The following is a 144,179-nucleotide window of genomic DNA, read 5'->3' on the forward strand; positions in this document are numbered from 1 at the left end:
TCACACAGGAGAGGATTAGATACACAGCTCAGCAGACAATATCGCACAGGAGAGGATTAGATACATAGCTCAGCGGACTGTATCACACAGGACAGAATTAGATACACAGCTCAGCAGACAGTATCACACAGGAGAGCATTAGATACACAGCTCAGCAGATGGTATCACACAAGATAGGATTAGATACACTGCTCAGCAGATAGTATCACACAGTAGAGGATTAGATACACGGCTCAGCAGACAGTATCACACAGGAGAGGATTAGATACACTGCTCAGCAGATAGTATCACACAGGAGAGGATTAGATACACTGCTCAGCAGATAGTATCACACAGGAGAGGATTAGATACACAGCTCAGCAGACAGTATCACAAAGGATAGGATTAGATACACAGCTCAGCAGCTGGTATCACACAGGATAGGTTGAGATACACTGCTCAGCAGATGGTATCACACAGGATATGATTAGATACAGGGCTCAGCAGACATTATCACACAGAAGAGGATTAGTTACACGGCTCAGCAGATGGTATCACACAGGATAGGATTAGATACACAGCTCAGCAGACAGTATCACACAGGGCAGGATTAGATACACGGTTCAGCAGACAGTATCACACAGGGTAGGATTAGATACACGGCTCAGCAGACAGTATCACACAGGAGAGGATTTGATACACAGCTCAGCAGACAGTATCACACAGGATAGGATTAGATACACTGCTCAGCAGATAGTATCACACAGGATGGGATTAGATGCACAGCTCAGCAGACAGTATCACACAGGAGAGGATTAGATACACAGCTCAGCAGACAATATCGCACAGGAGAGGATTAGATACATAGCTCAGCGGACTGTATCACACAGGACAGGATTAGATACACAGCTCAGCAGACAGTATCACACAGGAGAGCATTAGATACACAGCTCAGCAGATGGTATCACACAAGATAGGATTAGATACACTGCTCAGCAGATAGTATCACACAGTAGAGGATTAGATACACGGCTCAGCAGACAGTATCACACAGGAGAGGATTAGATACACTGCTCAGCAGATAGTATCACACAGGAGAGGATTAGATACACAGCTCAGCAGACAGTATCACAAAGGATAGGATTAGATACACAGCTCAGCAGCTGGTATCACACAGGATAGGTTTAGATACACTGCTCAGCAGATGGTATCACACAGGATATGATTAGATACAGGGCTCAGCAGACATTATCACACAGAAGAGGATTAGTTACACGGCTCAGCAGATGGTATCACACAGGATAGGATTAGATACACAGCTCAGCAGACAGTATCACACAGGGCAGGATTAGATACACGGTTCAGCAGACAGTATCACACAGGGTAGGATTAGATACACGGCTCAGCAGACAGTATCACACAGGAGAGGATTTGATACACAGCTCAGCAGACAGTATCACACAGGAGAGGATTAGATACACAGCTCAGCAGATGGTATCACACAGGATAGGATTAGATACACTGCTCAGCAGACAGTATCACACAGGGCAGGATTAGATACACGGTTCAGCAGACAGTATCACACAGGGTAGGATTAGATACACGGCTCAGCAGACAGTATCACACAGGAGAGGATTAGATACACGGCTCATCAGATAGTATCACACAGGAGAGGATTAGATACATAGCTCATCAGACAGTATCACACAGGACAGGATTAGATACACAGCTCAGCAGACAGTATCACACAGGAGAGGATTAGATACATAGCTCATCAGACAGTATCACACAGGAAAGAATTAGATACACGGCTCAGCAGACAGTATCACACAGGAGAGGATTAGATACACGGCTCAGCAGACAGTATCACACAGGAGAGGATTAGATACACAGCTCAGCTGACAGTATCACACAGGAGAGGATTAGATACACAGCTCAGCAGACAGTATCGCACAGGAGAGGATTAGATACATACCTCATCAGACAGTATCACACAGGACAGGATTAGATACACAGCTCAGCAGACAGTATCACACAGGAGAGGATTAGATACACAGCTCAGCTGACAGTATCACACAGGAGAGGATTAGATACACAGCTCAGCAGACAGTATCGCACAGGAGAGGATTAGATACACAGCTCAGCAGCCGGTATCACACAGGAGAGGATTAGATACACTGCTCAGCAGAGGGTATCACACAGGAGAGGATTAGATACACGGTTGAGCAGACAGTATCACACAGGGTAGGATTAGAGATACAGCTCAGCAGACAGTATCACACAGCATAGGATTAGATACACAGCTCAGCAGACAGTATCACACAGGACAGGATTAGATACACAGCTCAGCAGACAGTATCACACAGGACAGGATTAGATACACAGCTCAGCTGACAATATCACACAGGATAGGATTAGATCCACAGCTCAGCAGACAGTATCACACAGTAGAGGATTATATACATGGCTCAGCAGACAGTATCACACAGGATAGGCTTAGATACACAGCTCAGCAGGCAGTATCACACAGGAAAGGATTAGATACACAGCTCAGCAAACAGTATCACACAGGAGAGGATTAGATACATAGCTCAGCAGACAGTATCACACAGGAGAGGATTAGATACACTGCTCAGCAGACAGTATCACACAGGAGAGGATTAGATACACAGCTCAGCAGACAGAATCACACAGGAAAGGATTAGATACACAGCTCAGCAGATGGTATCACACAGGATAGGATTAGATACACAACTCAGCTGACAGTATCACACAGCACAGGATTAGATACAAAGCTCAGCAGATAGTATCACACAGGAGTGGATTAGATACACGGCTCAGCAGACAGTATCGCACAGGGCGGGATTAGATACACGGCTCAGCAGACAGTATCACGCAGGATAGGATTAGATACACAGTTCATCAGACAGTATCACACAGGAATGGATTAGATACACGGCTCAGCAGACAGTATCGCACAGGGCGGGATTAGATACACAGCTCCGCAGACAGTATCACACAGGAGTGGATTAGATCCACGGCTCAGCAGACAGTATCGCACAGGGCGGGATTAGATACACGGCTCAGCAGACAGTATCACACAGGATAGGATTAGATACACTGCTCAGCAGATAGTATCACACAGGATAGGATTAGATACACAGCTCAGCAGACAATATCGCACAGGAGAGGATTAGATACATAGCTCAGCGGACTGTATCACACAGGACAGGATTAGATACACAGCTCAGCAGACAGTATCACACAGGAGAGCATTAGATACACAGCTCAGCAGACAGTATCACACAGGAGAGGATTAGATACACAGCTCAGCAGACAATATCGCACAGGAGAGGATTAGATACATAGCTCAGCGGACTGTATCACACAGGACAGGATTAGATACACAGCTCAGCAGACAGTATCACACAGGAGAGCATTAGATACACAGCTCAGCAGATGGTATCACACAAGATAGGATTAGATACACTGCTCAGCAGATAGTATCACACAGTAGAGGATTAGATACACGGCTCAGCAGACAGTATCACACAGGAGAGGATTAGATACACTGCTCAGCAGATAGTATCACACAGGAGAGGATTAGATACACAGCTCAGCAGACAGTATCACAAAGGATAGGATTAGATACACAGCTCAGCAGCTGGTATCACACAGGATAGGTTTAGATACACTGCTCAGCAGATGGTATCACACAGGATATGATTAGATACAGGGCTCAGCAGACATTATCACACAGAAGAGGATTAGTTACACGGCTCAGCAGATGGTATCACACAGGATAGGATTAGATACACAGCTCAGCAGACAGTATCACACAGGGCAGGATTAGATACACGGTTCAGCAGACAGTATCACACAGGGTAGGATTAGATACACGGCTTAGCAGACAGTATCACACAGGAGAGGATTTCATACACAGCTCAGCAGACAGTATCACACAGGAGAGGATTAGATACACAGCTCAGCAGATGGTATCACACAGGATAGGATTAGATACACTGCTCAGCAGACAGTATCACACAGGGCAGGATTAGATACACAGTTCAGCAGACAGTATCACACAGGGTAGGATTAGATACACGGCTCAGCAGACAGTATCACACAGGAGAGGATTTGATACACAGCTCAGCAGACAGTATCACACAGGAGAGGATTAGATACACAGCTCAGCAGATGGTATCACACAGGATAGAATTAGATACACTGCTCAGCAGACAGTATCACACAGGGCAGGATTAGATACACGGTTCAGCAGACAGTATCACACAGGGTAGGATTAGATACACGGCTCAGCAGACAGTATCACACAGGAGAGGATTAGATACACAGCTCAGCAGACAGTATGACACAGGAGAGGATTAGATACACGGCTCAGCAGACAGTATCACACAGGAGAGGATTAGATACACTGCTCAGCAGATAGTATCACACAGGAGAGGATTAGATGCACAGCTCAGCAGACAGTATCACACAGGAGAGGATTAGATACACGGCTCATCAGACAGTATCACACAGGAGAGGATTAGATACATAGCTCATCAGACAGTATCACACAGGACAGGATTAGATACACAGCTCAGCAGACAGTATCACACAGGAGAGGATTAGATACATAGCTCATCAGACAGTATCACACAGGACAGGATTAGATACATGGCTCAGCAGACAGTATCACACAGGAGAGGATTAGATACACGGCTCAGCAGACAGTATGACACAGGAGAGGATTAGATACACAGCTCAGCTGACAGTATCACACAGGAGAGGATTAGATACACAGCTCAGCAGACAGTATCGCACAGGAGAGGATTAGATACATAGCTCATCAGACAGTATCACACAGGACAGGATTAGATACACAGCTCAGCAGACAGTATCACACAGGAGAGGATTAGATACACAGCTCAGCTGACAGTATCACACAGGAGAGGATTAGATACACAGCTCAGCAGACAGTATCGCACAGGAGAGGATTAGATACACAGCTCAGCAGCCGGTATCACACAGGAGAGGATTAGATACACTGCTCAGCAGAGGGTATCACACAGGAGAGGATTAGATACACGGTTGAGCAGACAGTATCACACAGGGTAGGATTAGAGATACAGCTCAGCAGACAGTATCACACAGCATAGGATTAGATACACAGCTCAGCAGACAGTATCACACAGCATAGGATTAGATACACAGCACAGCAGTCAGTATCACACAGGAGAGGATTTGATACACAGCTCAGCTGACAATATCAAACAGGATAGGATTAGATACACAGCTCAGCAGACAGTATCACACAGCATAGGATTAGATACACAGCTCAGCAGACAGTATCACACAGGAGAGGATTTGATACACAGCTCAGCTGACAATATCACACAGGAGAGGATTAGATACACGGCTCAGCAGACAGTATCACACAGCATAGGATTAGATACACAGCACAGCAGTCAGTATCACACAGGAGAGGATTTGATACACAGCTCAGCTGACAATATCACACAGGAGAGGATTAGATACACAGCTCAGCAGACAGTATCACACAGGAGAGGATTAGATACACGGCTCAGCAGACAGTATCACACAGTAGAGGATTATATACATGGCTCAGCAGACAGTATCACACAGGATAGGCTTAGATACACAGCTCAGCAGGCAGTATCACACAGGAAAGGATTAGATACACAGCTCAGCAAACAGTATCACACAGGAGAGGATTAGATACATAGCTCAGCAGACAGTATCACACAGGAGAGGATTAGATACACAGCTCAGCAGACAATATCACACAGGAAAGGATTAGATACACAGCTCAGCAGATGGTATCACACAGGATAGGATTAGATACACAACTCAGCTGACAGTATCACACAGCACAGGATTAGATACAAAGCTCAGCAGATAGTATCACACAGGAGTGGATTAGATACACGGCTCAGCAGACAGTATCGCACAGGGCGGGATTAGATACATGGCTCAGCAGACAGTATCACGCAGGATAGGATTAGATACACAGTTCATCAGACAGTATCACACAGGAATGGATTAGATACACGGCTCAGCAGACAGTATCGCACATGGCGGGATTAGATACACAGCTCAGCAGACAGTATCACACAGGAGTGGATTAGATCCACGGCTCAGCAGACAGTATCGCACAGGGCGGGATTAGATACACGGCTCAGCAGACAGTATCACACAGGATAGGATTAGATACACTGCTCAGCAGATAGTATCACACAGGATAGGATTAGATGCACAGCTCAGCAGACAGTATCACACAGCATAGGATTAGATACATGGCTCAGCAGACAGTATCACACAGGAGAGGATTAGATACACAGCTCAGCAGACGGTATCACACAGGAGAGGATTAGATACACAGCTCAGCAGAGAATATCGCACAGGAGAGGATTAGATACATAGCTCAGCGGACTGTATCACACAGGACAGGATTAGATACACAGCTCAGCAGACAGTATCACACAGGAGAGGATTAGATACACGGCTCAGCAGACATTATCACGCAGGAGAGGATTAGATACACAGCTCAGTAGATGGTATCACACAGGAAAGGATTAGATACACAGCTCAGCAGACAGTATCACAAAGGATAGGATTAGATACACAGCTCAGCAGCTGGTATCACACAGGATAGGTTTAGATACACTGCTCAGCAGATGGTATCACACAGGATATGATTAGATACAGGGCTCATCAGACAGTATCACACAGGAGAGGATTAGTTACACGGCTCAGCAGATGGTATCACACAGGATAGGATTAGATACACAGCTCAGCAGACAGTATCACACAGGGCAGGATTAGATACACGGTTCAGCAGACAGTATCATACAGGGTAGGATTAGATACACGGCTCAGCAGACAGTATCACACAGGAGAGGATTTGATACACAGCTCAGCAGACAGTATCACACAGGAGAGGATTAGATACACAGCTCAGCAGATGGTATCACACAGGATAGGATTAGATACACTGCTCAGCAGACAGTATCACACAGGGCAGGATTAGATACACGGTTCAGCAGACAGTATCACACAGGGTAGGATTAGATACACGGCTCAGCAGACAGTATCACACAGGAGAGGATTTGATACACAGCTCAGCAGACAGTATCACACAGGAGAGGATTAGATACACAGCTCAGCAGATGGTATCACACAGGGCAGGATTAGATACACGGTTCAGCAGACAGTATCACACAGGGTAGGATTAGATACACGGCTCAGCAGACAGTATCACACAGGAGAGGATTAGATACACAGCTCAGCAGACAGTATCACACAGGAGAGGATTAGATACACGGCTCAGCAGACAGTATCACACAGGAGAGGATTAGATACACAGCTCAGCAGACAGTATCACACAGGAGAGGATTAGATACACGGCTCATCAGACAGTATCGCACAGGAGAGGATTAGATACACAGCTCAGCAGACAGTATCACACAGGATAGGATTAGATGCACAGCTCAGCAGACAGTATCACACAGGAGAGGATTAGATACACGGCTCATCAGACAGTATCGCACAGGAGAGGATTAGATACACAGCTCATCAGACAGTATCACACAGGACAGGATTAGATGCTCAGCAGACAGTATCACACAGGAGAGGATTAGATACATAGCTCATCAGACAGTATCACACAGGACAGGATTAGATACACGGCTCAGCAGACAGTATCACACAGGAGAGGATTAGATACACAGCTCAGCTGACAGTATCACACAGGAGAGGATTAGATACACAGCTCAGCAGATAGTATCACACAGGATAGGATTAGATATACAGCTCAGCAGACAGTATCACACAGGAGTGGATTAGATACACAGCTCAGCAGACAGTATCACACAGGATAGGATTAGATACACAGCTCAGCAGATGGTATCACACAGGATAGGATTAGATACACTGCTCAGCTGATGGTATCACACAGGATAGGATTAGATGCACAGCTCAGTAGGCAGTATCACACAGGAGAGGATTAGATACACGGCTCAGCAGACAGTATCACACAGGAGAGGATCAGATACACAGCTCAGCTGACAGTATCACACAGGAGTGGATTAGATACACGGCTCAGCAGATAGTATCGCACAGGGCGGGATTAGATACACGACTCAGCAGACAGTATCACACAGGATAGGATTAGATACACAGCTCAGTAGGCAGTATCACACAGGAGAGGATTAGATACACAGCTCATCAGACAGTATCACACAGGAGAGGATTAGATACATGGCTCAGCAGACAGCATCACACAGCATAGGATTAGATACACGGTTCAGCAGACAGTATCACACAGGAGGGGATTAGATACACAGCTCAGCAGACAGTATCACACAGGAGGGGATTAGATACACAGCTCAGCAGACAGTATCACACAGGATAAGATTAGATACACTGCTCTGCGGATAGTATCACACAGGATAGGATTAGATGCACAGCTCAGCAGACAGTATCACACAGGATTAGATACATAGCTCAGCAGACAGTATCACACAGGAGAGGATTAGATACACAGCTCAGCAGACAGTATCACACAGGAGAGGATGAGATACACAGCATAGGTTTAGATACACAGCTCAGCAGACAGTATCACACAGCATAGGATTAGATACACGGCTCAACAGACAGTATCACACAGGAGGGGATTAGATACACAGCTCAGCAGACAGTATCACACAGGATAAGATTAGATACACAGCTCAGCAGACAGTATCACACAGGATAAGATTAGAAACACAGCTCAGCAGACAGTATTACACAGGAGAGGATTAGATGCACAGCTCAGCAGACAGTAACACACAGGACAGGATTAGATACACAGCTCAGCAGACAGTATCACATAGGAGAGGATTAGATACGCAGCTCAGCAGACAGTATCTCACAGGAGAGGATTAGATACATGGCTCAGCAGACAGTATCACACAGCATAGGATTAGATACACGGCTCAGCAGACAGTATCACACAGGAGGGGATTAGATACACAGCTGAGGAGACAGTATCACACAGGAGAGGATTAGATACACTGCTCAGCATACAGTATCACACAGCATAGGATTAGATACACAGCTCAGCAGGCAGTATCACACAGTATAAGATTAGATACACAGCTCAGCAGACAGTATCACACAGCATAGGATTAGATACACGGCTCAGCAGACAGTATCACACAGGACAGGATTAGATACACAGCTCAGCAGACAGTATCACACAGGAGAGGATTAGATACACAGCTCAGCAGATAGTATCACACAGCGTAGGATTAGATACACAGCTCAGCAGACAGTATCGCACAGGAGAGGATTAGATACACAGATCAGCAGACAGTATCACACAGCATAGGATTAGATACACAGCTCAGCAGACAGTATTACACAGGAGTGGATTAGATACACGGCTCAGCAGACAGTATCGCACAGGGCGGGATTAGATACACGGTTCATCAGACAGTATCACAAAGGAGAGTATTAGATACACTGCTCAGCAGACAGTATCACACAGGATAGTATTAGATACACAGCTCAGCAGACGGTATCACACAGGAGAGAATTAGATACACAGCTCAGCAGACAGTATCACACAGGAGAGGATTAGATACACATCTCAGCAGACAGTATCACACAGGAGAAGATGAGATACACAGCATAGGTTTAGATACACAGCTCAGCAGGCAGTATCACACAGCATAGGATTAGATACACGGCTCAACAGACAGTATCACACAGGAGGGGATTAGATACACAGCTCAGCAGACAGTATCACACAGGAGGGGATTAGATACACAGCTCAGCAGACAGTATCACACAGGATAAGATTAGATACACAGCTCAGCAGACAGTATCACACAGGATAAGATTAGATACACAGCTCAGCAGACAGTATTACACAGGAGAGGATTAGATGCACAGCTCAGCAGACAGTATCACATAGGACAGGATTAGATACACAGTTTATCAGACGGTATCACACAGGAGAGGATTAGATACGCAGCTCAGCAGATGGTATCACACAGGATAGGATTAGATACACTGCTCAGCAGACAGTATCACACAGGGTAGGATTAGATACACGGCTCAGCAGACAGTATTACACAGGAGAGGATTAGATACACAGCTCAGCAGACAGTATTACACAGGAGAGGATTAGATGCACAGCTCAGCAGACAGTATCACATAGGACAGGATTAGATACACAGTTCATCAGACAGTATCACACAGGAGAGGATTAGATACGCAGCTCAGCAGACAGTATCTCACAGGAGAGGATTAGATACATGGCTCAGCAGACAGTATCACACAGCATAGGATTAGATACACGGCTCAGCAGACAGTATCACTCAGGAGGGGATTAGATACACAGCTGAGGAGACAGTATCACACAGCATAGGATTAGATACACAGCTCAGCAGGCAGTATCACACAGCATAGGATTAGATACACAGCTCAGCAGACAGTATCACACAGCATAGGATTAGATACACAGCTCAGCAGACAGTATCGCACAGCATAGGATTAGATACACGGCTCAGCAGACAGTATCACACAGGACAGGATTAGATACACAGCTCAGCAGACAGTATCACACAGGAGAGGATTAGATACACAGCTCAGCAGACAGTATCACACAGCATAGGATTAGATACACGGCTCAGCAGACAGTATCACACAGGACAGGATTAGATACACAGCTCAGCAGACAGTATCACACAGGAGAGGAGTAGATACACAGCTCAGCAGACAGTATCACACAGCGTAGGATTAGATACACAGCTCAGCAGACAGTATCACACAGGAGAGGATTAGATACACAGATCAGCAGACAGTATCACACAGCATAGGATTAGATACACAGCTCAGCAGACAGTATCACACAGGAGTGGATTAGATACACGGCTGAGCAGACAGTATCGCACAGGGCGGGATTAGATACACGGTTCAGCAGACAGTATCACACAGGAGAGTATTAGATACACTGCTCAGCAGACAGTATCACACAGGAGAGTATTAGATACACGGCTCAGCAGACAGTGTCACACAGGGTAGGATTAGAGATACACGGCTCAGCAGACGGTATCACACAGGAGAGGATTAGATACACGGCTCAGCAGACAGTGTCACACAGGGTAGGATTAGAGATACACGGTTCAGCAGACAGTATCACACAGGATAGGATTAGATACACTGCTCAGCAGACAGTATCACACAGGATAGGATTAGATACACAGCTCAGCAGACAGTATCACACAGGGGATGATTAGATACACTGTTTAGCAGATAGTATCACACGGGATAGGATTAGATGCACAGCTCAGCAGACAGTATCACACAGGACAGGATTAGATACACAGCTCAGCAGACAGTATCACACAGGATAGGATTAGATACACTGCTCAGCAGACAGTATCACTGTACAGGATTAGATACACAGGTCAGCAAACAGTATCACACAGGATAGGATTAGATACACTGCTCAGCAGATGGTATCACACAGGATGGGATTAGATACACAGCTCAGCAGACAGTATCACACAGGATAGGATTAGATACACGGCTCAGCAGACAGTATCACAGGAGGGGATTAGACACACGGCTCAGTAGACAGTATCACACAGGAGAGGATTAGATACACATCATAGGATTAGATACACAGCTCAGCAGACAGTATCACACAGGAGGGGATTAGATACACAGCTCAGCAGACAGTATCACACAGGATAAGATTAGATACACTGCTCAGCAGACAGTATCACACAGGAGAGGATTAGATACACGGCTCAACACAGTATTACACAGAGGATTAGATACACGGCTCAGCAGACAGTATCACACAGGAGAGGATTAGATACACAGCTCAGCTGACAGTATCACACAGCATAGGATTAGATACACAGCTCAGCAGACAGTATCACACAGGAGTGGATTAGATACACAGTTCATCAGACAGTATCACACAGGAGACGATTAGATACACAGCTCAGCAGACAGTATCACACATTAGAGGATTAGATACACAGCTCAGCAGACAGTATCACACAGGAGGGGATTAGATACACAGCTCAGCAGACAGTATCACACAGGATGGCATTAGATACACAGCTCAGCACACAGTTTCACCAGGAGAGGATTAGATACACGGCTCAGCAGACAGTATCGCACAGGAGAGGATTAGATACACGGCTCAGCAGACAGTATCGCACAGGGCGGGATTAGATACATGGCTCAGCAAACAGTATCACACAGGATAGGATTAGATACACAGTTCACCATCACTGCGTCATAATAGCACTGCAGTATGTGGTGAGGGACTACAACTCCCAGCAAGTGACAGTGCAGGCACCGATCATGTAACTAAACCATCACTGCGTCATAATAGGACTGCAGTATGTGGTGAGGGACTACAACTCCCAGCAAGTGACAGCGCAGGCACTGGTCATGTAACTAAACCATCACTGCGTTATAATAGCACTGCAGTATGTGGTGAGGGACTACAACTCCCAGCAAGTGACAGCGCAGGCACCGATCATGTAACTAAACCATCACTGCGTCATAATAGCACTGCAGTATGTGGTGAGGGACTACAACTCCCAGCAAGTTTATTTCTTTTTATTTTACACGCTGCTGTTTTCCACAGTGAATTACCAGAAAGATCTGCACCATAATCATGGAGTGCAAATTTGCTGTTGTGGATTTTCTTGCGGATTTTTGCTAATTTGCTCTGATTTTCTATGGAAATCCTCCAGGAACAATCTGCCACATTTGAACAGATCTTCAGGCCTCATTCAGACATCTGTAGTTTTCTGGTACATTAAAAAAAAAGCAAAGAAAACAAAACTGATTTTCATCAAAGGGATCGATCCGAATTGTATCAATGTTTGTTACTATATGCAAATAAAAAAAAAATATATATATATGGATATGTGAGCTGCCCCATAGATGATAAAGGTGCGTATTATGTCTGTCAATAACATGGATGTAAAAAAACAGACGTCTGAATGAGACGTTCACCCACAAGATCATCTAGCAATAGTGCAGCTCTGACCTGACACATAGCATTCACAGAAAGGCTCCTGATCAGCACATATGATGTCTGTGATCTATAAAGAGTCCTCCACATTGTACCCACTACATATACATTCACAATAAAGCTGCCCCCGTAACATCAACTGCCCCACACCTACCACATATAGCCAGGTCCCCGCTCCCCCACACACAGTATATAGCCAGGTCCCCGCTCCCCCACACACAGTATATAGCCAGGTCCCCGCTCCCCCACACAAAGTATATAGCCAGGTCCCCGCTCCCCCACACACAGTATAAAGCCAGGTCCCCGATCCCCCACACACAGTATATAGCCAGGCCCCCGCTCCCCCACACACAGTATATAGCCAAGATCCCCGCTCCCCCACACAAAGTATATAGCCAGGTCCCCGCTCCCCCACACACAGTATATAGCCAAGATCCCCGCTCCCCCACACAAAGTATATAGCCAGGTCCCAGCTCCCCCACACAAAGTATATAGCCAGGTCCCCGCTCCCCCACACACAGTATATAGCCAGGCCCCCGCTCCCCCACACACAGTATATAGCCAAGATCCCCGCTCCCCCACACAAAGTATATAGCCAGGTCTCTGCTCCCCCACACAAAGTATATAGCCAGGTCCCCGCTCCCCCACACACAGCATACAGTATATAGACAAGTCCCCCACACAGCATACGGTATACAGACAAGTCCCCCACACACAGCATAAAGTATATTGACACGTCCCCCCCACACAGCATACAGTATATAGACAAGTCCCCCCACACAGCATACGGTATATAGACAAGTCCCCCACACAGCATACGGTATATAGACAAGTCCCCCACACACAGCATACGGTATATAGACAAGTCCCCCACACACAGAATACAGTATATAGACAAGCCCCCACACACAGCATACGGTATATAGACAAGTCCCCCACACACAGCATACGGTATATAGACAAGTCCCCCACACACAGCATACAGTATATAGACAAGTCCCCCACACACAGCATACGGTATATAGACAAGTCCCCCCCACACAGCATACGGTATATAGACAAGTCCCCCACACACAACATACAGTATATAGACAAGTCCCCCACACACAGCATACGGTATATAGACAAGTCCCCCCCACACACAGCATACAGTATATAGACAAGTCCCCCCCACACAGCATACGGTATATAGACAAGTCCCCCACACACAGAATACAGTATATAGACAAGCCCCCACACACAGCATACGGTATATAGACAAGTCCCCCACACACAGCATACAGTATATAGACAAGTCCCCCATACACAGCATACGGTATATAGACAAGTCCCCCACACACAGCATACGGTATATAGACAAGTCCCCCACACACAGCATACGGTATACAGACAAGTCCCCCACACACAGCATACAGTATATAGACAAGTCCCCTACACAGCATACAGTATATAGACAAGTCCCCCACACACAGCATACGGTATATAGACAAGTCCCCCACACACAACATACAGTATATAGACAAGTCCCCCACACACAGCATACGGTATATAGACAAGTCCCCCCCACACACAGCATACAGTATATAGACAAGTCCCCCCCACACAGCATACGGTATATAGACAAGTCCCCCACACACAGAATACAGTATATAGACAAGCCCCCACACACAGCATACGGTATATAGACAAGTCCCCCACACACAGCATAGAGTATATAGACAAGTCCCCCATACACAGCATACGGTATATAGACAAGTCCCCCATACACAGCATACGGTATATAGACAAGTCCCCCACACACAGCATACGGTATATAGACAAGTCCCCCATACACAGCATACAGTATATAGACAAGTCCCCCACACACAGCATACGGTATATAGACAAGTCCCCCATACACAGCATACGGTATATAGACAAGTCCCCCACACACAGCATACAGTATATAGACAAGTCCCCCACACACAGCATACGGTATATAGACAAGTCCCCCATACACAGCATAAAGTATATAGACACGTCCCCCCCACACAGCATACAGTATATAGACAAGTCCCCCACACACAACATACAGTATATAGACAAGTCCCCCACACACAGCATACGGTATATAGACAAGTCCCCCCCACACACAGCATACAGTATATAGACAAGTCCCCCACACACAGCATACAGTATATAGACAAGTCCCCCACACACAGCATACGGTATATAGACAAGCCCCCCACACAGCATACGGTATATAGACAAGTCCCCCACACACAGCATACGGTATATAGACAAGTCCCCCCCACACAGCATACAGTATATAGACAAGTCCCCCACACAGCATACGGTATATAGACAAGTCCCCCCCACACAGCATACAGTATATAGACAAGTCCCCCACACACAGCACACGGTATATAGACAAGTCCCCCACACAGCATACAGTATATAGACAAGTCCCCCCCACACAGCATACGGTATATAGACAAGTCCCCCACACACAGAATACAGTATATAGACAAGTCCCCCCACACAGCATACAGTATATAGACAAGTCCCCCCCACACAGCATACGGTATATAGACAAGTCCCCCCCACACAGCATACAGTATATAGACAAGTCCCCCACACACAGAATACAGTATATAGACAAGTCCCCCCACACAGCATACGGTATATAGACAAGTCCCCCCCACACAGCATACGGTATATAGACAAGTCCCCCACACACAGAATACAGTATATAGACAAGCCCCCACACACAGCATACGGTATATAGACAAGTCCCCCACACACAGCATACAGTATATAGACAAGTCCCCCATACACAGCATACAGTATATAGACAAGTCCCCCACACACAGCATACGGTATATAGACAAGTCCCCCACACACAGCATACGGTATATAGACAAGTCCCCCACACACAGCATAGAGTATATAGACAAGTCCCCCATACACAGCATACGGTATATAGACAAGTCCCCCATACACAGCATACGGTATATAGACAAGTCCCCCACACAAAGCATACAGTATATAGACAAGTCCCCCATACACAGCATACGGTATATAGACAAGTCCCCCCACACAGCATACGGTATATAGACAAGTCCCCCCCACACAGCATACGGTATATAGACAAGTCCCCCACACACAGAATACAGTATATAGACAAGCCCCCACACACAGCATACGGTATATAGACAAGTCCCCCACACACAGCATACAGTATATAGACAAGTCCCCCATACACAGCATACAGTATATAGACAAGTCCCCCACACACAGCATACGGTATATAGACAAGTCCCCCACACACAGCATACGGTATATAGACAAGTCCCCCACACACAGCATAGAGTATATAGACAAGTCCCCCATACACAGCATACGGTATATAGACAAGTCCCCCATACACAGCATACGGTATATAGACAAGTCCCCCACACACAGCATACAGTATATAGACAAGTCCCCCATACACAGCATACGGTATATAGACAAGTCCCCCACACACAGCATACGGTATATAGACAAGTCCCCCACACACAGCATACGGTATATAGACAAGTCCCCCACACACAGCATACGGTATATAGACAAGTCCCCCATACACAGCATACGGTATATAGACAAGTCCACCACACACAGCATACGGTATATAGACAAGTCCCCCCCACACAGCATACAGTATATAGACAAGTCCCCCACACAGCATACGGTATATAGACAAGTCCCCCACACAGCATACGGTATATAGACAAGTCCCCCACACACAGCATACGGTATATAGACAAGTCCCCCATACACAGCATACGGTATATAGACAAGTCCCCCACACACAGCATACGGTATATAGACAAGTCCCCCCCACACAGCATACAGTATATAGACAAGTCCCCCACACAGCATACGGTATATAGACAAGTCCCCCCACACAGCATACAGTATATAGACAACTCCCCCCCACACAGCATACGGTATATAGACAAGTCCCCCACACACAGAATACAGTATATAGACAAGTCCCCCCACACAGCATACGGTATATAGACAAGTCCCCCCCCCACACAGCATACGGTATATAGACAAGTCCCCCACACAGCATACGGTATATAGACAAGTCCCCCCACACAGCATACAGTATATAGACAACTCCCCCCCACACAGCATACGGTATATAGACAAGTCCCCCACACACAGAATACAGTATATAGACAAGCCCCCACACACAGCATACGGTATATAGACAAGTCCCCCACACACAGCATACAGTATATAGACAAGTCCCCCATACACAGCATACAGTATATAGACAAGTCCCCCACACACAGCATACGGTATATAGACAAGTCCCCCACACACAGCATACGGTATATAGACAAGTCCCCCACACACAGCATAGAGTATATAGACAAGTCCCCCATACACAGCATACGGTATATAGACAAGTCCCCCATACACAGCATACGGTATATAGACAAGTCCCCCACACACAGCATACAGTATATAGACAAGTCCCCCATACACAGCATACGGTATATAGACAAGTCCCCCACACACAGCATACGGTATATAGACAAGTCCCCCACACACAGCATACGGTATATAGACAAGTCCCCCACACACAGCATACAGTATATAGACAAGTCCCCCATACACAGCATACGGTATATAGACAAGTCCCCCATACACAGCATACGGTATATAGACAAGTCCCCCACACACAGCATACGGTATATAGACAAGTCCCCCATACACAGCATACGGTATATAGACAAGTCCCCCACACACAGCATACAGTATATAGACAAGTCCCCCATACACAGCATACGGTATATAGACAAGTCCCCCACACACAGCATACGGTATATAGACAAGTCCACCATACACAGCATACGGTATATAGACAAGTCCCACACACACAGTATACAGTATATAGACAAGTCCCCCACACACAGCATACGGTATATAGACAAGTCCCCCCCACACAGCATACAGTATATAGACAAGTCCCCCACACACAGCATACGGTATATAGACAAGTCCCACACACACAGCATACGGTATATAGACAAGTCCCCCCCACACAGCATACAGTATATAGACAAGTCCCCCCCACACAGCATACGGTATATAGACAAGTCCCTCACACACAGCATACAGTATATAGACAAGTCCCCCACACACAGCATACGGTATATAGACAAGTCCCCCACACACAGCATACGGTATATAGACAAGTCCCACACACACAGCATACGGTATATAGACAAGTCCCACACACACAGCATACAGTATATAGACAAGTCTCCCACACACAGCATACGGTATATAGACAAGTCCCCCCCACACAGCATACGGTATATAGACAAGTCCCACACACACAGCATACGGTATATAGACAAGTCCCCCCCACACAGCATACAGTATATAGACAAGTCCCCCACACACAGCATACGGTATATAGACAAGTCCCACACACACAGCATACAGTATATAGACAAGTCCCACACACACAGCATACAGTATATAGACAAGTCCCCCACACACAGCATACGGTATATAGACAAGTCCCCCACACACAGCATACGGTATATAGACAAGTCCACCATACACGCATACGGTATATAGACAAGTCCCCCACACACAGCATACGGTATATAGACAAGTCCCCCCCACACAGCATACGGTATATAGACAAGTCCCCCCCACACAGCATACGGTATATAGACAAGTCCCCCACACACAGCATACGGTATATAGACAAGTCCCCCACACACAGCATACAGTATATAGATAAGTCCCCCACACACAGCATACGGTATATAGACAAGTCCCCCACACACAGCATACGGTATATAGACAAGTCCCCCCCCACACACACAGCATACAGTATATAGACAAGTCCCCCCCACACAGCATACAGTATATAGACAAGTACCCCACACACAGCATACGGTATATAGACAAGTCAAACCACACACCCCCACACACACAGCATACGATGTATAGACAAGTGCATAGCTGTGCTAGGGTAGCAGTGTGAGGAGCCTTCCTTCTCTTGTCAGTGCTGGCCCTGCAGTGGAGCCCACCGGGGAATTCCCCAGCAGGCCAGTCCGAGCCTGGTCACATGCTGACTAGAGTCTCAGACACCTCTCTGAGTAGCCCACTGATAGAAGTGGATGAGAATCTAGTCGGCATTTGACCTCAACTATTACATCATAACACCGGCTTTATCTTTTTAAAGCTTTGTAACCTTTACTCACTTTATGAATCAGCCACAGATAAAACTCAATAAGGATGGGTTGCTACTGTGTGCAATTTGCCAGCCAGCCCAGAACAGCGGTGACCTGAGCCGACAGCAGCGACTTGAGTAGACTGTGGCCACCTGAGCCAACAGCGGCATTTATATTGCGCTATCGCCAGGAAATGGATGACAATGGCAGTCAGGGGAATGGTGAAGGCCTGCATGGCTGCCATCTTGGTACTCCTGTGAAGTTCATCCACAGTCTGGACTTAATCTTATAAACTGTATACTGCATTACTAGAGGATTACTGTATATAGAATAAGCAGTCAAGAGATCGCAGGTTCAAGTGCCCTAAGGGGACATAAAAAAAGAAAGTAAAAATGGAAAAAAAAGAAAAAGTTTTATAAAGGAAAAAAAATAAACAAAAATGTTAAATCACCCCTATTTTCCGAGGTAAAAAAAAAGAACTTAAAAAAGAAACATTTTATATTGTCGTGTCTGTAAAAGTCCGACCTATCAAAGCCCAAATTATTTAAACCGCACGTTAAATAGCGGAAAAATAAATGAAGAAGCCAGAATTGCCGTATTATGGTGTCACCAAACAGTAATAAATAACCCGGTATTGTGTCACCATTTTGTGAGACCCTGCATTTGTTCCATGTTTCTGCTGATGAATCTGGGCGAGGTTCGCTTTCTGCTCGCCGACCTGCGGGGGTTATTGATGCCATTCTCTGCCGTCTACAAACTTTTCATCTCTTTTTGATGCATTTTTTGGGAGGTAAAATTACCCAAAAAGAAAAAAAAATTGGGTGTTTAGATTATCTTTGCTGTTGGGCATTTGCTGTAGGGGTTAATATATTTATGATGTGATAGATCGACTTTTTGTCAGTGTGTCAATACTAAATAAATAAATATATATAATCTTTTAGTCTTGCTTTGTATTGACAAATGGAGGTAGGAAATTTCAAAGGATTTTTTTATATATATAAATTTCAATTTTAATCCTTTTCTATCACATTATTTTTTGGTCCCGTTGGGCAACTTGAACCAAAAATCCACAACTCATTGGAATTGCGACACTTAAATTCTGCGGATGTCGGGAAGGGGATAAAGAGAATAAAGTAACTTTGCAGAATGCTTCCGTTTTGTGTACACAGCTCCTGTGCTGACTTAGTGTTCTCTTTGGTTACACCACACACCCATTCTGTGTCCGGCCCCCACAGATCGCCATCTCCATATATATGGGGGGATTTCCTCATGTGACGACCCCTCTGCCGATGTATACAGATCACATGTGGCTTCACCTTCAGCTTTGATCTCCGCAGTCTTCAGCTCCGGATCCTCCAGGATGAGGGATAAATCTTTCTTGCTCTTCATTCCCCTCCGTGGCTGATACAGCAGCTCCACCGCGCCGACGTTCCCCTCATAGGGAGGAATCGCTCCGCAAAGACTGTTCTCAGCCACAGGACGATCCGCCGGATACAGGAGGAAAGTTCTCCTCTCTGCAATGAAGGATTATTCCACTTTTCTGCCATTTGTAAGATCTCTGCTTGTTGTCTGAGAATAAAATCATTCTTGTTAATATCCAGAACCTGAAAAAAATCTAATCCTGACAGCAGCGGAGCATTTATTACAATGGTATTCAGTCTAGACGATCCCCCTCCTGTCCTGACCGTTTGCTACAATGTATCAGTGCAGGGAAAATCTATCAGTTTGGACTTGATTTCCCTTACAGAGGATTGTCCAGGCCAGACACCATTGTACCCAGTGGCGTCCCGCCAATGGCGGCAGGCCACGCGACTGCTATGGGGCCCGTGAGCTGGGGGGGCCCCATAGCAGTCGCCTGCACTGTGTACCCCCGCATCGGGTCCCCCTCCTGCACCCAGGCAAGCGGCGGGGCCCTGAGCAGGCGGGGGGCTTACTCGCCGTCGGGCATCCCGGCGCACTATAGGGCCCCGGCCGTCACAATAATTACCTCTTCCTGTGCCCTAGACGCTAGAATGTATGGGATCCTTCCAGGTGTGATGTAATTTCCGGGGGCGTGTTCTAGTTCAGCACCAGACGCCAGAGTCTCATGCAGAGACAGAGCTGCCGGTGAAGCTGCAGGAGGAGGTCAGTATCCTAAGCTGAGAAACAGGAGATTGTTCTATTAATTGCTGGTCTGATGTCTTTTCTTCTTGTTGTTTTTGGGGTGAGGGGGCTTGATACTTGCGAGTGAGGGATTTGGGGGGGTTAATGCTGGAGGGCAGTCTGGTGGGGTTAATTAATGCTTGTGGAGATCTTAGGGGGCTCTGGGGAATAATGCAGGGATAATGCGTGCTTGTGGGGGTCCTAAGGGGATGCTACGGGGTTGTGAGGGCTCTGGGGGGGATGCTGCGGGCTTAGGGGGGCCCTAAGGGGGATTCCGCGGTCTTGTGTGGGCTCTGGGGGGGATGCTGCGAGCTTGTGGGGGCTCTGGGGGGGTGAATGCTGTGGGCTTGTGGGGCCCTGGGGGGGATGCTGCGGGCTTGTGGGGCCCTGGGGGGATGCTGTGGGCTTGTGGGGGCTCTGGGGCGGGAATGCTGTGGGCTTGTGGGGCCCTGGGGGGGATGCTGCGGGCTTGTGGGGCCCTGGGGGGATGCTGTGGGCTTGTGGGGCCCTGGGGGGATGCTGTGGGCTTGTGGGTGCTCTGGGGGGGATGCTGTGGGCTTGTGGGTGCTCTGGGGGGGGGATGCTGCGGGCTTGTGGGTGCTCTGGGGGGATGCTGCGGGCTTGTGGAGGCTCTGGGGGGGATGCTGCGAGCTTGTGGGGGCTCTGGGAGGGGGATGCTGTGAGCTTGTGGGGGCTCTCGTGGGGGGATGCTGTGGGCTTGTGGGGGCCCTGGGGGGGATGCTGTGGGCTTGTGGGGGCCCTTGGGGGATACTGCGAGCTTGTGGGAGCTCTGGGGGGGTGTGCTGCAGGCTTGTGGGGGTCCCGGGGGGATGCAGCAGGCTTGTGGGGGCCCTGGGGGGGATGCATCGGGCTTGTGGGTGCTCTGGGGGGGATGCAGCGGGCTTGTGGGTGCTCTGGGGGGGATGCTGCCGGCTTGTGGGTGCTCTGGGGGGGGATGCTGCGGGCTTGTGGGGGCTCTGGGGGGGATGCTGCAGGCTTGTGGGGCCTCTGTATGGGGTCCAGCCTGCATATGGCATTACATGGGGACCAGGCAGTATTCTCTATGGTGAATTATATGAGATCCAGTATTTTGTATGGAGCATTATATGGGGTTCATAATACTGTATGGAGGACTATGTTGTGCCCATAATATTGTATGGAGGACTTAGTGGTGCCATAACACTGTATGGAGGACTATACTGTCCGGTCTGCACTGTGCGCTGTGAGGATTCACCGGTTTCTGAGCTATTGTAGAATTTACAGTAGATATCACTCATGAAATGTAAGAAGTCAGTGAAATTTTTGGCATTGTACTATATCTATATCTATAATTTCTCTGCTGTATCTGTGTATCATGAATGGTTGGATGTGTTAAAGGGGCCACTGAGACTCTTTCGCCCGGGGCCCACGAAAACCTGGAGGAGGGAGCATCATGTGACACCCCCTCTCCCATCATTCCTCCTCTGCGTCTGACGCAGCAGCATGATGACGCGCCACGCTGTGTCAGACAGTGGAGCTGGCAGCTGCTGAGGTGATCAGCTACAGAGACTGAAGCAGCGGGGAACGAGGAGCGGTAAGTATGTATTTATTTTTAAATCAGTGAGTACTGATAATACTGGAGGACTGGGGCTGCATTTTACCCTACGGGTGGGGGGGGGGGCTGCATTTTACCCTATGGGGGGCTGCATTATACTGCGTACAGGACCATGGGGGAATGCATTATACTGAGTGGAGAACCATGGCGAGTGTCTTATACTGTGTGGAGGACCATGGGGGAGTGCATTGTACTGTGTGGAGGACCATGGGGGAGTACATTGTACTGTGTGGAGGACCATGGGGGAGTGCATTGTACTGTGTGGAGGACCATGGGGGAGTGCATTGTACTGTGTGGAGGACCATGGAGGAGTGCATTGTGCTGTGTGGAGGACCACGGAGAGTGCATTGTACTGTGTGGAGGACCACGTGGGAGTGCATTATACTGCGTGGAGGACCACGAGGGAGTGCATTATACTGCGTGGAGGACCACGAGGGAGTGCATTATACTGCGTGGAGGACCATGGGGAGTGTATTATACTGCGTGGAAGACCATGGCGAGTGCCTTATACTGTGTGGAGGACCATGGCGAGAGTCTTATACTGTGTGGAGGACCATGGCGAGTGCATTATACTCTATGGAGTGTGGAGAGGTGTGGGGCAGTTGGGGGATCATACTGTGTTGGTGTCATACTTTACCCTGTGAGTTGAGGTGGGGTACAGTAGGGTCATTATACTGCGCATATGGAGGAATTCACCATGGGGGTATCATACCGTGTTTGGGGGGCACTTTTGTTGGCACCACACTTTATGGGCAATGAAAAAGGGATCTAGGACTTCAGCAGGAGGAAAATTACTATGTAAAGGCTGGAAGGTTGTGAGATCTGCTCTTCTGTGACCCCGACAATTATTTACATTTTTACATATTTTTGTTGGGGGGGGGCCCAATTAGAACTTCTGCTATGGGGCCCCATGATTCCTATGTCCGCCCCTGATTGTACCAAATCCTCAGCTGTGCTGGTACTAAGGATATGGACACTCAGACATTTTGGGCTAAATATATACATACAAATATTTTTTCAATAACGTTTCATAAACAATTTGGCTTTTTTATTTCCTTTGCATTGCTAGTTGCAGAATGAGCTCACTGAGAATTTATCAGTGAGCTCATTCTGACCTTCTCTGTGCTGATTATGTTCACAGACCAGCATGAAAGTTGGGCTGATCTCTGATGCAGTCATAAATCATCGCAGAAATAAAAGAGCTGGAAACTCCACTTTGTAAGGAGCTCACTGACTGAATCTCAAGTTAACTCATTCTGCAGCCATCAATGTGCTGCTGGGAAACAAAAAGCGGGTAAAGGCCGAACAGAGCAAATGTTACATGAAGAGAAATAGTAAAAAGTATTTTTAGAGCAATATACATGTATTTAAAGGGATTGTCCGGTGTGAAGCTGAAGGCCTGCAGTCATCTGTGTGACTCTCTGTGACTGCAGACTTGTAATCCTCACATCATGTAGACTGCGCGCTGCCAGCATTATTCTCAGCCCAGAGATGGCAGAAGCCCCTGTATCATGTGTACAGGAATTGTGCCCCCTCTCCCCGAGGAGCAGCAGTGCCTCGTCCTCCAGATACATGAGGGTCCCATCGGGGAGATCCGCATGTACCGGCCATGATGTCATCTCCATGGATACGGCATCAGTGTGCAGAGCAGAAGACCCCTGTAAGGGAGAGCTCAGACGTGGGGGTATTGATGTGGATGTGAGGAGCAGATCCCCCCCATATTCACAGATTATCGCACAATACATGTGGCCTTGCACAGGAAAAACTGTGAGGAAAGAAGAAATCAGATTTCTTACAATATAGAATAATGTCCTCCTGCCCTCGCTCATGTCCAGTATTATTTATCCCCTGACCTTTTGGGTGGGGAACCCCTCCTGAGCCCCCTCCATTATATAGGAGCCATATATCTGCTCCATTACTGGCAGAAGGTAAGGAGCCAATCACACTGCACGGCTTCTACTTACTGCTCTAAGCCCCGCCCACCTGCCTTCCCTTGAGATCTCCATGACAACCCTTGTGTGACTACAGTGACAGACCACGCCCCCGAGGATTCTGATCAGTGCGGACGTCTCCATATTGCTGAGGACTGTGAGCGGCTGATGGGCGGAGCCAGCAGCGGTGTGAGGGGCGGAGCCAGCAGCGACATGAAATGCGGAGCCAGCAGCGATGTGAGGGGCAGAGCCAGCAGCGATATGAGGGGCGGAGCCAGCAGCGACATGAGGGGCAGAGCCAGCAGCGATATGAGGGGCGGAGCCAGCAGCGACATGAGGGGCGGAGCCAGCAGCGACATGAGGGGCGGAGCCAGCAGCGATATGAGGGGCGGAGCCAGCAGTGATATGAGGAGCGCTCACAGCACTGACAGGAGCAGGTGTGTGTGCAGCCAGTTCCTCTGCTGTGGGTGTTGTGTTGTGTGAGCTTCGCCGTGTATATATTATACACATATATATATATATATACAGAGTTGAAATCAGAAGTTTCCATACACTGTATAAATAGACACATCTGCAGGTTTTTCTCAATATCTGACATGAAATCAGAATAAACCTTTCCCATTTTAGGTCAATTAGGATTACCATCATTTTTAATATTTGCCAAATGCCAGAATAATGAGCGTCTCTTGTAAGGGGCATTAAAAGAGTCTTGTTATACCACTCTGACCTCCACGTGTCTTGTAAGGGGCATTAAAACCGTCTTGTTATACCACTCTGACCCCCACGTCTCTTCAGAGGGGCATTAAAACCGTCTTGTTATACCACTCTGACCTACACGTCTCTTCTGAGGGGCATTAAAACCATCTTGTTATACCACTCTGACCTCCACGTGTCTTGTAAGGGGCATTAAAACCGTCTTGTTATACCACTCTGACCCCCACGTCTCTTCAGAGGGGCATTAAAACCGTCTTGTTATACCACTCTGACCTCCACGTCTCTTCTGAGGGGCATTAAAACCATCTTGTTATACCACTCTGACCTCCACGTCTCTTGTAAGGGGCATTAAAACCGTCTTGTTATACCACTCTGACCTCCACGTCTCTTCTGAGGGGCATTAAAAGCGTCTTGTTATACCACTCTGACCTCCACGTGTCTTGTAAGGGGCATTAAAACCGTCTTGTTATGCCACTCTGACCTCCACGTCTCTTCTGAGGGGCATTAAAAGCGTCTTGTTAAGCTACTGGGACCTCCACAACTCTTTGAACGGGCATTGCATTTCCTCATAATTTTTGGAAGCTTTTGCTTGGAAGGCATAAGCAAATACTATGGGAGACCCACTCCCCAATAATGGGAATAATGTTTTTAAGATGCTGTACTGTATGGCTCTTGTAAGGGGCATTAAAACCGTCTTGTTAAGCTACTGTGACCTCCACGTCTCTTCAAAGGGGCATTAAAAGCGTCTTCTTAAGCCACTCTGAAATCCACAGCTCTTCCAAGGGGCATTGAAATGTTGTTTTTAATTACCTTACCTCTAATCTCCATGACTCTTCCAACGGGCATTGCATTTCCTCCTAATTTTAGTCAGCTTTTGCTTTTCAATGCAAAGGTGAAAACTAAGGGAGACACACTCCCCAATAATGGGTAGAAGGTTTTTAGTACGCTGTAATCCACATCTGTTTCCAGGGGCATTGCAGTTCCTTATAATTTTTGGAAAGCCTTCCATTCACTGCTTAGGCCAACAGTGCACAGGAGACCCAGTTGCCATAAATGGAAAAAAAGGTTTAGTTAAGGCCCTCTGACCTCCATGTCATTTCCAAGGGGCATTGGAGTGCCTCAAAAGTTTTGGTAGGCATTGCACTCACTGTATGCCCTATAACTGTGTAGCCAAACCGCTCCTTTTGTTACAGAAACATATCCTACAAGACATATGTGGTTGACTGGCCTGATATTGATGTGAATGGTCCCTGTTCCTCCTGCTCTTTCTCCTTTGCCACTACCTCATCCATCATTTATCACTTGAAGCTTTGTTTTAACGAGAGTCATAGAACTTGGATAGTAGCAGGAAAACTTCCAGCAATCCTCGGAGGAGGTAGGATATGCGCCAAAACGCTGACCACCTCAGGCCTAGCCGCTACTACATACATGCGCTTGCATTCCTTGAAAACAAAGCAGATGCTAACTTCTATCATCCTCATCATGCTCCTCACCTTGGCACTCTCAACTCCCCTGATAGAGAAGCCAGGGCCCACCGGAGAAGTCGGGTTCTTTGGTGGGCTCGTCCAATGCTGCCCTAAAGCAGGCCAGTCTAAGAAAAGTGTGTGGGGATGTTCCGCGGAGAAATCGGGGCGGCTTGGAACCGTTTATGGACACCTGGCCGCGGGGCGGCTGGGGACCGAGTGTGGACACCCGGCCGCCCCCTGGCGGCTGGGGACCGAGCATGGACACCCGGCCGCCGGGCGGCTGGGGACTGAGTATCGATACCTCGCTGCCGAAGCAGCCATGAGGTACTGGCCAGCTCTGGCCTCCACATGCCTAAAACGCCCAATTTCAAGTGCACGCATGCTAGCAGTATGGTATTGCAGCCTCGGGGTGGGTTGGTGGCAGGTTGCACACTTATGCTTGCATTCCAACAAAACAAAGCAGATGCTAACTTCTATCATCATCATGCTCCTCACCTTGGCATTCTCACCTCCCCTGATGGAGTCGGGTTCTCTAGTGGGCTCGTCCAATGCTGCCCTAAAGCAGGCCAGTCTAAGAAAAGTGTGTGGGGATGTTCCGCGGAGAAATCGGGGTGGCTGGGGACCGTCTATGGACACCCCGCCGCCCCCAGGCGGCTGGGGACCAGGTGTGGACACCCGGCCGCCGGGCGGCTGGGGACTGAGTATGGATACCTCGCTGCCGAAGCAGCCATGAGGTAGTGGCCAGCTTCGGCCTCCTCAAAACTAAAAGGCCCAATTTCAAGTGCAAGCTAGCAGTATGGTATTGCAGCCTGGGGGTGGGTGGGTGGTTGGCTGCATATTTGCGCTTGCATTGCAAGGAATGGGGAGGTACAATTGAACACTGCCCTGGGACAAGGACTTGCACGGGGATAGTTGCAAGTCTGCATCTTCTGATGCGGCAAGGATCACTTCTGATGGGCACACTTTTAGGCAGTGACCTGGGAGTCAGAGATGCTTCCAGGGGTCTTCCCCATGCTGTTCCCATGTCTTTTCAGCACTGTATGCATGTGTCACACAGCACATGGCCAGATAAGGTTGTAAAATGTTAAAATGACATTTCTCGGTGAATGCATTTGTCACAGTTGAAAGCAATACAAACGTGCAAAAACGCATAAAAAATGCTACTTGTGAACATAGCCCAAGGTGTGGAGGAGTATTTTTGTTTTTGGTTATTTATTTTACCTTATACACAAGTCTTTACCCTGGAAAAGAAATTCCTTAACATATTTCACAGGAAAAAAGTTTCACTTTCGTTTTTGAACATTTTCTTATGAGCCTGTAAAAGTGGCTTAATACCTCTGACCACGTTGTTGACAACAGTGACCTGGGGGTCAGAAATGCTTCCTGGGGCGATCCCCATGCTGTCCCCATGTCATCTGAGCACTGTCACTATCATTTTGGGCACTTTTTAGGCTTTCTACAGACTGCCGGGGGTGCCTCCGCAAAAATGCTCGGGTCTCCCATAGACTAACATGGGCTCGTTGCTCAGGTCGAGCACCCGAGTATCACGGCGAGCTCGGGCCGAGCTTCGAGCACTCGAGCATTTTAGTGCTCGCTCAACACTATTTATAACGGGGGCACAAGCTAGTGACTGATTTATATTCTCAGTGGAGCAGACTTCATTGTGGTGAATGATATACTCATGGGCACAGTGTGGCACATATTTGCATTTGGTGGCACAGTGGGTGGCATTATTTATTTAAGTCGCTTATATTTGTAACATTTTTGTTTTTCAGGAGTGCGGTGATCTGCTGAAAAGTGCGGAGCAGCCGAAACCTGGACAGCAAACTGCAAAGACGAATCATGGCGGGAAGTCATCACGAAAGACTGGACTAGGTAAAGAAGAGAAGAAAGAGAGCGACTGCAGTGTATAAACTGGAGGGTTAGGTGGGGCCCATTATATTATAATAAATCTATGTGGGGCCCATTATATTATAATAAATCTATGTGCGGTCCATAATATTAAAGGGACGGATATGTGGGGCCCATTATATTATAATAAATCTATGTGGTGCCCATTATATTAAAGGGAAAGCTATGTGGGGCCAATTATATTAAGGGGAAAGCTATGTGGGGCCAATTATATTAAGGGGAAAGCTATGTGGGGCCCGTTATATTAAAGTGAAAGCTATGTGGGGCCCATTATATTAAAGAGAAAGCTATGTGGGGCCCATTATATTAAAGAGAAAGCTATGTGGGGCCCATTATATTAAAGGGAAAGCTATGTGGGGCCCATTATGTTAAAGAGAAAGCTATGTGGGGCCCATTATATTAAAGGGAAAGCTATGTGGGGCCCATTATATTAAAGAGAAAGCTATGTGGGGCCCATTATATTAAAGGGAAAGCTATGTGGGGCCCGTTATATTAAAGTGAAAGCTATGTGGGGCCCATTATATTAAAGAGAAAGCTATGTGGGGCCCATTATATTAAAGAGAAAGCTATGTGGGGCCCATTATATTAAAGGGAAAGCTATGTGGGGCCCATTATATTAAAGGGAAAGCTATGTGGGGCCCATTATATTAAAGAGAAAGCTATGTGGGGCCCATTATATTAAAGAGAAAGCTATGTGCGGCCCATTATATTAAAGGGAAAGCTATGTGGGGCCCATTATATTAAAGAGAAAGCTATGTGGGGCCCATTATATTAAAGAAAAAGCTATGTGGGGCCCATTATATTAAAGGGAAAGCTATGTGGGGCCCATTATGTTAAAGAGAAAGCTATGTGGGGCCCATTATATTAAAGAGAAAGCTATGTGGGGCCCATTATATTAAAGAGAAAGCTATGTGCGGCCCATTATATTAAAGGGAAAGCTATGTGGGGCCCATTATATTAAAGAGAAAGCTATGTGGGGCCCATTATATTAAAGGGAAAGCTATGTGGGGCCCATTATATTAAAGAGAAAGCTATGTGGGGCCCATTATATTAAAGAAAAAGCTATGTGGGGCCCATTATATTAAAGGGAAAGCTATGTGGGGCCCATTATATTAAAGGGAAAGCTATGTGGGGCCCATTATATTAAAGGGAAAGCTATGTGCGGCCCATTATATTAAAGAGAAAGCTATGTGGGGCCCATTTTATTAAAGAGAAAGCTATGTGGGGCCCATTATATTAAAGAGAAAGCTATGTGGGGCCCATTATATTAAAGGGAAAGCTATGTGGGGCCCATTATATTAAAGAAAAAGCTATGTGGGGCCCATTATATTAAAGAAAAAGCTATGTGGGGCCCATTATATTAAAGGGAAAGCTATGTGGGGCCCATTATATTAAAGGGAAAGCTATGTGGGGCCCATTATATTAAAGGGAAAGCTATGTGGGGCCCATTATATTAAAGGGAAAGCTATGTGGGGCCCATTATATTAAAGAGAAAGCTATGTGGGGCCCATTATATTAAAGGGAAAGCTATGTGGGGCCCATTATATTAAAGGGAAAGCTATGTGGGGCCCGTTATCTTAAAGGGACATCTACGTAGGGCCCATTATATTAAATGGATGGCTATGTGGGGCCCATTATATTAAAGAGAAAGCTATGTGGGGCCCATTATATTAAAGAGAAAGCTATGTGGGGCCCATTATATTAAAGAGAAAGCTATGTGGGGCCCATTTTATTAAAGGGAAAGCTATGTGGGGCCCATTATATTAAAGAGAAAGCTATGTGGGGCCCATTTTATTAAAGAGAAAGCTATGTGGGGCCCATTATATTAAAGAGAAAGCTATGTGGGGCCCATTATATTAAAGGGAAAGCTATGTGGGGCCCATTATATTAAAGAAAAAGCTATGTGGGGCCCATTATATTAAAGGGAAAGCTATGTGGGGCCCATTATATTAAAGGGAAAGCTATGTGGGGCCCATTATATTAAAGAGAAAGCTATGTGAGGCCCATTATATTAAAGGGAAAGCTATGTGGGGCCCATTATATTAAAGGGAAAGCTATGTGGGGCCCGTTATCTTAAAGGGACATCTACGTAGGGCCCATTATATTAAATGGATGGCTATGTGGGGCCCATTATATTAAAGAGAAAGCTATGTGGGGCCCATTATATTAAAGAGAAAGCTATGTGGGGCCCATTATATTAAAGAGAAAGCTATGTGGGGCCTATTATATTAAAGGGAAAGCTATGTGGGGCCCATTATATTAAAGAGAAAGCTATGTGGGGCCCATTATATTAAAGGGAAAGCTATGTGGGGCCCATTATATAATAATAAAATCTATGTGGGGCCCATTATATTAAAGGGAAAGCTATGTGGGGCCCGTTATCTTAAAGGGACATCTACGTATATGATAAATTCTATATGGGGCCCATGATATTTAATGGAAGGCTATGTGAGGCCCATTATATTAAATAGAGAGCTATGTGGGGACCAATACATTAAAAAGAAAGCTATATTGGGGCCCACTATGTTATCTGGAAGGTTTTGTGGGGCCCTCTGTATTAAATTGAGGGCTATGTGAGGCCTATTAAATTAAATGGAAAGCGTTGCGGGGCCCATAATATTATATGGAGGGCTATGTGAGGCGCATTTATCAAATAAAGGGCTATGTAGCGCCAATTATATTAAATGGAAGCCTGTGTTTTGTCCATTATATTAAATAGAGATGTATCTTGGCTCCATTATAATAAATGGAAGGCAATGTGGGGACCATTATATTAAATGGAGGGTTATGTGGGGCCCATTATATTAAATGGAAGCCTATATGGAGCCCAGTAAATTAAATGTAAAGCTATGTGGGGCCCAATATTTTAAATGGAAGGTTAAGTGGGGCCAATTGTATTAAATAGAGGGCTATGTGGTGCCCAATATAAAACATGGAAGGCTTTTTGGTGCCCATTATATTAAATAGAGGGATATTTTGGCCCCATTTTATTAAATGGAAGGCTATGTCAGGTCCAATATATTAAATGGAGTCCAGTGCGGCCTATTATATTAAATTGACGGTTATGTGGGGTTCAATAAATTAAATGAAAAGCTATGTGGAGCCCAATAAATTAAATTATAGTACATGGAAGGCAATGTGCGGCTCATTATACTATATAGAGGGCTATGTGGGGGCCATTATACTTTATAGAATTCTATGTGGGGGTCCATTATACTTTTGCCAATGGCAAATTGTGTGTTCCGGTGGCACTCCAAAGGTAAAGGGTGTTCTCCGGTGGCACTCCAACGTCATAGGGTGTGCTCTGGTGGCACACCAATGGCAAAAAGGCCAAAGAGTAGACTCTGGTGGCAGACTGAGCAGCCCTAGAGTGCGCCCCAGTGATAAGCAATAAGGCCAAAGAATGTACCCTGGTGGTAGGCTAAAAAGCCCTAGAGTGCGCCCCAGTGGTAAGCAATAAGGCCAAAAAGTGCACCCCGGTGGCAGGCTAAAAAATCCTAAAATGAGTGCCCCGGTGGTAAGCAAAATGGTCAGAGTGTACCCCGGTCGCAGTTAAAAAGCCCAAGTTGGGTGCCCCGGTGGTAAGCTAAAAGGCCAAAGAGTGCACCCCGGTGGAAGCTAAAAAGCCCAAGATGGGTGCCCCGGTGGTAAGCAAAAAAGGTCACATATTGGGCCCCTCTGGTAGGCCTACGGGAAATAGAGTTCTCCGATGGCACACCAACGGTAAAGGGTGTGCCCGATGGTACTCCAATGGTAAAGGGTGTGCTTCAGTGGCATGCCAGTGGCAAAAAGTGTACTCCGGTGGCATGCTAATGGTGAAAGGTGTGCTCTGTTAGCACCCCAACTGTAAAGAGTGTGTTCCAGTGGCACCCCAGCAGCCAATGGTGTACTTCGGTGGCAGATCATCGGGAAATGGTGTGATATGTAAGGCTCATCATAACAAAAGGGAGGGCTATGTGGGACCCATTATTTTATATGGAAAGCAAGGTGGGGCCCATTATATTAATTAGGGGCTTATGTGGGGCTCTTTATATTAAATAAAAACATATGTGGGTCCCATTAAATAAAATGGAAGGCTATGTGGACCCCATTAAATTAAATGGAAGGCTATGTGGACCCCATTAAATTAAATGGAAGCCTATGTGGGGCCCATTATATTAAATGGAAGCCTATATGGGGCCCAATAAATTAAATGAAAAGCTACAGTATGTACAGCAATAATAAAAATGGTAATAATACAGGGTGGGCTATTTATATGGATACACCTAAATTAAATGGGAATGGTTGGTGATGTCAACTTCCTGTTTATGGCACATTAGTATATGGGAGGGGGAAACTTTTCCAGATGGGTGGTGACTATGGCGGCCATTTTGAAGTCGGCCATTTTGGATCTAACTTTATTTTTTCAATGGGAAGAGGGTGATGTGACACATCAAACTCATTGAGAATTTCATAAGAAAATACAATGGTGTGCTTGGTTTTAACATAACTTTATTCTTTCATGAATTTTTTACAAGTTTATGACCACTTATAAAATGTGTTTAAAGTGCTGCCCATTGTGTTGGATTGTCAATGCAACCCTCTTCTCCCACTCTTGACACACTGATAGCAACACCGCAGAAGAAATGCTAGCACAGGCTTTCAGTATCCGTTGTTTCAGATGCTGAAAGGTTATATGGGGCCTATTAAAATAAATGGAAGACTATGCAGGACCTCTTGTAATAACTAGAAGGCAATTTGTGGCCCATTATATTAAACTAGATGGTGGCCCGATTCTAACTCATCGGGTATTCTAGAATATGTATGCGGCCGGCCGCGACCAATCAGCGAACCGTGTTAGTGAGGACCGGAGAGCATGTTTAAATTTGGCGCCAAAACCGGTGATTGGTCACGGCTGGCGGCCGCGACCAATCAGCGAATCGTATTAGTGAGAACCGGGGAGCGGGTACTTCCACTGTGAGCAGCCGGGAGATGACCGGCTGCTCGCAGCAGAAGTATCCCAACCGGCGGCGCCGCTCCCCGGTCCTCCCTTCACACTTGCCGTCGGGAGATCAGCGGCCCTAGCCGCTGATCTAGGGACGGTAGCCGCATGGAGGTCAGCGGCGCCGCAGGTCAGGGTACTTCTGCTGCAAGCAGCCGGGAGATGACCGGCTGCATCGACACTGACTTCTGTGCAGAGCGGTGTTTAAATTTGGAGCCAATATCGCTGATTGGTCGTGGCCGCCGAATCGTATTAGTGAGGACAGGGGAGCGGCGCTGCCTGTGCGGGTACTTCCATTGCGAGCAGCTGGGAAATGACCGGCTGCTCGCAGCAGAAGTATTCGGACCGGTGGCGCCGCTCCCCGGTCCTCCCTTCACACTTTCCGTCGGAAGATCAGCGGCCCTAACCGCTGATCTCCCGACGGTAGCCACATGGAGGTCAGCGGCGCCGCTGGTCGGGGTACTTCTGCTGCGAGCAACCGGGAGTTGACCGGCTAGCGCCGGTCATCTCCCGGCTACATCGCCGCTGACCTCCGTGCGGCAGATGAGCTGCTAATGGCCGCCATCTTTTTCTGAAATCCCACGTCGCTGATTGACCACGGTCGGACCAATCAGCGATGCAGGACTTCCTGGACAGAAGGACAGACAGACAGACATGATAAGACGATTATATATATTAAATGTAAGGTTATGTAGGGCCCAATATATTCAATGAAAAACTATATGGGCCCATTATATAAAAGAAAAAGCTAAGTGTGGCCCATTTTATTAAATGGATGATGGCGTGCTCCCTTGGCAAGCCAGCGGGAAAGTGGCGTGCTTCCGGTGGCAAGCCAGCGGGACAGTGGCGTGCTCCGGTGTCAAGCCAGCGGGAAAGTGGCGTGCTCCGGAGGCAAGCCAGCGGGAAAGTGGCGTGCTCCGGTGGCAAGCCAGCGGGAAAGTGGCGTGCTGCGGTGGCAAGCCAGCGAGAAAGTGGCGTGCTCCGGTGGCAAGCCAGCGGGAAAGTGGCGTGCTCCGGTGGCAAGCCAACGGGAAAGTGGCGTGCTCCGGTGGCAAGCCAGCGGGACAGTGGCGTGCTCCGGTGGCAAGCCAGCGGGACAGTGGCGTGCTCCGGTGGCAAGCCAGCGGGACAGTGGCATGCTCCGGTGGCAAGCCAGCGGGACAGTGATGTGCTCCGGTGGCAAGCCAACGGGAAAGTGGCGTGCTCCGGTGGCAAGCCAACGGGAAAGTGGCGTGCTCCGGTGGCAAGCCAACGGGAAAGTGGCGTGCTCCGGTGGCAAGCCAACGGGAAAGTGGCGTGCTCCGGTGGCAAGCCAACGGGAAAGTGGCGTGCTCCGGTGGCAAGCCAACGGGAAAGTGGCGTGCTCCGGTGGCAAGCCAACGGGACTGTGGCGTGCTCCGGTGGCAAGCCAACGGGAAAGTGGCGTGCTCCGGTGGCAAGCCAACGGGAAAGTGGCGTGCTCCGGTGGCAAGCCAACGGGAAAGTGGCGTGCTCCGGTGGCAAGCCAGCGGGAAAGTGGCGTGCTCCGGTGGCAAGCCAGCGGGAAAGTGGCGTGCTCCGGTGGCAAGCCAGCGGGAAAGTGGCGTGCTCCGGTGGCAAGCCAGCGGGAAAGTGGCGTGCTCCGGTGGCAAGCCAGCGGGACAGTGGCGTGCTCCGGTGGCAAGCCAGCGGGACAGTGGCGTGCTCCGGTGGCAAGCCAGCGGGAAAGTGGCGTGCTCCGGTGGCAAGCCAGCGGGAAAGTGGCGTGCTCCGGTGGCAAGCCAACGGGAAAGTGGCGTGCTCCGGTGGCAAGCCAACGGGAAAGTGGCGTGCTCCGGTGGCAAGCCAACGGGAAAGTGGCGTGCTCCGGTGGCAAGCCAACGGGAAAGTGGCGTGCTCCGGTGGCAAGCCAACGGGACTGTGGCGTGCTCCGGTGGCAAGCCAACGGGAAAGTGGCGTGCTCCGGTGGCAAGCCAACGGGAAAGTGGCGTGCTCCGGTGGCAAGCCAACGGGAAAGTGGCGTGCTCCGGTGGCAAGCCAACGGGACAGTGGCGTGCTCCGGTGGCAAGCCAACGGGACAGTGGCGTGCTTCGGTGGCAAGCCAACGGGACAGTGGCGTGCTCCGGTGGCAAGCCAACGGGACAGTGGCGTGCTTCGGTGGCAAGCCAACGGGAAAGTGGCGTGCTCCTGTGGCAACGGGAAAGTGGCGTGCTCCGGTGGCAAGCCAACGGGACTGTGGCGTGCTCCGGTGGCAAGCCAACGGGACAGTGGCGTGCTCCGGTGGCAAGCCAACGGGAAAGTGGCGTGCTCCGGTGGCAAGCTAACGGGAAAGTGGCGTGCTCCGGTGGCAAGCCAACGGGAAAGTGGCGTGCTCCGGTGGCAAGCCAACGGGAAAGTGGCGTGCTCCGGTGGCAAGCCAACGGGAAAGTGGCGTGCTCCGGTGGCAAGCCAACGGGAAAGTGGCGTGCTCCGGTGGCAAGCCAACGGGAAAGTGGCGTGCTCCGGTGGCAAGCCAACGGGAAAGTGGCGTGCTCCGGTGGCAAGCCAACGGGAAAGTGGCGTGCTCCGGTGGCAAGCCAACGGGACTGTGGCGTGCTCCGGTGGCAAGCCAACGGGACAGTGGCGTGCTCCGGTGGCAAGCCAACGGGAAAGTGGCGTGCTCCGGTGGCAAGCCAACGGGAAAGTGGCGTGCTCCGGTGGCAAGCCAACGGGAAAGTGGCGTGCTCCGGTGGCAAGCCAACGGGAAAGTGGCGTGCTCCGGTGGCAAGCCAACGGGAAAGTGGCGTGCTCCGGTGGTAAGCCAACGGGAAAGTGGCGTGCTCCGGTGGCAAGCCAACGGGACTGTGGCGTGCTCCGGTGGCAAGCCAACGGGACTGTGGCGTGCTCCGGTGGCAAGCCAACGGGACTGTGGCGTGCTCCGGTGGCAAGCCAGCGGGAAAGTGGCGTGCTCCGTTGGCAAGCCAGCGGGAAAGTGGCGTGCTCCGGTGGCAAGCCAACGGGAAAGTGGCGTGCTCCGGTGGCAAGCCAACGGGAAAGTGGCGTGCTCCGGTGGCAAGCCAACGGGACTGTGGCGTGCTTCGGTGGCAAGCCAGCGGGAAAGTGGCGTGCTCCGGTGGAAAGCCAACGGGAAAGTGGCGTGCTCCGGTGGCAAGCCAACGGGAAAGTGGCGTGCTCCGGTGGCAAGCCAACGGGAAAGTGGCGTGCTCCGGTGGCAAGCCAACGGGACTGTGGCGTGCTCCGGTGGCAAGCCAACGGGAAAGTGGCGTGCTCCGGTGGCAAGCCAACGGGAAAGTGGCGTGCTCCGGTGGCAAGCCAACGGGAAAGTGGCGTGCTCCGGTGGCAAGCCAACGGGACAGTGGCGTGCTTCGGTGGCAAGCCAACGGAACAGTGGCGTGCTCCGGTGGCAAGGCAACGGGACAGTGGCGTGCTCCGGTGGCAAGCCAACGGGAAAGTGGCGTGCTCCGGTGGCAACGGGAAAGTGGCGTGCTCCGGTGGCAAGCCAACGGGACTGTGGCGTGCTCCGGTGGCAAGCCAACGGGACTGTGGCGTGCTCCGGTGGCAAGCCAACGGGACTGTGGCGTGCTCCGGTGGCAAGCCAACGGGAAAGTGGCGTGCTCCGGTGGCAAGCCAACGCGAAGGTGGCGTGCTCCGGTGGCAAGCCAACGGGAAAGTGGCGTGCTCCGGTGCCAAGCCAACGGGAAAGTGGCGTGCTCCGGTGGCAAGCCAACGGGAAAGTGGCGTGCTCCGGTGGCAAGCCAACGGGACAGTGGCGTGCTCCGGTGGCAAGCCAACGGGACAGTGGCGTGCTCCGGTGGCAAGCCAACGGGAAAGTGGCGTGCTCCGGTGGCAAGCCAACGGAAAAGTGGCGTGCTCCGGTGGCAAGCCAACGGAAAAGTGGCGTGCTCCGGTGGCAAGCCAACGGGAAAGTGGCGTGCTCCGGTGGCAAGCCAACGGGACTGTGGCGTGCTCCGGTGGCAAGCCAACGGGACAGTGGCGTGCTCCGGTGGCAAGCCAACGGGAAAGTGGCGTGCTCCGGTGGCAAGCCAACGGGAAAGTGGCGTGCTCCGGTGGCAAGCCAACGGGAAAGTGGCGTGCTCCGGTGGCAAGCCAACGGGAAAGTGGCGTGCTCCGGTGGCAAGCCAACGGGAAAGTGGCGTGCTCCGGTGGCAAGCCAACGGGAAAGTGGCGTGCTCCGGTGGCAAGCCAACGGGAAAGTGGCGTGCTCCGGTGGCAAGCCAACGGAAAAGTGGCGTGCTCCGGTGGCAAGCCAACGGAAAAGTGGCGTGCTCCGGTGGCAAGCCAACGGGAAAGTGGCGTGCTCCGGTGGCAAGCCAACGGGAAAGTGGCGTGCTCCGGTGGCAAGCCAACGGGAAAGTGGCGTGCTCCGGTGGCAAGCCAACGGGAAAGTGGCGTGCTTCGGTGGCAAGCCAACGGGACTGTGGCGTGCTTCGGTGGCAAGCCAACGGGACTGTGGCGTGCTCCGGTGGCAAGCCAACGGGACTGTGGCGTGCTCCGGTGGCAAGCCAGCGGGAAAGTGGCGTGCTCCGGTGGCAAGCCAGCGGGAAAGTGGCGTGCTCCGGTGGCAAGCCAACGGGAAAGTGGCGTGCTCCGGTGGCAAGCCAACGGGAAAGTGGCGTGCTCCGGTGGCAAGCCAACGGGACTGTGGCGTGCTTCGGTGGCAAGACAGCGGGAAAGTGGCGTGCTCCGGTGGAAAGCCAACGGGAAAGTGGCGTGCTCCGGTGGCAAGCCAACGGGAAAGTGGCGTGCTCCGGTGGCAAGCCAACGGGAAAGTGGCGTGCTCCGGTGGCAAGCCAACGGGACTGTGGCGTGCTCCGGTGGCAAGCCAACGGGAAAGTGGCGTGCTCCGGTGGCAAGCCAACGGGAAAGTGGCGTGCTCCGGTGGCAAGCCAACGGGAAAGTGGCGTGCTCCGGTGGCAAGCCAACGGGAAAGTGGCGTGCTCCGGTGGCAAGCCAACGGGACAGTGGCGTGCTCCGTTGGCAAGCCAACGGGACAGTGGCGTGCTCCGGTGGCAAGCCAACGGGAAAGTGGCGTGCTCCTGTGGCAACGGGAAAGTGGCGTGCTCCGGTGGCAAGCCAACGGGACTGTGGCGTGCTCCGGTGGCAAGCCAACGGGACTGTGGCGTGCTCCGGTGGCAAGCCAACGGGACTGTGGCGTGCTCCGGTGGCAAGCCAACGGGAAAGTGGCGTGCTCCGGTGGCAAGCCAACGCGAAGGTGGCGTGCTCCGGTGGCAAGCCAACGGGAAAGTGGCGTGCTCCGGTGGCAAGCCAACGGGAAAGTGGCGTGCTCCGGTGGCAAGCCAACGGGAAAGTGGCGTGCTCCGGTGGCAAGCCAACGGGACAGTGGCGTGCTCCGGTGGCAAGCCAACGGGACAGTGGCGTGCTCCGGTGGCAAGCCAACGGGAAAGTGGCGTGCTCCGGTGGCAAGCCAACGGGAAAGTGGCGTGCTCCGGTGGCAAGCCAACGGAAAAGTGGCGTGCTCCGGTGGCAAGCCAACGGAAAAGTGGCGTGCTCCGGTGGCAAGCCAACGGGAAAGTGGCGTGCTCCGGTGGCAAGCCAACGGGACTGTGGCGTGCTCCGGTGGCAAGCCAACGGGACAGTGGCGTGCTCCGGTGGCAAGCCAACGGGAAAGTGGCGTGCTCCGGTGGCAAGCTAACGGGAAAGTGGCGTGCTCCGGTGGCAAGCCAACGGGAAAGTGGCGTGCTCCGGTGGCAAGCCAACGGGAAAGTGGCGTGCTCCGGTGGCAAGCCAACGGGAAAGTGGCGTGCTCCGGTGGCAAGCCAACGGGAAAGTGGCGTGCTCCGGTGGCAAGCCAACGGGAAAGTGGCGTGCTCCGGTGGCAAGCTAACGGAAAAGTGGCGTGCTCCGGTGGCAAGCCAACGGGAAAGTGGCGTGCTCCGGTGGCAAGCCAACGGGAAAGTGGCGTGCTCCGGTGGCAAGCCAACGGGAAAGTGGCGTGCTCCGGTGGCAAGCCAACGGGAAAGTGGCGTGCTCCGGTGGCAAGCCAACGGGAAAGTGGCGTGCTTCGGTGGTAAGCCAACGGGACTGTGGCGTGCTCCGGTGGCAAGCCAACGGGACTGTGGCGTGCTCCGGTGGCAAGCCAGCGGGAAAGTGGCGTGCTCCGGTGGCAAGCCAGCGGGAAAGTGGCGTGCTCCGGTGGCAAGCCAACGGGAAAGTGGCGTGCTCCGGTGGCAAGCCAACGGGAAAGTGGCGTGCTCCGGTGGCAAGCCAACGGGAAAGTGGCGTGCTCCGGTGGCAAGCCAACGGGACTGTGGCGTGCTTCGGTGGCAAGCCAGCGGGAAAGTGGCGTGCTCCGGTGGAAAGCCAACGGGAAAGTGGCGTGCTCCGGTGGCAAGCCAACGGGAAAGTGGCGTGCTCCGGTGGCAAGCCAACGGGACTGTGGCGTGCTCCGGTGGCAAGCCAACGGGAAAGTGGCGTGCTCCGGTGGCAAGCCAACGGGAAAGTGGCGTGCTCCGGTGGCAAGCCAACGGGAAAGTGGCGTGCTCCGGTGGCAAGCCAACGGGAAAGTGGCGTGCTCCGGTGGCAAGCCAACGGGACAGTGGCGTGCTCCGTTGGCAAGCCAACGGGACAGTGGCGTGCTCCGGTGGCAAGCCAACGGGAAAGTGGCGTGCTCCTGTGGCAACGGGAAAGTGGCGTGCTCCGGTGGCAAGCCAACGGGACTGTGGCGTGCTCCGGTGGCAAGCCAACGGGACTGTGGCGTGCTCCGGTGGCAAGCCAACGGGACTGTGGCGTGCTCCGGTGGCAAGCCAACGGGAAAGTGGCGTGCTCCGGTGGCAAGCCAACGCGAAGGTGGCGTGCTCCGGTGGCAAGCCAACGGGAAAGTGGCGTGCTCCGGTGGCAAGCCAACGGGAAAGTGGCGTGCTCCGGTGGCAAGCCAACGGGAAAGTGGCGTGCTCCGGTGGCAAGCCAACGGGACAGTGGCGTGCTCCGGTGGCAAGCCAACGGGACAGTGGCGTGCTCCGGTGGCAAGCCAACGGGAAAGTGGCGTGCTCCGGTGGCAAGCCAACGGGAAAGTGGCGTGCTCCGGTGGCAAGCCAACGGAAAAGTGGCGTGCTCCGGTGGCAAGCCAACGGAAAAGTGGCGTGCTCCGGTGGCAAGCCAACGGGAAAGTGGCGTGCTCCGGTGGCAAGCCAACGGGACTGTGGCGTGCTCCGGTGGCAAGCCAACGGGACAGTGGCGTGCTCCGGTGGCAAGCCAACGGGAAAGTGGCGTGCTCCGGTGGCAAGCTAACGGGAAAGTGGCGTGCTCCGGTGGCAAGCCAACGGGAAAGTGGCGTGCTCCGGTGGCAAGCCAACGGGAAAGTGGCGTGCTCCGGTGGCAAGCCAACGGGAAAGTGGCGTGCTCCGGTGGCAAGCCAACGGGAAAGTGGCGTGCTCCGGTGGCAAGCCAACGGGAAAGTGGCGTGCTCCGGTGGCAAGCTAACGGAAAAGTGGCGTGCTCCGGTGGCAAGCCAACGGGAAAGTGGCGTGCTCCGGTGGCAAGCCAACGGGAAAGTGGCGTGCTCCGGTGGCAAGCCAACGGGAAAGTGGCGTGCTCCGGTGGCAAGCCAACGGGAAAGTGGCGTGCTCCGGTGGCAAGCCAACGGGAAAGTGGCGTGCTTCGGTGGTAAGCCAACGGGACTGTGGCGTGCTCCGGTGGCAAGCCAACGGGACTGTGGCGTGCTCCGGTGGCAAGCCAGCGGGAAAGTGGCGTGCTCCGGTGGCAAGCCAGCGGGAAAGTGGCGTGCTCCGGTGGCAAGCCAACGGGAAAGTGGCGTGCTCCGGTGGCAAGCCAACGGGAAAGTGGCGTGCTCCGGTGGCAAGCCAACGGGAAAGTGGCGTGCTCCGGTGGCAAGCCAACGGGACTGTGGCGTGCTTCGGTGGCAAGCCAGCGGGAAAGTGGCGTGCTCCGGTGGAAAGCCAACGGGAAAGTGGCGTGCTCCGGTGGCAAGCCAACGGGAAAGTGGCGTGCTCCGGTGGCAAGCCAACGGGAAAGTGGCGTGCTCCGGTGGCAAGCCAACGGAAAAGTGGCGTGCTCCGGTGGCAAGCCAACGGGAAAGTGGCGTGCTCCGGTGGCAAGCCAACGGGAAAGTGGCGTGCTCCGGTGGCAAGCCAACGGGAAAGTGGCGTGCTCCGGTGGCAAGCCAACGGGAAAGTGGCGTGCTTCGGTGGCAAGCCAACGGGAAAGTGGCGTGCTCCGGTGGCAAGCCAACGGGAAAGTGGCGTGCTCCGGTGGCAAGCCAATGGGACTGTGGCGTGCTCCGGTGGCAAGCCAACGGGGCTGTGTCGTGCTTCGGTGGCAAGCCACCGGGAAAGTGGCGTGCTCCGGTGGCAAGCCATCGGGAAAGTGGCGTGCTCCGGTGGCAAGCCAACGGGAAAGTGGCGTGCTCCGGTGGCAAGCCAATGGGAAAGTGGCGTGCTCCGATGGCAAGCCAACGGGAAAGTGGCGTGCTCCGGTGGCAAGCCAACGGGAAAGTGGCGTGCTCCGGTGGCAAGCCAACGGGAAAAGGTGTGCTCCGGTGGCATGCTAATGGTAAAGGTGTGCTCCAGTGGCATTCTAACGGTAAAGGTGTGCTGCGGTCACATGCTAATGGTAAAGGTGTGCTCCGGTGGCATGCTAACGGGAATAGGTGTGCTCCGATGGCATGCTAACGGGAATAGGTGTGCCCGGTGGCATACTAACGGGAAAAGGTGTGCTACGGTGGCATGCTAGCCGGAAATGGTGTGCTTCGGTGGCATGATAACGAGAAATGGGGTACTCCATTGGCACCACAATGGTCAAGGGACTTGGAAATGTCACATGTGAAGTCATACTCGCATAGTGTCTGTTGTTGCAGGGATCAAAAGAGCGACCCGGTGGAACAAGATGTGGACACTGTGCGACAGATGGTGGTTTAAGGACAGCAAACAGCAAAATAAGACCAAGCAACAGCAAGAAAACAATCCAAGAATTACCGCAGCAGACAAGTAAGTGATTGTGATTCTTTTAAACGGTGATGTATGATCAGATGAAGTGGAATGCAGTAAGTTTGGAAATATGATTAACATGTTAATAAAGTGTCTGAAATGTATAAGCGAGAAACAGAAAAAGGTGGATTGTTACAGGGGGATAGCTGAGAGTAGGGAGTTGCAGAGAAAGTCCTTGTGACAGGTTTAGGATGCATACGGCGGTTTATTGCCTCCTCCACATACAAAGGCAGGAGATGAGACTATCAAACTATTGAACTTGGAGTTGTCAGTAATGTTGGAGGTGAAATTAATAAAGCAAGTAAAATGGGAAAGAAAAAAAGGGGTTGTATGTTTGCCTGGTCAGAGGGATGTTTGCCTGGTCAGGGGGATGTTTGCCTGGTCAGAGGGATGTTTGCCTGGTCATGGGGATGTTTGTCTGGTCAGGGGGATGTTTGCCTGGTCAGGGGGATGTTTGCCTGGTCAGGGGGATGGTTGCCTGGTCAGGAGGATGTTTGCCTGTTCATGGGGATGTTTGTCTGGTCAGGGGGATGTTTGCCTGGTCAGAGGGATGTTTGCCTGGTAAGGGGGATGTTTGCCTGGTCAGGGGGATGTTTGCCTGGTCAGGGGGATGGTTGTGTGGTCAGGAGGATGTTTGTCTGGTCAGGTGGATGTTTGTCTGGTTAGAGGGATGTTTGTCTGGTTAGAGGGATGTTTGTCTGGTCAGAGTGATGTTTGTCTGGTCAGAGGGATGTTTGCTTCACGTTGGGGAAGAGGGAAAGGACTGAATGATCCGGCACCTGTCCTATCCACAGGATGGTCAGCTAGTGCCGCCATTGGGAAAGAGCTGACCTAGTGTCACTATCAATCATCAGAGTCTGCAGTACAACTGATTAGGGGTCCAGCAGGGTGCGCTGATGACACAGGTGGACCTTGGGGCGGTTTTCCGGTTGCGGACGCTGCACCTAGAGGGTTTTCTTCATGTAATTATCCTCCTCACATTGCAGACTTGTGAACTTTATAAATTTTCTTCATTTGCTTATTTTCTTCCTTCTCTCCCAAACACGTTGCTGAAGTGCTGTCTCACCCCCACTGCCCCCATCCAGAAGCTTCTTGTGGCTGCTGTTCAGTGAGATTTGTCCTCTATATACCAGCAGTCTGTGTATGGGCCTGTCCCTGTCTGATCCTCTCTGCTCTCCACCCCTGCACTCAGACATGGGAAACCCTGTAGTCTTATTACTTCACATCTTGGTGAACAACAGCTGAAAGGACCCTATAAAGGAGCCTGTACCAGGCAGGTGACAGCGGTGCAGCATTGTGCTTGTGAGGGCAATCGGGCGGTGGAGTCAGAAATTGGGGAATACTTGGGTGCTCTCTGGACGGACAATATTAGTGCTGCAGTAATTTCCCACAAGTTTTTGCACAGAGCGGCCACTAATATAGAATAAAGTAAAACAATTGTGCTCTGTAAATAATGGCTGTGCTTTGCTACAAATGCTTCATGTTTGCAAGAGGTTTTTTTTTCTTTAATAAATTTTATTTAGTTTATAATTGATTTTTTCTCTTTCTGCTAGATATCAGCACATGATAGAGGCCGTACGGGACTGGTATAAGAAGTTCTTGGCTGAGAAGGAAAGAAGCTTCATTCCTCCATGAGCTGCAGTTCTTTGTGTCCAGTCGGGAGCTCTATTAGTAAGTAGATTTTATCACCGGCGCAGACATTTCCGGGAAGGTTCCAATTGGCCGAATACAAGACGTTCATTAAACTCTTCATTTGAAATAAACGTCTGGTTATCATCCACAATACTTAATACCGGTCACTTGTCACAAATTTGTATATTTTTTACCTGTTATAAAATGCTGCTCATCCCTTGAATCTTTTCTTTTTTTTTTGTCATTTTAGACAAAACATTACATATTCCTGACAAGTTCCAGGTCTTTTCACACCACTCGTTTTGCAGGTTCTTTAATGCTACAGCACTTATGTTATTGGGGTCATTTTTGTGCAGTTTGCAGTTACATGATTTTTTATACATGTTTTTTTTTAGCTTTGTCTTGTTATTACATCACATTCATCTTTTTCCTCTCTTGCTTTCCTGGACTGAAGGAAACATATCTCCAAGTCATTCTGAGCTGCCGGCAGGAGAGATGGACCCTCAGGAGCCTCCTAGTCTTCAGAATCCACATGAAGGAGAAGTCCAAGAACAAGAAAGGCCTCCGACAGCAGAGCAACCTGTCCGCCAAAAAGTCCCAGAAGAAGAAGCGATGGTCCCGCAGCTCATCTGTGTTTTTCCTAAATGTGGATTATACTTTTACTGATTGTAATTTTCTTGGTCGATACCAGATAAAGTTTTGGATGACAACTGTCTGGACTTGTGTCTTATTTTACATTTCTCCTTTTTTCTTCTTGCTTCCCCTCCAGTGAGATCTGGCTTAGGTGATAAAAGCCTTTCTCTATCCAGCATTTTTGCAGCAGGCTGGAGAAAGACTTTCTGGATGATAACTTGCCTTAGTCTCAGGTGCCCATACACTAGTTAGCTTTACACCGGACGCTTGTCCACACAACACATCCCGACTCCCCCATATACATGAATGTGGTTATATGTGTGGGGGAGATGGCCCCATACACAGCACATGGTCGGCTGCTCCAGCAAAAATCCTTGGGTTTGACCTACCTTCCTGTAATATATATGGGGGGCCATTAGTTGGATGTTTGCAGGACCCCTCTTTGTCCGACAGCTTCCCTCCCCCACACATAGCAAGCAGTGTACATACAAGCTCCCTTCCCGCACATACAGTATATATAGCATATAAAGAAAAAACCTAGAAGTCTGAACTGAAGCATAAATTGATGTGCATGCAAAATGTAAATGCATGTTCACACAAGGCCACTAGACAAAGAAAAACCAAAGACAAGCAAAATACCCAAGTAACCGGAAGTGAATGGGTAAATCGCAAAGTGCAAAAATAATAAATAATGAAGGGTATTTAGTTAACATAATTTTGATAAAAATAATGCAAAAGCTATCCCGAAACATCACGGCAACCCTTATGGGACAGTCCTAACACTAATATTAAAACCGTACCATTTGTCAAGTGACGTACATATGGATAAGGGCAGAGAGACTGACCCCCTAGTAGAAGCATAGACCTGAGGCAGAATAAACATTTCAGCTCAGACAAAGGGTGGCCACACCCTAATATGCACTAAAGCACACTGAACTACAAAGAAAAAACCTAGAAGTCTGAACTGAAACATAAATTGCAGGCAAAATGTAAATGCATGTTCACATAAGGCCACTAGACAAAGAAAAACCAAAGGCAAGCAAAATACCCAAGTAACCGGAAGTAAATGGGTAAATCGCAAAGTGCAAAAATAATAAATAATGAAGGGTATTTAGTAGTGAAGAGCGAGCACTAAAATGCTCGGGTGCTCGAAGTTCGGGCCGAGCTCGCCATGATACTCGGGTGCTCGACCTGAGCCACGAGCCCAATGTTAGTCTATGGGAGACCCCAGCATTCTCGCGGCGGCATCCCCGGATGTCTTTTAAAAGCCTAACAAGTGCCCAAAACGATAGTGACAGTGCTCAAATGACATGGGGACAGCATGGGGATCGCCCCAGGAAGCATTTCTGACCCCCAGGTCACTGCTGTCAACAATGTGGTCAGAGGTATTAAGCTACTTTTAAGGGCTCACAATAAAACGTTCAAAAACTAAACTGAAACTGCTTTCCTGTGAAATATGTTAAGGAAGTTCCTTTCCAGGGTAAAGACTTGTGTATAAGGTAAAATAAATAACCAAAAAAAAAAATACTCCTCCACACCTTGGGCTATGTTCACAAGTAGCATTTTTAATGCGTTTTTGCACTTTTGTATTGCTTCAATCGTGACAAATGCATTCACTGGGAAATGTAATTTTAACATTTTACAACCTTATCTGGCCATGTGCTGTATGACACATGCATACAGTGCTGAAAAGACATGGGGACAGCATGGGAAAGACCCCTGGAAGCATCTCTGACTCCCCAGTCACTGCCTAAAAGTGTGCCCATCAGAAGTCATCCTTGCCGCATCAGAAGATGCAGACTTGCAACTATCCCTGTGCAAGTTCTTGTCCCAGAGCAGGGTTCAATTGTACCTCCCCCATTCCTTGCTATGCAAGCGCAAATATGCAGCCAACCACCCACCCACCCCCACGCTGCAATACCATACTGCTTGCTTGCACTTGAACTTGGGCCTTTTAGGCATGTGGAGGCGGAATCTGGCCACCATGTCATGGCAGCGTTGGCGGCCTGGTATCCATACTCAGTCCCCAACCGCCAGGTGGCGGCCGGGTGTCCATACTCAGTCCCCAGCCGCCTGGGGGCAGCCGGGTGTCCATAAACGGTCCCCAGCCGCCCCTATTTCTCCTTGGAACATCCCCTCACACACTTTTCTTAGCCCGGCCTGCCTTAGGGCAGCATTGGACGAGCCCACCAGAGAACCAGACTCCTCCGGTGGGCCCTGGCTTCTCCATCAGGGGAGTTGAGAGTGACAAGGTGAGGACCATGATGATGATGATACAAGTTAGCATCTGCTTTGTTTTCTTGGAATGCAAGCGTAAGTGTGCAGCCTGCCACCCACCCACCGCCAGGCTGCATTACCATACTGCTTGCTTGCTTGCACTTGAAATTGGGCCTTTTTAGGCACGTGGAGGCGGAATCTGACCACCGAGTCATGGCAGCATTGGCGGCCTGGAATCCATACTCAGTCCCCAGCCGCCCGACTGCCAGGTGTTCACACTCGGTCCCCAGCCGCCAGGGGGCGGCCGGGTGTCCATACTCGGTCCCCAGCCGCCCCGCGGCCGGGTGTTCACACACGGTCCCCAGCCCCCTGGGGGCAGCCGGGTGTCCATAAACGGTCCCCAGGGGCCCCTATTTCTCCTTGGAACATCCCCCCACACACTTTTCTTAGCCTGGCCTGCTTTAGGGCAGCATTGGACGAGCCCACCAGAGAACCAGACTCCTCCGGTGGGCCCTGGCTTCTCCATCAGGGGACTTGAGAGTGCCAAGGTGAGGACATGATGATGATGATACAAGTTAGCATCTGCTTTGTTTTCTTGGAATGCAAGCACATGTATGTAGTAGCGACTAGGCCTGAGGTGGTCAGCGTTTTGGCGCATATCCTACCTCCTCCGAGGATTGCTGGATGTTTTCCTGCTACTTTCCCAGTTCTATGACTCCCATTAAAACAAAGCTTCAGGTGATGAATGATGGATGAGGTGGTGGCAATGGAGAAAGAGCAGGAGGAACAGGGACCATTCACATCAATATCAGGCCAGTCAACCACATATGTCTTGTAGGATATGTTTCTATAACAAAAGGAGCGGTTTGGCTACACAGTTATAGGGCATACAGTGAGTGCAATGCCTACCAAAAATTTTGAGGCACTCGAATGTACCTTGGAAATGACATGGAGGTCAGAGGGCCTTAACTAAACCGTTTTTTCCATTTATATCAACTGGGTCTCCTGTACACTGTTGGCCTAAACAGTGAATGGAAGGCTTTCCAAAAATGATGAGGAACTGCAATGCCCCTTGAAACAGACGTGGATTACAGCGTACTAAAAACCTTCTACCCACTATTGGGGAGTGGGTCTCCCTTAGTTTTCGCCTTTGCATTGAAAAGCAAAAGCTGACTAAAATTAGGAGGAAATGCAATGTCCGTTGGAAGAGTCGTGGAGGTTAGAGGTAATTAAAAACAACATTTCAATGCCCCTAGGAAGAGCTGTGGAGTTCAGAGTGGCTTAAGAAGACTTTTGATATCCCTTTGAACAGACGTGGAGGTCACAGTAGCTTAACAAGATGGTTTTAATGCCCCTCGGAAAAGACGTGGAGGTCCCAGTAGCTTAACCAGACGTTTTGAATGCCCCTCGGAAAAGGGGCTTTTAATGCCCCTTCCAAGAGCCATACAGTACAGCATAGTACAAACATTATTCCCATTATTGGGGAGTGTGTATCCCATAGTCATAGCTTATGCCTTCCAAGCAAAAGCTGCCAAAAATTAGGATGGAGAAACTTGCAATGCCCCTTACAAGAGCCATGCAGTACAGCATATTCCAAACATTATTCCCATTATTGGGGAGTGGGTCTCCCATAGTCTTTGCTTATGCCTTCCAAGCAAAAGCTGCCAAAAATTAGGAAGAAGGAGCTTGCAATGCCCCTTACAAGAGCCATGCAGTACAGCATATTACAAACATTATTCCCATTATTGGGGAGTTGGTCTCCCATAGTCTTTGCTTATGCCTTCCAAGCAAAAGCTGCCAAAAATTAGGACGGAGGAACTTGCAGTGCCCCTTACAAGAGCCATGCAGTACAGCATATTACAAACATTATTCCCATTAATGGGGAGTGGGTCTCCCATAGTATTTGCTTATGCCTTCCAAGAAAAAGCAGCCAAAAATTAAGAGGAAATGAAATGCCCGTTCGAAGAGTCGTGGAGGTTAGAGTTAATTAAAAACAACATATCAATGCCCCTTGGAAGAGTTGTGGAGTTCAGAGTGGTTTAACAAGACACTTTTAATGCCCCTCAAAAGAGATGTGGAGGTCCCAGTAGCTTAACAAGACGGTTTTAATGCCCCTCAGAAAAGTGGTGGAGGTCACAGTAGCTTAAGAAGACGCTTTTAATGCCCCTCAGAAGAAACGTGGAGATCCTAGTAGCTTAACAAGATGGTTTTAATGCCCCTTGGAAAAGTGGTGGAGGTCGCAGTAGCTTAACAAGACGGTTTGAATGATCCTTGGAAGAGACGTGGAGGTCACAGTACCTTAACAAGACGGTTTGAATGCCCCTTGGAAGAGACGTGGAGGTCGCAGTAGCTTAACAAGACGCTATTAATGCCCCTCAGAAGAGACGTGGAGGTCCCAGCAGCTTAACAAGACGGTTTTAATGCTCCTCAGAAAAGTGGTGGAGGTCCCAGTAGCTTAACAAGATGATTTTAATGCCCCTCAGAAACGTGGTAGAGGTCCCAGTAGCTTATCAAGACTGTTTGAATGCTCCTTGGAAGAGACGTGGAGGTCCCAGTAGCTTAACTGGCCGATTTAAATGCCCCTCGGAAAAGTGGTGGAGGTCACAGTAGCTTAACAAGACACTATTAATGCCCCTCAGAAGAGAAGCGGAGGTCCCAGTAGCTTAACAAGACAGTTTGAATGCCCCTTGGAAGAGACGAGGAGGTCCCAGTAGCTTAACAAGACACTTTTAATGCCCCTCGGAAGAGACGTGGAGGTCCAAGTAGCTTAACAAGACGGTTTGAATGCCCCTTGGAAGAGACGTGGAGGTCCCAGTAGCTTAACAAGACGGTTTGAATGCCCCTCGGAAGAGACGTGGAGGTCCCAGTATCTTAGCAAGGTGGTTTTAATGCCTCTCGAAAAAGTGGTGGAGGTCACAGTAGCTTAACAAGACGCTTTTAATGTCCCTCAGAAGAGACGTGGAGGTCCCAGTAGCTTAACAAGACGGTTTGAATGCCCCTTGGAAGAGACGTGGAGGTCCCAGTAGCTTAACAAGACGGTTTTCATGCTCCTCAGAAAAGTGGTGGAGGTCCCAGTAGCTTAACAAGATGCTTTTAATGCCCATCGGAAAAGTGGTGGAGGTCCCAGAAGCTTAACAAGACGGTTTTAATGCCCCTTGGAAAAGTGGTGGAGGTCGCAGTAGCTTAACAAGACGGTTTGAATGCCCCTTGGAAGAGACGTGGAGGCCCCAGTAGCTTAACAAGACGGTTTGAATGCCCCTCGGAAGAGACGTGGAGGTCCCAGTAGCTTAACAAGACGGTTTTATTGCCCCTTGAAAAAGTGGTGGAGGTCACAGCAGCTTAACAAGACACTTTTAGTGCCCCTCAGATAAGTGGTGGAGGTCCCAGTAGCTTAACAAGACGGTTTGAATGCCCCTTGGAAGAGACGTGGAGGTCCCAATAGCTTAACGAGATGGTTTTAATGCCCCTCGGAAAAGTTGTGGAGGTCACAGTAGCTTAACAAGATGCTTTTAATGCCTATCAGAAGAGACGTGGAGGTCCCAGTAGCTTAACAAGATGGTTTGAATGCCCCTTGGAAGAGACGTGGAGGTCCCAGTAGCTTAACAAGACGGTTTGAATGCCCCTTGGAAGAGACGTGGAGGTCCCAGTAGCTTAACAAGACGGTTTTAATGCTTCTCGGAAAAGTGGTGGAGGTCCCAGTAGCTTAATAAGGCGCTTTTACTGCCCCTCGAAAAAGTGGTGGTCGCAGTAGCTTAACAAGACGGTTTGAATGCCCCTTGGTGGAGACGTGGAGGTCCCAGTAGCTTAACTGGCCGGTTTAAATGCCCCTCGGAAAAGTGGTGGAGGTCACAGTAGCTTAACAAGACACTATTAATGCCCCTCAGAAGAGAAGTGGAGGTCCCAGTAGCTTAACAAGACAGTTTGAATGCCCCTTGGAAGAGACGAGGAGGTCCCAGTAGCTTAACAAGACGGTTTGAATGCTCCTCGGAAAAGTGGTGGAGGTCACAGTAGCTTAACAAGACGCTTTTAATGCCCCTCGGAAGAGACGTGGAGGTCCAAGTAGCTTAACAAGACGATTTGAATGCCCCTTGGAAGAGACGTGGAGGTCCCAGTAGCTTAACAAGACGGTTTGAATGCCCCTCGGAAGAGACGTGGAGGTCCCAGTATCTTAGCAAGGTGGTTTTAATGCCCCTCGAAAAAGTGGTGGAGGTCACAGTAACTTAACAAGACGCTTTTAATGTCCCTCAGAAGAGACGTGGAGGTCCCAGTAGCTTAACAAGACGGTTTGAATGCCCCTTGGAAGAGACGTGGAGGTCCCAGTAGCTTAACAAGACGGTTTTCATGCTCCTCAGAAAAGTGGTGGAGGTCCCAGTAGCTTAACAAGATGCTTTTAATGCCCATCGGAAAAGTGGTGGAGGTCCCAGAAGCTTAACAAGACGGTTTTAATGCCCCTTGGAAAAGTGGTGGAGGTCGCAGTAGCTTAACAAGACGGTTTGAATGCCCCTTGGAAGAGACGTGGAGGTCCCAGTAGCTTAACAAGACGGTTTGAATGCCCCTTGGAAGAGACGTGGAGGTCCCAGTAGCTTAACAAGACGGTTTTATTGCCCCTTGAAAAAGTGGTGGAGGTCACAGCAGCTTAACAAGACACTTTTAGTGCCCCTCAGATAAGTGGTGGAGGTCCCAGTAGCTTAACAAGATGCTTTTAATGCCTATCAGAAGAGACGTGGAGGTCCCAGTAGCTTAACAAGATGGTTTGAATGCCCCTTGGAAGAGACGTGGAGGTCCCAGTAGCTTAACAAGACGGTTTGAATGCCCCTTGGAAGAGACGTGGAGGTCCCAGTAGCTTAACAAGACGGTTTTAATGCTTCTCGGAAAAGTGGTGGAGGTCCCAGTAGCTTAATAAGACGCTTTTACTGCCCCTCGAAAAAGTGGTGGTCGCAGTAGCTTAACAAGACGGTTTGAATGCCCCTTGGTGGAGACGTGGAGGTCCCAGTAGCTTAACAAGACGGTTTGAATGCCCCTTGGAAGAGACGTGGAGGTCCCAGTAGCTTAACAAGACGGTTTTAATGCCCCTCGGAAAAGTGGTGGAGGTCACAGTAGCTTAACAAGTTGCTTTTAATGCCCCTGAGAAGAGAAGTGGAGGTCGCAGTAGCTTAACAAGACGGTTTGAATGCCCCTTGGAAGAGACGTGGAGGTCCCAGTAGCTTAACAAGACGGTTTTAATGCTTCTCAGAAAAGTGGTGGAGGTCTCAGTAGCTTAATAAGACGCTTTTACTGCCCCTCGAAAAAGTGGCGGAGGTCGCAGTAGCTTAACAAGACGGTTTGAATGCCCCTTGGTAGAGACGTGGAGGTCGCAGTAGCTTAACAAAACGGTTTGAATGCCCCTTGGAAGAGACGTGGAGGTCCCAGTAGCTTAACAAGACAGTTTGAATGCCCCTCGGAAGAGACGTGGAGGTCCCAGTAGCTTAACAAGACGGTTTTATTGCCCCTCGAAAAAGTGGTGGAGGTCACAGCAGCTTAACAAGAAGCTTTTAATGCCCCTCAGATAAGTGGTGGAGGTCCCAGTAGCTTAACAAGACGGTTTGAATGCCCCTTGGAAGAGACGTGGAGACGTGACATGCTAATGGTAAAGGTGTGCTCCGGTGGCATGCTAACGGGAATAGGTGTGCTGCGATGTCATGCTAACGGGAATAGGTGTGCCCGGTGGCATACTAACGGGAAAAGGTGTGCTACGGTGGCATGCTAGCGGGAAATGGTGTGCTTCGGGGGCATGATGATGAGAAAAGGGGTACTCCATTGGCACCACAATGGTAAAGGGACTTGGAAATGTCACATGTGAAGTCATACTCGCATAGTGTCTGTTGTTGCAGGGATCAAAAGAGCGACCCGGTGGAACAAGATGTGGACACTGTGCGGCAGATGGTGGTTTAAGGACAGCAAACAGCAAAATAAGACCAAGTAACAGCAAGAAAACAATCCAAGAATTACAGCAGCAGACAAGTAAGTGAGTGTGATTCTTTTAAACGGTGATGTATGATCAGATGAAGTGGAATGCAGTAAGTTTAGAAATATGATTAACATGTTAATAAAGTGTCTGAAATGTATGAGCGAGAAAGAGAAAAAGGTGGATTGTTACAGGGGGACAGCTGAGAGTAGGGAGTTGCAGAGAAAGTCCTTGTGACAGGTTTAGGATGTATACGGCTGTTTATTGTCTCCTCCACATACAAAGGCAGGAGATGAGACTATCAAACTATCGAACTTGGAGTTGTCAGTAATGTTGGAGGAGAAATTAATAAAGGAAGTAAAATGGGAAAGAAAATAAGGGGTTGTATGTTTGCCTGGTCAGAGGGATGTTTGCCTGGTCAGAGGGATGTTTGCCTGGTCAGGGGGATGTTTGCCTGGTCAGGGGGATGTTTGCCTGGTCAGGGGGATGTTTGTCTGGTCAGGGGGATGTTTGTCTGGTCAGGGGGATGTTTGCCTGGTCAGGGGGATGTTTGCCTGGTCAGGGGGATGTTTGCCTGGTCAGGGGGATGTTTGTCTGGTCAGGGGGATGTTTGTCTGGTCAGGGGGATGTTTGTCTGGTCAGAGGGATGTTTGCTTCACGTTGGGGAAGAGGGATAGGACTGAATGATCCGGCACCTGTACTATCCACAGGATGGTCAGCTAGTGCCGCCATAGGGAAAGAGCTGACCTAGTGTCACTATCAATCATCAGAGTCTGCAGTACAACTGATTAGGGGTCCAGCAGGGGGGCGCTGATGACACAGGTGGACCTTGGGGCGGTTTTCCGGTTGCCGACGCTGCACCTAGAGGGTTTTCTTCATGTAATTATCCTCCTCACATTGCAGACTTGTGAACTTTATAAATATTCTTCATTTGCTTATTTTCTTACTTCTCTCCCAAACACGTTGCTGAAGTGCTGTCTCACCCCCACTGCCCCCATCCAGAAGCTTCTTGTGGCTGCTGTTCAGCGAGATTTGTCCTCTATATACCAGAAGTCTGTGTATGGGCCTGTCTCTGTCTGATCCTCTCTGCTCTCCACCCCTGCACTCAGACATGGGAAACCCTGTACTCGGATTACTTCACATCTTGGTGAACAACAGCTGAAAGGACCCTATAAAGGAGCCTGTACCAGGCAGGTGACAGCAGTGCAGCATTGTGCTTGTGGGGGCAATCGGGCGGTGGAGTCAGAAATTGGGGAATACTTGAGTGCTCTCTGGACGGACAATATTAGTGCTGCAGTAATTTCCCACAAGTTTTTGCACAGAGCGGCCACTAATATAGAATAAAGTAAAACAATTGTGCTCTGTAAATAATGGCTGTGCTTTGCTACAAATGCTTCATGTTCGCAGGAGGTTTTTTTTTCTTTAATAAATTTTATTTAGTTTATAATTGATTTTTTCTCTTTCTGCTAGATATCAGCACATGATAGAGGCCGTACGGGACTGGTATAAGAAGCTCTTGGCTGAGAAGGAAAGAAGCTTCATTCCTCCATGAGCTGCAGTTCTTTGTGTCCAGTCGGGAGCTCTATTAGTAAGTAGATTTTATCACCGGCGCAGACATTTCCGGGAAGGTTCCAATTGGCCGAATACAAGACGTTCATTAAACTCTTCATTACAAATAAACGTCTGGTTATCATCCACAATACTTAATACCGATCACTTGTCACAAATTTGTACATTTTTTACCTGTTATAAAATGCTGCTCATCCCTTGAATCTTTTCTTTTTTTTTTGTCATTTTAGACAAAACATTACATATTCCTGACAAGTCCCAGGTCTTTTCACACCACTCGTTTTGCAGGTTCTTTAATACTACAGCAGTTACGTTATTGGGGTCATTTTTGTGCAGTTTGCAGTTACATGATTTTTTATACATGTTTTTTTTTAGGTTTGTCTTGTTATTACATCACATTCATCTTTTTCCTCTCTTGCTTTCCTGGACTGAAGGAAACATATCTCCAAGTCATTCTGAGCTGCTGGCAGGAGAGATGGACCCTCAGGAGCCTCCTAGTCTTCAGAATCCACATGAAGGAGAAGTCCAAGAACAAGAAAGGCCTCCGACAGCAGAGCAACCTGTCCGCCAAAAAGTCCCAGAAGAAGAAGCGATGGTCCCGCAGCTCATCTGTGTTTTTCCTAAATGTGGATTATACTTTTACTGATTGTAATTTTCTTGGTCGATACCAGATAAAGTTTTGGATGACAACTGTCTGGACTTGTGTCTTATTTTACATTTCTCCTTTTTTCTTCTTGATTCCCCTCCTGTGAGATCTGGCTTAGGTGATAAAAGCCTTTCTCTATCCGGCATTTTTTCAGCAGGCTGGAGAAAGACTTTCTGGATGATAACTTGCCTTAGTCTCAGGTGCCCATACACTAGTTAGCTTTAGACCGGACGCTTGTCCACACAACACATCCCGACTCCCCCATATACATGAATGTGGTTATATGTGTGGGGGAGATGGCCCCATACACAGCACATGGTCGGCTGCTCCAGCAAAAATCCTTGGGTTTGACCTACCTTCCTGTAATATATATGGGGGGCCATTAGTTGGATGTTTGCAGGACCCCTCTTTGTCCGACAGCTTCCCTCCCCCATACATAGCAAGCAGTGTACATACAAGCTCCCTTCCCGCACATACAGCATATATAGCATATAAAGAAAAAACCTAGAAGTCTGAACTGAAACATAAATTGATGTGCATGCAAAATGTAAATGCATGTTCACACCAGGCCACTAGACAAAGAAAAACCAAAGACAAGCAAAATACCCAAGTAACCCGGAAGTGAATGGGTAAATCGCAAAGTGCAAAAATAATAAATAATGAAGGGTATTTAGTTAACATAATTTTGATAAAAATAATGCAAAAGCTATACCGCCACATCACGGCAACCCTTATGGGACAGTCCTAACTCTAATATTAAAACCTTACCATTTGTCAAGTGACGTACATATGGATAAGGGCAGAGAGACTGACCCCCTAGTAGAAGCATAGACCTGAGGCAGAATAAACATTTCAGCTCAGACAAAGGGCGGCCACACCCTTATATGTACTAAAGCACACTGAACTACAAAGAAAAAACCTAGAAGTCTGAACTGAAACATAAATTGATGTGCATGCAAAATGTAAATGTATGTTCACACAAGGCCACTAGACAAAGAAAAACCAAAGACAAGCAAAATACCCAAGTAACCGGAAGTGAATGGGTAAATCGCAAAGTGCAAAAATAATAAATAATGAAGGGTATTTAGTAGTGAAGAGCGAGCACTAAAATGCTCGGGGGCTCGAAGCTCGGGCCGAGCTCGCCATGATACTCGGTTGCTCGACCTGAGCCACGAGCCCAATGTTAGTCAATGGGAGACCCGAGAATTTTCGCGGCGGCATCCCCGGCTGTCTGTTAAAAGCCTAACAAGTGCCCAAAACGATAGTGACAGTGCTAAAATGACATGGGGACAGCATGGGGATCGCCCCAGGAAGCATTTCTGACCCCCAGGTCACTGCTGTCAACAACGTGGTCAGAGGTATTAAGCCACTTTTAAGGGCTCACAATAAAACGTTCAAAAACGAAACTGAAACTGCTTTCAGTTAAGGAAGTTCCTTTCCAGGGTAAAGACTCGTGTATAAGGTAAAATAAATAACAAAAAAAAAAATACTCCTCCACACCTTGGGCTATGTTCACAAGTGGCATTTTTTATGCGTTTTTGCACTTTTGTATTGCTTCAACCGTGACAAATGCATTCACCGGGAAATGTCATTTTAACATTTTACAACCTTATCTGGCCATGTGCTGTGTGACACATGCATACAGTGCTGAAAAGACATGGGGACAGCATGGGGAAGACCCCTGGAAGCATCTCTGACTCCCCGGTCACTGCCTAAAAGTGTGCCCATAAGAAGTCATCCTTGAAGCATCAGAAGATGCAGACTTGCAATTATCCCCGTGCAAGTTCTTGTCCCAGGGCAGGGTTCAATTGTACCTCTCTCATTCCTTGCAATGCAAGCGCAAATATGCAGCCAACCACCCACCCACCCCCAGGCTGCAATACCATACTGCTTGCTTGCACTTGAAATTGGGCCTTTTAGGCATGTGGAGGCGGAATCTGGCCACCATGTCATGGCAGCGTTGGCGGCCTGCTATCCATACTCAGTCCCCAGCCGCCCGGCGGCGGGGTGTCCACACTCGGTCCCCAACCGCCAGGGGGCGGCCGGGTGTCCATACTCGGTCCCCAGCCGCCTGGGGGCAGCCGGGTGTCCATAAACGGCCCCCAGCCGCCCCTATTTCTCCTTGAAACATCCCCCCACACACTTTTCTTAGCCCGGCCTGCTTTAGGGCAGCATTGGACGAGCCCACCAGAGAACCAGACTCCTCCGGTGGGCCCTGGCTTCTCCATCAGGGGAGTTGAGAGTGACAAGGTGAGGACCATGATGATGATGATACAAGTTAGCATCTGCTTTGTTTTCTTGGAATGCAAGCGAAGTGTGCAGCCTGCCATCCACCCACCCACCGCCAGGCTGCAATACCATACTGCTTGCTTGCTTGCACTTGAAATTGGGCCTTTTTAGGCACGTGGAGGCGGAATCTGACCACCGCGTCAAGGCAGCATTGGCGGCCTGTAATCCATACTCAGTCCCCAGCCGCCCGGCTGACAGGTGTCCACACTCGGTCCCCAGCCGCCAGGGGGCGGCCGGGAGTCCATACTCGGTCCCCAGCCGCCCCGCGGCCGGGTGTTCACACATGGTCCCCAGCCGCCTGGGGGCAGCCGGGTGTCCATAAACGGTCCCCAGTCGCCCCTATTTCTCCTTGGAACATCCCCCCACACACTTTTCTTAGCCTGGCCTGCTTTAGGGCAGCATTGGACGAGCCCACCAGAGAACCAGACTCCTCCGGTGGGCCCTGGCTTCTCCATCAGGGGAGTTGAGAGTGACAAGGTGAGGACCATGATGATGATGATACAAGTTAGCATCTGCTTTGTTTTGTTGGAATGCAAGCGCATGTATGTAGTAGCGGCTAGGCCTGAGGTGGTCAGCGTTTTGGCGCATATCCTACCTCCTCCGAGGATTGCTGGATGTTTTCCTGCTACTATCCCAGTTCTATGACTCCCGTTAAAACAAAGCTTCAGGTGATGAATGATGGATGAGGTGGTGGCAAAGGAGAAAGAGCAGGAGGAACAGGGACCATTCACATCAATATCAGGCCAGTCAACCACATATGTCTTGTAGGATATGTTTCTGTAACAAAAGGAGCAGTTTGGCTACACAGTTATAGGGCATACAGTGAGTGCAATGCCTACCAAAAATTTTGAGGCACTCCAATGTACCTTGGAAATGACATGGAGGTCAGAGGGCCTTAACTAAACCGTTTTTTTCCATTTATAGCAACTGGGTCTCCTGTACACTGTTGGCCTAAGCAGTGAATGGAAGGCTTTCCAAAAATTATGAGGAACTGCAATGCCCCTTGAAACAGACATGGATTACAGCGTACTAAAAACCTTCTACCCACTATTGGGGAGTGGGTCTCCCTTAGTTTTCGCCTTTGCATTGAAAAGCAAAAGCTGACTAAAATTAGGAGGAAATGCAATGTCCGTTGGAAGAGTCGTGGAGGTAAGAGGTAATTAAAAACAACATTTCAATGCCCCTAGGAAGAGCTGTGGAGTTCAGAGTGGCTTAAGAAGACTTTTGATGTCCCTTTGAACAGACGTGGAGGTCACAGTAGCTTAACAAGATGGTTTTAATGCCCCTCGGAAAAGACGTGGAGGTCCCAGTAGCTTAACCAGACGATTTGAATGCCCCTTCCAAGAGCCATACAGTACAGCATAGTACAAACATTATTCCCATTATTGGGGAGTGGGTCTCCCATAGTATTTGCTTATGCCTTCCAAGCAAAAGCTGCCAAAAATTAGGACGGAGGAACTAGCAATGCCCATTACACGAGCCATGCAGTACAGCATATTACAAACATTATTCCCATTATTGGGAATGTGTCTCCCATAGTCTTTCCTTATGCCTTCCAAGCAAAAACTGCCAAAAATTAGGACGGAGGAACTTGCAATGCCCCTTACAAGAGCCATGCAGTACAGCATATTACAAACATTATTCCCATTATTGGGGAGTGGGTCTCCCATAGTCTTTGCTTATGCCTTCCAAGCAAAAGATGCCAAAAATTAGGACGGAGGAACTTGCAGTGCCCCTTACAAGAGCCATGCAGTACAGCATATTACAAACATTATATTAAGAGGAAATGCAATGCCCGTTCGAAGAGTCGTGGAGGTTAGAGTTAATTAAAAACAACATATCAATGCCCCTTGGAAGAGCTGTGGAGTTCAGAGTGGTTTAACAAGACACTTTTAATGCCCCTCAAAAGAGATGTGGAGGTCCCAGTAGCTTAACAAGACGGTGTTAATACCCCTTGGTAAAGTGGTGGAGGTCCCAGTAGCTTAACAAGACGGTTTTAATGCCCCTCGGAAAAGTGGTGGAGGTCACAGTAGCTTAAGAAAAAGCTTTTAATGCCCCTCAGAAGAAAAGTGGAGATCCCAGTAGCTTAACAAGACGGTTTTAATGCCCCTTGGAAAAGTGGTGGCGGTCACAGTAGCTCAACAAGACGCTATTAATGCCCCTCAGAAGAGACGTGGAGGTCCCAGTAGCTTAACAAGACGGTTTGAATGCCCCTTGGAAGAGACGTGGAGGTCCCAGTAGCTTAACAAGACGGTTTGAATGCCCCTTGGAAGAGACGTGGAGGTCCCAGTAGCTTAACAAGATGGTTTAAATGCTCCTCAGAAAAATGGTGGAGGTCCCAGTAGCTTAACAAGATGCTTTCAATGCCCCTCGGAAAAGTGGTGGAGGTCCCAGTAGCTTAACAAGACGGTTATAATGCCCCTTGGAAAAGTGGTGGAGGTTGCAGTAGCTTAACAAGATGGTTTGAATGCCCCTTGGAAGAGACGTGGAGGTCCCAGTAGCTTAACAAGACGGTTTGAATGCCCCTCGGAAGAGACGTGGAGGTCCCAGTAGCTTAACAAGACGGTTTTAATGCCCCTAGAAAAAGTGGTGGAGGTCACAGTAGCTTAACAAGACGCTTTTAATGCCCCGAAGATAAGTGGTGGAGGTCCCAGTAGCTTAACAAGACGGTTTGAATGCCCCTTGGAAGAGACATGGAGGTCCCAGTAGCTTAACAAGACGGTTTTAATGCCCCTCGGAAAAGTGGTGGAGGTCACAGTAGCTTAACAAGACGCTTTTAATGCCTCTCAGAAGAGACGTGGAGGTCCCAGTAGCTTAACAAGATGGTTTGAGTGCCCCTTGGAAGAGACGTGGAGGTCCCAGGAGCTTAACAAGACGGCTTGAATGTCCCTTGGAAGAGACGTGGAGGTCCCAGTAGCTTAATAAGACGGTTTTAATGCTTCTCGGAAAAGTGGTGGAGGACCCAGTAGCTTAATAAGACGCTTTTACTGCCCCTTGAAAAAGTGGTGGAGGTCGCAGTAGCTTAACAAGACGGTTTGAATGCCCCTTGGTAGAGACGTGGAGGTCCCAGTAGCTTAACAAGACGGTTTGAATGCCCCTTGGAAGAGACGTTGAGGTCCCAGTAGCTTAAAAAGACGGTTTTAATGCCCCTCGGAAAAGTGGTGGAGGTCACAGTAGCTTAACACGTCGCTTTTAATGCCCCTCAGAAGAGAAGTGGAGGTCCCAGTAGCTTAACAAGACGGTTTGAATGCCCCTTGGAAGAGACGTGGAGGTCCCAGTAGCTTAACAAGACTGTTTTAATGCCCCTCGGAAAAGTGGTGGAGGTCCCAGTAGCTTAACAAGACGGTTTTAATGCCCCTTTGAATAGTGGTGGAGGTCGCAGTAGCTTAACAAGACGGTTTGAATGCCCCTTGGAAGAGACGTTTAGGTCCCAGTAGCTTAACAAGACGGTTTGAATGCCCCTTTGAAGAGACGTGGAGGTCCCAGTAGCTTAACAAGTCGGTTTTAATGCCCCTCGCCAAAGTGGTGGAGGTCGCAGTAGCTTAGCAAGACGGTCAGAATGCTCCTTGGAAGAGACGTGGAGGTCACAGTAGCTTAACAAGATGGTTTTAATGCTCCTCGGAAAAGTGGTGGAGGTCCCAGTAGCTTAACAAGATGGTTTTAATGCTCCTCGGAAAAGTGGTGGAGGTCCCAGTAGCTTAACAAGATGCTTTTAATGCCCCTCGGAAAAGTGGTGGAGGTCCCAGTAGCTTAACATGACGCTTTGAATGCCCCTTGGAAGAGACGTGGAGGTCCCAGTAGCTTAACAAGACTGTTTGAATGCCCCTTGGAAGAGACGTGGAGGTCCCAGTAGCTTAACAAGACAGTTTGAATGCCCCTCGGAAAAGTGGTGGAGGTCACAGTAGCTTAACAAGACGCTATTAATGTCCTCAGAAGAGACGTGGAGGTCTAAGTAGCTTAATAAGACTGTTTGAATGCCCCTTGGAAGAGACGTGGAGGTCCCAGTAGCTTAACAAGACGGTTTTAATGCTCCTCAAAAAAGTGGTGGAGGTCCCAATAGCTTAACAAGATGCTTTTAATGCCCCTCAGAAAAGTGGTGGAGGTCCCAGTAGCTTAACAAGACGGTTTTAATGCCCCTTGGAAAAGTGGTGGAGTTCGCAGTAGCTTAACAAGACTGTTTGAATGCCCCTTGGAAAAGTGGTGAAGGTCCCAGTAGCTTAACAAGACGGTTTGAATGCCCCTTGGAAGAGACGTGGAGGTACCAGTACCTTAAAAAGACGGTTTTAATGCCCCTCGGAAAAGTGGTGGAGGTCCCAGTAGCTTAACAAGACGCTTTTAATGCCCCTTGGAAGAGACGTGGAGGTCCCAGTAGCTTAGCAAGACGGTTTTAATGCTTCTCGGAAAAGTGGTGGAGGTCCCAGTAGCTTAATAAGACGCTTTTAATGCCCCTCGAAAAAGAGGTGGAGGTCGCAGTAGCTTACCAAGACGGTTTTAATGCCCCTTGGAAGAGACGTGGATGTCCCAGTAGCTTAACAAGACAGTTTGAATTCCCCTTGGAAGAGACGTGGAGGTCCAACTAGCTTAACAAGACGTTTTTAATGCCCCTCGGAAAAGTGGTGGAGATCGCAGTAGCTTAACAAGACGGTTTGAATGCCCCTTGGAAGAGACGTGGAAGTCCCAGTAGATTAACAAGACGGTTTTAATGCTCCTCGGAAAAGTGGTGGACGTCCCAGTAGCTTAACAAGACGCTTTTAATGGCCCTCGGAAAAGTGGTGGAGGTCACATTAGCTTAACAAGACGCTTTTCATGCTCCTCGGAATAGTGGTGGAGGTCGCAGTAGCTTAACAAGACGCTTTTAATGCCCCTTACAAGAGCCATACAGTACAGCATTTTAAATATATTATTCCCATTATTGGGGAGTGGGTCTCCCACAGTCTTTGCTTATGCCTTCCAAGCAAAAGCTGACAAAAATAAGGACTGAGGAACTTTCAATAATGGCAACACGGACCACGGTCACCCTGGTGGTATAGTGGTGGTGGAGGTTGAGGATAAGGAGAAGAACATAAAACAGCCGAAATGAGGAAGCGTATACCCATGTGTGGGTGTGAAGTGGTGCATTTGAATACACCTCCCGAAATAACACAGTGGATTTGACTTTATGTTACTCTGCTGTCATTTGGTGGTGATGAGAAGTCTGGCCCAATCCAGCTCTTGTTCATTTTGATAAGGGTCAGCTTGTCAGCATTGTCAGTTGACAGGCGAGTGCGCTTATCAGTTATAATTACCCCAGCAGCACTAAAAACACGCTCCGATAACACGCTAGCGGCAGGGCAGGCCAGGACCTCCAAGGTGTACAGAGCGATTTCATTCCAAGTGTCCAGCTTGGATACCCAATAATTAAAAGGCACAGAGGAATCACGGAGGACGCTGGTACGGTCGGCAAAGTACTCCCTCACCATCTTTTGAAACTTTCCACTCCTTGTGAGAGTACCCCGCGCCTCAGGGCCTGTAAGCTGGGCAGGTCTCAGAAAACTGTCCCAGAATGTTGACAGTGTTCCCCTGCCTCTGCTGGATTGGAGTTGCCTCTCTCTCGCTTGTACGCCTTGGTTGGTCAACGAACTGTGACCTCTGCCGCTAGTGTCTTCAGATGGAATTTTTTTTTAACAGTTCTGCAGCAAGGGCCTTCTGGTACTGCCCCATTTTTGTAGACCTCTCCACCTCAGGAATAAGAGAGTGAACGTTCTCCTTGTAGCGGGGGTCTAAAAGTGTCACCAACCAGTAATGACTGTCACCCAACATTTTGACAACGCGAGGGTCACGGTTAAGGCAGAGTAACAAAGTCAGCCATGCGCGCCAGACTGGTAACGGGCAAGACTTCCGTGTCCACACCAAGATGACGAATGACCATGCTCTCCTCCTCCTCCTCCCCCCTGTCCTCAGGCCACCCACGCTGAACCGACGGTATGACAGTTGTACAGGTACTACCGCCTACAGCGCATGATACAAGCTCCTGTTCTTCCTCCTCCTCCTCTCCCTCATTGTCCCCCAATGCACGTTGGGATGAGATGAGGCTGGGCTGTGTGTAATAGACCGCTACGGCTTCTTGATCCATCTCATCATACTCTGGCTGCAATGCCTCCTCTTTAATTCTCTGCAGAGAGCATTGCAAAAGACTGACAAGTGGAATGCTGACGCTAATGATGGAGTCATCGCCACTCACCATCTTGGTGGACTCCTCAAAGTTGGTCAAGATGGTACATACAGTACAGACCAAAAGTTTGGACACACCTTCTCATTTAAAGATTTTTCTGTATTTTCATGACTATGAAAATTGTACATTCACACTGAAGGCATCAAAACTATGAATTAACACATGTGGAATTATATACTTAACAAAAAAGTGTGAAACAACTGAAAATATGTCTTATATTCTAGATTCTTCAAAGTAGCCACCTTTTGCTTTGATGACTGCTTTGCACACACTTGAGAGACTGCCATAAAGACTGAGAGGAGGGGGCATCTTTGCATGCAGTATGGACAGGGGATTGCCATGCACACACAACAGGTGACACCTGCTGACACTGGTCGTGGACCCTGGGGTTCGCCCCACAAAGTCGGGTGCTTTACTGCCATGTGCCTGATCATGCTGGTGGTGGTCAGGCTGGTAGTTTTGTCACCCCTGCTGATGCTGGCATGGCAGGTGGTACAAATGGCCTTTTTGGGGTTATCAGCAGAGTCTTTAAAAAAATTCCAGACTCTGGAAGACCCACAGGTTGTACTGGCAATGTCCCTCGTGTTGGTGTTACGGGGAACTGTTGCCGGCCTTCTGTGTGCGGCCACCACACTGCTTCTTCCTGCCTGTTGGGGTACTCTGTCTCCCTCACCCGGTCTGCTGCTGGCCTTGCTCTGCATGTCCTCCTGCCACGTTGGGTCAGTTACTAGATCATCCACCACCTCCTCCTCTTCCACTTGCGCACCACGATCCTCCTCCTCACTTCTTGGCAATTGTGTTTCGTCATCGTCAACCTCTTGTGACAAATTGCCAGCGTTGACTTCCTGTGGCCGTGGCTGTTCAAATATTTGGGCATCTCTACATGGGATCTCCTCTTCCACCACTTCAAGCGGAGCAGGCGAGGGGCACAAATCTGGAAATGGACCAGTGAACAGCTCTTCAGAGTGTCCAAGTGTGGGATCAGTTGCTGTCTGACGATACTCGGCATGGTGGGAGGAAGGAGCATCAGGGTGAGGAGGAGTATGCGGTCGAGACTCACGGCTACTAAGAGTTGACCGTGTGGAAGACAGACCGGAAGTGGTGGTCTGCTATCTAATTAATAACCTGTTCACACTGATCAGTTCGCAATACTGGTGTTGTTCTGTGCTTCCCTAGTAATTCGGTCAAGAAGTGGGAGCGAGAAGATATGGCTGTTGGTTGTGGCACATTTTCACCTTGGCCACAGCCCCGTCCTCTGCATGTACCATCACCAGAACGTCCACTTCCATGTCCCTTGCCACGCGCCTTGCCCATTGTAAAGTAAGTAAAATAGCTTACACTCGCACTATCAACGGAAAAAGGGTAATAAAGTAGATTAGAACCGTGGAAGAGGAAAATCACAGTTCTATTTCTCTGGCCTACACCCGACTCTTTTAAACAATCTGAACAATCAGGGAGAAACTATTACTGTTTTTCTTTACGGAAAAAATACCAAAAGGTGAATAATAGAGATTTTTACCGTGGAATGGCAAAACCACAGTTATTGTTTACTGGGGTATACCAGAAAATTTTGAATAGATATATTTGCGGCTGAACAATGAGCGACACACTCAAACTGTTTATTTTTAGGTAAAAATGGCCCAAAAGTGGATAATACAAAGATTTGACCCGTGGAACTGCAAAACCACACTTGTATTTCTCGGGCCCACACCAGACTATTTTCAACAGATATATTTGTGTCTGAAAAATCAGGGAGACACTATTAGTTTTTTTTTACGGCAAAAAATGCCAAGATCAGGATAATAGAGATTTTTACCGTGGAACAGCAAAACCACAGTTATAATTTAGTGGTGTATACCAGACTATTTTCAACAGATATATTTGTGTCTGAACAATCAGGAGACACTACTACTGTTTTTCTTTGCGGCAAAAAATGCCAAAAGCAGGATAATAGAGATTTTTTACCGTGGAACAGCAAAACCACAGTTATAATTTACTGGTGAATACCAGACTATTTTCAACAGATATATTTGTGTCTGAACAATCAGGAGACACTATTAGTTTTTTTTTTAAGGTGACACATATTACTATAACTTGCACCCATAGTGCAAAAAAAAAAAAAAAACCCTAAAGAAACACAATGGGTTCAACCGTACTCAAATTGTTAACTAGGAGCAATGATTATTGTGAATAATATAATATTTTGATTGGAGATGATCCACCCTCTGGTTCCACCACTGATCCTGAGAATGAAGGAATGGGGAACCTATCAGCTTTTTTTTTCCTGCACAGCTGTGCTCCCAACCGCCCACAGTGCAAAAAAAAACCCTAAAAAAACAATAGGTATAACCGTACTCAAATTGATAATTGGGAGCAACGATTAGTGTGAAGGATATAATATTGTGATTGGTGATGTTCCATCCACTGATTCTGAGAATGAAGAAATGGGGAACCTATCAGCTTTTATTCCTGCACAGTTGTGCTCCCACCCATTGAGCAAAAATACCCTAAAAAAAATACCCTAAAAAAATGCACGTACTCAAATTGTTAATTGTGAGCAATGATGAGTGTGAAGGGATATAATATCTTGATTGGCGATGGTCCGACCTGTGGTTCCGCCACCGATCCCAAGAATGAAGGAATTGAGAACCTATAAGCTTTTTTTTTCCTGCACAGCTGTGCTCCCAACAACCCACCCATAGTGCAAAAAATAAAAAAAACAATAGATCCAACTGTACTCAAATTGTTAAATTGGGAGCGCGAAAAAAATAATGCATCCACTTCTTTCTAAATTAGGCTGTCAGACCCCCAAGAATGACATCCTAGTAATATGCCATGACTTATACCTCTTTAAATGTATGCAAAGGATAAACCTGGATATCCAGGTATACGTTCTATTGATTGATTTCTATAAGGGCCTATTTCCACACGTAAATGTGTATCTGCTACGGACATGAATGATCGGCTGCAGCCCTTCCACGTGGCCAGTCAATGGATCCGCAAATCACAACAAGTAATTCAAGGAAATGGAAAAGTAAAAAAAAAAATTCTAGTAACATTGCATAGCGTACCGGCGATTGCGCTATTTAACTTGCCATCAGTGATTGACGGCATATAAATGGTTAAACAGCAGTGATTGACGCTCCGCTCTGGCCGCTGCTGTTACAGCAAGATGTCAGCTGTGTAGGATGGGGGCTCTGCTCCTGAGCCCACCCGAAACAGCAATCCAATGGACGGTTTCACACACCACATTATCCAGTGGTGTTTAATTTGCTTTCCTATTTAGGAAACAAAACCGTTTTAATAACGTTTTCCTTCTCTGGTATCTAGGAGCCATTTCAGCTATTTGTAAAGGGAATCTGTCAGCAGGTTTTTCTTGGCTATTCTGAGAGCAGCATGATGGGGTGAGCGCCACACTAGGAGTAGGACCACCGAGCCCAGAGCTATTGCAAGACGTGCAGACAATATATACCAGGTATGAATGAATCCAATACAACATTACTGTTACTTGGGAATGAACCTACTTGGATATAATACATCCCTTGATATGTATATACCAAAAGGTCATTATCTTGGGAATGCCTATATTGGCTTTTATTATTTGGGATTATATCCTTTTACTATGTGACCTAGGATATACTATCAGTATGCATTAGCACAATTGGAGCTACTACTATTTAGCCCTGGTGTCTCTGCAATTCAAATATTTACATTATACCTCCTCACTATTATATGGTATTACTATATATATGTGTGTGTGCTCTTTTTTTTCCCGCCATGTACCCAAATTGTTATAATAAAGGTCTTTTTTAACACATTGACCCCTTGTCGGATGTACTATATATTGGTTGTTGTTGAGAGCAGCATGATGTAGAGACAAAGACCCTGATTCTAGGGACGTCTCACTTACAGGGCTGCTTGTTGTAGTTTTGATAAAAATCACACTTTTATTAGCAGAAGATTATCACTAGAGGACTAGTAAATCTGCAGCCAGGTAGTCCAACCACGCCCCCCACCACTGATTGGCAGTTTATATACAGTGTACACAGAAAGCTGCCAATCAGAGGTGTGGGTGGGGTTATTATACAGAGCTCAGCATTCAGAGATCTGCATGAGAAAAAAAAAACTGCAATTTTATCAAAATAACACCAAGCAGCCCAGTAAGTGATACATCGTTGGAATCAGGGCCTCGGATTATGCTGCTCTCAAATGGGATAGCAAAAACCTGCTGACATATTCCATTTAAAGGGGCAGCTGCTACTAAATCCAGACATGGTGCAAAATGTAAATTCTGCTGCAGATTTACTGCTGTAGATTTTTAATTCCTAAAAATCCCTGTAGATTCAGAGGATCTCAACCTTTTCAATGCAAATTATTTTCAAGACTTATTCACAGATATTATGAAATATTACAGTAGAAATAAAAAAAAAAAAGCACAATACCTAAACCCCTTCCTTGGGAAAAATATACGGCAAGTATAAGAAAGACAAAAATTTATTCTGGAGTCATATTGAAGTCTAAATAGAATTGTAACCATACAATGTAAACAGCAGCGAATGTAAGTAGGATCCACTGGATCTATATAAGAGGAACGTTTTCCAAAGCTGATCTTCTGAGCCCACCGCTATGCTGGCTGGACCGGCATTGTGATCGTCAGCACCTGGAATATACGTCACGTTTTACTGCAGCTCATAGAACCAAATGATAAGACGCAGAGCAGTGCGAGGCTTGTGACTCGCTATACACAAAATATACGACATGTTTGATGAATGGCATAAAGGAAAGCCGATGCATTCAGATGTCTCAGGGCAACTATATGTTGTGATAGATAAGTTCCTGTCAGGGTGAGGGGCAGCATCCTATCTGCTCACTCATCATGACAGGTTTACAACATGTTGACTCATGGACGTGATCAGTCAGTCAATCGATGACATAGATGCACGTTCTTGATTCCGACAGGTAGGTCAGAGAAGTCCGTCTCAAACAGTTTACTTTCACCCATCTAGGATGGATGGCTGCTGACATCGTTGGCCATTATGTCCATACACAATTATTATCCCCTAATTGTGATGTACAGTACAAATTTATATTGTGGTACCGTGTTAGCCAGAAAATTTGATGGAAATAATTTTATGCCCAAAAATGGCAAAAGTATTCTCGGAGTGATACCTTTATTGGCTAACCAGAAAAAAAAATATATATATGCAAACTTACAGAGCACACAGGTTCCTTCTTCAGGCAGGATTATAAATGTTATGAATTCATTTGTAATATTGCCTGAAGAAGGAGCCTCTGTGCTCTGAAAGCTTGCATATATATTTTTTTTTTCTGGTTAGCCAATAAAGGTATCACTCCGAGAATACTTTTGCCATTTTTGGGCATAAAAGTATTCACATAGAATTATTCACTAATTAAAACAATTTATTTTTGCTAAATAAATGTATACATTTTTTAAAATTTTATTATATACATTTTCTCAGAGAACCTCTTTAAGAAGGAGATTTCAGAATGGGCTATAAGACATGTCCAGCTTTGCTTAATTGTCTCACCTTACTGTCCTTGTTGAACTGAGCTCCACTTTGTTCTTGGATGATATTGTAAGGAATGAAGACGTCTAGATGATACAAATCGGGACGTCCGACTATTCTGTCTTCACCCAAGTCCAACACAAGAGATCTAGCAGAAGACTGTAAAGAGAAGACCAGCGTGGTAACAACGCTTATGTCGCTGAATGCTTCTGTACGGGAAAGAAAGTTGTAACCAACAAGTGCACAAAAATCTAAACTTTTATCTTGATACGTGGCCAACTAGAAGTTAATGTGTAGCTCCACACGTCTCCTACATTAAATCTGACACGTGGAGGAACTGCTCACAGAAAATGCTGAAAAATATTTTTTAGGATTCACACTGCATTAAAAGGGGTTGTCCACCACTTTAATACTAATGGAATATCCTTAGGATAGGTCATCAATATTAAAGTGCCAGGCAACCCCTTTAAGTGAGGCATAATGAATGGTACCAGAATTTCACATAATGTAGCCTTCATTAGGCAGAAGGCCCACTCGGTTATATGAAGAAATCTGGGGTCCCCAAAAGCAAACCCAGTAATCACCAGATTCCCGTGTGGTGACTACTTAATCTGCTTTTTGGGAAGACCAGAACTGACCCCTATATTTAACCAAGTGGGTCCCCTTAAGCTACATTATCCTGTCTGATGAAGGCTACATTAGCTGAAACATTCTTAATCTTCATTATGCCTCATTTAACGCAATGTGAATCATGGACATGAGAAAAATCAAATTAAAAAATAAATACATTTAAAGCATTTTCTGTGCGATTCCTCCAAATGTCGCATTAATATAGAAAAAATAAAGAGCGGTGTGTTCTACACTATTGCAACAAGCCTCTTTCATCATTTATATCATCATTATAACATCATTTATATGCACCAGCACCATGGAATCAATGGCACTATATAATTAAATAACAATAATAATATATACATCTTCCCACCAGCTTGTTTTCCCTCTATCTCCTCTCTGGATCTATGAAGCCAGAACTGTCAAAGAAGAGGTGATGGTGGAGATGGAGGGGAAACAAGCAGGGGGGAAGGTTTATATAAATGACTGGTCCCGCCGTGAAGCACTGGGCGTCTGTGCTTGGTTTGAACAGTCGTTCTCTGCTGACAGAGTCGTTTACAGAGATCTTCTTTCCCATTCCAACAGCTTGCAAACAACCCACCATGGTATGAAAAAAAAATTAGATCATCATCATCCAGCAAATGTGTCACAGCTGCCAGCAATTGGCTACTGTGGACACATCAAAGCTGTGATGATAAAAGTTGGCAGAGGAGGACCGGTAGCATGAGGTTGGCATAGACTTTTAATAAGGGAAGACTATTGGAAATCACATGAAATGCAAAAAGGTCACAATCCTAAACCACATCTAAGGGTCTCACCACTTTAGGTAAAGAGATTTCAGCCACCAGAAAACTTGGGTGTCCTACAGGAGGTTCCGCCACAATCATGTAATCTGGTTTCACAGGTGAACTGATAAAAAAAAGGAAGGCAGCAGTATATTGCAAGGGTACACCATCAATTTATGATCTGTTGGGGTCGATCTCTAATATAATAAAGGGGCACTGATGCTGGTAATGAGGAACAGCCCCTTTCACAGTCATTCCCTGCACATCGGCATCATGGCCTCCACTGTGCAGCGGAACGACAGCATAGATCCAGCAAAGTGAATGGGCTTAGCTGCAGTTCTCCTGCATAGTGAATATCCGGGTAGCTGCCCCACACCAGCATATTCTTTAAAAAGGGCAGCGGGGTTACTTCCAGGCTGCAGCCCCCTTATTCTTGGAGTCCAAGAAGTTGGATATCCTATATCTTTTGTAAGATGGGATTCTAAAAAAAGTAAATGCATGCATTAAACCTCAAAGAAACCCAAACCTTTCAACTTCTGAGATGAGGGACTTGCTTGGAGTTAGCTGGGAGGGTCTGTAGGAAAAAAATAAAGAACATAAAGGCATAATAGTTAAAACAAAAACAAAAAAAAACAATGTCCACATTGTTCTTGCACCATAACAAGCCATTCTGCAACTTCCTCCATCTGTTGGGTTTAACCCATCACCACGAGGAGTGGGGCTCCCCCATCTGTTGGGTATAACCCATCACCACGAGGAGTGGCACTCCCCCATCTGTTGGGTATAACCCATCACCACGAGGAGTGGCGCTCCCCCATCTGTTGGGTATAACCCATCACCTCAAGGAGTGAAGCTCCCCCATCTGTTGGGTGTAACCCATCACCACAAGGAGTGGAGCTCCCCCATCTGTTGGGTGCAGCCCATCACCACGAGAAGTGGCGCTCCCCCATCTGTTGGGTATAACCCATCACCACGAGGAGTGGCGCTCCCCCATCTGTTGGGTATAACCTATCACCTCAAGGAGTGGCGCTCCCCCATCTGTTGGGTATAACCCATCACCAAGAGGAGTGGAGCTCCCCCATCTGTTGGGTGTAACCCATCACCACGAGGAGTGGCGCTCCCCCATCTGTTGGGTGTAACCCATCACCACGAGGAGTGGCGCTGCCCCATCTGTTGGGTATAACCTATCACCAGGAGGAGTGGCGCTCGTCATACTTTGTGTCCCTAGGGGAAATGTGGTATTATAAGATATCCAATCAATTGAATGGCCGACTATGTACTGCATGGATGAGCGAGGAACATCAGAGAAGAAGCCGTCGATGCTCAACAGCACCCTACTCTGTCGTCTTTTACAGACTGTATGCCATAGACTTGTACCTTAGAGTTGGGACTTACCCCTATTATGAATCATCGGTTTTGATTTGGTTCTGATATTCTGTTCAAAAATGGATCCCAGGAACTTCCAATTTTTCAGCATTTTCCACTCTGAAGGGAAACCATAGATGATTAACAGGGTCGGACTGGAACTGAAACTCAGCCCTGGCATGTGAGAGGACGCAGGCCCGCCCGACGCGCGTTGAATGTGAAATATTTTCATGAATGATTTGGGTATATGTCACAATAAAAATTGCTGCAAACTGCACTTTATCATCGATAGACAAAAACTGACATAATGTAAAATATAAACTTCCCTCCAGGAAAATGTTAATTTCTTTCAACTGGAGGGACGGACATATTTGTAATATAGAGCTCCAAGTTCCCAAAAACGCTATGCTTGATAGTACCAGGAAAAGCAGGAAAAGTGAATCCTTGCAGATTTGAAGCAGTTTCATGTCTATTCTTTCAGTATTTTTGCAGCGTTTCTAAAGAAAGGGAAAAAAAAATCTCAAAAAACGCAACATCAACGGGATTTTCCTGCCGAGCGACACGTTTTTTGTGCAGAAATGTTCTTTCCTTTCTTTTTTGTTTATATTTTGTGTTATACACTAGTGGCCAAAATTGAGGCAACACTTTCAGTTTTTCACCATCACCAATATTTAATGGAGGATTTCACTGACCTACTTACTTGTACACACGCCCTCTTCTGCCATATGTATTCTATGTTGGTTTATAGTGACCTGGGTGTGGGTTGTAAGACAGATATTGTGCGATTAAAATGCGTTTTTTATATTTTAAAGCCAGTTTGTCATCAGAAGGTAAGCAATTACATGTTTTCGTTCTCAAAGTGTGTAAGCGGTTTCAAGAGACTGGTTCGATAAAGAATAAACCAGGTAGAGAAAGGAAGAAGGCTACAACTCCTCAGACTTATAGAAGAATTGTTAGAATCGCCCTAAATAACAGGAAATAAATGGCTGTTAACATCAACAAGGAGCTTGTCAACACCGGAGTGACAGTGTCCGATCGGACGGTTCGACGACGATTGGTAAATGCAGGGTTAAGAGCCAGAATACCAGGTAAAAAGCCATTTCTGAATGCCTCACAGCGTCAGAAACGTCTGCAGGGGCCAAAGAACATTGTAAATGGACCATTGAACAATGGTGAAATGTTATATGGAGCGATGAGACACGCATATCCATCTTTGGCAGCGACGGTGTCTGCTACGTTCTACGACGACCTGGAGAGGACTGGTTGCCAGAGGGTACAGTACCCACCATGAAGCCTCCTCTGAGTGTTATGGTAGGGGGCTGCGTGTCCAGAGATGCAGGTGGTCGGCTGCAGGTAATTGAAGAAACAGTTAATGCTGAAAAGTACATCAAGGAAGTCCTTCAGCCTAAACTCATTCCTTCGGCACACGATGTATTTGGTGAAGGGACACCGTTTATTTTAAGATGGAGCCCCATGCCATACAGCTAAAAAATGGCTCTCTTGGTTCAAGGACAAAAATGTCCAGCTATTGAATTGGCCAGGAAACAGCCCAGATCTCAATCCTATTGAGAATCTCTGGGCTCGGCTCAAAAGAGCGGTGTCAAAACAGCGGGCTTCACACAAGCAGGAACTCATTGCAGCCATCATCAAATCATGGCTTCATATCATCACACCATCTGATTTACACAAACTGGTAGATAGCATGCCAAGTAGATGCCAGGCAGTCATCAAGGCCGAGGGCTATCCAACTGAGTATTAACATTTAGTGTTAGATATGAAAATAGGACAAATCAATGGCTTTTCTCCCACAGTCATCTGAGTGACAATAGTGTCCAATTTGTTGACAAATGAACAAATTTCCTGCTAATATTGTGTTTCTATATGAGATTTTATTTCTACTTAAAAACTTTACTGTGAAATCAAAAACATTCATGAAATTTGTATTTGTATTGGCAAAATGCTAAAAATTCATAAATCTTGGGGGTGTTGCCTCAATTTTGGCCACTAGTGTATAGAGTTCCTCAGTATATTTATATGTTGTCCCCCATCACCTTTTTCATCTCTCCTTACAAGTATGCCTTGTATCTTAGCTAAAACATGGTCGTAAGTAGCATATGAAACCCTTTTATAATGGGTAGTGTAGAATCGCTGCATATTTCAGGGTTATGCGCTCCTGAGGACTCATTAGTGCTGCCCTCCTCAGGCGAAACCTGGTTGTGACCTTGTATAATATGGGGCTAGCCGGTCTCACCTACCAGTTTGGGTCACAAACCCTTTTTCGTTTGCTTTGATGTTTTACTCATTGTTTATTACGTTTACACCCTAAATCTCTCCTAATCCTGGAGATCAAACCTATGAAAGCAATTTATGAATGATCATAACACCTCTATGAAGGGTAATTATCATCTCCTTCATAAATATACATTTATATGTATAAATACATACAGTGCCTACAAGTAGTATTCAACCCCCTGCAGATTTAGCTGGTTTGATAAGATGCAAATAAGTTAGAGCCTTCAAACTGCAAACGAGAGTAGGTTTTATGAACAGAAGCATAAATCTTACAAACCAAATAGTTATGTTGCTCAGTTGAATTTTATTAAATTTTAAACATAAGTGTGGGTCAATTATTATACAACCCCTATGTTTAATATTTTGTGGAATAACCCTTGTTTGCAATTACAGCTAATAATCGTCTTTTATAAGACCTGATCAGGCCGGCACAGGTCTGTGGAGTTATCTTGGCCCACTCCTCCATGCAGATCTTCTCCAAGTTATCTAGGTTCTTTGGGTGTCTCATGTGGACTTTATTCTTGAGCTCCTTCCACAAGTTTTCAATTGGGTTAAGGTCAGGAGACTGAGTAGGCCACTCCAACACCTTGACTTTTTCCCTCTTGAACCAGGCCTTGGTTTTCTTGGCTGTGTGCTTTGGGTCGTTGTCTTGTTGGAAGATGAAATTACGACCCATCTTAAGATCCTTGATGGAGGAGCGGAGGTTCGTGGCCAAAATCTCCAGGTAGGCCGTGCTATCCATCTTCCCATGGATGCGGACCAGATGGCCAGGCCCCTTGGCAGAGAAACAGCCCCACAGCATGATGCTGCCACCACCATGCTTGACTGTAGGGATGGTATTCTTGGGGTCGTATGCAGTGCCATCCAGTCTCCAAACGTCACGTGTGTGGTTGGCACCAAAGATCTCGATCTTGGTCTCATCAGACCATAGAACCTTGAACCAGTCTGTCTCAGAGTCCTCCAAGTGATCATGAGCAAACTGTAGACGAGCCTTGACATGACGCTTTGAAAGTAAAGGTACCTTACGGGCTCGTCTGGAACGGAGACCATTGCGGTGGAGTACGTTACTTATGGTATTGACTGAAACCAATGTCCCCACTGCCATGAGATCTTCCCGGAGCTCCTTCCTTGTTGTCCTTGGGTTAGCCTTGACTCTTCGGACAAGCCTGGCCTCGGCACGGGAGGACACTTTCAAAGGCTGTCCTGGCCGTGGAAGGCTAACAGTAGTTCCATAAGCCTTCCACTTACGGATGATGCTCCCAACAGTGGAGACAGGTAGGCCCAACTCCTTGGAAAGGGTTTTGTACCCCTTGCTAGCCTTGTGACCCTCCACGATCTTGTCTCTGATGGCCTTGGAATGCTCCTTTGTCTTTCCCATGTTGACCATGTCTGAGTGCTGTTCACAAGTTTGGGGAGGGTCTTAAATAGTCAGAAAAGGCTGGCAAAAGAGATCTTTAATCCACACATGTGAAGCTCATTATTCTTGGTGCCTGAACTACTTCTTAATACTTTTGGGGGACCAAACAGAATTCTTGTGGTTTGAGGGGTTGAATAATAAATGACACTCTGAATTAACTTTTAACGTTTTTCTTAAAAAAAAAAAAAAAAAGCAAAAACAAAATTTGCTGCAGTGCATTTCAAACTTCCAGGCTGATCTACAGTACAAATGTCACAATGCCAAGTTAATTCCGCATGTGTCAACCAGCTAAATCTGCAGGGGGTTGAATACTACTTGTAGGCACTGTATGTGGTCAATGCATAGTACTGGCACATGACTTATCACTTTCCAGGACCTTACAAAGCACCAGGAACATTCATAACAAGCGGAGGTGAGGCGATTCTGGCAACTTAATAGGAAAGGATTCTTTACAGTTAGAGCAGTCAGACTGTGGAATGCCAACCACAAGATATAGTAATGGCAGATAGTATAACAGCATTTATAGAAGGGCTGGATACTTTTTTAACAAAACATGACATTGTGGGTTATAAATAATCTAGTAATAGAAAATGTATAACTTTGGAGATAGACCAAGGACATTAAAGTTAAAACTTTTTCAACCTATGTAACTATGCAAGTATGCAGAATGCACATTAGGAAAATGCTTGAAATGCAATTCCCTATAATATTATTTTACAAGTAATTTCCTCTTAATTTTCCGCTTTGTAAAGTGCTAGTTATAAGCCCAATCTATGGATCTAAAAAGTGCAAAACACTCCTGAAACACTTGTACGTATGTTCTATAATCTTTATTTCTTATGGTGCCTAAGGGAAGCCGTAATGATAAGACTCCTGCTTGGTAACAAGTGCAGTTATTTGCCTCCATAATGAAAGTGAATTACCAATGATGAAAGGGTTAATACTTGGACCCTGCATCAGTAATAGCCCTTGTAGTAACCATGACAACTATTGTGAGGGCATAAACAAGTGTCATAAAGAAGATTCCATAAAAGAATGCCGCGCTGCCATGATCAGAGCCATTACTGATGATGCGCCTGAGGACCTTGAGCTTGACCACCCCACGTAATGTGCCAATGTTGGTGTAATTTGGAGGTTCTAGCAGGGAAAGGGGTTGTCTTCTTAGACACCCCGGGGGGAAGGGAAGGTAACAGAGGGGGGGTCCCCAAAACAGGATCCCCTTCTGTTACTATGTACAAAGAGCTGCTCTTCTTTGGGAGTTCATAGATGGATCCTTGACTTTAATGGGTGATAAATTGGGAGGGGGAGGGGATACTCATCCTATTAGGGGTTATCCATAATGAGCAACCCCTGTAACCAAGTACCCAACATCTTGAGAGACGGAGCTGGATCTGTAAGGGAGAAGTGGTAGATCCACCTGGGAAATCAGATCAACTAAATTCGTTCCAGCAATAAATGTGGTGACAGATATCGCAGCCAGATCTCTCCCACATCCAGTTTATCACAATAATAGTCTATATTTGTTATGTCGTTCTCTGTAAATATGTAGAAATTCTAAAACTCCGTCATATATCGGCACTAACTCTCTAAGCCCAAGGGAAGGGCAGCCCTCCAGCCATGGTTCCCTAGAGGTTTCCTCCACAGGGGGTTTTCCTCTCCTGAGAGCTGGAGGGTGACTCTTCGTGAGTCGAGGGTTGTGCCATTTTCGGTGTCATGTAAATTTAAATAAAGTTGAGAACGTTTGACACCTAATTGCAATGATTTGTGTATTTATTTTGTATGTGTCTGATTCATTTTGTTTGGGAGTCGGGGTCCATCACACATCACTGAGTCATACGTCTGGACATCTGCCGCCAGAAGTTTTGCTCCAGGGGTTGCCCCTGCTCTGGGGAGTTTGATGGAGCAGAGAAGACAAGAATTACAGAACTCATCCTCAGAATAAGGACTTCTATTACAGTACTACAAGCAGCTTCCTCGTCTCATTCACACAGTGAGTATTTTGGGCACTAATTTACATCAGTATTTGTAAGCTGAAAACCAGAGGGGAACAAACACAGTGAAAAATAGTAACTGAAACACTTTCACCTCTTCTGTTTTGGATCCACTCCTGGCGTCTGCTAACAAATACTGATGCAAAATATCGCCATGGAAGTTCCCTAAATTCTTACTGACTGATTTGACTGTTTGAGTAGCAGTCAAGCAACAGAGGTTGCAAGCGTTAAAGGAGTTTTCTGGTATCAAAAACCCCTGTCCCCCTTGCCATTTTTCTCTATCCTGAACCTGTGCTTCCTGCCCTGATCTCGGACTGTCTGACCTAGTCCTTGTCTTCGCTCTCCTGAGTCTGGTACCCTGGTACCTCCGGAATGCTGCTGCAGTCCCGGGAACTGCAATGAAGTGGTACCTGGTGTCTACCGGAGGCCCAGTCTATCCTCACCACCAGAGGTTCTAGTGGAGACCCAGTAGACACCTAGTCACAACCCTCCCGTGGGGCAGTGGGTCCATATCCACCAGGGTTACACCCACATAGCAAATGTGGTACCAATATTCAAGAAGGGGATAACATCTGAGCCTGGAATTTATAGGTCGGTAAGTTTAACTTGTACTGTGAGCAACAACTTTGAGGGTTTTCTAAGAGATACTAACCTGGAGCACCTCAATAAGAATAACCTAAACATATGATTATGAGGGATCTGTCCTGCAAACTAATCTGAAAAGATTCTATGGGGAGGTAAGTTCAGGTTGGACCAGGGAAACTTAGTGGATGTTGTCTATCTGGACTTTTCAAAGGCATTTGATACGGTGCCATACAACAGGTTGGTACATAAAAATGTTCAATATATTATATGGTAAACTTGCTCCACGAAAGAACAAGTCCTTGTGTGGTCGATGGAAAAATCAAGGAAAAGATCAGTGATGCGGTCGTTACCTCTTGACAGCTCCATTTCGTACTTGTTCTCTAGTCCCTCCATGGCCACGGTGATAAAAAATTCCCTGAAAAGCTCATTATTCTAATAAAAAAAATACAAAGTAAGGAGCTGACACAAAGGAGAGCAGACAGCTCGTATGTCGGAATAAGCAATTGCAGTTACCGTAATTTTCTCAAAGAAGGTGCCATTAATCACTATGTCGTACGCCGAGCAGCCGCCTCTACCTGTAGGACAAAGTGCACCAGGACTTAGATACTTTGCGGTGCCGACTCAATCCATTGACCTTAGTAGGGCTGCTATGAATAAGTGGTATAAGTTCTTAAAGGGGAATCCAAGTAGTGGACAATCCCTTTAAGTCCCAAATCTAAACCAAAAAAGTTCAAAAGTCAACAACAAGATGTCAAACTTTATTCCGCAGACTGGAAGTGGACCTACCAGAACCTGTGGAGATGGCACCTTTGACCATTGAGGATTAGTAAGTTGTAATACTTGCTATTTTAACCCCTTTAAGGATATCTCTGGACTATCCCTTTAAAAAGAGAAGCGCTGTATTAAAAAAAAACGTACTATTATCAACTTCAACGTGGGGCTCTCCAAGGCTCATGGGGACTCGATAGCCGGAGGGATCATCAGATTCCAGGATGCTGACTAACTCCTGCTCCGTCAGGTCCGGGGCCGCTGGGATCTGGTTCGACTTGCAGATGTTAATAAAGCTTTTGGTATTTTTGGATGTGCGAGTTTTAATGCAGAAACCTAACACAGAAATAAAAACAAAAAGTGAACAAAAACACAATAAAATCGGCAAAAGCCAAGCAGCATTTACATGTAATCAACTGCATAAGAAATTATGTGACCCCCCACGTTGGTTGCATCATGTGACCGTTGCAGTCAATAAGACCCCACTGCCCCACTGTGGTATCTGTCACATAACATGCACAAAGTAATCTGGATAATAATCAGAGGACGCCCATCTCACCCGGCTGGGGTCTGATCTCTCTGCTTTCTGGTAAGCTCGGTATTCTGCTCTGTATCTCCTGTTTGGCCTGAAATGAGGCAACAAGTGAGAATCAGTGAGTAACATGAACAGGATGGTTCTGCAAACTGATTTTTCCTGCACCAAAATAGTACAACTGTGAGGGGTCTAAAGCCAACAATACACATTAGGTAAATGTTGGAGACTGACGCGCCCCCGGCGGCTGACGGAGGAGACATTCACCCGGTGATTGCTGGCCTCTCCAATTCATCTTCGTACCTTCATCAGCATCTGTTCATACAGCGCTTCCTCCATGTTTGTGTTCATTTCTGCAGACAGCAGCGACTTGTCAGACGCCATTTTTTCGGTCAAAGACAGAAGCTCAGAGATCTTGTTTTATAAGAGAAAACCTGAAAAATGAAAATATGTATTAATCTTCTCCACAGACAACGACAAGGGGAGAGTGCGGGAGCCTGACAGCCGACGACATGAGGGGGTGCGGGAGCCTGACAGCCCTCGACACGAGGGGGTGCGGGAGCCTGGCAGCCCACGACAAGAGGGGGTGCGGGAGCCTGGCAGCCCACGACAAGATGGGGTGCGGGAGCCTGACAGCCCACGACACGAGGGGGTGCGGGAGCCTGACAGCCCACGACACGAGGGGGTGCGGGAGCCTGACAGCCCATGACACGACGGGGGGCGGGAGCCTGACAGCCCTCGACGCGAGGGGGTGCGGGAGCCTGGCAGCCCACGACACGAGGGGGTGCGGGAGCCTGGCAGCCCACGACACGAGGGGGTGCGGGAGCCTGGCAGCCCACGACACGAGGGGGTGCGGGAGCCTGACAGCCCACGACACGAGGGGGTGCGGGAGCCTGACAGCCCACGACACGAGGGGGTGCGGGAGCCTGGCAGCCCATGACACGAGGGGGTGCGGGAGCCCCGACAGCCCACGACACGAGGGGGTGCGGGAGCCTGACAGCCCACGACACGAGGGGGTGCGGGAGCCTGACAGCCCACGACACGAGGGGGTGCGGGAGCCTGACAGCCCACGACACGAGGGGGCGCGGGAGCCTGACAGCCCACGACACGAGGGGGTGCGGGAGCCTGACAGCCCACGACACGAGGGGGTGCGGGAGCCTGGCAGCCCACGACACGAGGGGGTGCGGGAGCCTGGCAGCCCACGACACGAGGGGGTGCGGGAGCCTGACAGCCCACAGCACGAGGGGATGCGGGAGCCTGACAGCCCACGACACGAGGGGGTGCGGGAGCCTGACAGCCCACAGCACGAGGGGATGCGGGAGCCTGACAGCCCACGACACGAGGGGGTGCGGGAGCCTGGCAGCCCACGACACGAGGGGGTGCGGGAGCCTCGCAGCCCACGACACGAGGGGGTGCGGGAGCCTGACAGCCCACAGCACGAGGGGATGCGGGAGCCTGGCAGCCCACGACACGAGGGGGTGCGGGAGCCTGACAGCCCACGACACGAGGGGGTGCGGGAGCCTGACAGCCCACGACACGAGGGGGTGCGAGACCCTGACAATATTGGGAGTGGGATTCTGCACACCTACAGCTAGCTACTTATTGTCCTGAATGTAGTAATCACCTTGGCACATTCCCATCTTCTTACCTGTAGTACAGACGCCAAACACCACTACTCTGCCTGCAATCACCCAGCTACAGCGTCACCACGCCTCAGCAACAGGGGAGCGTCTAGATTGGAGTTGATTTCTTGAGGGGGAGGAGTGATTTCATGGAATCATGATGTCACCAGAAGGGGCGGGGCCTTCTCAGTCCAGTGGACACTATTCCACCTGCTGCTGCAGCAGTGCGCACATTGTGCCGGGACAGGAGGACTGGTGATGAGGAGCTCGTGTTCTGCGTTGTGCTGTGAGGACTGAGGCGGGGAGAACACAATATTAATTATAATAATTTTTTTTAGGCTGTGTGCCCACTATGCGTTTTTTAAGCGTTTCCGCGGTGGCAATTCCGCTGCAGAAACGCTTAAAAACGCTTGATAGAAGGTCGGCCATGTTCCCCAATGATAATCCGCATGTGCTGTGCACATGCTGTGTAAATTTCAGCTGCGAATTATCATTGCGGAAAAATCCGCTGCACTACCAATTATTTTGCGGAAGCACGGCGCTTTCGCCGCCATTGACTTGCATTAGAACACATGGAATCCGCATCACTGGATCTGTACATGCAGAATCCATGCGCTTCAATGTGCGGATGGTACCCGGGTTTGGAGAAGAGGAGACTCTCCTCCGGACCCGGGTACCATAGAACCTGTAAAAAAAGAATAAAATAAAAAATAAATATTATACTTACCTTCTGATGGCCCCCGGTGTCTTTATCCGATGCGTCCTAGCTTGCCGGCAGCTCGCGATGGTCTGAAAAGGACCTGCCGTGACGTCATTTAGTCATGTGACGGGTCACGCGACCGCTGACGTCGGCAGGCCATCAGAAGGTAATTATATATTTATTTTTTACCATTCTTTTATGGTCACACTATATAAATCCATGCCGGTTGCATGTATTTATATAGTGTGACCAAGTTGTCAAGCACTTTTCAAGTGATGCTAAAATCGCTTGGAAAGCGCTTGTCAACCCGCATGCGGAAATGCAAGTGAAGAACGCTTCACATCAGCAAGTCCCAGGCAGGAAAAAAGCATGTACAATCCGCATGTACAATCCACATGCGTTTTTTCTGCCAGGGAGATGCGGAAACGCTCAAAAAAAATCCGGAGCATTTCTGCATCGTGGGCACATAGCCTTACATTAATTGTATGACTCAATATTGAGCACACGTAACCATCTATACACAGCTGGAGGCCGCACGTAGCCATCTATACACAGCAGGAGGCCGCACGTAGCCATCTATACACAGCGGGAGGCCGCACGTAGCCATCTATACACAGCGGGAGGCCGCACGTAGCCATCTATACACAGCGGGAGGCCGCACTAAGCCATCTATACACAGCGAGAGGCCGCACGTAGCCATCTATACACAGCGGGAGGCCGCACGTAGCCATCTATACACAGCGGGAGGCCGCACGTAGCCATCTATACACAGCGGGAGGCCGCACGGCGCCATCTATACACAGCGGGAGGCCACACGGCGCCACCTATACACAGCGGGAGGCCCACAGCGCCCCCCCCAGAGAGAGCAGGAGGCCGCACGGCGCAATCTATACATAGCGGGAGGCCGCACAGCGCCCCCCTCACAGAGACAGCAGGAGGCCGCACGGCGCCATCTATACTCAGCAGGAGGCCGCACGGTGCACCCGACCCCAAAGACAGCAGGAGGCCGCACGGCGCCATCTATACTCAGCAGGAGGCCGCACGGCGTCACCTATACACAGCGGGAGGCCGCACGGCGCCACCTATACACAGCGGGAGGCCGCACGACGCCACCTATACACAGCGGGAGGCCGCACGGCGCCACCTATACACAGCGGGAGGCAGCACGGCGCCACCTATACACAGCGGGAGGCCGCACGGCGCCACCTATACACAGCGGGAGGCGCCACCTATACACAGCGGGAGGCCGCACGGCGCCACCTATGCACAGCGGGCGGTGCCACCTATACACAGCGGGAGGCCGCACGGCGCCACCTATACACAGCGGGAGGCCCCACGGCGCCACCTATAAACAGCGGAAGGCCGCACGATGCCATCTATACACAGGGGGCCGCACAATGCCATCTATACACAGCGGGAGGCCGCACGGCGCAATCTATACACAGCGGGAGGCTGCACGGCGCCATATATACACAGCGGGAGGCTACACGGCGCCCCCCCCAAGAGACAGCAGTAGGCCGCACGGCGCCATCTATACACAGCGGGAGGCCGCACGGCGCCCCCCCCAGAGACAGCAGGAGGCCGCACAGCGCCATCTATACACAGCGGGAGGCCGCACGGCGCCCCCCCAGAGACAGCAGGAGGCCGCACGGCGCCATCTATACTCAGCAGGAGGCCGCACGCAGTCACGCACACACAAACATATACAGACATATACATACACGCATAAACACATTTGAAACATAAAAATACATATAAACAGACATCACACAATGACATCTGCCTGCACACACACACACATACATACATATACATACACACACACACACTCACCATCCCTTGACTCGGCTCCAGCTCTTTTCCGGTGCAGCACTGCAGGCCGGGTGCGCACTGCGTGACGTCACAGCTAGGAGACACGGCCGCGCACAGGGCCGTGTCTCCTAGTAGTGACGCGGCCGGGCCAGCACAGGGAAGTTAACTGCTGCAGTGCTGGCCCGGCCGAAGAAGAAGCAGCGGCTGTGTGCCGCTGCTGGGGGAGCGATCCTGGGCCCCCCCCCACTGTCTGCCGGTATGTGCCGTGGCGCCGCACATATAATGAGGACAATCTGGCCATAGACACCCCGGAGCCCCCTGGAGGTTCGGGGCCCCGGGCGGTAGCCCATATCGTCCTCATTATAATCCGCCTATGCTTATATACATGTAACACTCACTACCCCCTATTCCTGTGTATTGCTGTAATATATAACCTATACTCGTTATCCATCATTATAAATTAAGAAGATTTTCCACTTTATCCGATATATCCACACTCAATCAGTAGATTAGATGTCTGCTGGAGAGGCGATACACATGAACGTCTCCACATTATCCTCCCCGACTGTGTCTATATGTGCCCCGTGACCCCCGATCAAGTGTCTCCATCACGTGCTCGCAGCATCACAGGTCACATAGTTTCCTCGTAGCGTTGGTGCGCGTTGTGTATCGCGCCACGCCTCCTCAGCACCCATTGGTTGGTGGAGACATACCTCCATCCTGATTGACTATAGTTGGCCGTTTAACTCTTAGCTCTTTCCGAATGATGCCACCCCCTGACGAAGACAAGAAGCCGAAACATACATCGGGTGGACGCCAATCAGGAGTGGGATCTGCATCTGCTATAGCGTGAGTACAATGCACATGTGGTCACCTTTTTTAAAAACGCTTAAAGTGGATACAAATACATATCTGTCAACAGCACATATGCCCAAGTCAGTGCACTACTTTCTACAGGATTCACACCGACCTCCAAATAATAAGGGACCAGCCCTTGTATATATACATATACAGGTGCATCTCACTAAATTAGAATATCATCAAAAAGTTACTTTATTTCAGTTCTTCAATACAAAAAAGTGAAACTCGTATAGCCATAATCATCAGCATTAACAGAAATAAACAATAACTTTTTGATGATATTCTAATTTAGTGAGAAACACCTGTATTTGTTCACATATGAGATATATAATTTATGTAGATTTATTCTTTGGAGGCACTTGCACTTTATGTAAAGTTTATGATAATTAAACAATCATATGTACAGATATATCTAACTAATGATATGTATATATATTTTTATATACTGGATTAATTTGTGGCTTGATTCTCTGTATTATCCCTTTGCTGTTCTAATCATCATCCATTCCCACTGGTGTTAATTGTAATTCCTGTCTCGACGTCCCCTTTGCGTATAGTTAATTCCCCCCTTTTTTTGCATTTCCTCCTCTTCCACCTGGTTATCAATATAATAATTATTAGCATCACCCACATGCCTGGACTCTTCTGGTCGATGTCTCCTTTCTGCTATACACTAGAGTGGTATACTATGTGCACAGATACATGGAGAGCCATATACTTCTCAGGAGGTGCGCAGCGTCCACCTCCTCACCGCACAGGCCCACAAGCTCCTCTCCGGCAGGAAGAAGATGCATTCAGGCGGCTCCTACCACTGCAGCAGACGGCAGTGCACAAGGATACAGGGTGCAGTGTGGATGTGTCTGCACCACTGGGATGTGCCCGACCTGCATGTATACATATGCCCCTCTGCAGGGGGGACTGGCCCACCGGAGGATCGGGAAAACCCCTGCTGGGCCCCGATGGCCCCGTCCCCTACACCCCTGGGCCCTGTACAGAGAACAGAGCCCCCCCCCGGTTCGCAGCACTGCCGATATGATTAGTGATGGGCCCTCTGCCTCCTCTGCGCAGCACGACACTGCCGGCGCGTGCGCAGGAGGTCAGTCTCAGGGTGATGACGTCATTGCCCTGGGACTGCTTCCTGTGCGCGCTGTGGAGTACGGACCCTGCGTCGCTCCAGGCAGCGGCTGCAGCTCATCTCGACGAGTCAGTATGAAACGGGGAGGGGAGGGGGGGAAGGGATAGGGGGGAGGGGTGACTGGGAGGACCCCTGGCCGGGGCTGGCAGTAAATACTACTGGACAATGGGCATGATTATCATCATGCCCATTGCCCAGCATGTCCTGCTGCCAGCCTCTGGTTACTGGTACTATGCCCAGCAGCATGTACTATCACCAGGGGCTGGCAGGACATAGTGGGTGGGCATGATAGTACCAAGGAGGCTGGCAGGACATACTAGGCATGAATCATGCCCAGCATGTCCTGCCAGCCACTGTTGGTACCATCATGCATGCCCATTACCCAGCCACTGGTGGTGTGGTACTATCATGCTAGTACTAACACCAGTGGCTGGCTGGCAGGACATGACATGTGAGCTTGAATGCTAATACCACAGAGGCTGGCAGTACATACTGGGCAATGGGCATGATAGTACCACCAGTAGACTGACTAGGCGGTCTCCAGGGCTCCGTCTCCCCTTCTCGCTGCTGTTAGGCTGGGTTATCATTGCGTTTATGCTGTGCGTTACAACGCATCCGTTGTAAATCAGCGCAGACGCAATGTACTGTAGACTTGCATAGCAAAAATAGGCATGCGTTTGAAAGTATGCATTATTTGCAACGCACAGCAAAACATGGTCGGCGGCTGGAGGCCAGCTGAGCACTTCTCTGACAACTGGGTTCTAGTGTTATTCTGTGCCTGCTCATCTCTGTCAGCAGGCATATTTGTCTAATGGCAAAGATGTAGCAGAGCTGGAGACAGAAGATCCGTGGATTATGTCAGAGCAAGGGTTTTGTTTTTAATTAAAGATGGAGTCCCTACATGTGTTTTGTGTTTTATTTTTATTAAAAAATTGTGTTGTGTTTTTTTCTGTTTACTGGAAATTCATGGTGGCCATGTGTAGTTTGGCGTGATGCCATGAATTTCAGGCTTAGTGCCAGCTGATAATACAAAGCTGGTATTAACCCCATTATTACCCAGCGTGCCACCCCCCACCAGGGCCGTTGGAAGAGCCGGATAAAGTGCCTGGAAATGGCGCTACGATGAATGCGCCAATTCCAGGGGTGGCTGCGGGCTGCCGTTTTCAGCATGGGGGGCCCAGAATGCTTGGGCCCTACCATGCTGAGAATCCCAGCCCCCAGCCCCCCCGATCAAAATATGGCGGGAGCCCACGCATTTTTTTTTAAATTATTTTTTTAAATAATTAAAAAAAACCATTGGGCTTTCCTGACTTTTGATCGCCAGTCAAGGTAAAACCAGGCAGATAAAGCAGACAGCTACGGGCTGCCACCTCTATCTGCGCTGAGAATCAAAATTTCTGCAGAGCGCTATGTCATTTTTGTTTTATTATTTATTTATTTTCACACTTCTATATGTGTGACAGTCCCAACAGCCAATCACAGAGGCTGACACAGAGAATGGGTGTCTGTGACTGGCTGCTTGAGTAACCTGAAAGCAGCCCATACATAGTACCATACTAGAATGTATGGGCTGATTGTACATTACTCAAACAGCCAATCACAGAAGCCCATCCTCTTTGACAGCATCTGCGATTGACTGTTGGGTCTGTCACATATAGAAGTGTGAAAAGAAAATTTTAAAAATGAATTTTTGATTCTCACCGCAGATAAAGCAGACAGCTACGTACTGCCACCCCCAGCTGCCTGGCTTTACCTTGGCTGGCGATCAAAAGACAGAGAAGCCGAATATTTGTTTTAAACTTAACTTTTTTTTTTCCCGCCATATGTTGATCGCCAGCCAGATAAAACAAGGCTGCTGGGGGCTGGGATTCGCAGCATGGTAAGGCCCAAGCGTTCTTGGCCCTCCACGCTGAAAATCGCAGCCCGCAGCCACCCCTGAAAATGGCGCATTCATCATGGCAGCATTTCTAGGTGCTTTACCCGGCTCTTCCAGCGGCCCTGGTGGTGAGTGGCACACTGGGTAATAATAGGGTTAGTACCAGGCCATCTTTGCCTTATCAGCTGGTACTAAGCCCGAAATTCATGGTTTCACGCCAAATTAGACATAGCCACCATCAATTTCTAGTAAACAGAAAAAAAAAAGACAGAATTTTTTTTTTTATTATTAAAAATAAAACACATTTAGGGACTCCATCTTTAATAAAGAAAAATTCTCACTCCCAACGTAATCCATAGGTCTTCTGTCTTCATCTCTCTTAGATCTTTGCCATCAGACAAATATGTCTGCTGACAGGTGAGCAGGCACAGAATGACACTGGAGCACTGTTACTGTGTAGTGCAGTGCTATGTTTCTTTTTTTGTCATTTCATGCAGTGTAGAAATCTTGGGAAAAGTGTGGATTGTGCTCTGGAAGTGATCAGTTATAGCTGACTATGTTATTTTCTGCAGAGATAAGTCCTGTATAGAAGATGTGATATATCGGTCTGCAGTTAAAGAACTTCACCTAGAGACATCACTGGTGAGTATGTGTATTACCTATACACACACACACTGACACTATATACAGAGCTTCTGTGCATAATGTCACTGGTGATCACTGTATTACCTGTACACTGACACAATATACAGAGCTCCTGTGCATAATGTCACTGGTGATCACTGTATTACCTGTACACTGACACTATATACAGAGCTCCTGTGTATAATGTCACTGGTGATCCCTGTATTTCCTATACACACACACACTGACACTATATTCAGAGCTGTGCATAATGTCACTGGTGATCCCTGTATTACCTGTACACTGACACCATACACAGAGCTCCTGTGTATAATGTCACTGGTGATCACTATATTACCTGTACACTGACACTATATACAGAGCTCCTGTGTATAATGTCACTGGTGATCACTATATTACCTGTACACTGACACTATATACAGAGCTCCTGTGCATAATGTCACTGGTGATCACTATATTACCTGTACACTGACACTATATACAGAGCTCCTATGCATAATGTCACTGGTGATCACTATATTACCTGTGCACTGACACTAAATACAGAGCTCCTGTGTATAATGTCACTGGTGAACACTGTATTATCTGTACACTGACACCAAACACAGAGCTCCTGTGTATAATGTCACTGGTGATCCCTGTATTTCCTGTACACTGACACTATATACAGAGCTCCTATGTATAATGTCACTGGTGATCACTGTATTACCTGTACACTGACACTATATACAGAGCTCCTGTGTATAATGTCACTGGTGAACACTGTATTACCTGTACACTGACACTATATACAGAGCTCCTGTGTATAATGTCACTGGTGATCCCTGTATTTCCTGTACACTTACACTATATACAGAGCTCCTGTGTATAATGTCACTGATAATCTCTACATTATCTGTACACTGACTCTATATACAGAGCTTTTTTACATTTTCATTATCAGTCACTATCTGGTGCCATTATGTGCCATGGTCATGGCGTGGCGGTATTTGTCCCTTGTATGTGGTATTATTCAGACAGTCACTATGTGGTGGTAATATGTGGTCTTCTCATGGTGTGACAGTATATATACCTTGTACTTGGTAGTATTTGATCTCTATGTGGTGGTATGTGTTCTGGTTATGGTGTGGCGGTATTTCTCTCTTCTATATGGTATTATTAGTCTAGGTATAGTGGATGGTTGTCAGTCATTTGTTTTTTCGGATATTAAGAATGGGAGCATTCTTTATTTGCAATACATATTAAATACTTGGATGTTTAACCTCTCCCTGTGTTGTGACTACTACACAGCAGCAGAGATTTATTGGTTAATAAAGTTGATTCATTTTGAAAGAGTTTGTGGACTTATGTTATTCCTATATACGGTAACTGCATGGTGCTGGTGGGCCCCAAGATTGATTTTTTCCTGGTGGGCCCCAGGTACTCCAGTCCGGCGCTGGTCCCAGTTACCTCCTCATCTGTCCTGCTGCCGGCTGGGAGTCCTGTACAGCGCAGCATGTAGTGTGATGTGAATGCCACACTATGGAGATGCTGCTCCTACTACTGCCAAGTGAGGATCTCACCTCCCCAGTATGGTGCCCTCAGGAGCTCCCACAGGGCATCACAGGCCTTAGTATGAAGCAATTCCACAAGTCTTCTAGTATTGCTTCATACTAAGGCCTGTGATGCCCTGTGAGAGCTCCCTGAGGAGGTGAGAGCCTCACCTCATACGGCCCCATGATCTCTATGTACGATCCCTGACTGGGCCCCATGATCTCTATGTACGATCCCTGACTGGGCCCCATGATCTCTATGTACGCCGCTGACTCGGCCCCATGATCTCTATGTACACCGCTGACTGGGCCCCATGATCTCTATGTACGCCGCTGACTGGGCCCCATGATCTCTATGTGCACCGCTGACTGGGCCCCATGATCTCTATGTACACCGCTGACTCGGCCCCATGATCTCTATGTACGATCCCTGACTGGGCCCCATGATCTCTATGTACGATCCCTGACTGGGCCCCATGATCTCTATGTACGCCGCTGACTCGGCCCCATGATCTCTATGTACACCGCTGACTGGGCCCCATGATCTCTATGTACGCCGCTGACTGGGCCCCATGATCTCTATGTGCACCGCTGACTGGGCCCCATGATCTCTATGTACACCGCTGACTCGGCCCCATGATCTCTATGTACGATCCCTGACTGGGCCCCATGATCTCTATGTACGATCCCTGACTGGGCCCCATGATCTCTATGTACGCCGCTGACTCGGCCCCATGATCTCTATGTACGCCGCTGACTGGGCCCCATGATCTCTTTGTACGCCGCTGACTGGGCCCCATGATCTCTATGTACTCCGGTGACTGGGCCCCATGATCTCTATGTACGCCGCTGAGGGGGCCCCATGATCTCTATGTACACCCCTAACCTGATTGGCCCCATGATCTCTATGTACGCCTCTGACTGGGCCCCATGATCTCTATGTACACCCCTAACCTGATTGGCCCCATGATTTCTGTATACGCCCCTGACTGGGCCACATGATTTCTATGTACGATCCCTGACTGGGCCCCATAATCTCTGATCTCTCATGATGTTTTTTTTTTATTAAAGATGGAGTCCCTAAATGTATTTTGTGTTTTATTTTTACTGTGTAGTGCGGCACTATGTTGCATTTTGTCATTTCATGCAGTGTAGAAATCTTGGGAAAAGTGTGGATTGTGCTCTGGAAGTGATCAGTTATAGCTAACTATGTTATTTTCTGCAGAGATAAGTCCTGCATAGAAGATGTGATATATCGGTCTGCAGATAAAGAACTTCACCTAGAGACATCACTGGTGAGTATGTGTATTACCTATACACACACACACTGACACTATATACAGAGCTCCTGTGTATAATGTCACTGGTGATCACTATATTACCTGTACACTGACACTATATACAGAGCTCCTGTGTATAATGTCACTGGTGATCACTATATTACCTGTACACTGACACTATATACAGAGCTCCTGTGCATAATGTCACTGGTGATCACTATATTACCTGTACACTGACACTATATACAGAGCTCCTATGCATAATGTCACTGGTGATCACTATATTACCTGTACACTGACACTATATACAGAGCTCCTGTGTATAATGTCACTGGTGAACACTGTATTACCTGTACACTGACACCAAACACAGAGCTCCTGTGTATAATGTCACTGGTGATCCCTGTATTTCCTGTACACTGACACTATATACAGAGCTCCTATGTATAATGTCACTGGTGATCACTGTATTACCTGTACACTGACACTATATACAGAGCTCCTGTGTATAATGTCACTGGTGAACACTATATTACCTGTACACTGACACTATATACAGAGCTCCTGTGTATAATGTCACTGATGATCACTGTATTACCTCTACACTGACACTATATACAGAGCTCCTGTGTATAATGTCACTGGTGATCACTGTATTACCTCTACACTGACACTATATACAGAGCTCCTGTGTATAATGTCACTGATGATCACTTTATTACCTCTACACTGACACTATATACAGAGCTCCTATGTATAATGTCACTGGTGATCACTGTATTACCTCTACACTGACTCTATATACAGAGCTCCTGTGTATAATGTCACTGGTGATCACTGTATTACCTGTACACTGACACTATATACAGAGCTCCTGTGTATAATGTCACTGGTGATCACTGTATTACCTGTACACTATATACAGAGCTCCTGTGTATAATATCAATGGTGATCATTGCATTACCTGTACACTGACACTATATACAGAGCTTCTGTGTATAATGTCACTGGTGATGACTGTATAACCTGTACACTATATACAGAGCTCCTGTGCATAATGTCACTGGTGATCACTGTATAACCTGTACACTGACCCAATATACTGAGCTTTTTTACATTTTTATTATTTTAGCATTATTTGTCACTATGTGGTGGCATTATGTGCTTTGGTCATGACATGACGATATTTGTCCCTTCTATGTGGTATTATTCAGTCACTATGTGGTGGTAATATGTGGTCTCATGGTGTGTCAGTATTTATACCTTGTATCTGGTAGCATTTGATCACTATGTGGTGGTATTATGTGCTTTGGTCATGGTGTGGCGGTATTTGTGCCTTGTATGTGGCATTATTTGGGCACTATGTGGTGGTAATATGTGATCTGGTCACGGTGTGGTGGTATTTCTGCCTTCTATCTGGTAATATTGGTCTTGGTAGAGTGGATTGTGGCTGGTCATTTGTTTTATCTGATATCAATAAGGGGAAACCTCTTTATTTCCAATAGATATTAAATACTTGGATGTTTAACCCCTCCCTGCCCTGTGACTATTACACAGCAGCAGAAGTTCACCAGAGAAAGCAAGTTGGCATTTAGTGAGATTTTCACCTCTGTATTTATAAGACAAAACCAGGAGTGGGTGAGAAATGCATAAAACATGACCTCGGATTGCTCCACTCCTGGTTTTGTCTTATAAATACAGAGGTAAAAATCTCACCAAATACTCAAAGTGCCACAATCTTCTGACAGTGCGGATTCCACCAATAAATAAGTGATCACCTTCCCAACCTGTGCATCGCTGAGAACTTGTTTTCACCAATAAAAACCCTTTAATGCAAACTACAGTAATTGTACATCGCAGTTCTGGTGAGCGCACAGTGATGGGCAGGAGCCGCCAGTATAATGGGTATAACGGCTAACAGGTATTTGCAAATAGCTGAAGGGTGGGCCCCTGGAGTCAATGTCCCTGGTGGGCCCCAGACACCCCAGCCCCTGATTTGTCACGCACGGACCCGAAGCGACTGTGCACTGCGATACACACATCCTGTTGAAATTTCTGCTGGCGTTTACAAGCCCCAACCCCCCCTGGGCCCGGTCGCAGTGACTGCCACTGCGACCGCGGACATTACGCCCCTGGCTACGTGAATCATATGTCCCATTTTGGTGCTCCTCACCATTTGCATGGCACAGTCATGCATGCTTCTCTATCACCATAGCATGCTGCAAACAATCAGGATGGCTTCTGCTACATCTCTATATAAAAAGATAGTACATCTGTATTTCTATGATACGTAGAGTGGATGGAAATCATACATCTTGCTAATATTTATTATATTACATTCATCTGATGCTCTGTAGTAACAATGTAAATTAAATTGGCGACTTAGTGCAGTTCTATTACTATTAGTAAATGTGGCACCTTGTGTTCCACAGAATATCTGAATATTACCTGAATATTTAATCTCAGCTAATGTTCATTTATCTCTTAAATATCATTGGTCAGATGCTGATCACATGACCAGTGGTGGTGCATGCATGATGATTCCATATGAAGTGCACTGAGTGACAGTTGGAAGTGACAGTTGGAATTGACCAACAACAGTGGAAGAGATGTCGGCTAACTCTAAGCAAAGCAATAATATGAATATAAAAGAGGAGGAGATTGTGGTGAGCAGAGAAAGAGTGAAGACACGAAGACCTTCCCATGACACATCTGATGATGAGAGGAAGTCTTCAGTCAACAGGACAAAACCACCAGTCCAGAAGAAAGAAGAAGTAGAGGAGAACGTGGTGAGGAGAGAAGCAGCGAAGAGACTAAGACCTTCCCATGACACATCTGATGATGAGAGGAAGTCTTCAGTCAACAGGACAAAACCACCAGTCCAGAAGAAAGAAGAAGTAGAGGAGAACGTGGTGAGGAGAGAAGGAGCGAAGAGACTAAGACCTTCCCATGACACATCTGATGATGAGAGGAAGTCTTCAGTCAACAGGACAAAACAACCAGTCCAGAAGAAAGAAAAAGTGGAAGAAAAGGAGAAGGTAGAAAGTCAGAAGATGGGAGCCAAGAAGAGAGGAGCCATCTTCATCTCATCAGGGGACAAAAAGGAGAAGAAAAGAAGAAGGATTACATCAGGACAGAAACCCATGGATCTAAAGCAGAAGGCTGAAGAAGCTGAAGGAAGCAGCGGTGTTCGGCCAACTGGCTCCAAAAGCACAGTCTCTGATACCATCAAGAGGAGATTATTATTCCATCAAGTGCTTGGCCGGGGATGCTATGGAACGGTCCTGCTGGCGGAAGATTCATCTACCCGCAAACATTTTGCTGTTAAGATCATCGGCAAAAGAGCCCTGCTTGCTGACGGTGATGAGCGTGTGATGCTGGAGCGACGGGTTTTACAGCTGGCATCTGGGAGCCCCTTCCTTGTCCACGCAGACTTTGCATTCCAGATCAAGGTACAGTATTGATTGCTCGATATTAGGAAATGTCACACGTACCACACACTGCTCTGCCTCATGGACCCCACTGATATCATCTTACATTTCAATATAGCATGTCCCAAGGTAACCGCAGACAATAAGATGAATGTGATGACTATACACATGGGATATTGTGGCCCCTACTGTAATCAATAACATTTATGGCGGGGTTTGGTACATTGGGAATCATTTATTAAAACAGCCTTTTTACTTATCCCAGCCAATCACAGAACAGCTTTTACTTTTCCAGGTCAGTTAAAACAACCTTAGCTGAGCTCTAATTGGTTAGTATGGGCAACTAGTTTTCTAGTGAGCAGATTTATTAATGAGGCCCAATGTACCCCGCTGTATAAATGATTGAAAATATTAGATGTCATCATAGAGGTCAATGAACTGTAGAAAATCACTTGCCCGGAACCTCATGTGTCTAATTGGGTGACTGGTAATATTTGTATCATTTACAGCATTAGCTGGGCATTATCTTGTTCGTAGTCATCATCGCCATGTAGTAGTCTCTAGCTCATTTCTTTCACACTGTAGAATTTTACATATTATTATCTTGCATAGACATGGGATTTCAGAATAGATTAAATGTATTTGTTATTTTTTGTTATTTCCTGGATGACATTGTATTTTGTGTATACCATATGGGGGGGACGGGACCCTGTGTACACTATATGTCAGGGCTATTGACTTTTGTGCACTTTATATACAATTTGAGAATGTGTTAATATTTTTGTATACAAGTATTATCTGTATCTTAAAGGCTTTTTTTAATTAATGTTGGGACATTTTTATGCACGTGCATCTACTTGTTTTTCATTGCCATGTTTTCTATGTATAAATATACTGGAATAAAGTACAAAATCCACTGTCTTGGAGTGAAATTTCTTCTAACCTCACCAACTAATGAAAAAGATGGTATCATATTGACCAGGGGCGAGGTGGGCCAGAGGGGCACATGCCCTCCAGGCCGGTGGCCAAGCAGCTGCTTCTTTACAGACTGCAGGGCGGCCCTGTCTCTTTCATTGTGTACATGTGCCAGCTGGGCATCTGCAGCCCAGAACAGCCGGCACAGGCCACGTTCTTATGCCTGCCGGAGAGAAGCTTCAGCCGCTGAGCAGTACGAGAGGGCAGACATCTTTGATTCTTGTAAGGCCACGACCCCACTATCAGTATTTGGTCAGTATTCGGTCAGTATTTTTTCTCAGGAGTTGGAGACAAAACCAGGAGTTGGTGATAAATGCAGAATTGGTGACTTGTTTCTATTATACCTTTTCTCTGATTGTTACTGACCTGGTTTTGGCTCCCACTCCTGAGAAAATATACTGACCAAATACTGATAGTGGGGCCGTGGCCTTAGCCTGAGCTCCGGATAGTGGTCAGGACAGGAGATTTATGCTTTTTGTAGAGTGTGGAAGTGGCAGGATGCTGCTCACCTCCTGACAAGTCCAGGGCCAGATCCTGAATGTTATCTATGGTCGCTCTGCTGAGGATCAGAAAGATTTATTGTAGCAGATGGACCCTTCAAGCAGGTTGGGGTCGTGCTGTCAGTGTGAGATCATCGGCTCTCGATCTGTATGAATGTTCAAATCACATCGGACCTGAGATCGAGACACTTCAGACCTTACTATACAGACCCCTGCCCCAGACTGATCCTGCACCAGCTACAGGGCCAGAGCCGGCATAACCACCCATTGCACCAGGGCAAGTGCCAGGGCCCTGGGCAAGAGGGGGGGGGCCCACTCACAGTTGGGGACACTGGAACGCTATTGGGCCTGTGAGTTGGGGGGGCCCGGTGTAACCCCCCCCGTGCTTTACGGTGTTTGAAATATTCACCTCTCATCATACCCTGCTGGCCGCAGGTCCAGTCTCCTCTGCGTCTTCTGACTCTGTCACGTCTCAGTGTTGAAGAGACAGGACTGGTAGCCAGCAGGGTATGAGGAGAGGTGAGTATTTTATTATTTATTTTTTATGTATGGAGCCCATTCTCTATGGAGCATTATATGGGGCCCATTCTCTATGGAGCATTATATGGGGCCCATTCTCTATGGAGCATTATATGGGGCCCATTCTCTATGGTGCATTATATGGGGCCCATTCTCTATGGAGCATTATATGGGGCCCATTCTCTATGGAGCATTATATGGGGCCCATTCCCTATGGAGCATTATATGGGGCCCATTATTCTGTATGGCATATTACATGACGCCCATTATTCTTCATGGAGTAATATATGGGGTCAATTATGGTGTAATGAGCATTATATGGGGTTCATTATTCTGTATAGAGCATTATATGGGGCCTATTATTCTGTATGGAACATTATATGGGGTCCATTATTCAGTATGGAGCCCATTCTGTATAGAGGACTATGTGGTGCCCATAATACTGTATGGAGTGCTATGTAGTGCCCATAATACTGTATGGAGGACTTTGTGGTGTCCGCAATACTGTATGGAGGACTATGTGGTGCTCATACTACTGTATGGAGGACTATAATGTACAGTCTAAAATGAAAACTTTTGAATCCCCCTATGACACGCCCCATGCACTGTGAGGATTCGCCGGTTTCTGAGCTATTATAGAATTTACAATAGATATCACTCATGTAATGTAAGAAGTACCGTATTTTTCGGACTATAAGATGCACCGGACCATGCACCTAGGTTTTAGAGGAGGAAAATAAAAATAAAAAAATTTAAGCCAAAAATGTGTTCCTGATGCACTTTTAAGGGGGAGGGGGTCTTCTGCTGACACTGGTATAGGGGTAATGTCCCCCAATTCTGACAATATCCCCCATCCTGGTATATATGCCCCCCCCCTTCCTTTTATACGTGGTCCCCATCCCCATCCTGGTATGCATGGCACCCCTCATCCCTATCCCGGTATGCATGGCACCCCTCATCCCTATCCCGGTATGCATGGCACCCCTCATCCCTGTCCCGGTATGCATGGCACCCCTCATCCCTGTCCCGGTATGCATGGCACCCCTCATCCCTGTCCCGGTATGCATGGCACCTCTCATCCCTGTCCCGGTATGCATGGCACCCCTCATCCCTGTCCCGGTATGCATGACACCCCTCATCCTTATCCTGGTATAGTGGTATGTATGGTACCCCTCACCCCCCATTCCTGGTATGTATGGCACCACTCACCCCCCAATCCTGGTATGTATGGCACCCCTCACCCCCAATCCTGGTTTTCATGGTTCAGTCACCCCCCAAATCCTGGTATGTATGGCACCCCTCACCCCCCAATCCTGGTATATATGGCACCCCTCACCCCCCAATCCTGGTATGTATGGCACCCCTCACCCCCCAATCCTGGTTTTCATGGTTCAGTCAGCCCCCAAATCCTGGTATGCATTGTACCCCTCACACCCCTTTCCTGGTATGTATGGTACCCTTCACACCCCATTGCTGGTATGTATGGCACCCCTCATCCCTTTCACAGTGCACAGATACAAAAAAATAAACACATACTCACCTTTCTTCCCTGTGCTCCAGCGCTTCTGAATCCTGTTCTGCCGGGGAGCAGTGCGGCGCCAGAGTACGCGTGTGCCCATACCGTGCTGTTCAACGCCATTTTGCTGAAGACACACTGCAAATATGTCTTCAGTAAAATGGCGCCGGATAGTGGTATGCACATGTGCCGATTCCAACGCCTTCACTCCTGCCCTGGTCTCCGGCGAGAAGAGAAGCACCGCTGCAATGCTCCTCCCGGTCAGGTAAGTATGGCGCCGGAGATCGCGGTATGTGTTCAGTGTCTACGCATACCGCAATCTCCGGCGCCATACACACTTCTCTTACCTGTAACGTAATGGGTTCTTCTGTCTAGAGCCAGACTGCGCAGGCATGTAGCGCTTGCCAAGTCTTTAAAGGCTTCAGACAGAGGGAGGCTTGTAGTGTTATATTATATATACAGTACAGACCAAAAGTTTATTTAAAGATTTTTCTGTATTTTCATGACTCTGAATATTGTACATTCACACTGAAGGCATCAAAAGTATGAATTAACACATGTGGAATTATATACTTAACAAAAAAGTGTGAAACAACTGAAAATATGTCTTATATTCTAGGTTCTTCAAAGTAGCCACCTTTTGCTTTGATGACTGCTTTGCACACTCTTGGCACTCTCTTGATGAGCTTCAAGAGGTAGTCACCGGAAATGGTCTTCCAACAATCTTGAAGGAGTTCCCAGAGATGCTTAGCACTTGTTGGCCTTTTTGCCTTCACTCTGCGGTCCAGCTCACCCCAAACCATCTCGATTGGGTTCAGGTCTGGTGACTGTGGAGGCCAGGTCATCTGGCGTAGCACCCCATCACTCTCCTTCTTAGTCAAATAGCCCTTACACAGCCTGGAGGTGTGTTTGGGGTCATTGTCCTGTTGAAAAATAAATGATGGTCCAACTAAACGCAAACCGGATGGAATAGCATGCCGCTGCAAGATGCTGCGGTAGCCATGCTGGTTCAGTATGCCTTCAATTTAGAATAAATCCCCAACAGTGTCACCTGCAAAGCACCCCCACACCATCACACCTCCTCCTCCATGCTTCACGGTGGGAACCAGGCATGTAGAGTCCATCCGTTCACCTTTTCTGCGTCGCACAAAAACACAGTGGTTGGAACCAAAGATCTCAAATTTGGACTTATCAGACCAAAGCACAGATTTTCACTGGTCTAATGTCCATTCCTTGTGTTCCTTATCCCAAACAAGTCTCTTCTGCTTGTTGCCTGTCCTTAACAGTGGTTTCCTAGCAGCTATTTTACCATGAAGGCCTGCTGCACAAAGTCTCCTCTTAACAGTTGTTGTAGAGATGTGTCTGCTGCTAGAACTCTGTGTGGCATTGACCTGGTCTCTAATCTGAGCTGCTGTTAACCTGCGATTTCTGAGGCTGGTGACTCGGATAAACTTATCCTCAGAAGCAGAGGTGACTCTTGGTCTTCCTTTCCTGGGGCGGTCCTCATGTGAGCCAGTTTCTTTGTTTTCTTGATGGGTTTTGCAACTGCACTTGGGGATACATTCAAAGTTTTCCCAATTTTTCGGACTGACAGACCTTCATTTCTTAAAGTAATGATGGCCACTCGTTTTTCTTTACTTAGAATTTGTATGATGGTAAGAAAAAAGCAGCTAACAGTCTATTCAGTAGGACTATCAGCTGTGTATCCAGCTGATTTCTGCACAACACAACTGATGGTCCCAACCCCATTTATAAGGCAAGAAATCCCACTTATTAAACCTGACAGGGCACACCTGTGAAGTGAAAACCATTTCCGATGACTACCTCTTGAAGCTCATCAAGAGAATGCCAAGAGTGTGCAAAGCAGTCATCAAAGCAAAAGGTGGCTACTTTGAAGAACCTAGAATATAAGACATATTTTCAGTTGTTTCACACTTTTTTGTTAAGTATATATTTCCACATGTGTTAATTCATAGTTTTGATGCCTTCAGTGTCAATGTACAATTTTCATACTCAAGAAAATACAGAAAAATCTTTAAATGAGAAGGTGTGTCCAAACTTTTGGTCTGTACTGTATATGTATATGTGACTACTATGTCTCTATAAATGTGATACTCATGTGTTTGTGATCCTCCATTGCTATACTCTGTACGATTGTCTTAATTTTTGCAATATTTAATAGAGATTTATTTTAGCGGCAATAAGCGCCTATTGTTTCATTTTGGTGGTATCTATAGTTTTGGTGTTGTCTGTAGTGATAAAGTCTTGGATTACTCATGCTCCTTATGTTGGTAGTCATATATATTACAGTGTATCTACTGTAAAACATCTGATGTCTGTATCACAATATTTGATATACCAGTCACATATTATTGGCTGGCAAATTTTAGCCTGGGGGGCAAGCACAATGCAGCGGCCCATGAGTGTCGCGGCCATCTTTAGGCTTGAGTTTCATGTAGCACCTGATGAGTATAGCATGTGTGCGACCAAGGTACATCTGCTAACAACCCATTTCATAAAGATCACAGCTTTTTTGAGCTGTACTGGTAGAAATTAATTACAAATGGTTCACTTATTGTTAATGGCTGCACAGTTTTTGCAAAAGCATGCGGCCATTACCAAGAAACAAGCAATTTGCACTTAATATCTAATTATATAGTGGAAAAACAGTAGTTAAATGATTGGCAGTCAGCTCCTGTGCTTGGTTTGCACAGTCATGCTGAAAGAGTCCTATTAAAAGCCTAACTGTAGCTTCCAAATTAGTTTTACATGTTGGATAAACCCTTTATTTGTCCTGCTTATTCTTTTCTTTTAAACATCTTTTTATTAAGGTTTTTTTTAAAGAAGGTTAACAATTGAACAAAGAAAAGTCACATTGTTAATGAAACAAATCAAAGATAACGATATCACATAGATTATAAGAGCAGAAATTGACCAGACTGCATAAATTTCAGCCAAACATTGACACGTTTCGGAAGAGAGAAAAAATATAAGAGAGAGGTTCAATTCTTTTGAACATGTCGTAGTACAAAATTGTGGTCACATAACATGTTATCATATTCAAGAAGGTTTATTGTGATATCCTGGAAATACAAACTTCAGAAGAGAAAAAGAAAAAAAAAAACCTGGAGAAGGGGGGAAGGTTGAAAGGGAAGTGGGATGAACGGGGAGATGAGATGGAGGGGGGGGGGGACTACAAAGATATAGATGATGGGGGGGGGGACTACAAAGATATAGATGATGGGGGGGGGGGGAGTTGGGATTAGAATGGGCTAGCGATCTGAGTATTTTAGGTTAGTATTGTGCGGTCTGTAATATATTTGTGCCAGGGACGCCATATCAACGAGAATTGTTTATGCCTTTTTTCATCCCAACTAGCCAATTCTTCTAGCCTGTATACTTGTTCAACCTTCATTTCCCAGAGTGAGATATTTGGGGTCTTCGCAGATTTCCATAAGGATGTCACAAGTAACTTAGCCGAGGCCAGGAGCTGTCTAAGAAGGGTTAATTTTATTTTAGGGAAGTTATCTAGGAACAGAAACAGAAGGCAGATCTCCGGCGAGGTCACGAGTTGCAAGTTTAAAATTGTATTAATAGTTTGAATTATTTTTGTCCAGAAGGGCTTAATCAATGTACAGTTCCACCACATGTGGAGCATAGTGCCCACATCAGAAGAGCATCTCCAGCAGTCAGGATCAAGTCCTTTGTAACATTTCTGAAGTTTTGATGGAGTCATATACCACCTGGAGAGAACTTTATAGCCATTCTCTTGTACTCTAACACATCTAGAGGAGACTTTAGGTGCTAGTAGTAATCTTTTAATTTCAGATGGGGTGAAAGGCCTATTCAGATCCTGTTCCCACTTCATTACATATGGCAGTTTCTTAGGGGTTCTGGCTAGGCATAATTGTTTTTGTAGAGCTGATAACGTTCTTTTTTAGGGTTTTTTTGCAGCTATAAGTTTTTCAAAATCAGTCATTTCCCTAATATAATTTGGAGTTTTAAAGACTAGTTTTAAGTTAGACATAAATTTCTGGTACATAAAGGGGTGAAAAGAGATAGTATCTAGCATTTGATTGAGTTCTGCCAAGCAGGGCATGACCCCATTATCTGTAATTTTTTGGAGTGGTGTTATCAAGTTGCGAATTGAGTTGTGTATTGTGGCATTATGGGCTGGAGAAAGGAGAGAACTAGGTCTCTAACTTGTAGGAGAGGGGAGGGAAACGGGGAGCATATTTGTCTTATATGGGGATTGGACCAGATTTTAAAAGTAGTGGCGGTGAAAGGGTTTTTAATTGATGTATACCTAGTACTACTTGAGGGCGTGAGGATGAGCTGTCTAAGGGGGAATTTAAGGATTGTTTCTTCTACTTTAATCCATTGCTTCTGTGGTGGGAGCCTGATCCAATCCACGACTCTTTGGAGATGAGTGGCTTGTTGAAGTATCTTTAGATCTGGCAGATCTATACCTCCTTCAGAGTGTGGGAGGGATAATATTTGTAAGGGAAGTCTGGGTTTTTGGTTGTGCCACAGAAAACGGCTGAGGAGTTTTCGTATGTCAATGAAAAAAGAATTAGGTAGGTGGATTGGAAGGGCTTGCACTAGATAAGTTATTTTTGGCCATATCATACATTTAAGGAGATTTTTCCTACCCAACCAGGAGATGTATGAGATATTCCAGTTGGGGGTAAGTTTCTGGATTTTCTGCAATAGCGGTGGGAAGTTTAACTTATAAAGTTCTTGTAGGTTTGGAGAAATCTCAACTCCCAAGAAACGTATTGATGGGGGGGACCAGGTAAAGGGGGACCCGATTGCCATTTGTGTTTTTTGTGGTTCTGGGATATTTATATTTAAGACTTGAGATTTGCTAAGATTCACCTTAAAATTTGATAGTGCACCGTATTCCTTGAGTAATGTCAGGATAACTGGGACAGATATTCTCGGGTTAGAGGTCATGATAAGTAGATCGTCTGCGTATGCTGCGATTTTATGTTCAGTACCAGCTGATTTGATGCCAACGATCCTCCCCTCCTCTCTGAGCTTTTGTAGTAAAGGTTCTAGTGTAAGAATGAAAAGGAGAGGGGAAAGCGGGCATCCCTGCCTGGTGCCGTTAGAAATATTAAAAGATGAAGACATAACATGAGAGAGGATTAGATACACAGCTCAGCAGACAGTATCACACAGGAGAGGATTAGATACACAGCTCAGCAGACAGTATCACACAGGAGAGGATTAGATACACAGCTCAGCAGACAGTATTACACCGGAGAGGATTAGATACACTGCTCAGCAGACAGTATTACACCGGAGAGGATTAGATACACTGCTCAGCAGACAGTATCACACCGGATAGGATTAGATACACAGCTCAGCAGACAGTATCACACCGGATAGGATTAGATACACAGCTCAGCAGACAGTATCACATCGGATAGGATTAGATACACTGCTCAGCAGACAGTATCACACCGGATAGGATTAGATACACAGCTCAGCAGACAGTATCACACAGGAGAGGATTAGATACACTGCTCAGCAGACAGTATCACACCGGATAGGATTAGATACACAGCTCAGCAGACAGTATCACACCGGATAGGATTAGATACACAGCTCAGCAGACAGTATCGCACAGGAGAGGATTAGATACACTGCTCAGCAGACAGTATCACACAGGAGAGGATTAGATACACAGCTCAGCAGACAGTATTACACCGGAGAGGATTAGATACACTGCTCAGCAGACAGTATCACACCGGATAGGATTAGATACACAGCTCAGCAGACAGTATCACACCGGATAGGATTAGATACACAGCTCAGCAGACAGTATCACATCGGATAGGATTAGATACACTGCTCAGCAGACAGTATCACACCGGATAGGATTAGATACACAGCTCAGCAGACAGTATCACACAGGAGAGGATTAGATACACTGCTCAGCAGACAGTATCACACCGGATAGGATTAGATACACAGCTCAGCAGACAGTATCACACCGGATAGGATTAGATACACAGCTCAGCAGACAGTATCACACAGGAGAAGATTAGATACACAGCTCAGTAGACAGTATCACACAGGAGAGGATTAGATACACAGCTCAGCAGACAGTATCACACCGGATAGGATTAGATACACAGCTCAGCAGACAGTATCGCACAGGAGAGGATTAGATACACAGCTCAGTAGACAGTATCACACAGGATAGGATTAGATACACAGCTCAGCAGACAGTATCACACCGGATAGGATTAGATACACAGCTCAGCAGACAGTATCACACAGGAGAAGATTAGATACACTGCTCAGCAGACAGTATCACACCGGATAGGATTAGATACACAGCTCAGCAGACAGTATCACACAGGAGAGGATTAGATACACAGCTCAGCAGACAGTATCACACCGGATAGGATTAGATACACAGCTCAGCAGACAGTATCACACAGGATAGGCTTAGATACACAGCTCAGCAGACAGTATCACACAGGAGAGGATTAGATACATAGCTCAGCAGACAGTGTCACACAGGAGAAGATTAGATACACAGCTCAGCAGACAGTATCACACAGGAGAGGATTAGATACACTGCTCAGCAGACAGTATCACACCGGATAGGATTAGATACATAGCTCAGCAGACAGTATCACACAGGAGAGGATTAGATACACTGCTCAGCAGACAGTATCACACTGGATATGATTAGATACACAGCTCAGCAGACAGTATCACACCGGATAAGATTAGATACACTGCTCAGCAGACAGTATCACACAGGAGAGGATTAGATACACAGCTCAGCAGACAGTATCACACCGGATAGGATTAGATACACAGCTCAGCAGACAGTATCACACAGGAGAGGATTAGATACACAGCTCAGCAGACAGTATCACACCGGATAGGATTAGATACACAGCTCAGCAGACAGTATCACACAGGATAGGCTTAGATACACAGCTCAGCAGACAGTATCACACCGGATAGGATTAGATACATAGCTCAGCAGTCAGTGTCACACAGGAGAAGATTAGATACACAGCTCAGCAGACAGTATCACACAGGAGAGGATTAGATACACTGCTCAGCAGACAGTATCACACCGGATAGGATTAGATACATAGCTCAGCAGACAGTATCACACAGGAGAGGATTAGATACACTGCTCAGCAGACAGTATCACACCGGATAGGATTAGATACACAGCTCAGCAGACAGTATCACACCGGATAAGATTAGATACACTGCTCAGCAGACAGTATCACACAGGAGAGGATTAGATACACGGCTCAGCAGACAGTATCACACAGGAGAAGATTAGATACACTGCTCAGCAGACAGTATCACACAGGAGAGGATTAGATACACGGCTCAGCAGGCAGTATCACACAGGAGAAGATTAGATACACGGCTCACCAGACAGTATCACACCGGATAGGATTAGATACACAGCTCAGCAGACAGTATCACACAGGATAGGATTAGATACACAGCTCAGCAGACAGTATCACACAGGAGAAGATTAGATACACAGCTCAGCAGACAGTATCACACCGGATAGGATTAGATACACAGCTCAGCAGACAGTATCACACAGGAGAGGATTAGATACACAGCTCAGCAGACAGTATCACACCGGATAGGATTAGATACACAGCTCAGCAGACAGTATCACACAGGAGAGGATTAGATGCACAGCTCAGCAGACAGTATCACACCGGATAGGATTAGATACACAGCTCAGCAGACAGTATCACACCGGATAGGATTAGATACACAGCTGAGCAGACAGTATCACACCGGATAGGATTAGATACACAGCTCAGCAGACAGTATCACACCGGATAGGATTAGATACACAGCTCAGCAGACAGTATCACACCGGATAGGATTAGATACACAGCTGAGCAGACAGTATCACACCGGATAGGATTAGATACACAGCTCAGCAGACAGTATCACACTGGATAGGATTAGATACACAGCTCAGCAGACAGTATCACACCGAATAGGATTAGATACACAGCTCAGCAGACAGTATCACACCGAATAGGATTAGATACACAGCTCAGCAGACAGTATCACACAGGAGAAGATTAGATACACAGCTCAGTAGACAGTATCACACAGGAGAGGATTAGATACACGGCTCAGCAGACAGTATCACACAGGAGAGGATTAGATACACGGCTCAGCAGACAGTATCACACAGGAGAGGATTAGATACACGGCTCAGCAGATGGTATCACACAGGAGAGGATTAGAGATACAGCTCAGCAGACAGTATCACACAGGAGAGGATTAGATACACAGCTCAGCAGACAGTATGACACAGGAGAGGATTAGATACACGGCTCAGCAGACAGTATCAGACAGAAGAGGATTAGATACACAGCTCATCAGACAGTATCACACAGGAGAGGATTAGATACACGGCTCAGCAGACCGTATCACACAGGAGAGGATTAGAAACACTGCTCAGCAGACAGTATCACACAGGAGAGGATTAGATACAATGCTCAGTAGACAGTATGACACAGGAGAGGATTAGATACAGGGCTCAGCAGACAGTATCACACAGGAGAGGATTAGATACACGGCTCAGCAGACAGTATCACACAGGAGAGGATTAGATACACAGCTCAGCAGATGGTATCATACAGGAGAGGATTAGAGATACAGCCCAGCAGACAGTATCACACAGGAGAGGATTAGATACACAGCTCAGCAGACAGTATGACACAGGAGAGGATTAGATACACAGCTCAGCAGACAGTATCACACAGCGTAGGATTAGAGATACAGCTCAGCAGACAGTATCACATAGGAGTGGATTAGATACACAGCTCAGCAGACAGTATCACACAGCGTAGGATTAGAGATACAGCTCAGCAGACAGTATCACATAGGAGTGGATTAGATACACAGCTCAGCAGACAGTATGACACAGGAGAGGATTAGATACACGGCTCAGCAGACAGTATCACACAGGAGAGGATTAGATACACAGCTCAGCAGACAGTATCATACAGGGTAGGATTAGATACACAGCTCAGCAGACAGTATCACACAGGAGAGGATTAGATACACGGCTCAGCAGATAGTATCACTCAAGATAGGATTAGATGCACGGCTCAGCAGACAGTATCACACAGGACAGGATTAGATACACAGCTCAGCAGACTGTATCACACAGGACAGGATTAGATACACAGCTCAGCAGACATTATCACACAGGAGAGGATTAGATACACAGCTCAGCAGACATTATCACACAGGAGAGGATTAGATACACGGCTCAGCAGACAGTATCACACAGGAGGGGATTAGATACACAGCTCAGCAGACAGTACCACACAGTATAAGATTAGATACACTGCTCAGCAGACAGTATCACACAGGAGAGGATTAGATACACAGCTCAGCAGACAGTATCAAACAGGAGGGGATTAGATACACAGCTCAGAAGACAGTATCACACAGTATAAGATTAGATACACTGCTCAGCAGATTATCACAGCATAGGATTAGATACACGGCTCAGCAGACAGTATCACACAGGAGAGGATTAGATACACAGCTCAGCAGACAGTATCACACAGGAGAGGATTAGATACACAGCTCAGCAGACAGTATCACACAGGAGAGAATTAGATACACAGCTCAGCAGACAGTATCGCACAGGAGAGGATTAGATACACAGCTCAGCAGACAGTATCACACAGTATAAGATTAGATACACTGCTCAGCAGACAGTATCACACAGGAGAGAATTAGATACACGGCTCAGCAGACAGTATCGCACAGGAGAGGATTAGATACACAGCTCAGCAGACGGTATCGCACAGGAGAGGATTAGATACACGGCTCCACAGACAGTATCACACAGGGTAGGATTAGAGATACAGCTCAGCAGACAGTATCACACAGGAAAGGATTAGATACACGGCTCAGCAGACAGTATCACACAGGAGAAGATTAGATACACAGCTCAGCAGACAGTATCACACCGGATAGGATTAGATACACAGCTCAGCAGACAGTATCACACCGGATAGGATTAGATACACAGCTCAGCAGACAGTATCACACAGGGTAGGATTAGATACACAGCTCAGCAGACAGTATCACACAGGAGAGGATTAGATACACGGCTCAGCAGATAGTATCACACAGGATAGGATTAGATACACAGCTCAGCAGACAGTATCACACAGGAGAAGATTAGATACACAGCTCAGCAGACAGTATCACACAGGAGAAGATTAGATACACTGCTCAGCAGACAGTATCACACCGGATAGGATTAGATACACAGCTCAGCAGACAGTATCACACAGGAGAAGATTAGATACACAGCTCAGCAGACAGTATCACACAGGAGAGGATTAGATACACGGCTCAGCAGACGGTATCACACAGGAGAGGATTAGATACACGGCTCAGCAGACAGTATCACACAGGAGAGGATTAGATACAATGCTCAGTAGACAGTATCACACAGGAGAGGATTAGATACACGGCTCAGCAGACAGTATCACACAGGAGAGGATTAGATACACGGCTCAGCAGACAGTATCACACAGGAGAGGATTAGACACACGGCTCAGCAGATGGTATCACACAGGAGAGGATTAGAGATACAGCTCAGCAGACAGTATTACACAGGAGAGGATTAGATACACGGCTCAGCAGACAGTATCATACAGGAGAGGATTAGATACACAGCTCAGCAGACAGTATGACACAGGAGAGGATTAGATACACGGCTCAGCAGACAGTATCATACAGGGTAGGATTAGATACACAGTTCATCAGACAGTATCACACAGGATAGGATTAGAAACACAGCTCAGCAGACAGTATCACACAGCATAGGATTAGATACACAGCACAGCAGACAGTATCACACAGGAGAGGATTAGACACACGGCTCAGCAGACAGTATCACACAGGAGAGGATTAGAGATACAGCTCAGCAGACAGTATTACACAGGAGAGGATTAGATACACGGCTCAGCAGACAGTATCATACAGGGTAGGATTAGATACACAGTTCATCAGACAGTATCACACAGGATAGGATTAGAAACACAGCTCAGCAGACAGTATCGCACAGGATAGGATTAGATGCACAGCTCAGCAGACAGTATGACACAGGAGAGGATTAGATACACGGCTCAGCAGACAGTATCATACAGGGTAGGATTAGATACACAGTTCATCAGACAGTATCACACAGGATAGGATTAGAAACACAGCTCAGCAGACAGTATCGCACAGGATAGGATTAGATGCACAGCTCAGCAGAAAGTATCACACAGGAGAGGATTAGACACACGGCTCAGCAGACAGTATCACACAGGATAGGATTAGATACACAGCTCAGCAGACAGTAACACACAGGAGAGGATTAGACACACGGCTCAGCAGATGGTATCACACAGGAGAGGATTAGAGATACAGCTCAGCAGACAGTATTACACAGGAGAGGATTAGATACACGGCTCAGCAGACAGTATCATACAGGAGAGGATTAGATACACAGCTCAGCAGACAGTATGACACAGGAGAGGATTAGATACACGGCTCAGCAGACAGTATCATACAGGGTAGGATTAGATACACAGCTCAGCAGATGGTATCACACAGGATAGGATTAGAAACACAGCTCAGCAGACAGTATCGCACAGGAGAGGATTAGATACACAGCTCAGCAGACAGTATCACACAGGATAGGATTAGATGCACAGCTCAGCAGATGGTATCACACAGGATAGGATTAGATACACAGCTCAGCAGACAGTATCACACAGGAGAGGATTAGATACACAGCATAGGATTAGATACACAGCTCAGCAGACAGTATCACACAGGATAGGATTAGATGCACAGCTCAGCAGACAGCATCACACAGGAGAGGATTAGATACACAGCTCAGCAGACAGTATCACACAGGATAGGATTAGATACACAGCTCAGCAGACAGTATCACACAGGACAGGATTAGATACATAGCTCAGCAGACAGTATCACACAGGGTAGGATTAGATACACAGCTCAGCAGACGGTATCACACAGGACAGGATTAGATACACAGCTCAGCAGACATTATCACACAGGAGAGGATTAGATACACAGCTCAGCAGACATTATCACACAGGAGGGGATTAGATACATACACAGCTCAGCAAACAGTATCACACAGGACAGGATTAGATACATAGCTCAGCAGACGGTATCACACAGGAGAGGATTAGATACACGGCTCAGCAGACAGTATCACACAGGAGGGGATTAGATACACAGCTCAGCAGACAGTATCACACAGGAGGGGATTAGATACACAGCTCAGAAGACAGTATCACACAGTATAAGATTAGATATACTGCTCAGCAGATTATCACAGCATAGGATTAGATACACGGCTCAGCAGACAGTATCACACAGGAGAGGATTAGATACACAGCTCAGCAGACAGTATCACACAGTATAAGATTAGATACACTGCTCAGCAGACAGTATCACACAGGAGAGGATTAGATACACAGCTCAGCAGACAGTATCGCACAGGAGAGGATTAGATACACAGCTCAGCAGACGGTATCGCACAGGAGAGGATTAGATACACGGCTCCACAGACAGTATCACACAGGGTAGGATTAGAGATACAGCTCAGCAGACAGTATCACACAGGAAAGGATTAGATACATAGCTCAACAGACGGTATCACACAGGACAGGATTAGATGCACAGCTCAGCAGACAGTATCACACAGGAGAGGATTAGATACACAGCTCAGCTGACAGTAACGCACAGGAGAGGATTAGATACACAGCTCAGCACACAGTATCACACAGGAGAGGATTAGATACACGGCTCAGCAGACAGTATCACACAGGAGAGGATTAGATACACAGCTCAGCAGACAGTAACGCACAGGAGAGGATTAGATACACAGCTCAGCACACAGTATCACACAGGAGAGGATTAGATACACGGCTCAGCAGACAGTATCACACAGGAGAGGATTAGATACACAGCTCAGCAGACAGTATCACACAGGATAGGATTAGATACACTGCTCAGCAGATGGTATTACACAGTATAGGATTAGATACACAGCTCAGCAGACAGTATCACACAGGATAGGATTAGATACACGGCTCAGCAGACATTATCACACAGGAGATGATTAGATACACAGCATAGGATTAGATACACAGCTCAGCAGACAGTATCACACAGGACAGGATTAGATACACAGCTCACCAGACAGTATCACACAGCATAGGATTAGATACACAGGTCAGCAAACAGTATCACACAGGATAGGATTAGATACACGGCTCAGCAGACAGTATCACATAGGAGAGGATTAGATACACGGCTCAGTAGACAGTATCACACAGGAGAGGATTAGATACACAGCATAGGATAAGATACACAGCTCAGCAGACAGTATCACACAGCATAGGATTAGGTACACGGCTCAGCAGACAGTATCACACAGGAGAGGATTAGAGACACAGCTCATCTGACAGTATCACACAGGAGGGGATTAGATACACAGCTCAGCAGACAGTATCACACAGGATAAGATTAGATACACAGCTCAGCAGACAGTATCACACAGGAGAGGATTAGATACACTGCTCAGCAGACAGTATCACACAGGAGAGTATTAGATACATGGCTCAGCAGACAGTATCACACAGTAGAGGATTAGATACACTGCTCTGCAGATAGTATCACACAGGAGAGGATTAGATACACAGCTCATCAGACAGTATCACACAGGAGAGGATTAGATACACAGCTCAGCAGACAGTATCACACAGGAGAGGATTAGATACACGGCTCAACACACAGTATTACACAGAGGATTAGATACACGGCTCAGCAGACAGTATCACACAGGAGAGGATTAGATACATGGCTCAGCAGACAGTATCACACAGTAGAGGATTAGATACACTGCTCTGCAGATAGTATCACACAGGAGAGGATTAGATACATGGCTCAGCAGACAGTATCACACAGGAGAGGATTAGAAACACAGCTCAGCAGACAGTATCACACAGGAGAGGATTAGATACACTGCTCAGCAGACAGTATCACACAGCATAGGATTAGATACACGGCTCAGCAGACAGTATCACACAGTAAAAGATTAGATACACTGCTCAGCAGACAGTATCACACAGCATAGGATTAGATACACAGCTCAGCAGACACTCACACAGTATAAGATTAGATACACTGCTCAGAAGACAGTATCACACAGCATAGGATTAGATACACGGTTCAGCAGACAGTATCACACAGGAGAGGAATAGATACACAGCTCAGCAGACAGTATCACACAGGAGGGGATTAGATACACAGCTCAGGAGACAGTATCACACAGTATAAGATTAGATACACTGCTCAGCAGACAGTATCACACAGGAGAGGATTAGATACACAGTTCAGCAGAAAGTATCGCACAGGAGGGGATTAGATACACGGCTCAGCAGACAGTATCACACAGGACAGGATTAGATACACAGCTCAGTAGACAGTATCATACAGGGTAGGATTAGATACACAGCTCAGCAGACAGTATCACACAGGGTAGGATTAGAGATACAGCTCAGCAGACAGTATCACACAGGAGAGGATTAGATATACAGCTCAGCAGACAGTATCACACAGTAGGGGATTAGATACACAGCTCAGCAGACAGTACCACACAGTATAAGATTAGATACACGGCTCAGCAGACAGTATCACACAGGAGAGGATTAGATACACAGCTCAGCAGACAGTATCACACAGGAGGGGATTAGATACACAGCTCAGCAGACAGTATCACACTGTATAAGATTAGATACACTGCTCAGCAGACTATCACACAGCATAGGATTAGATACACGGCTCAGCAGACAGTATCATACAGGGTAGGATTAGATACACGGCTCAGCAGACAGTATCACACAGGACAGGATTAGATATACAGCTCAGCAGACAGTATCACACAGTAGGGGATTAGATACACAGCTCAGCAGACAGTACCACACAGTATAAGATTAGATACACGGCTCAGCAGACAGTATCACACAGGAGAGGATTAGATACACAGCTCAGCAGACAGTATCACACAGGAGGGGATTAGATACACAGCTCAGCAGACAGTATCACACTGTATAAGATTAGATACACTGCTCAGCAGACTATCACACAGCATAGGATTAGATACACGGCTCAGCAGACAGTATCACACAGGAGAGGATTAGATACACAGCTCAGCAGACAGTATCACACAGGAGATTAGATACACAGCTCAGCAGACAGTATCACACAGTATAAGATTAGATACACTGCTCAGCAGACAGTATCACACAGGAGAGGATTAGATACACAGCTCAGCAGACAGTATCGCACAGGAAAGGATTAGACACACTGCTCAGCAGACGGTATCGCACAGGAGAGGATTAGATACACGGCTCCACAGACAGTATCACACAGGGTAGGATAAGAGATACAGCTCAGCTGACAGTATCACACAGGAGAGGATTAGATGCACAGCTCAGCAGACAATATCACACAGGAAAGGATTAGATACATAGCTCAGCAGACGGTATCACACAGGACAGGATTAGATGCACAGCTCAGCAGACAGTATCACACAGGAGGGGATTAGATACACGGCTCAGCAGACAGTATCACACAGGAGAGGATTAGATACACAGCTCAGCTGACAGTATCACATAGGACAGGATTAGATACACTGTTCATCAGACAGTATCACACAGGAGAGGATTAGATACACAGCTCAGCAGACAGTATCACACAGGGTAGGATTAGAGATACACGGCTCAGCAGACAGTATCACACAGGAGAGGATTAGATACACAGCTCAGCAGACGGTATCACACAGGAGAGTATTAGATACACTGCTCAGCAGACAGTATCACATAGGATAGGATTAGATACACAGCTCAGCACACAGTATCACACAGGAGAGGATTAGATACACAGCTCAGCAGACAGTATCACACAGGATAGGATTAGATACACTGCTCAGCAGATGGTATTACACAGGATAGGATTAGATACACAGCTCAGCAGACAGTATCACACAGGATAGGATTAGATACACGGCTCAGCAGACATTATCACACAGGAGATGATTAGATACACAGCATAGGATTAGATACACAGCTCAGCAGACAGTATCACACAGCATAGGATTAGATACACGGCTCAGCAGACAGAATCACACAGGAGGGGATTAGATACACAGCTCAGCAGACAGTATCACAGGATAAGATTAGATACTCTGCTCAGCAGACGGTATCACACAGGACAGGATTAGATGCATAGCTCAGCAGACGGTATCACACAGGACAAGATTAGATACACAGCTCAGCAGACAGTATCACAAAGGAGAGGATTAGATAAACAGCTCAGCAGACAGTATCACACAGGAGAGGATTAGATACACAGTTCATCAGACAGTATCACACAGGAGTGGATTAGATACACGGCTCAGTAGACAGTATCGCACAGGGCGGGATTAGATACACGACTCAGCAGACGGTATCACACAAGATAGGATTAGATACACAGTTCATCAGACAGTATCACACTCGATAGGATAAGATACACATCTCAGCACACAGTATCACACAGGAGAGAATTAGATACACAGCTCAGCAGACAGTATCGCACAGGAGAGGATTAGATACACAGCTCAGCAGACGGTATCGCACAGGAGAGGATTAGATACACGGCTCCACAGACAGTATCACACAGGGTAGGATTAGAGATACAGCTCAGCAGACAGTATCACACAGGAAAGGATTAGATACACGGCTCAGCAGACAGTATCACACAGGAGAAGATTAGATACACAGCTCAGCAGACAGTATCACACCGGATAGGATTAGATACACAGCTCAGCAGACAGTATCACACCGGATAGGATTAGATACACAGCTCAGCAGACAGTATCACACAGGATAGGATTAAATACACAGCTCAGCAGACAGTATCACACAGGAGTGGATTAGATACACAGCTCAGCAGACAGTATCACACCGGATAGGATTAGATACACAGCTCAGCAGACAGTATCACACCGGATAGGATTAGATACACAGCTCAGCAGACAGTATCACACAGGATAGGATTAGATACACAGCTCAGCAGACAGTATCACACCGGATAGGATTAGATACACAGCTCAGCAGACAGTATCACACCGGATAGGATTAGATACACAGCTCAGCAGACAGTATCACACCGGATAGGATTACATACACAGCTCAGCAGACAGTATCACACAGGAGAAGATTAGATACACAGCTCAGCAGACAGTATCACACAGGAGAAGATTAGATACACAGCTCAGCAGACAGTATCACACAGGAGAAGATTAGATACACTGCTCAGCAGACAGTATCACACCGGATAGGATTAGATACACAGCTCAGCAGACAGTATCACACAGGAGAAGATTAGATACACAGCTCAGCAGACAGTATCACACAGGAGAGGATTAGATACACGGCTCAGCAGACGGTATCACACAGGAGAGGATTAGATACACGGCTCAGCAGACAGTATCACACAGGAGAGGATTAGATACAATGCTCAGTAGACAGTATCACACAGGAGAGGATTAGATACACGGCTCAGCAGACAGTATCACACAGGAGAGGATTAGATACACGGCTCAGCAGACAGTATCACACAGGAGAGGATTAGACACACGGCTCAGCAGATGGTATCACACAGGAGAGGATTAGAGATACAGCTCAGCAGACAGTATTACACAGGAGAGGATTAGATACACGGCTCAGCAGACAGTATCATACAGGAGAGGATTAGATACACAGCTCAGCAGACAGTATGACACAGGAGAGGATTAGATACACGGCTCAGCAGACAGTATCATACAGGGTAGGATTAGATACACAGTTCATCAGACAGTATCACACAGGATAGGATTAGAAACACAGCTCAGCAGACAGTATCACACAGCATAGGATTAGATACACAGCACAGCAGACAGTATCACACAGGAGAGGATTAGACACACGGCTCAGCAGACAGTATCACACAGGAGAGGATTAGACACACGGCTCAGCAGATGGTATCACACAGGAGAGGATTAGAGATACAGCTCAGCAGACAGTATTACACAGGAGAGGATTAGATACACGGCTCAGCAGACAGTATCATACAGGGTAGGATTAGATACACAGTTCATCAGACAGTATCACACAGGATAGGATTAGAAACACAGCTCAGCAGACAGTATCACACAGGATAGGATTAGATGCACAGCTCAGCAGACAGTATGACACAGGAGAGGATTAGATACACGGCTCAGCAGACAGTATCATACAGGGTAGGATTAGATACACAGTTCATCAGACAGTATCACACAGGATAGGATTAGAAACACAGCTCAGCAGACAGTATCGCACAGGATAGGATTAGATGCACAGCTCAGCAGACAGTATCACACAGGAGAGGATTAGACACACGGCTCAGCAGACAGTATCACACAGGATAGGATTAGACACACGGCTCAGCAGACAGTATCACACAGGATAGGATTAGATACACAGCTCAGCAGACAGTAACACACAGGAGAGGATTAGACACACGGCTCAGCAGATGGTATCACACAGGAGAGGATTAGAGATACAGCTCAGCAGACAGTATTACACAGGAGAGGATTAGATACACGGCTCAGCAGACAGTATCATACAGGAGAGGATTAGATACACAGCTCAGCAGACAGTATGACACAGGAGAGGATTAGATACACGGCTCAGCAGACAGTATCATACAGGGTAGGATTAGATACACAGTTCATCAGACAGTATCACACAGGATAGGATTAGAAACACAGCTCAGCAGACAGTATCGCACAGGAGAGGATTAGATACACAGCTCAGCAGACAGTATCACACAGGATAGGATTAGATGCACAGCTCAGCAGACAGTATCACACAGGAGAGGATTAGATACACAGCATAGGATTAGATACACAGCTCAGCAGACAGTATCACACAGGATAGGATTAGATGCACAGCTCAGCAGACAGCATCACACAGGAGAGGATTAGATACACAGCTCAGCAGACAGTATCACACAGGATAGGATTAGATACACAGCTCAGCAGACAGTATCACACAGGACAGGATTAGATACATAGCTCAGCAGACAGTATCACACAGGGTAGGATTAGATACACAGCTCAGCAGACGGTATCACACAGGACAGGATTAGATACACAGCTCAGCAGACAGTATCACACAGGAGAGGATTAGATACACAGCTCAGCAGACATTATCACACAGGAGGGGATTAGATACATACACAGCTCAGCAAACAGTATCACACAGGACAGGATTAGATACATAGCTCAGCAGACGGTATCACACAGGAGAGGATTAGATACACGGCTCAGCAGACAGTATCACACAGGAGGGGATTAGATACACAGCTCAGCAGACAGTATCACACAGGAGGGGATTAGATACACAGCTCAGAAGACAGTATCACACAGTATAAGATTAGATATACTGCTCAGCAGATTATCACAGCATAGGATTAGATACACGGCTCAGCAGACAGTATCACACAAGAGAGGATTAGATACACAGCTCAGCAGACAGTATCACACAGTATAAGATTAGATACACTGCTCAGCAGACAGTATCACACAGGAGAGGATTAGATACACAGCTCAGCAGACAGTATCGCACAGGAGAGGATTAGATACACAGCTCAGCAGACGGTATCGCACAGGAGAGGATTAGATACACGGCTCCACAGACAGTATCACACAGGGTAGGATTAGAGATACAGCTCAGCAGACAGTATCACACAGGAAAGGATTAGATACATAGCTCAACAGACGGTATCACACAGGACAGGATTAGATGCACAGCTCAGCAGACAGTATCACACAGGAGAGGATTAGATACACAGCTCAGCTGACAGTATCACACAGGAGACGATTAGATACACAGCTCAGCAGACAGTATCACACATTACATGATTAGATACACAGCTCAGCAGACAGTATCACACAGGATGGGATTAGATACACGGCTCAGAAGACAGTATCACACAGGAGAGGATTAGATACACAGCTCAGCAGACAGTAACGCACAGGAGAGGATTAGATACACAGCTCAGCACACAGTATCACACAGGAGAGGATTAGATACACGGCTCAGCAGACAGTATCACACAGGAGAGGATTAGATACACAGCTCAGCAGACAGTATCACACAGGATAGGATTAGATACACTGCTCAGCAGATGGTATTACACAGTATAGGATTAGATACACAGCTCAGCAGACAGTATCACACAGGATAGGATTAGATACACGGCTCAGCAGACATTATCACACAGGAGATGATTAGATACACAGCATAGGATTAGATACACAGCTCAGCAGACAGTATCACACAGGACAGGATTAGATACACAGCTCACCAGACAGTATCACACAGCATAGGATTAGATACACAGGTCAGCAAACAGTATCACACAGGATAGGATTAGATACACGGCTCAGCAGACAGTATCACATAGGAGAGGATTAGATACACGGCTCAGTAGACAGTATCACACAGGAGAGGATTAGATACACAGCATAGGATAAGATACACAGCTCAGCAGACAGTATCACACAGCATAGGATTAGGTACACGGCGCAGCAGACAGTATCACACAGGAGAGGATTAGAGACACAGCTCATCTGACAGTATCACACAGGAGGGCATTAGATACACAGCTCAGCAGACAGTATCACACAGGATAAGATTAGATACACAGCTCAGCAGACAGTATCACACAGGAGAGGATTAGATACACTGCTCAGCAGACAGTATCACACAGGAGAGTATTAGATACATGGCTCAGCAGACAGTATCACACAGTAGAGGATTAGATACATGGCTCAGCAGACAGTATCACACAGTAGAGGATTAGATACACTGCTCTGCAGATAGTATCACACAGGAGAGGATTAGATACATGGCTCAGCAGACAGTATCACACAGGAGAGGATTAGAAACACAGCTCAGCAGACAGTATCACACAGGAGAGGATTAGATACACTGCTCAGCAGACAGTATCACACAGCATAGAATTAGATACACGGCTCAGCAGACAGTATCACACAGTAAAAGATTAGATACACTGCTCAGCAGACAGTATCACACAGCATAGGATTAGATACACAGCTCAGCAGACACTCACACAGTATAAGATTAGATACACTGCTCAGAAGACAGTATCACACAGCATAGGATTAGATACACGGTTCAGCAGACAGTATCACACAGGAGAGGAATAGATACACAGCTCAGCAGACAGTATCACACAGGAGGGGATTAGATACACAGCTCAGGAGACAGTATCACACAGTATAAGATTAGATACACTGCTCAGCAGACAGTATCACACAGGAGAGGATTAGATACACAGTTCAGCAGAAAGTATCGCACAGGAGGGGATTAGATACACGGCTCAGCAGACAGTATCACACAGGACAGGATTAGATACACAGCTCAGTAGACAGTATCATACAGGGTAGGATTAGATACACAGCTCAGCAGACAGTATCACACAGGGTAGGATTAGAGATACAGCTCAGCAGACAGTATCACACAGGAGAGGATTAGATATACAGCTCAGCAGACAGTATCACACAGTAGGGGATTAGATACACAGCTCAGCAGACAGTACCACACAGTATAAGATTAGATACACGGCTCAGCAGACAGTATCACACAGGAGAGGATTAGATACACAGCTCAGCAGACAGTATCACACAGGAGGGGATTAGATACACAGCTCAGCAGACAGTATCACACTGTATAAGATTAGATACACTGCTCAGCAGACTATCACACAGCATAGGATTAGATACACGGCTCAGCAGACAGTATCATACAGGGTAGGATTAGATACACGGCTCAGCAGACAGTATCACACAGGACAGGATTAGATATACAGCTCAGCAGACAGTATCACACAGTAGGGGATTAGATACACAGCTCAGCAGACAGTACCACACAGTATAAGATTAGATACACGGCTCAGCAGACTATCACACAGCATAGGATTAGATACACGGCTCAGCAGACAGTATCACACAGGAGAGGATTAGATACACAGCTCAGCAGACAGTATCACACTGTATAAGATTAGATACACTGCTCAGCAGACTATCACACAGCATAGGATTAGATACACGGCTCAGCAGACAGTATCACACAGTAGAGGATTAGATACACAGCTCAGCAGACAGTATCACACAGGAGATTAGATACACAGCTCAGCAGACAGTATCACACAGTATAAGATTAGATACACTGCTCAGCAGACAGTATCACACAGGAGAGGATTAGATACACAGCTCAGCAGACAGTATCGCACAGGAAAGGATTAGACACACTGCTCAGCAGACGGTATCGCACAGGAGAGGATTAGATACACGGCTCCACAGACAGTATCACACAGGGTAGGATAAGAGATACAGCTCAGCTGACAGTATCACACAGGAGGGGATTAGATACACGGCTCAGCAGACAGTATCACACAGGAGAGGATTAGATACACAGCTCAGCTGACAGTATCACATAGGACAGGATTAGATACACTGTTCATCAGACAGTATCACACAGGAGAGGATTAGATACACAGCTCAGCAGACAGTATCACACAGGGTAGGATTAGAGATACACGGCTCAGCAGACAGTATCACACAGGAGAGGATTAGATACACAGCTCAGCAGACGGTATCACACAGGAGAGTATTAGATACACTGCTCAGCAGACAGTATCACATAGGATAGGATTAGATACACAGCTCAGCACACAGTATCACACAGGAGAGGATTAGATACACAGCTCAGCAGACAGTATCACACAGGATAGGATTAGATACACTGCTCAGCAGATGGTATTACACAGGATAGGATTAGATACACAGCTCAGCAGACAGTATCACACAGGATAGGATTAGATACACGGCTCAGCAGACATTATCACACAGGAGATGATTAGATACACAGCATAGGATTAGATACACAGCTCAGCAGACAGTATCACACAGCATAGGATTAGATACACGGCTCAGCAGACAGAATCACACAGGAGGGGATTAGATACACAGCTCAGCAGACAGTATCACAGGATAAGATTAGATACTCTGCTCAGCAGACGGTATCACACAGGACAGGATTAGATGCATAGCTCAGCAGACGGTATCACACAGGACAAGATTAGATACACAGCTCAGCAGACAGTATCACAAAGGAGAGGATTAGATAAACAGCTCAGCAGACAGTATCACACAGGAGAGGATTAGATACACAGTTCATCAGACAGTATCACACAGGAGTGGATTAGATACACGGCTCAGTAGACAGTATCGCACAGGGCGGGATTAGATACACGACTCAGCAGACGGTATCACACAAGATAGGATTAGATACACAGTTCATCAGACAGTATCACACAGGATAGGATAAGATACACATCTCAGCACACAGTATCACACAGGAGAGGATTAGATACACGGCTCAGCACACAGTATCACACAGGAGAGGATTAGATACACGGCTCAGCAGACAGAGTCACACAGGAGAGGATTAGATACCCAGCTCATCAGACAGTATCACACAGGAGAGGATTAGATACACAGCTCAACTGACAGTATCACACAGGAGAGGATTAGATACACAGCTCAGCTGACATTATCACACATGAGAGGATTAGATACACAGCTCAGCAGACAGTATCACACAGGAGAGGATTAGATACACAGCTCAGCTGACAGTATCACACAAGAGAGGATTAGATACACGGCTCAGCAGACAGTATCACACAGCATAGGATTAGATACACAGCTCAGCAGACAGTATCACACAGGAGAGGATTAGAAACACAGTTCATCAGACAGTATCACACAGGAGAGGATTAGATACACAGCTCAGCTGACAGTATCACACAGCATAGGATTAGATACACAGCTCAGCAGACAGTATCACACGGGTGGATTAGATACACGGCTCAGCAGACAGTATCGCACAGGGCGGGATTAGATACACGGCTCAGCAGACAGTATCACACAGGATAGGATTAGATACACAGTTCATCAGACAGTATCACACAGGAGAGGATTAGATACACAGCTCAGCAGACAGTATCGCACAGGAAAGGATTAGACACACTGCTCAGCAGACGGTATCGCACAGGAGAGGATTAGATACACGGCTCCACAGACAGTATGACACAGGGTAGGATTAGAGATACAGCTCAGCAGACAGTATCACACAGGAAAGGATTAGATACATAGCTCAGCAGACGGTATCACACAGGACAGGATTAGATGCACAGCTCAGCAGACAGTATCACACAGGAGGGGATTAGATACACGGCTCAGCAGACAGTATCACACAGGAGAGGATTAGATACACAGCTCAGCTGACAGTATCACATAGGACAGGATTAGATACACAGTTCATCAGACAGTATCACACAGGAGAGGATTAGATACACAGCTCAGCAGACAGTATCACACAGGGTAGGATTAGAGATACACGGCTCAGCAGACAGTATCACACAGGAGAGGATTAGATACACAGCTCAGCAGACGGTATCACACAGGAGAGTATTAGATACACAGCTCAGCACACAGTATCACACAGGAGAGGATTAGATACACAGCTCAGCAGACAGTATCACACAGGATAGGATTAGATACACTGCTCAGCAGATGGTATTACACAGGATAGGATTAGATACACAGCTCAGCAGACAGTATCACATAGGATAGGATTAGATACACAGCTCAGCAGACAGTATCACATAGGATAGGATTAGATACACAGCTCAGCACACAGTATCACACAGGAGAGGATTAGATACACAGCTCAGCAGACAGTATCACACAGGATAGGATTAGATACACTGCTCAGCAGATGGTATTACACAGGATAGGATTAGATACACAGCTCAGCAGACAGTATCACACAGGATAGGATTAGATACACGGCTCAGCAGACATTATCACACAGGAGATGATTAGATACACAGCATAGGATTAGATACACAGCTCAGCAGACAGTATCACACAGCATAGGATTAGATACACGGCTCAGCAGACAGAATCACACAGGAGGGGATTAGATACACAGCTCAGCAGACAGTATCACAGGATAAGATTAGATACACTGCTCAGCAGACGGTATCACACAGGACAGGATTAGATACACAGCTCAGCAGACAGTATCACACAGGAGAGGATTAGATACACAGCTCAGCAGACAGTATCACACAGGAGAGGATTAGATACACAGCTCAGCAGACAGTATCACACAGGAGAGGATTAGATACACAGTTCATCAGACAGTATCACACAGGAGTGGATTAGATACACGGCTCAGCAGACAGTATCGCACAGGGCGGGATTAGATACACGACTCAGCAGACGGTATCACACAAGATAGGATTAGATACACAGTTCATCAGACAGTATCACACAGGATAGGATAAGATACACATCTCAGCACACAGTATCACACAGGAGAGGATTAGATACACGGCTCAGCACACAGTATCACACAGGAGAGGATTAGATACACGGCTCAGCAGACAGAGTCACACAGGAGAGGATTAGATACACAGCTCATCAGACAGTATCACACGAGAGGATTAGATACACAGCTCAGCTGACAGTATCACAAAGGAGAGGATTAGATACACAGCTCAGCTGACAGTATCACACAGGAGAGGATCAGATACACAGCTCAGCAGACAGTATCACACAGGAGAGGATTAGATACACAGCTCAGCTGACAGTATCACACAGGAGAGGATTAGATACACGGCTCAGCAGACAGTATCACACAGCATAGGATTAGATACACAGCTCAGCAGACAGTATCACACAGGAGAGGATTAGAAACACAGTTCATCAGACAGTATCACACAGGAGAGGATTAGATACACAGCTCAGCAGACAGTATCACACAGCATAGGATTAGATACACAGCTCAGCAGACAGTATCACACGGGTGGATTAGATACACGGCTCAGCAGACAGTATCGCACAGGGCGGGATTAGATACACGGCTCAGCAGACAGTATCACACAGGATAGGATTAGATACACAGTTCATCAGACAGTATCACACAGGAGAGGATTAGATACACAGCTCAGCAGACAGTATCACACAGGACAGGATTAGATACACAGCTCATCAGACAGTATCACACAGAGGATTACATACACAGCTCAGCACACAGTATCACACAGGAAAGGATTAGATACACAGCTCAGCAGAGAGTATCGCACAGGAGAGGATTAGATACACAGCTCAGCAGCCGGTATCACACAGGAGAGGATTAGATACACTGCTCAGCAGACGGTATCACACAGGAGAGGATTAGATACACGGTTGAGCAGACAGTATCACACAGCATAGGATTAGATACACAGCTCAGCAGACAGTATCACACAGCATAGGATTAGATACACGGCTCAGCAGACAGTATCACACAGGATAGGCTTAGATACACAGCTCAGCAGGCAGTATCACACAGGAGAGGATTAGATACACAGCTCAGCAAACAGTATCACACAGGAGAGGATTAGATACATAGCTCAGCAGACAGTATCACACAGGAGAGGATTAGATACACAGCTCAGCAGATGGTATCACACAGGATAGGATTAGATACACAACTCAGCTGACAGTATCACACAGCACAGGATTAGATACAAAGCTCAGCAGATAGTATCACACAGGAGTGGATTAGATACACGGCTCAGCAGACAGTATCACACAGGAGTGGATTAGATACACGGCTCAGCAGACAGTCGCACAGGGCGGGATTAGATACACGACTCAGCAGACAGTATCACACAGGATAGGATTAGATACACAGCTCAGTAGACAGTATCACACAGGATAGGATTAGATGCACAGCTCAGTAGGCAGTATCACACAGGAAAGGATTAGATACACAGCTCATCAGACAGTATCACACAGGAGAGGATTAGATACACAGCTCAGCTGACAGTATCACACAGGAGTGGATTAGATACACGGCTCAGCAGACAGTATCGCACAGGGCGGGATTAGATACACGACTCAGCAGACAGTATCACACAGGATAGGATTAGATACACAGCTCAGTAGACAGTATCACACAGGATAGGATTAGATACACGGCTCAGCAGACAGTATCACACAGGAGAGGATTAGATACACGGCTCAGCAGACAGTATCACACAGGATAGGATTAGATACACTGCTCTGCGGATAGTATCACACAGGATAGGATTAGATGCACAGCTCAGCAGACAGTATCACACAGGAGAGGATTAGATACACTGTTCTGCGGATAGTATCACACAGGATAGGATTAGATGCACAGCTCAGCAGACAGTATCACACAGGATTAGATACATAGCTCAGCAGACAGTATCACACAGGAGAGGATTAGATACACAGCTCAGCAGACAGTATCACACAGGGAAGGATTAGATACACAGCTCAGCAGACAGTATCACACAGGAGAGGATGAGATACACGGCTCAACAGACAGTATCACACAGGAGGGGATTAGATACACAGCTCAGCAGACAGTATCACACAGGATTAGATACATAGCTCAGCAGACAGTATCACACAGGAGAGGATTAGATACACAGCTCAGCAGACAGTATCACACAGGAGAGGATGAGATACACAGCATAGGTTTAGATACACAGCTCAGCAGACAGTATCACACAGCATAGGATTAGATACACGGCTCAACAGACAGTATCACACAGGAGAGGATTAGATGCACAGCTCAGCAAACAGTATCACACAGGACAGGATTAGATACACAGCTCAGCAGACAGTATCACACAGGACAGGATTAGATACACAGCTCAGCAGACAGTATCACACAGGAGAGGATTAGATACATGGCTCAGCAGACAGTATCACACAGCATAGGATTAGATACACGGCTCAGCAGACAGTATCACACAGGAGGGGATTAGATACACAGCTGAGGAGACAGTATCACACAGGAGAGGATTAGATACACTGCTCAGCATACAGTATCACACAGCATAGGATTAGATACACAGCTCAGCAGGCAGTATCACACAGTATAAGATTAGATACACGGCTCAGCAGACAGTATCACACAGGACAGGATTAGATACACAGCTCAGCAGACAGTATCACACAGGAGAGGATTAGATACACAGATCAGCAGACAGTATCACACAGGAGAGGATTAGATACACGGCTCAGCAGACAGTATCACACAGCGTAGGATTAGATACACAGCTCAGCAGACAGTATCACATAGGAGAGGATTAGATACACAGATCAGCAGACAGTACCACACAGCATAGGATTAGATACACAGCTCAGCAGACAGTATCACACAGGAGTGGATTAGATACACGGCTCAGCAGACAGTATCGCACAGGGCGGGATTAGATACACGGTTCATCAGACAGTGTCACACAGGAGAGTATTAGATACACTGCTCAGCAGACAGTATCACACAGGAGAGTATTAGATACACAGCTCAGCAGACGGTATCACACAGGAGAGAATTAGATACACAGCTCAGCAGACGGTATCACACAGGAGAGGATTAGATACACGGCTCAGCAGACAGTGGCACACAGGGTAGGATTAGATACACAGCTCAGCAGACAGTATCACACAGCATAGGATTAGATACACGGCTCAGCAGACAGTATCACACAGGATAGGATTAGATACACGGCTCAGCAGACAGTATCACACAGGAGAGGATTAGATACACAGTTCAGCAGACAGTATCACACAGGGGATGATTAGATACACTGTTTAGCAGATAGTATCAAACAGGACAGGATTAGATACACAGCTCAGCAGACAGTATCACACAGGACAGGATTAGATACACAGCTCAGCAGACAGTATCACACATGATAGGATTAGATACACTGCTCAGCAGACAGTATCACTGTACAGGATTAGATACACAGCTCACCAGACAGTATCACACAGGATAGGATTAGATACACTGCTCAGCAGATGGTATCACACAGGATAGGATTAGATACACAGCTCAGCAGACAGTATCACACAGGAGAGGATTAGATACACAGCTCAGCAGACAGTATCACACAGCATATGATTAGATACACAGCTCAGCAGACAGTATCACACGGGTGGATTAGATACACGGCTCAGCAGACAGTATCGCACAGGGCGGGATTAGATACACGGCTCAGCAGACAGTATCACACAGGATAGGATTAGATACACAGTTCATCAGACAGTATCACACAGGAGAGGATTAGATACACAGCTCAGCAGACAGTATCACACAGGACAGGATTAGATACACAGCTCATCAGACAGTATCACACAGAGGATTACATACACAGCTCAGCACACAGTATCACACAGGAAAGGATTAGATACACAGCTCAGCAGAGAGTATCGCACAGGAGAGGATTAGATACACAGCTCAGCAGCCGGTATCACACAGGAGAGGATTAGATACACTGCTCAGCAGACGGTATCACACAGGAGAGGATTAGATACACGGTTGAGCAGACAGTATCACACAGGGTAGGATTACAGATACAGCTCAGCAGACATTATCACACAGCATAGGATTAGATACACAGCTCAGCAGACAGTATCACACAGCATAGGATTAGATACACGGCTCAGCAGACAGTATCACACAGGATAGGCTTAGATACACAGCTCAGCAGGCAGTATCACACAGGAGAGGATTAGATACACAGCTCAGCAAACAGTATCACACAGGAGAGGATTAGATACATAGCTCAGCAGACAGTATCACACAGGAGAGGATTAGATACACAGCTCAGCAGATGGTATCACACAGGATAGGATTAGATACACAACTCAGCTGACAGTATCACACAGCACAGGATTAGATACAAAGCTCAGCAGATAGTATCACACAGGAGTGGATTAGATACACGGCTCAGCAGACAGTATCACACAGGAGTGGATTAGATACACGGCTCAGCAGACAGTATCGCACAGGGCGGGATTAGATACACGACTCAGCAGACAGTATCACACAGGATAGGATTAGATACACAGCTCAGTAGACAGTATCACACAGGATAGGATTAGATGCACAGCTCAGCTGACAGTATCACACAGGATAGGATTAGATACACAGCTCAGTAGACAGTATCACACAGGATAGGATTAGATGCACAGCTCAGCAGACAGTATCACACAGGAAAGGATTAGATACACAGCTCATCAGACAGTATCACACAGGAGAGGATTAGATACACAGCTCAGCTGACAGTATCACACAGGAGTGGATTAGATACACGGCTCAGCAGACAGTATCGCACAGGGCGGGATTAGATACACGACTCAGCAGACAGTATCACACAGGAGAGGATTAAATACACGGCTCAGCAGACATTATCACACAGGAGAGGATTAGATACACGGCTCAGCAGACAGTATCACACAGGATAGGATTAGATACACTGCTCTGCGGATAGTATCACACAGGATAGGATTAGATGCACAGCTCAGCAGACAGTATCACACAGGAGAGGATTAGATACACTCCTCTGCGGATAGTATCACACAGGATAGGATTAGATGCACAGCTCAGCAGACAGTATCACACAGGATTAGATACATAGCTCAGCAGAAAGTATCACACAGGAGAGGATTAGATACACAGCTCAGCAGACAGTATCACACAGGAGAGGATTAGATACACTGCTCTGCGGATAGTATCACACAGGATAGGATTAGATGCACAGCTCAGCAGACAGTATCACACAGGATTAGATACATAGCTCAGCAGACAGTATCACACAGGAGAGGATTAGATACACAGCTCAGCAGACAGTATCACACAGGAGAGGATGAGATACACGGCTCAACAGACAGTATCACACAGGAGGGGATTAGATACACAGCTCAGCAGACAGTATCACACAGGATTAGATACATAGCTCAGCAGACAGTATCACACAGGAGAGGATTAGATACACAGCTCAGCAGACAGTATCACACAGGAGAGGATGAGATACACAGCATAGGTTTAGATACACAGCTCAGCAGACAGTATCACACAGCATAGGATTAGATACACGGCTCAACAGACAGTATCACACAGGAGAGGATTAGATGCACAGCTCAGCAAACAGTATCACACAGGACAGGATTAGATACACAGCTCAGCAGACAGTATCACACAGGACAGGATTAGATACACAGCTCAGCAGACAGTATCACACAGGAGAGGATTAGATACATGGCTCAGCAGACAGTATCACACAGCATAGGATTAGATACACGGCTCAGCAGACAGTATCACACAGGAGGGGATTAGATACACAGCTGAGGAGACAGTATCACACAGGAGAGGATTAGATACACTGCTCAGCATACAGTATCACACAGCATAGGATTAGATACACAGCTCAGCAGGCAGTATCACACAGTATAAGATTAGATACACGGCTCAGCAGACAGTATCACACAGGACAGGATTAGATACACAGCTCAGCAGACAGTATCACACAGGAGAGGATTAGATACACAGATCAGCAGACAGTATCACACAGGAGAGGATTAGATACACGGCTCAGCAGACAGTATCACACAGCGTAGGATTAGATACACAGCTCAGCAGACAGTATCACATAGGAGAGGATTAGATACACAGATCAGCAGACAGTACCACACAGCATAGGATTAGATACACAGCTCAGCAGACAGTATCACACAGGAGTGGATTAGATACACGGCTCAGCAGACAGTATCGCACAGGGCGGGATTAGATACACGGTTCATCAGACAGTGTCACACAGGAGAGTATTAGATACACTGCTCAGCAGACAGTATCACACAGGAGAGTATTAGATACACAGCTCAGCAGACGGTATCACACAGGAGAGAATTAGATACACAGCTCAGCAGACGGTATCACACAGGAGAGGATTAGATACACGGCTCAGCAGACAGTGGCACACAGGGTAGGATTAGATACACAGCTCAGCAGACAGTATCACACAGCATAGGATTAGATACACGGCTCAGCAGACAGTATCACACAGGATAGGATTAGATACACGGCTCAGCAGACAGTATCACACAGGAGAGGATTAGATACACAGTTCAGCAGACAGTATCACACAGGGGATGATTAGATACACTGTTTAGCAGATAGTATCAAACAGGACAGGATTAGATACACAGCTCAGCAGACAGTATCACACAGGACAGGATTAGATACACAGCTCAGCAGACAGTATCACACATGATAGGATTAGATACACTGCTCAGCAGACAGTATCACTGTACAGGATTAGATACACAGCTCACCAGACAGTATCACACAGGATAGGATTAGATACACTGCTCAGCAGACGGTATCACACAGGATAGGATTAGATACACAGCTCAGCAGACAGTATCACACAGGAGAGGATTAGATACACAGCTCAGCAGACAGTATCACACAGCATATGATTAGATACACAGCTCAGCAGACAGTATCACACGGGTGGATTAGATACACGGCTCAGCAGACAGTATCGCACAGGGCGGGATTAGATACACGGCTCAGCAGACAGTATCACACAGGATAGGATTAGATACACAGTTCATCAGACAGTATCACACAGGAGAGGATTAGATACACAGCTCAGCAGACAGTATCACACAGGACAGGATTAGATACACAGCTCATCAGACAGTATCACACAGAGGATTACATACACAGCTCAGCACACAGTATCACACAGGAAAGGATTAGATACACAGCTCAGCAGAGAGTATCGCACAGGAGAGGATTAGATACACAGCTCAGCAGCCGGTATCACACAGGAGAGGATTAGATACACTGCTCAGCAGACGGTATCACACAGGAGAGGATTAGATACACGGTTGAGCAGACAGTATCACACAGGGTAGGATTACAGATACAGCTCAGCAGACAGTATCACACAGCATAGGATTAGATACACAGCTCAGCAGACAGTATCACACAGCATAGGATTAGATACACGGCTCAGCAGACAGTATCACACAGGATAGGCTTAGATACACAGCTCAGCAGGCAGTATCACACAGGAGAGGATTAGATACACAGCTCAGCAAACAGTATCACACAGGAGAGGATTAGATACATAGCTCAGCAGACAGTATCACACAGGAGAGGATTAGATACACAGCTCAGCAGATGGTATCACACAGGATAGGATTAGATACACAACTCAGCTGACAGTATCACACAGCACAGGATTAGATACAAAGCTCAGCAGATAGTATCACACAGGAGTGGATTAGATACACGGCTCAGCAGACAGTATCACACAGGAGTGGATTAGATACACGGCTCAGCAGACAGTATCGCACAGGGCGGGATTAGATACACGACTCAGCAGACAGTATCACACAGGATAGGATTAGATACACAGCTCAGTAGACAGTATCACACAGGATAGGATTAGATGCACAGCTCAGCTGACAGTATCACACAGGATAGGATTAGATACACAGCTCAGTAGACAGTATCACACAGGATAGGATTAGATGCACAGCTCAGCAGACAGTATCACACAGGAAAGGATTAGATACACAGCTCATCAGACAGTATCACACAGGAGAGGATTAGATACACAGCTCAGCTGACAGTATCACACAGGAGTGGATTAGATACACGGCTCAGCAGACAGTATCGCACAGGGCGGGATTAGATACACGACTCAGCAGACAGTATCACACAGGATAGGATTAGATACACAGCTCAGTAGACAGTATCACACAGGAGAGGATTAAATACACGGCTCAGCAGACATTATCACACAGGAGAGGATTAGATACACGGCTCAGCAGACAGTATCACACAGGATAGGATTAGATACACTGCTCTGCGGATAGTATCACACAGGATAGGATTAGATGCACAGCTCAGCAGACAGTATCACACAGGAGAGGATTAGATACACTCCTCTGCGGATAGTATCACACAGGATAGGATTAGATGCACAGCTCAGCAGACAGTATCACACAGGATTAGATACATAGCTCAGCAGAAAGTATCACACAGGAGAGGATTAGATACACAGCTCAGCAGACAGTATCACACAGGAGAGGATGAGATACACAGCATAGGTTTAGATACACAGCTCAGCAGACAGTATCACACAGCATAGGATTAGATACAAGGCTCAACAGACAGTATCACACAGGAGGGGATTAGATACACAGCTCAGCAGACAGTATCACACAGGAGGGGATTAGATACACAGCTCAGCAGACAGTATCACACAGGATAAGATTAGATACACAGCTCAGCAGACAGTATTACACAGGAGAGGATTAGATGCACAGCTCAACAGACAGTATCACACAGGAGAGGATGAGATACACAGCATAGGTTTAGATACACAGCTCAGCAGACAGTATCACACAGCATAGGATTAGATACACGGCTCAACAGACAGTATCACACAGGAGGGGATTAGATACACAGCTCAGCAGACAGTATCACACAGGATTAGATACATAGCTCAGCAGACAGTATCACACAGGAGAGGATTAGATACATAGCTCAGCAGACAGTATCACACAGGAGAGGATTAGATACACAGCTCAGCAGACAGTATCACACAGGAGAGGATGAGATACACAGCATAGGTTTAGATACACAGCTCAGCAGACAGTATCACACAGCATAGGATTAGATACACGGCTCAACAGACAGTATCACACAGGAGAGGATTAGATGCACAGCTCAGCAAACAGTATCACACAGGACAGGATTAGATACACAGCTCAGCAGACAGTATCACACAGGACAGGATTAGATACACAGCTCAGCAGACAGTATCACACAGGAGAGGATTAGATACATGGCTCAGCAGACAGTATCACACAGCATAGGATTAGATACACGGCTCAGCAGACAGTATCACACAGGAGGGGATTAGATACACAGCTGAGGAGACAGTATCACACAGGAGAGGATTAGATACACTGCTCAGCATACAGTATCACACAGCATAGGATTAGATACACAGCTCAGCAGGCAGTATCACACAGTATAAGATTAGATACACGGCTCAGCAGACAGTATCACACAGGACAGGATTAGATACACAGCTCAGCAGACAGAATCACACAGGAGAGGATTAGATACACAGCTCAGCAGACAGTATCACACAGCGTAGGATTAGATACACAGCTCAGCAGACAGTATCACATAGGAGAGGATTAGATACACAGATCAGCAGACAGTATCACACAGGAGAGGATTAGAGATACACGGCTCAGCAGACAGTATCACACAGGAGTGGATTAGATACACGGCTCAGCAGACAGTATCGCACAGGGCGGAATTAGATACACGGTTCATCAGACAGTATCACACAGGAGAGTATTAGATACACTGCTCAGCAGACAGTATCACACAGGAGAGTATTAGATACACAGCTCAGCAGACGGTATCACACAGGAGAGAATTAGATACACAGCTCAGCAGACGGTATCACACAGGAGAGGATTAGATACACGGCTCAGCAGACAGTGTCACACAGGGTAGGATTAGATACACAGCTCAGCAGACAGTATCACACAGCATAGGATTAGATACACGGCTCAGCAGACAGTATCACACAGGATAGGATTAGATACACGGCTCAGCAGACAGTATCACACAGGAGAGGATTAGATACACAGTTCAGCAGACAGTATCACACAGGGGATGATTAGATACACTGTTTAGCAGATAGTATCAAACAGGACAGGATTAGATACACAGCTCAGCAGACAGTATCACACAGGACAGGATTAGATACACAGCTCAGCAGACAGTATCACACATGATAGGATTAGATACACTGCTCAGCAGACAGTATCACTGTACAGGATTAGATACACAGCTCACCAGACAGTATCACACAGGATAGGATTAGATACACTGCTCAGCAGATGGTATCACACAGGATAGGATTAGATACACAGCTCAGCAGACAGTATCACACAGGATAGGATTAGATACACGGCTCAGCAGACAGTATCACAGGAGAGGATTAGATACACGGCTCAGTAGACAGTATCACACAGGAGAGGATTAGATACACAGCTCAGCAGACAGTATCACACAGGAGGGGATTAGATACACAGCTCAGCAGACAGTATCACACAGGATAAGATTAGATACACTGCTCAGCAGACAGTATCACACAGGAGAGGATTAGATACACGGCTCAACACACAGTATTACACAGGATTAGATACACGGCTCAGCAGACAGTATCACACAGGAGAGGATTAGATACACAGCTCAGCTGACAGTATCACACAGCATAGGATTAGATACACAGCTCAGCAGACAGTATCACACAGGAGTGGATTAGATACACGGCTCAGCAGACAGTATCGCACAGGAGAGGATTAGATATACAGTTCAGGAGACAGTATCACACAGGATAGGATTAGATACACAGCTCAGCAGACAGTATCACACAGGATAGGATTAGATACACAGCTCAGCAGACAGTATCACACAGGAGTGGATTAGATACACGGCTCAGCAGACAGTATCACACAGGATAGGATTAGATACACAGTTCATCAGACAGTATCACACAGGAGACGATTAGATACACAGCTCAGCAGACAGTATCACACATTAGAGGATTAGATACACAGCTCAGCAGACAGTATCACACAGGAGAGGATTAGCTACACAGCTCAGCAGACAGTATCACACAGGATGGCATTAGATACACAGCTCAGCTGACAGTATCACACAGGAGAGGATTAGATACACAGCTCAGCAGACAGTATCACACAGCATAGGATTAGAAACACAGCTCAGCAGACAGTATCACACAGGAGTGGATTAGATACACGGCTCAGCAGACAGTATCACACAGGATAGGATTAGATACACAGTTCACCATCACTGCGTCATAATAGCACTGCAGTATGTGGTGAGGGACTACAACTCCCAGCAAGTGACAGTGCAGGCACCGATCATGTAACTAAACCATCACTGCGTCATAATAGCACTGCAGTATGTGGTGAGGGACTACAGCTCCCAGCAAGTTTATTTCTTTTTATTTTACACGCTGCTGTTTTCCACAGTGAATTACCAGAAAGATCTGCACCAAAATCATGAAGTGCAAATTTGCTGTTGTGGATTTTCTTGCGGATTTTTGCTAATTTGCTCTGATTTTCTATGGAAATCCTCCAGGAACAATCTGCCACATTTGAACAGATCTTCAGGCCTCATTCAGACATCTGTAGTTTTCTGGTACATTAAAAAAAAAAGCCAAAAAAAAACAAACTGATTTTCATCAAAGGGATCGATCCGAATTGTATCAATGTTTGTTACTATATGCAAATAAAAAATATATATATATATGGATATGTGAACTGCCCCATAGATGATAAAGGTGCGTATTATGTCTGTCAATAACATGGATGTAAAAAAACAGACGTGTGAATGAGACGTTCACCCACAAGATCATCTAGCAATAGTGCAGCTCTGACCTGACACATAGCATTCACAGAAAGGCTCCTGATCAGCACATATGATGTCTGTGATCTATAAAGAGTCCTCCACATTGTACCCACTACATATACATTCACAATAAAGCTGCCCCCGTAACATCAACTGCCCCACACCTACCACATATAGCCAGGTCCCCGCTCCCCCACACAAAGTATATAGCCAGGTCCCCGCTCCCCCACACACAGTATATAGCCAGGTCCCCGCTCCCCCACACACAGTATATAGCCAGGTCCCAGCTCCCCCACACACAGTATATAGCCAGGTCCCCGCTCCCCCACACACAGTATATAGCCAGGTCCCCGCTCCCCCACACAAAGTATATAGCCAGGTCCCCGCTCCCCCACACAAAGTATATAGCCAGGTCCCCGCTCCCCCACACAAAGTATATAGCCAGGTCCCCGCTCCCCCACACACAGTATATAGCCAGGTCCCCGCTCCCCCACACACAGTATATAGCCAAGATCCCCGCTCCCCCACACACAGTATATAGCCAGGTCCCCGCTCCCCCACACACAGTATATAGCCAGGTCCCCGCTCCCCCACACACAGTATATAGCCAAAGTCCCCTCCTCCATGTATAGCATATTTATCCAGGTCCCCGCTCCCCCACACAAAGTATATAGCCAAGATCCCCTCCTCCATGTATAGCATATTTATCCAGGTCTCCGCTCCCCCACACACAGTATATAGCCAGGTCCCCGCTCCCCCACACACAGTATATAGCCAGGTCCCCGCTCCCCCACACAAAGTATATAGCCAGGTCCCCGCTCCCCCACACAAAGTATATAGCCAGGTCCCCGCTCCCCCACACAAAGTATATAGCCAGGTCCCCGCTCCCCCACACACAGTATATAGCCAGGTCCCCGCTCCCCCACACACAGTATATAGCCAAGATCCCCGCTCCCCCACACACAGTATATAGCCAGGTCCCCGCTCCCCCACACACAGTATATAGCCAGGTCCCCGCTCCCCCACACACAGTATATAGCCAAAGTCCCCTCCTCCATGTATAGCATATTTATCCAGGTCCCCGCTCCCCCACACAAAGTATATAGCCAAGATCCCCTCCTCCATGTATAGCATATTTATCCAGGTCTCCCTCCCCCACACAAAGTATATAGCCAAGATCCCCTCCTCCATGTATAGCATATTTATCCAGGTCTCCCTCCCCCACACAAAGTATATAGCCAAGCTCCCCGCTCCCCCACACAAAGTATATAGCCAAGCTCCCCTCCTCCATGTATAGCATATTTATCCAGGTCTCCCTCCCCCACACAAAGTATATAGCCAAGATCCCCTCCTCCATGTATAGCATATTTATCCAGGTCTCCCTCCCCCACACAAAGTATATAGCCAAGGTCCCCTCCACCATGTATAGCATATTTATCTAGGTCCCCGCTCCCCCACATATAGCAAAGAGAACCAAGTCCAGCACCCCCTCCCCCACCACACAGCATACGGTATATAGACAAGACCCCCACACACAGCATACGGTATATAGACAAGTCCCCCACACACAGCATACGGTATATAGACAAGTCCCCCACACACAGCATACAGTATATAGACAAGTCCCCCACACACACAGCATACAGTATATAGACAAGTCCCCCACACACAGCATACGATATATAGACAAGTCCCCCACACACAGCATACGGTATATAGACAAGTCCCACACACAGCATACGGTATATAGACAAGTCCCCCACACACAGCATACGGTATATAGACAAGTCCCCCACACACAGCATACGGTATATAGACAAGTCCCCCACACACAGCATACAGTATATGGACAAGTCCCCACACACAGCATACGGTATATAGACAAGTCCCCCAAACACAGCATACGGTATATAGACAAGTCCCCCACACACAGCATACGGTATATAGACAAGTCCCCCACACACAGCATACGGTATATAGACAAGTCCCCCACACACACAGCATACAGTATATAGACAAGTCCCCCACACACAGCATACGATATATAGACAAGTCCCCCACACACAGCATACGGTATATAGACAAGTCCCACACACAGCATACGGTATATAGACAAGTCCCCCACACACAGCATACGGTATATAGACAAGTCCCCCACACACAGCATACAGTATATAGACAAGTCCCCCACACACAGCATACAGTATATAGACAAGTCCCCCACACACAGCATACAGTATATACACAAGTCCCCCCCACACAGCATACGGTATATAGACAAGTCCCCCCCACACAGCATACGGTATATAGACAAGTCCCCCATACACAGCATACGGTATATAGACAAGTCCCCCCCACACAGCATACGGTATATAGACAAGTCCCCCACACACAGCATACGGTATATAGACAAGTCCCCCCCACACAGCATACGGTATATAGACAAGTCCCCCACACACAGCATACGGTATATAGACAAGTCCCCCACACACAGCATACAGTATATAGACAAGTCCCCCCCACACAGCATACGGTATATAGACAAGTCCCCCCCACACAGCATACGGTATATAGACAAGTCCCCCACACACAGCATACGGTATATAGACAAGTCCCCCACACACAGCATATAGTATATAGACAAGTCCCCACACACAGCATACGGTATATAGACAAGTCCCCCACACACAGCATACGGTATATAGACAAGTCCCCCACACACAGCATACGGTATATAGACAAGTCCCCCACACACAGCATACAGTATATAGACAAGTCCCCCACACACAGCATACGGTATATAGACAAGTCCCCCACACACAGCATACAGTATATAGACAAGTCCCCCAGACACAGCATACGGTATATAGACAAGTACCCCACACAGCATACGGTATATAGACAAGTCCCCCACACACACAGCATACAGTATACAGACAAGTCCCCCACACACAGCATACGATATATAGACAAGTCCCCCACACACAGCATACGATATATAGACAAGTCCCCCACACACAGCATAGGGTATATAGACAAGTCCCACACACAGCATACGGTATATAGACAAGTCCCCCACACACAGCATACGGTATATAGACAAGTCCCCCACACACAGCATACAGTATATAGACAAGTCCCCCACACACAGCATACAGTATATAGACAAGTCCCCCACACACAGCATACAGTATATAGACAAGTCCCCCACACACAGCATACAGTATATACACAAGTCCCCCCCACACAGCATACGGTATATAGACAAGTCCCCCCCACACAGCATACAGTATATAGACAAGTCCCCCCCACACAGCATACGGTATATAGACAAGTCCCCCACACACAGCATACAGTATATAGACAAGTCCCCCACACACAGCATACAGTATATACACAAGTCCCCCCCACACAGCATACGGTATATAGACAAGTCCCCCCCACACAGCATACGGTATATAGACAAGTCCCCCACACACAGCATACGGTATATAGACAAGTCCCCCACACACACAGCATACAGTATATAGACAAGTCCCCCACACACAGCATACGATATATAGACAAGTCCCCCACACACAGCATACGGTATATAGACAAGTCCCACACACAGCATACGGTATATAGACAAGTCCCCCACACACACAGCATACGGTATATAGACAAGTCCCCCCCACACAGCATACAGTATATAGACAAGTCCCCCACACACAGCATACGGTATATAGACAAGTCCTCCCCACACACAGCATACAATATATAGACAAGTCCCCCACACACAGCACACGGTATATAGACAAGTCCCCCACACACAGCATACAGTATATAGACAAGTCCCCCCCACACAGCATACAGTATATAGACATGTCCCCCATACACAGCATACAGTATATAGACAAGTCCCCCCCACACAGCATACGGTATATAGACAAGTCCCCCACACACAGCATACGGTATATAGACAAGTCCCCCCACACAGCATACGGTATATAGACAAGTCCCCCACACACAGCATACGGTATATAGACAAGTCCCCCACACACAGCATACGGTATATAGACAAGTCCCCCACACACAGCATACGATATATAGACAAGTCCCCCACACACAGCATACAGTATATACACAAGTCCCCCCCACACAGCATACGGTATATAGACAAGTCCCCCACACACAGCATACGGTATATAGACAAGTCCCCCACACACAGCATACGGTATATAGACAAGTCCCCCACACACAGCATACGGTATATAGACAAGTCCCCCACACACAGCATACAGTATATACACAAGTCCCCCCCACACAGCATACGGTATATAGACAAGTCCCCCCCACACAGCATACGGTATATAGACAAGTCCCCCACACACAGCATACGGTATATAGACAAGTCCCCCACACAGAGCATACAGTATATAGACAAGTCCCCCACACACAGCATACGGTATATAGACAAGTCCCCACACACAGCATACGGTATATAGACAAGTCCCCCCCACACAGCATACAGTATATAGACATGTCCCCCATACACAGCATACAGTATATAGACAAGTCCCCCCCACACAGCATACGGTATATAGACAAGTCCCCCACACACAGCATACGGTATATAGACAAGTCCCCCACACACAGCATACAGTATATAGACAAGTCCCCCCCACACAGCATATGGTATATAGACAAGTCCCCCCCACACAGCATACGGTATATAGACAAGTCCCCCACACACAGCATACGGTATATAGACAAGTCCCCCACACACAGCATATAGTATATAGACAAGTCCCCACACACAGCATACGGTATATAGACAAGTCCCCCACACACAGCATACGGTATATAGACAAGTCCCCCACACACAGCATACGGTATATAGACAAGTCCCCCACACACAGCATACAGTATATAGACAAGTCCCCCACACACAGCATACGGTATATAGACAAGTCCCCCACACACAGCATACAGTATATAGACAAGTCCCCCAGACACAGCATACGGTATATAGACAAGTACCCCACACAGCATACGGTATATAGACAAGTCCCCCACACACACAGCATACAGTACACAGACAAGTCCCCCACACACAGCATACGATATATAGACAAGTCCCCCACACACAGCATACGATATATAGACAAGTCCCCCACACACAGCATAGGGTATATAGACAAGTCCCACACACAGCATACGGTATATAGACAAGTCCCCCACACACAGCATACGGTATATAGACAAGTCCCCCACACACAGCATACAGTATATAGACAAGTCCCCCACACACAGCATACAGTATATAGACAAGTCCCCCACACACAGCATACAGTATATAGACAAGTCCCCCACACACAGCATACAGTATATACACAAGTCCCCCCCACACAGCATACGGTATATAGACAAGTCCCCCCCACACAGCATACAGTATATAGACAAGTCCCCCCCACACAGCATACGGTATATAGACAAGTCCCCCACACACAGCATACAGTATATAGACAAGTCCCCCACACACAGCATACAGTATATACACAAGTCCCCCCCACACAGCATACGGTATATAGACAAGTCCCCCCCACACAGCATACGGTATATAGACAAGTCCCCCACACACAGCATACGGTATATAGACAAGTCCCCCACACACACAGCATACAGTATATAGACAAGTCCCCCACACACAGCATACGATATATAGACAAGTCCCCCACACACAGCATACGGTATATAGACAAGTCCCACACACAGCATACGGTATATAGACAAGTCCCCCACACACACAGCATACGGTATATAGACAAGTCCCACACACAGCATACAGTATATAGACAAGTCCCCCACACACAGCATACGGTATATAGACAAGTCCCCCACACACAGCATACAGTATATAGACAAGTCCCCCACACACAGCATACGGTATATAGACAAGTCCCCCACACACAGCATACGGTATATAGACAAGTCCCCCCCACACAGCATACAGTATATAGACAAGTCCCCCCCACATAGCATACGGTATATAGACAAGTCCCCCACACACAGCATACGGTATATAGACAAGTCCTCCCCACACACAGCATACAATATATAGACAAGTCCCCCACACACAGCATACGGTATATAGACAAGTCCCCCACACACAGCATACAGTATATAGACAAGTCCACCCCACACAGCATACAGTATATAGACATGTCCCCCATACACAGCATACAGTATATAGACAAGTCCCCCCCACACAGCATACGGTATATAGACAAGTCCCCCACACACAGCATACGGTATATAGACAAGTCCCCCCACACAGCATACGGTATATAGACAAGTCCCCCACACACAGCATACGGTATATAGACAAGTCCCCCACACACAGCATACGGTATATAGACAAGTCCCCCACACACAGCATACGGTATATAGACAAGTCCCCCACACACAGCATACGGTATATAGACAAGTCCCCCACACACAGCATACAGTATATACACAAGTCCCCCCCACACAGCATACGGTATATAGACAAGTCCCCCCCACACAGCATACGGTTTATAGACAAGTCCCCCACACACAGCATATGGTATATAGACAAGTCCCCCACACACAGCTATATAGACAAGTCCCCACACACAGCATACGGTATATAGACAAGTCCCCCACACACAGCATACGGTATATAGACAAGTCCCCCACACACAGCATACGGTATATAGACAAGTCCCCCACACACAGCATACAGTATATAGACAAGTCCCCCACACACAGCATACGGTATATAGACAAGTCCCCCACACACAGCATACAGTATATAGACAAGTCCCCCACACACAGCATACGGTATATAGACAAGTACCCCACACAGCATACGGTATATAGACAAGTCCCCCCACACACAACATACAATATATAGACAAGTCCCCCACACACAGCATACAGTATATAGACAAGTCCCCCACACACAGCATACGGTATATAGACAAGCCCCCCACACAGCATACGGTATATAGACAAGTCCCCCACACACAGCATACGCTATATAGACAAGTCCCCCATACACAGCATACGGTATATAGACAAGTCCCCCATACACAGCATACGGTATATAGACAAGTCCCCCACACACAGCATACGGTATATAGACAAGTCCCCCCACACACAGCATACGGTATATAGACAAGTCCCCCCCCACACACACAGCATACAGTATATAGACAAGTCCCCCCACACACAGCATACGGTATATAGACAAGTCCCCCACCCCCCACACACAGCATACGGTATATAGACAAGTCCCCCCCCTACACACACAGCATACAGTATATAGACAAGTCCCCCCCACACAGCATACGGTATATAGACAAGTCCCCCACACACAGCATACGGTATATAGACAAGTCCCCCCCACACAGCATACGGTATATAGACAAGTCCCCCCACACAGCATACAGTATATAGACAATTCCCCCCACACAGCATACGGTATATAGACAAGTCCCCCCCACACACAGCATACAGTATATAGACAAGTCCCCCCCACACAGCATACGGTATATAGACAAGTCCCCCCACACAGCATACAGTATATAGACAAGTCCCGCCCACACAGCATACGGTATATAGACAAGTCCCCCCCACACAGCATACGGTATATAGACAAGTCCCCCCCACACAGCATACAGTATATAGACAAGTCCCCCACACACAGCATACGGTATATAGACAAATCCCCACACACAGCATACGGTATATAGACAAGTCCCCCACACACAGCATACAGTATATAGACAAGTCCCCCCCACACAGCATACGGTATATAGACAAGTCCCCCACACACAGCATACAGTATATAGACAAGTCCCCCACACACAGCATACAGTATATACACAAGTCCCCCCCACACACAGCATACAGTATATAGACAAGTCCCCCATACAGCATACAGTATATAGACAAGTCCCCCACACACAGCATACGGTATATAGACAAGTCCCCCACACACAGCATACGGTATATAGACAAGTCCCCCATACACAGCATACGGTATATAGACAAGTCCCCCACACACAGCATACGGTATATAGACAAGTCCCCCCCACACAGCATACGGTATATAGACAAGTCCCCCCCACACAGCATACGGTATATAGACAAGTCCCCCACACACAACAT

The sequence above is a fragment of the Phyllobates terribilis genome, unplaced genomic scaffold (assembly GCF_046119375.1).
Source record: "Phyllobates terribilis strain yellow unplaced genomic scaffold, ASM4611937v1 Scaffold_27__1_contigs__length_16484149, whole genome shotgun sequence".
In the NCBI taxonomy this organism is placed as follows: Eukaryota; Metazoa; Chordata; class Amphibia; order Anura; family Dendrobatidae; genus Phyllobates; species Phyllobates terribilis.